The sequence below is a fragment of the Natator depressus genome, chromosome 8, assembly GCF_965152275.1.
Source record: "Natator depressus isolate rNatDep1 chromosome 8, rNatDep2.hap1, whole genome shotgun sequence".
In the NCBI taxonomy this organism is placed as follows: domain Eukaryota; kingdom Metazoa; phylum Chordata; order Testudines; family Cheloniidae; genus Natator; species Natator depressus.
In genome coordinates, this window is record NC_134241.1 from 61190971 (window position 1) to 61335149 (window position 144179).

Sequence of the window (144179 nt, forward strand, 5' to 3'; positions counted from 1 at the left end):
ACTGCATGGCCTGGCACCCCCTCTGGTGCTGGAGTGGAGGAGGGTTGGCAGGGCTGGCAGGGGGTTCCTACCTGGCTCCACATCCCTGCAGCTCCTAGGCAGTGGTGGGGCCAGGATACTCTGCACACTGCTCCTGCCAGTCGCTGCCACAGCTCCCATTGGCCAATGGGAGCTGCAGGAATGGGGCCTGCAGGCACAGAGCCCTCCCACCTAGGAACTGCAGGGCTAGGCCAGTGCGAGCAAGGAAGCCCCCAACCCCTGAGGTAAGTACTCCCCCAGCCCTCTGCCCCTAGCACTGAGCCCCCTCCCACACACCCAAACTGCTGCTGCTGACCCAGGGGCTGGCCGGCTTGGGCAGCCTCTGAGCCAGCACCAGCCATTGCGGAAGTCACGGAGGTCTTGGAAAGTCACTGAATCCGTGACTTCCATGAAAGACTCACACACTTAACTGTAATATTTTTATCAATGACCTGGAAGAAAACAAAATTACTACTGATAAAGTTTGCAGATGACCCAAATTGGTGGAGTTTCAAATAATGAAGAGGCCAGGTCACTGATACAGAGCCATCTTCATTGCTTGGTAAGCTGTGTGCAAGCAACCAATGTAGGTCATGTTTATAGCATGGGGGACTATCCTGGGAAGCAGTGATTTCTGAAAAAGATTTGGGGTTATAGTGAATGATCAGCTGAGCATGAACTCAGAGGTATGCTGTGGCCAAAAGGGGAATGTGATCCTTGGATACATAAATGTGGGAATATCAAGTAGGAGTGGAGTTATTTTACCATGGTATTTGGCACTGGTACACTACTGCTAGTATGCTGTGTCCAGGTGTGGTGTCCACAAGTCAAGAAGAATGTTGATAATCTGGAGAGGGTTCAGAGAAGGACCATGAGAATGGTTTAAAGATTAGAAAACATGCCTTATAGTGATAGACTCATGAAGCTTAATCTATTTAGCTTAACAAAGAGTTAAGGGGTGGCTTGATCATGCTATATAAGTACCTTCATGGGGAACAAATATCTAATAGTGGGATCTTCAGTCTAGTAGAGAAAAGTATAACACAATCCAGTAGCTGGAAGTTGAAGCTTAAAAAAAATTCAGACTGGAAGGAAATAAGGTGTAACATTTTTGACAGTGAGAGTAATTAACCATTGGAACAGTTTACCAAAGGTCATATTGGATTCTCTCTCAACTTTTAAATCAAGATTGGCTGCTTTTCTGAAAGCTATGCTCTAGGAATTATTTGGGGGAAGTTCTAAGTTCTATGGCCTGTGTTTTACAGGATATCAGGCTAGTTAGTTGATCACAATGGTCCCTTCTGGCCTTGGAATCTATGAATATTGCGATGGAGAGTAGCCAGTATGTGCTGCACTAGTTACAGTTCTCAGGACTGATGCTTTAAACCCAGTAAATTGCACTGCTGTAATCTAGAGGAGAGGTGATGACAACCAGTTAATAACAAGGAGAGAATTATATAGCCAAGAAAAATGAATAAATACACCGCTAATTAACGTGAGCAAAATACAGATCTGTTTATATATGAATGAAATAGATTTATGGCCAAAATATTTTTTTTTAACTAGACACTGGGTTTTTTTATTTGCCTTCTGCCTTTAGGTGCACTCAGATCATGTTTTTGAGATTTTTCTCAGCAACCATGAGGATAGAAACTTCCTTTAAAACAAAGAAACAAACAAAATTAAAATGTTGATTATCACATAATCACTGGATTCTAGGAGGAAAAAAAAACATCAAATATTGTGAGACTGATGATGAAGTCATGAGAATTGGCAACACTACATAGCAAGAGTAGTATTTGTGTGTGCATGTACAACTTGTCTCATAATAAGGCATTAAAGGATACATAAAGACAATAAAAGGTAATATAACCTGGTATCATATATTGATCATAGTTGGCAATTTGTCTCATATTTGTGTGTAGAAGTTTTTTTAAAAAAAACCCCCTGATTTAATATTCTCAATCCATGACATAAACTCAGTTGATTAATTTTAGGTTATACTGAACCTGAACAGTCTTCCAAGTGCACTGATGTCTTTTGGGAACTATTGTCACATCTCATAATTACATTGGGTAAGACAGAATGTGAGTTCCACAGTGGACGGGCACCCTGAAGGTGCCTCAGCTTGTCACGCTAAATAAGAAAACTGCACTACCATCACATTAATGCTCATCTATATTTGCACAGATGGGCTAAAATTAGAGTATTCTGAAAACTATGTGGTAGCGAAAGTTTAAACTCCTCCCTTCCTCCCCAACATACTCTTAACAAAAAATTAGGACACAAGGTTAACAAATACTTTATCAAACTAATTTAATCAAAGCCTAAATGAAAGGAGAAAAATTGTACTAAAATAATATTTTAGTTTTTTTTACAGTTAAATTACTCATTCTATTTGAGGTTGATATAAAATTCATAAATTTAAACATTACTAGCAATAAAGAAACTAGGACAGATTCTCATTTCTGCTCCAGTGCTTTTGAGTTTATTATGCTCAAAGGGGTCAGATTCCAGTCATGGATATCCGAAGGTGAATTCCCCTAGAGGATGGCAATTCCCCATTGATAAAAAGCCAGCAGAAGACAGGGCTTGCACCAGTTACCTTTACCCTCCCATTCCACTTCAGCAAGTGGACATTTCAGGATTAGGGAGGGTAGAGAGAGGGCATGTTTTAAGCATATAGTTGTATTATCTCCCTATCCCATGATGAGATTGGTACTCTTGTCTATTTAGCCCAGTTTTGCTGGCCTCTTTTGCTTCCATATAATACTGAAATCTTCTGTGTTGTCGAATATCAAGCCTAGGTCTATATCTGCATTTATGCTTTCCAAGTTTCTCTCTCCCATTTCATATTAATGTTCCAGCTATTGGCACTTACTGCTTATAGTAATAAATTTTCATAGGTCTATTTGCATTATTTTTCTCTCTTCACTGGTATTTGCAATTTCTCCCAATTTCAGGGTAATTTTTAGGCCTCAGTCTCCATGGGTGGGTTTCCATTCACGTGTGTAAAATCTGTGTTTGTGCATGAAGTAGGGTGACCAGACAGCAAGTGCGAGTGTGAAAAATTAGGACAGGGGTCGGGGGGTAATAGAAGCCTATATAAGAAAAAGACACAAAAATCGGGACTGTCCCTAAAAAATCGGGACATCTAGTCACCCTAGCATGAAGATACATTTGAATGTGCAAATTGGGTAATTAGGTGCACAGCTGAAGGAGTTAGAAGTGCATGCAGCAGTGGAAGTCCTGAATGCACCAAACTGCATGTAGTAGCCACTTTTTAACAATTTAGGCCAAAATGTAGAATTGGTAAATAATAAATGTAACTCTGATAGTTAGCACAACGTGATTTAGTAAAGACATAAAAAGTTACCTGCTGATTACAAATTACTACATTATTAGCCCTGTAGTGTTCAACTTTTAATTAAGAAAACTTAAAAAATCCATGCCTTGAATATGTGATCATTAATACTACATTTATAGTCTTTGTAGAGCAGTCTATTCTGAATTATAATGCACATGCAGTGTAGGAGTTCGTTTTTAAACAAAAACATAATTTCAATAAATAATACACTGCTTGTGCTGTGTCTGGAACTTAGGGTATGTCTACACTACGAAATTAGGTCGAATTTATAGAAGTCATTTTTTTAGAAATCGGTTTTATATATTCGAGTGTGTGTGTCCCCACAGAAAATGCTCTAAGTGCATTAAGTGCATGAACTCGGCGGAGTGCTTCCACAGTACCGAGGCTAGCGTCGACTTCTGGAGTGTTGCACTGTGGGTAGCTATCCCACAGTTCCCACAGTCTCCGCTGCCCATTGGAATTCTGGGTTGAGATCCCAATGCCTGATGGGGCTAAAACATTGTCGCGGGTGGTTCTGGGGACATATCATCAGGCCCCTGTTCCCTCCCTCCCTCCCTCCATGAAAGAAAGGGCAGACAATCGTTTTGCGCCTTTTTTCTTGAGTTACCTGTGCAGACGCCATACCAAGGCAAGCATGGAGCCTGCTCAGGTAACCATCACCGTATGTCTCCTGGGTGCTGGCAGACATGGTACTGCATTGCTACACAGCAGCAGCAACCCCTTTCCTTATGGCAGCAGACGGTACAGTAGGACTGGTAGCCGTCATCGTCATGTCCGAGGTGCTCCTGGTCGTCTCTGTGAGGTCGATCAGGAGCGCCTGGGCAGACATGGGCGCAGGGACTAAATTTGGAATGACTTGATGAGGTCATTCTCTTTAGTCCTGCAGTCAGTCCTATTGAACCATCTTATGGTGAGCAGGCAGGTGATGCGGATTGCTAGCAGTCCTCTTGTACCATCTTCTGCCAGGCAGGCAAGAGATGAGGATGGCTAGCAGTCCTATTGTACCATCTTCTGCCGAGCAGCCATGAGATGTGGATGGCATGCAGTCCTTCTGCACAGTCTGCTGCCAGTCAAAGATAGATAGATGGAGTGTATCAAAACAAGAAATAGACCAGATTTGTTTTGTACTCATTTGCAACCCTCCCCTGCCCCCCGTCTAGGGAACTCATTCCTCTAGGTCACACTGCAGTCACTCACAGAGAAGGTGTAGCGAGGTAAATCTAGCCATGTATCAATCAGAGGCCAGACCAACCTGCTTGTTCCAATAAGATCAATAACTTAGGTGCACCATTTCTTATTGGAACCCTCCGTGAAGTCCTGCCTGAAATACTCCTTGATGTAAAGCCACCCCCTTTGTTGATTTTAACTCCCTGTAAGCCAACCCTGTAAGCCGTGTCGTCAGTCTCCCCTCCCTCCGTCAGAGCAACGGCAGACAATCGTGCATCTGAGTTGAGAGTGCTGTCCAGAGCAGTCACAATGGAGTACTCTGGGATAGCTCCCGGAGGCCAATACCGTCGAATTGTGTCCACAGTACCCCAAATTCGACCCGGCAAGGCCGATTTAAGCGCTAATCCACTTGTCAGGTGTGAAGTAAGGAAATCGATTTTAAGAGCCCTTTAATTTGAAATAAAGGGCTTCATCGTGTGGATGGGTGCAGGTTTACATCGACTTAACGCTGCTAAATTCGACCTAAAGTCCTAGTGTAGACCAGGGCTATGTGTCTCGCCCCCCCACTCCACCCCCCCTTTTGGACAGCTGTATTTGCTCATTGCCCTAAAAAGTGGCAAGGCAAGACCTGATGTTTAGTTAGGCCTGTATGGTTCAATTTTATATTTCAAAATCAATGACTCTCTTTTTTTAAGCTGTCATCTGGAAAGAGATAGATGAGAGCTGAGGTCAAGCGAGTACATTGTTTGGTGTTTTTATCTAAACACCCCAGTTATTAATTCTGTACTTTGCAATCAATGCTTTCAATCACAAAGCTTCCCTGCTCTGCTTTGCTGCGTCATCAACACAGTCATTTTCCCTCTGTCATTCTCAGCTTCAGTAAAACTGATTTTTAGTTACTGTTTCTTATACCACATTCCAGTCAAAGGAGACAATGTCATCCCTTCAGAACTGGAGGTTAACCATAACAAATGTTGTCGTCTTTTATCAATGGTAACAACAGGTGAAATTAAAAAAAAAAATAGCACTCGTTTGTTTGGGGATTCTGTCATGCATGTTGTAATTGTCTTTGACAGGCTAAACCTCAGGCTGGTACTGACCTTCTTCTTTTACTCCTAGAAAATAAATAGCTGTAGCTTCTGCTGTTGCTATTGTACTTGTAGGACAACTTATGGGGACTTTTTTCCCCCCGTAAAACTACAAAAAAAAAATCAATGGGCTAATTCAAGTTTGGAGTTGTTCCACAAATTTGGCCCTGTGTGCTAGAGAATCAAAAGAAGATGCTGCTATTGGCCATGAATCTGCTAGCATCTCTGGCATCTACACCTACCTGGAGCTCATTATAGTCAAACAGGCTTCTAAAGGAAAAGGTCTTATTTGGGACAGTGCTCTTTGAAACCCTTTTGTATATTTTAAAAAACTGATCTTATGCACAAATCAAGTTTTACTGGGCAAATTTAATTATTGTCTTAGCAATTTAGCTTCAAACACACATCTCCATTTTTAAAAACACAAATTCTAGCTGCTCTAGGCGCAAAAAAAAAAGTTCTATTTAAAGCAGATGAACTGTGACAGCTGTAAAGTTAATATGAGGCTGGAGAAATGCCCTTCACAGATTTGTGTGAACAGATGAGAAGTTACGGCTAGTTTAGAAATCCTGTTTTCAACCCAATCCTCATGACCTTTAGGGACATCACTTGCAATGAAATCATTACTCAGAAGACTTGAATCTTCTTTACAGATAGTAATTTTAAGGGGACTGCAGCATAGATTATCTCACCTCATTGTTCCACGCATGTTTAGAATCTTGGCTATATTCTGAACTGGCTTATACAAATATTAATATTCATACTATTATATTACAGGAGCCCCTGGGGACACTAGCTCAGTTAGGGTCTCTGTTGTGGCATGGAATAAATACGTGGGAGACAGTCTCTGCCTGAAAGTGTTCACAATCTAAATATGCAAGACTGGCAAAGGACATGTTTCATTATCCCCATTTTTCAGATGGGGGACAGGGGAACAGAAAGAAGTCCAGCACCACACAGGGAGTCTGCCGAAGTTGGGCATTGAACCCAACTCTCAAGTCCCACTCCAGTCTTTAATTACCAGTCTATTTATCTTTTTAGGGTTCTTGTCTAATTCTATTGAAATCAATGAGACCAGATTGGAAGTTCACTGCAGGGTTTGGCCCTTGCAATGGAGTGCTTTGAATTATTGCTGATGGAGAAGCTGTGTGAGATGAGTGGGTTTATTAAGCTTTTCCTTAGGCTAATTCAGCTTCGTCTAACCATGGATGTCTGGAATTTGTTAGGCTCAGTTAAAACCACAGCTCACATATTGTCTTATCCAACTGTAATATTATGCTAAATACAGTATAGTCAAATCTCCTTCCTAATATATTAAAAAAAATCCAATTAACTTGTCACCCCTAAAGTGTTTGTAGCATATTGTGCCTTTGTTAAAATTCATGCAGTGCCACCATTGGCGGAAAAAGATTCTGCTGGTTTTAGTTTGTTGTCCAGATTTTACTGTTTGTATTTTATTTCTTCACTGGAGCTGCATCAAATGTACATACATAATCTCAGTGGTTATAGGATGCTTGTTCAGGCTAAGAGATTTAGGCATTTAAACGAGAGGGTAAAAGAGGCAGGGAGCAATATAACCTTGACAATTGTGTTTGGAATTTTCTAAATCTGGTTTTGGCAAATTTTGAATAGTGCTCTGATTTGTAGATTTCTCATTAAAATACAGAACAAAGAAAGTTATTGGTAGAACTTCTTGGAAAGAAAAATCCCTTCAGATAAGTTTAGAGGGATTGGAGCTTTTGTGCTTCTTTATGGACAGCTTCTGATGCCTTTACTCAGTCTTACTACTTGAACTGTGCTGTTGATTTCTGAGCCTAATTGACTCGTTGACTCAAGGAGTAAGATATTATTCAATGTAAATACCCGGTCCTTAAAGAGAGAGAGATTGTAAATTCTTTCAGTAAGGGACTGTAATTCACGATATGTATAGTGTCTAGCTCAGAGGGGCCCTAATCTCATTGGTCTGTAGGTGCTTTTACAATATAAATGTTACATAGTAAGAATATTGAGAGATTGGAGAGAGAAATGACAGGTCATGCTTAAGAAGCATATTTGTCTAAATATTACATGTCCTAATAAAATAACTAATCCTTCTTTTCCGGTGTAAAAATGTTAAGGAAGCACCATCTAGACACACATAAAATATCTTTTCCTACTTGAGACTACTGTAGTACATACTTCTACTTATGCAACAGCTATCCTCACGTTCCCCACTCTCAGCTAGGATGATGATATAAAAATTAAGTAACCATCAGGAACCAAAACTGGGGAGCCATCTTTTCCATTGAAGCAGCATCTAAAATGAAAAAAAGAAGTGTGGCTGAGCACTATCAGTTTATTAGAGCTATTACTACAGCAGATCACTGCTCCAAAGAGAAGAAAAGTTACCCGGGTACACAATCACAGCTGGAGACTTGGATGGACTGGTGGAATTTTGAATTCATTTTTTGAAATGAGAAAAAATGTCACATGCTGAAAAGGATTGTAGGAAGCATTTGAAGGTATTCCTTACGCACCTAAGGTCTTCCTAAGCATGGGGCACCTAAGGTCTTCCTAAGCATGGGGCTTCTTCTGTGATGTTGAAATGGATCCAAAAGCGATGCTGTGACAGTGTTTTTTTGTAACTTTGGGTTTTCAGCCCAAAAGAAGAAAATAAATCTGAGAACTGGGAATAATAAAACTTTAAATAATAAAATTCAAAGACCTCAGATGCACCACATTTAGTAAGATGTATAACTGATAAAATTGTCTAACATCTTATAACATTTATATGCCCTTTGCCGCTACTGTGAAAGGATGCAAAATCCTAGAATTTGTTCATTAGTGTTTTTAACAGAATTTAAAAAGTAGCTGAGATATTGATCTCTGTTTCTGTCATAAAAAAGAAGCAAAGAGTTTTGGGTGATGAAATATAGAGGACCTTACAGAAATAACTATTGATAGAGCAAGTAAGGGGATATCTGGGAAATCAGTATATACATACCAGCCAGTCTAACAGTATGTACTTGAGGTTATTCAAGGCATTAGCAAATTTGCTAGCTAAACAACTGCCATTTTTGTAAAGAATCACCTAAAACCGAGGAAAACTTGGTACTGATTTTGAAAAGGGAAAAGAATTGTGCCCCTGGAGACTACCCAAGGGCATAAATCTTGCCCCTGCAGTGCTCAGGGGCGACCCTCTAACAGACTACTCTCTAGTACTCTTGCAAATAGGAATAGCAGTTACTAAGAGGTAATATTGATATAGGAAGAGGTTTTCAAAAGCGCTTAGCATTGGCAAATTCTGAACTCATTGAAGTCAATGGGAGTTTTACTGTTGATTTGAAAAGGAGCAGAGTTAAGCCAGTGGGTTCCATCCATATGTTTTAACAGCATTAGCATTGGCATTAGTTATGGAGCCATACCTATGGCCTCATATTTTGGCTATACCACCCACAAATTAACATTGCGTTTTTACCTCTTCTAATTTTGTGCGGAAACAATCTTTTCTCCTTGTTCGGCTGTATTAGGCCTTTTAGTGTATAGGCTGCTTTCAAACAACACTCTTCCGAAAATTAAAAAAAGTTACCATTATATAACCTTCAGTGCAAGCTGACTTGTTATGCACCAGTAGTGGCAGTGACAAACTGAATTTGTGTCAGCTAATCTGTAAAGAAGTATGTGTGAGAAATTGCACCAAGGCAGTAAATATGCACCAGTAAGCTTGCAGAGAAATGGTGATGCATCAGTAAGTCTGTGGCAAACTGGTTATGGGTCCAGGAAGTCTGCACAGAACTGGCCATACATCAGCAAGTCTTCAGAGAACAGTGAGTCTGCTGAGGATAAAGTGGATATGTACCTCTGAGACACTTAGAAGAATGTAATGTGTGTGAGTCATTTTTTAATCGTTTGGGCATCTTAAATTATATTCATGTATTCTTACTACTTATTGTTTCTTTAGATTTAAATAATTCAAAAGGCCCATAGAGAAAGATCAAGGCACCCTTGAAAATTATTAGGTTTATTGTCCCAAACAGTGACCACCTAGCAGAGGAAAAAAATAATCATATATAAATAATGAATTAACTCAGCCAGCCAATAAACAGCCCCTTTGCCCTACCCAGAAATATTCCCTCACCTTTCTCCTAAAACCTTGTCAAACGATTATGCAATGTGCTCAGATCGCTATCAAGTTTGAGCTATTTTGGACCAAGGTGGGGAGCAATACCAAAGCAGGAGGGTCCTCCCAGAGAATAGGCTTACTGTCATAGTTGAATTTGTTGTTCCTGTAATTTAAAGAGAGCCACAGCAATTTTCCAAACTTGGCCACTCCTCCCTCCTTCTCCCGGAAAAAAAACAACACAAAAAACATTGACCAGTTTTGCTCCCTCACTGAAACAGAGCATGGGGATTTTCAAAAGCATCTACACATCTGATTCCCACTGGACTCCTAACTGCACCTTTAGGTGCCTAATGCCTTGAAAACCTAGCCCTTGGGTAAGAGAATTACTTGTTTGAGTAAGGTTCCTCACAAGGAAAGATTCAAAGGATTCGACCATCTAAGAGTGAACAGGATATAGAAAATAATGTGAACATTCTTTGCAAAGCACTGCATCTGCCCCAACCTGAGTTTCGACAGCATTATTGGTAGGGTCAGCAAACTGATTAGTTTAATAGAAGAATCAATCAGGCCATTTGCCTGAGCATAAAAACATTATTTTTCAAACAAAAATTAAGTCTGACTATTTTAAACTTTCTCACACCCAAACTCCTCACTGCTCCATCTAAGAGCAGAAGTGGAGGGGCCAAAATGCAAAGGAAAGCTACCCTGTGGCATTTCTGTTCCATGCAGCAACAAGAAACTGTGAAGGTCTCACAAGAGAGCTTGGTATTCAGCATTTCCAGCCCAGTGACAGTCTGAAGGGGTGAAGCTTGAGTTCTGAGAAGGATTTTCACATGATGTTCCCCAGCTGACCACCTGAAACTTTTCAGGTTCATCTAGCGCTAAAAATCAAGCAGAACACAAATAAACAAATGCATTTAAAACTTATTAGAAACACTATACTGAACAAAACAGGAAAAACCTTATTTTAAACTTACACAGAGTTTAACAGCCTTTTCAAAAGGTATTTATCAAGTGCAAAAGCCTTCAACAGTTTTAGCTGGTGTTAACCTTTGTATAGTTAAAGCAATAAATTAAAAATTCAAAAGAGCTGCTGGAGGTAGTGTGACAAAGGGAATTTTCTGAAATATTTTTTTATTCCTACAGGTGACTCAGTTTTGCCTTTGTGCTTTGCATTGTTTTACAGAGTGTAAAGTGTTAAACTGCTTTTGGGGGCAGAGCAGGAGACTTGTTTGTGTCATGTAACTGTTTGGGTGGTGTGAATAAGTCCTTAAGATCTAGCTGAAACTGACTCATCTCAATGGAGGATCTGGAAAGACAATGGAAATCCCAAAGACTTAACAGTTGACACCTATCCATGGGAAACTCCAGCAGGAAGAACATGTGAACTCAGCATAGTTCTTCAGTAGGAAGACAAGGGACCAAGAGGTGAAAAGAGACTAGAACAAGAGCTGGCCTTAAGAGACATACAGGAACTCGCCTGGGACAGACAAAGAGATGGAAAGGAAACCAAGATGGTTCCTTCAGCAGCATGGCTCAAGGGAGCCCTGGCTTGGCCAGGGTGGACCACATCTTAACTTTTGATTCCTTGTGTTAACCTGAGGACTTCCTGATGCTGTGTTCCAGTTGACTAATACACTCTTCTCTATTTTGAAAAGGCTGCCTGGTGTCACTGCAAATATTTGCTGAGGTGCATTGATCCTCAAACTGGGGAAACAGTGGGATCCCTTTGGGGTCTGGCACGCTGAATGGGTTCTTTCAAAGGACTGTGTAAACGCTGGGGTATAGCACAGATCCGCCACTATTGAAAACCATAGCTAGAGGTTTAAATCAGATGTGCTTTGTATTTGGCTTTGTATGTGCCTGCTAGTTAGAGATCCAATAATGATCACTACTGACAGATTTAGATTGGGCTTTTGTTTTTGTTTTGGGGTTTTTTATTTTTAAATGTTATCCTTGAAACACAATCATGACTAAGTTGTTTTCTTTTACTTTAAATTTAGAAATGAGAAATTGCTGGCTACAGGTGAGTCTGACTGAAAACTGTGGGCATCTGACCATTTTGTACAATGTAGTTTGTGGTTTTTAGCACACACAAATTCCATGAATTTTAAGAGACAGCTCATATCTGGGTTAGATTTAGTCCAAACACTGCGTTTGGATGCACTTTCTCTCCATCACATTTGTGGCTATTATTATCAGACAGAACTCAAGAGTCAGCAACTGTCGACAATGATGGAAGTCTGAACAGGTTTACTGTAATACATTAATAGCTTTATTATAAAATGTGTGTGTGGGTATACAGTGTGGCTATGGCTTGGGCCTCTCAAAGGGAGAGGGTGGCTTCTCCTCATATGGAGATTAGACAAGATAATAGAAGTCAATGAGAATCCCTCACAAAAGTTATGTTGCCTATATTTTGTGTGTGTGTGTGTGTGTTCAAGCATTTACTTGAAGCATATGTGTGTACACACATGTGCGCGCGCGCACACACACACACACACACACAGCGAACGAGCTATTGTTAAAGACAAGCTTAATCCTTAATCACCCAGTTTGAATAAAGAGAGGCTGTTTCAAATATCTTTAATATTCTGAATGAAAAAATGATGCCTATCTGCCAGGCAGTTACTGTAGTTATGTAAATTATTAGGAGGCAAACTTAGTTTATCCCAGGCTCCTAAGCAGTATGATTCTTCTGAGGCAGTAGACTAATGTCAATCAACACTTTTTTCTCATCATAAATTATGTTTATAAAAAGGGTTGCATTAAAAAAGAAAGTTCAGGCAAATAAGGGAAGAAAAGCTAATCATACTGCTAGTGGAAGCAATGACATTCTAGTAGTGACAAATTATAATATCCTTTATGCTAATTCATTTGTACAATTCTTGTAATTGTGAATTCCCCCCCCCCATACACACACTCTTCTGGAAACAATGTCAAATCATTTACAATTATTTGATCTGTTCAGAGCATCCTAGCTCCCATCAACATCAGTGGAGCTACAGATACACGATACTTCTGAAAATCACGCCATTAACCTTTCTGTGTCTGTCTCAGTTTACTAGTCTATGAAATAGATAACACAAACATCCCTTGTGTAGATGGACTCAGACTTCCCCGGAAGGCACTGGAAGATTTAACAGTGTAGGGGAGACCTACATTACTATTTGAGTCACTTCTAGGTTACAGTATTCAAGCATTTACTTCTGTCAGTGCCTGGATCTCTCTTTGCTCCTTACTTCTGCCTGCACCACAACAGGAAATGATGTTAGAGTTAGCTGGATCCTATTGTAAAAGACAGCAGAAGGAAAGGGAAAAGGAGGGAATAACATTGGAATAGCCCCCAGAGCAGAGCTGAACTGAGAGAAGAGGAAAATGAAGAAGTAAGGCCATAGCCCCCAGAGCAGAGCTGAACTGAGAGAAGAGGAAAATGAAGAAGTAAGGCCATACTGTTATTGAATTGTCTGCCTCTCTTGCAGAAATACATATGTACACACCTGGTATGCCTCAGTGGGACAGCTGTGATAATTTCCAAGGCCGTGTGCATTTACATTTATCACACAAGTTTGATTGCCTTGCCTGTCCAGCTTCCCTTGTGATAGTCATATAAATCTGACTCACACCTATTGGATAGAGACTGAGATGAAAACCTTGGCCCCGAAGAGGGTCCAAAGATGGCATCCAAGTAGGAATCTGTCTCACTACTTACACAGCCTCCAGCGCCATGGTATCACAGCACCTTTCCTTCTCCCAGCAGCTAGGGGTGGGGATGGCATTTCACTTGCATATTGACAGTGGAGGCAATATCTTTAGCACCAGTCTTCGGTTTGTGTTTAGTCCCCTGTCTCTTAGGTTTCTAGTAAAATTTACCAAGCTCCATATATGAGTGGATGTTTGCATTGTGTTGGGAACATGGGTATATGCAGAGGTTGACAGGATGGGGTGCAGAGCAAGATGAAAGAGATATTTGGAGAGACAAATACGATACCAAGAGAGAATCTGGGGAAGAGAAAGGAGAGAGAGAGTATGTGGAGGAGGTAGGGAAAATAATTTAGGGTGAGAAAGAGAAATAAAAGAATGGATAGAAGAAAGAAGGAAAAGAGAAAACACACACATTGAAAACAACTGAGGCAAAGGCACACCAGAATCTATTATTGTAAAGGTAAGAAAAAAAATAGTGCAGTCAGAAAGGGGAAGATGGTTTAACAAAACCAGTTGAGATGATAGACAGTAGACTGTAATTAATGACCAAATATAGCACACCAATATTTTAATCCTTAAATTATAAGGGATGTGATTGCCCAGGTCTTGTTTAGGTTGGATTTTTTTGCTCTGGCTAGTAGGTGTTGGGTAGATATTCCAAACTCTGGTAATGAGACAGTGCCAAGATTTGCAAAAGTGACTAATGATTTAGGATGCCTCCCTTTTTTGAGGGCAAAGTTTGAGACATACTATTGGTTTTCTGAAAATCTGTCAGCTCATTCTCTGAAAATCAAGTCCCTTGAGGCACCTTAAGTTGAGCATCCAGAATGGAGGCACTCAAAATCATGAGGCACTTCTGAAATTGTTGAGCAAAGCACACTGCACTTTCTGAATGGCTCATGGTTTTCTTTTAGGCTATCAAAAAACAGCTGATGTTCAGTGGGGCAACTTGATTTCCGATTCATTTAACATCAGTAAAATCTGCTCCAAGAAGAATATGCAGGAAGTGTGTTACTTCAAACCTTTTCTTCTGCATTGTTAATATATTTGATAATACAGGTTCCTCCCCCTTTTCCTCCGGAAAGTCCTTTGCCTGGTTACCATTATCAATACAACAAAGCTCAAAGTGTGAAGGGAAGAGGTGTTAACATATATTAGGCTGTATAGAAAACAACCTTTGGAGCTAGTTAAACAAAATGAAAAACTGAGGGCAGAGGGAAATAGTTCTTTAGTCTACTTCTATACACTGACACGAAATGAGCTGCTGTTGCAACAAATGTTTAGTTCAGCAATTCCTTTAAAGTGCAATTTATGGAGACTTTGACACCTGCTGGCTACTATTTATATTTGGGGATAATTTAATAAACTAAGCTACGGAGAACAAAGGCTGTAGAGGGTTCCTGAGTTTGTCAAATAAGTAAGGAAGAGCAAGGTCATGTAGGATGTTACGCATTAGAATAATTATTTCTAAATCAGTTTGAAACTGTACGAGAAGCCGGTGCTGAGACTGAAAAAAAGGGGAATGTGGTCATGGCTTCTCTGTGTGCTGGTGATTAATCTGGCTGTAGGCTTTTTGTGCTCACTGACGTTTTCTCAAAGCATGTACTGGAAGAAACACCAACAAGAAATTATACTAGGCAGTCCATACAATGACAAATACAGAAGAGCATAGCAATCTGCATGTGGAGGGAGAAAAGGTTTTTGAATCTTATTTTCTCAGGTGGCAAATTTTATTACAGCCTGATTCAAATGTGATTCAAAAGATAGTTTGGGAGTCCCCAGTAAATCCTCAGGTGCTCACTGACTATTAATGATGACTAAAGAAAGCAAAAGAAATGGCCAATGGATGTTTGTCTTCTGACAAAAGAACCTCTTAGTAATGGAGCCATTTGCTACTGAGGACGAAGGAGCTGCAGGCAAGTGGCGAAAATAGCTATTCAAGGGTTAATATAAAAGTTGTTATACTTTGATTAAATACCCTTTCAATTAAACTACTAATAAAGTAACTGCAGGATTCATGTTATAGATCTGGTTTCCCCCATCTGTCCTTATGTTACAAAAATAAAACCATAGCATCATTCAGGTTCTCCTCTGGATCCAGGAGAAGGGAGTGAGTAGTACTTGCTAGAAGACACTAAAGTGAGGTGGATGTGACTGTTTAAAAACACCCACAGCTGATTTCACCTAAACTTATTAGCAGTGAAATAATTACCAGTGCTGTCATTTAAAATGTCAACACTCGACTTCATATTTACTATCACATGAATGGTGAAATTCACACTTCTGAAGGTAGTGTTTGACTCAGGAATATGACACTGTGTGTGTAGACTTAGGAATATAACACTGTTTTATTCATGTCAAAGCAGAGCACATGTGTTTGTTGCAAGGAAAGTCTGTGATTACTCAGATAGTAGCAGGCACACTGTCACTGAGGGGTAACACAGACAACCTGCAGTCGCTGCTGCAGCCTAACTATAGTAACTGTCTCTGTTAGTTGGGGTGGTGGTGGGGAAGATGACTAGTGGATGTACCTAATCATGATCACTTGTTTCTCCCCATGCCTGCCCCAAATTCCTCCTTTGCAACAGCTTCTTCAGACAACAGATATTCATTGTGCAGATGTATGCATGCTTTTGAGGAAATCCTTGCATCCTGGCCCGTTGCACACCGGGATTGCAGCAGTTCCTGCTCTGTGTGGAGCTCTTCATAGCTGCAGAAGATGGGATAGAATTTGCTCACTTTTTTTTTTCATATTTGTTCCACACTACAGAAGTCTCCCTGTTTTTGCTCAGAATGCTGACACTCACTCCGATAGCTTTAAACTAACTCTTGTCTTCTCTGTATTCTGTTTTGTTTTACCTATTCAAGAAAAGACCTTGTGTAGGTGCAGCATCTCATTCACAGGAGAGTGTCTTTTGGAAGCAGCTAATATTGAGTTACCAGTACATTTTCCCCAGCTACATAGCTGTGAATTGAAAGCTTGCGAGGTCATTGTGCCAACATGACACAAAACCTAATCGGGAAAATAGCTTACTTTTGCAGCATACTCGGTCATAGGGGAAACTTGCCATTTTAATACGAGTCTGTTTAAAATTGAGAGAGTGACTACAATTTTAGTATCATGAGAGGAAGAGGCCATCCATCATTGTGATCCATGCATGTAGTGTGCTCTCTCAAGTAATATTGGCACTGAGCTTTGGTAGAGTACATCTGCTTCCTCCAACAGACAGCTCAGTGATACCAGTACTCGGCATTCATGTCCTTAAGGCTACTCCAGCCCTTGCATATTGATTCAACTAGAGGGGCAGAACAGTGCAAAGGCAGCACTGCAGATCTTTATATAGATTGGAGCAGCACTTGATTCTCCACTTTGGGCAAACTTTTTAGGGGTTTAGGGTTTTATTCAGTTATTAACAGATGTCAGAAACAAAATGCAATAACTGAAACCTATCTATTTAAAATACAAACGAAAGCAAGCTCCCCCTTAAACTTCAGAGCAGTTTACCTCATAATATTAAAATGAGACAGAGTTTAACCAAATATTTGACTAAACTGTACGGCTCATTGGCCAAATTCTTCAATCCTTGCCTATTCTGAGTAACACAGAGGACTCCATCCAATGTCCACTAAGTTTTTTCTATTGAGCATTAGATCATCCCCTTACTGATGTGAGTAGTCCAATTGACTGAAAATGCTACTCAGTGTATGGGTTGTGCAATTGGGCCCAATATAAAGAGAAGTTATGCATTAGCACCACAGTGTTTAGGGGGAGGAAGAGTCCTGTGAGACAATCACTCTGTACTAGCAGCAGAGGGTATAGGGGATACAGAGATGCTTTTGGTGCTATGATTATATCTGAAGTGTTAGCCAGTGGCCCCATAACAGTGGACACTGCTTTAAATTAATCCCAGATTGGATTTTACTTGAGAGAGTCTGGATGTGACACATTACAATTTTGGGGAAAGTTATTTAAATCCTGTATTTCATCACTAGGGCCCATTTGTAGTTTCTACTTAATTTTTATTGCTCCTGTTTCTTAAATAAGTTAGTTCATATGTTTAAACGTGGCAAAATATGCATGTTTTCATTCATTTGTTTCTTAATGAAGTAGAAAATTGATTTCACATTATTGCTAGGTACATCTGAGAGCACTGCTATGGCTTCTTTATATTTGTTCAGTGGTGGTCATAAAAAATGGATATTGCTTTTAAGTGAGGCATTCTTCCATAACTTTCCACCACAAGCGCATAGTGCTCATTTTACAGAAAACTTAAATGTCCCTTTCTGTTCCAGCTGAGACAGTAACATCAAAATTAAAAAAGAGGGAGAGGAGGATTATTTTGCCTTAGCAGCCTTTAATAAGGAACAGACAATTGTTTTCCATAATGATCCCTTGAGGCAAATAAAGACTAAGGGATAAAGCACATTTTTTTGCCATGCATGGCTCTCTGTGCTAACTGCATGATACTGGGGAAAATGTTACATGGTTTTATGAAATAAGAAAAAAGGCAATTAACCAGGGCTTTGAAGCAGAGCCCACGGAGCAGCTCCGGAGCAGTGGAGCTGCATGTTTTTGCCTGGAGCTGGAGCTGAGCCAGAGCACAGCTCCAAAGCCCTGCAATTAACTAATGGAACAGAAAATAGTGGCAGAAGAAGCTGTGTTAGATGCAGTGCCCATTTATAAGAAGCAGGAAAATATGCAGGAAGGCTTAGAGCAAAGGGGGACGCACACGTGTAAATAGTTTCAATTGAAAAAAGTGGTGGTGTTTTTTAATTTGCAATCTCTCTCTGATATATAGTTGTCATAAATATAAAAGGAAGGGTAACCACCTTTCTGTATACAGAACTATAAAGTCTCTCCTGGCCAGAGGCAAAACCCTTTCACCTGTAAAGGGTTAAGAAGCTAAAATAACCTCGCTGGCATCTGACCAAAATGACCAATGAGGAGACAAGATACTTTCAAAGCTGGAGGGAGGGGGAGGAACAAAGGCTGCCTGTCTGTCTGTGGGATGCTTTTGCCGGGAACAGATCAGGAATGCTCTTCATAACTCCTCAAACTTCTGTTAAGTTAGTAAGTAATCTAGCTGGAAATGCGTTAGATTTCCTTTTGTTTCATGGCTGGTAAAATAGGTTGTGCTGAATGGAATGTATAGTTCTGTTTTACTTGTCTTTGTAACTTAAGGTTTTGCCTAGAGGGATTCTCTGTTTTGAATCTGATTACCCTGTAAGGTATTTACCATCCTGATTTTACAGAGGTGATTCTTTTACTTTTTCTTTAATTAAAATTCTTCTTGTAAGTACCTGATTGCTTTTTCATTGTTCTTAAGGTCCAAGGGTTTGGGTCTGTGTTCACCTATGCAAATTGGTGAGGATTTTTATCAAGCCTTCCCCAGGAAAGGGGGTGTAGGGCTTGGGGGGATTTTGGGGAGAAAGACGTTTCCAAGTGGGCTCTTTCCCTGTTATATTTGTTAAATGCTTGGTGGTGGCAGCAATAAAGTCCAGGGACAAAAGGTAAAATAGTTTGTATCTTGGGGAAGTTTTAACCTAAGCTGGTAAGAATAAGCTTAGGGGGTCTTTCATGCAGGTCCCCACATCTGTACCCTAGAGTTCAGAGTGGGGAAGGAACCTTGAAAATAGTATACAGCACAGAAAATGTGACTGAGGCTCTGTGCATATCAGCTTCCTGATGGTCCCAGCTTCCTAATGTTTGCTGCATCCATTCTCATATTTCACCTCCATCCTCTGCTACAGCTTGTCAAACAACAATTAAAATTATTCATCAATATTTGACTCATCCAGTGACTGGGAAAACAGAGGTGAATAAGTTGCTTGACTAGTAGTACTTGACCATTTATGGTGTTGGTCAAACAATGAAAGAACATGCACGTGTCATATCTAGGCTCCTATGGCTTGTTATGCTTTGATCTCATTTTGTTTGTTGGGTTTAGTGCTTGATGGTGTTGGTGGCCTGTGACATACAGAAGATCAGACAAGGATCTGGTGGTTCCTTCTAGCCTTAAACTCTGTTCACTATTTATTTTTTCCTCATTCAGTGATGATAGAGAGGGAAATACTGCCAAACTATTTGAATGCTATTCTAGACTAGACGGAAATATAATAATCAATCCTCTCTAAGGGCTCTACAGGCTTTTCTTTTCTCTTTCTTTTCTCTTTCTTTTCTCTTTCTTTTCTCTTTCTTTTCTCTTTCTTTTCTCTTTCTTTTCTCTTTCTTTTCTCTTTCTTTTCTCTTTCTTTTCTCTTTCTTTTCTCTTTCTTTTCTCTTTCTTTTCTCTTTCTTTTCTCTTTCTTTTCTCTTTCTTTTCTCTTTCTTTTCTCTTTCTTTTCTCTTGTTAAAAGTGGGAAACAATTTTTTCTAACCTAATTGGAAACTACTAATTTTGTTACCAAGCTGACTGGTCAAGTTTAGACCTTGAAATCGTAGCCACCAAGTCATGAGAAATGTTTGATATACCAACAGGATGTGCATGAATTTGTCAGCAAAATCAGATTGTTTGGCATAATTTCTTTTCCGTCTATTAAGAACAGAAATGAGAAAATACACATCCTAGTTTAACACCCATTGAACCCTAATATGCAACTTTGTATAGTGTTCAGTCATCCATATATTGTAATATTGGAAACAAATCATATCACAAGTTATTTTTCCTATAATATGTGAAATCATTTTCTTGCATGCTTAGTATTTGTTTGATAGTACATAATGTTTTATAGTTAGAGTAGAATTAACAAAGAAGTAATGGTGATTATATTTATTTTAAAAATAGAGATTGCAATGGTAGTTAGATAAGGTGGTTTATGACACCCATACCGGTTGCAGTTGTAGGTAAACCATGGAACCAGCAGTAAATTTTAAGAGATCCACACCAATTTTCTACAATCTCTGTATTTGCTGAGAAACAAGTAAAGAAGATGCGTGTGAAACAGATGAACAAGGATGGAATAGAATAAGGGAGGCAGCAGACGTAGAAAGAAACTGCGAGATGTCTAATACAGAGAGGCCATTAACAAAATGACAGGTTTCAGAGTAACAGCCGTGTTAGTCTGTATTCGTAAAAAGAAAAAAGAAAAGGAGTACTTGTGGCACCTTAGAGACTAACCAGTTTATTTGAGCATGAGCTTTCGTGAGCTACAGCTCACTTCATCGGATGCATAGCATATCGTGGAAACTGCAGAAGACATTATATACACACAGAGACCATGAAACAAAACTTCCTCCCACCCCACTCTCCTGCTGGTAACAGCTTATCTAAAGTGATCTTCAAGTAGGGCCATTTCCAGCACAAATCCAGGTTTTCTCACCCTTCCCCCCCCCCCCACATACACACATACAAACTCACTCTCCTGCTGGTAATAGCCCATCCCTCTTTGAAACCTCTCTTTATAATGCGCATGATAATCAAGGTGGGTCATTTCCAGCACTAATCCAGGTTTTCTCACCCCCCCCACACACGCCCCCCTCCAAAAACCACACACACAAACTCACTCTCCTGCTGGCAATAGCTCATCTTACAATGTGCACAGCAATAATCCAAGTTTAACCAGAACGTCTTGGGGGGGAGGGGGGGGGTTTGTAGGAAAAAAACAAGGGGAGATAGGCTACCTTGCATAATGACTTAGCCACTCCCAGTCTCTATTCAAGCCCAAATTAATAGTATCCAATTTGCAAATGAATTCCAATTCAGCAGTTTCTCGCTGGAGTCTGGATTTGAAGTTTTTTTGCTTTAAGATAGCGACCCTCATGTCTGTGATTGCGTGACCAGAGAGATTGAAGTGTTCTCCGACTGGTTTATGAATGTTATAATTCTTAACATCCAATTTGTGTCCATTTATTCTTTTACGTAGAGACTGTCCAGTTTGACCAATGTACATGGCAGAGGGGCATTGCTGGCACATGATGGCATATATCACATTGGTGGATGTGCAGGTGAACGAGCCTCTGATAGTGTGGCTGATGTTGTTAGGCCCTGTGATGGTGTCCCCTGAATAGATATGTGGGCACAGTTGGCAACGGGCTTTGTTGCAAGGATAGGTTCCTGGGTTAGTGCCAGCAATGCCCCTCTGCCATGTACATTGGTCAAAATGGACACAAATCGGATGTTAAGAATTATAACATTCATAAACCAGTCGGAGAACACTTCAATCTCTCTGGTCACGCAATCACAGACATGAGGGTCGCTATCTTAAAGCAAAAAAACTTCAAATCCAGACTCCAGCGAGAAACTGCTGAATTGGAATTCATTTGCAAATTGGATACTATTAATTTGGGCTTGAATAGAGACTGGGAGAGGCTACCTTGCATAATGACTTAGCCAATCTCCCCTTGTTTTTTTCCTACAACCCCCCCCCCCCCAAGACGTTCTGGTTAAACTTGGATTATTGCTGTGCACATTGTAAGATGAGCTATTGCCAGCAGGAGAGTGAGTTTGTGTGTGTGGTTTTTGGAGGGGGTGTGTGTGTGGGGGGGGGGGTGAGAGAACCTGGATTAGTGCTGGAAATGACCCACCTTGATTATCATGCGCATTATAAAGAGAGGTTTCAAAGAGGGATGGGCTATTACCAGCAGGAGAGTGAGTTTGTATGTGTGTATGTGGGGGGGGGGGGGGAGAAAGGGTGAGAGAACCTGGATTTGTGCTGGAAATGGCCCTACTTGAAGATCACTTTAGATAAGCTGTTACCAGCAGGAGAGTGGGGTGGGAGGAAGTTTTGTTTCATGGTCTCCGTGTGTATATGATGTCTTCTGCAGTTTCCACGATATGCTATGCATCCGATGAAGTGAGCTGTAGCTCACGAAAGCTCATGCTCAAATAAACTGGTTAGTCTCTAAGGTGCCACAAGTACTCCTTTTCTTTTTTCCATTAACAAAATGTAATCCATCTTTCATTTAGAACAGGCAGTGTCAATTGTTGTGTGGCACAGATATTGTGCCTAAATGTCATATTTTGGTGTACAGTCTAGACCAGTAAGGGGTTGTGTCACTGCCTGCCCTTTAACCCTGGTGTCTTAAATGCTGTGGTTCGTAGCCCAGACACCAAGAGCAGCAGACAAGCATGCAGTATCCTGAGTGTCTGTGTGCTGTGCAGCTCTGGTTCAGCACTTCTGACCTTACAGCCTGCCACATTGCAACAGTTCCACTCTGGTTTCCACAATCTTTGATTACACCTGGCAAGATGACCAACACACTTCCAGTCCCAAATTTCTCCAAAGCCATCTTCCCTGAAAAACCCAGGCCTTTCCTGGACTACTCAGATATAATAAGGCTCATTTGCTCCTATAAAGAGACAATACTCATCAGCTTGCCACATTAACTGAAGTTAGCAATTACTTCAATTCAAACACAACACTGAGTTGGTTTACATTAAAATAAAACATGTTTACTAAAAACAGGACATGGGTTAAGTGATGCCAGGTAAAGGGGAAAAAGGTCGAGATGGTTACAAGCAAAATAAATGAAAACACGCATCTAAAGGTCTAAAACTTCATCTAGCAAGGCACAGTCTTTGTTTAAGATGGATTTGCTCACCTGTTTCTCTTGGTCCAGCATGCCTGACAGTCTCTCAGTCAGGACCTTCCACCAAAGGTGTTGGTTTCCCTTGTCATCTTAGGAAAGATAAAGATGCACTCTCTGTCCCTTATGTTCCCAAAATAATTGTCTTTTGTTCTCAAAATTAGGAAGGCCTCCTGGGGATTCAGTCTCCTGTGTCTCTCTGGGGTATGCTCACTCTCCATGTCTCAAATTCAGGCTCGAGACAGCCCCCACTGGCTTGCTTGGTAGCTTGGTTTACAGATAATATGCAAACTTATGTAAACCCACATTGCTTTGTCACCTTTCCTAGGCTGTCTTCTGAATCCCGATCTAATAACATTATGCAGAAGGAATTCACGACTTCACATGTAACATTAACACATGCATTTTACCATTATATTAATGCCCAGTGTGGTATTCATTTTCACATGATACCATATAAGTCATATTTTATACAAACATTATCACAGTAGTGTGTGGGCTGGGAATTCAGGGTTGCTTAGGGTCATACCAATACACAAACACAGGCAAAATCCAGAGGTTACATAAAGCAAGAGCCTCTGCAACTGCTGTAATACATGTGGCAAGCTGCAGTGATCCTAATAAAAACACTTACACCCATAATGCAAGACAGTCCAGTTCTGTGAAACCTATGGAGTGGAAATGCTGCATGTTTTGTCAAGAAGTGCACCCTAAAGAGAGACTCATCTCTAACTGCGTTCAAGATGAGTGAATAGATAATGAAGGCTGCTGTAGTTAACCACCAAAATTAAGGTTTATTTAGCTGGAGTAAATGACCTCATAACTACTAAAGGCAAATATTACCTGTCTTGTTACATCCTGTTTAGCAAGTCTGTGATGAAAAAGAGTGAAGGCACCAAAATTACTAGCACAACAATACTTTGGCTTCAAAGTGAGTTTCAGCATGCAACCAGTCAAGGCCATCTTTTAAGAGGTTTGGCTTCATTACTGTAATCTTGCAAAGGTAACTGGCAGCACGCTCCTACATCATCAGCTGTAGATATTAATTCAAGAAAAAGCTCCAGACTCTCATTGGATTTACTTTATTTCATTTCATTGCCTGATCAGTCTCCTACTGAGTGACAAATACTCTTAGTTCCATACAACTATAAATACGTACCCATCTCGCAACTGGCAGATTCTTGCCAAGATGAGGCAACCGTCCCCTTTTTACCATCCCAGGAAGACCTATTTATGTCAATGGTATGTGTTGCATTAAAAATTCAGGGAGATACTTTGTCAAACCCTGACCATGAAGGTTTCAATGTCATAGAGATTGATGTAGCTACTTGCATTCCAGATAGCTGGTGCATGTTTCTCCACCATTTTCGTGGAGGGAGATGCTGCTGAAAAGAATCTTGTGAAACTATCAGTGAAGTTTGGGAGGCTTAGTGTAGCTCAAGATGTCATATATGGTGTGAGTGGTGGAAGAAATGGACAACAAAACATGTTCATATTGGGTCCACCCTCCATTAGACAAGGTCAAAACAACTTGTTTGGCTTTTCCATAATTCTGCATTACTTATGACAAAATCCTAAAGGTGGACACAGCTTTAGCAGACAAAACCCTACAAACTATGGATGCTGAGAGTGGTGGTACTGTTCTTCCCTACCTGCTTCCCATGAAGTTTATTCACCATACAGCTGACAATGCTGACATAAATTATGCTTTTCGGGACACCAGTTTGTACTTCACAGATCTTGAAATCTCACTTCCACAATTTGTGACCAGCAAAGGTAAAAGGTAGTATGAACTTCAGGTTTTGGTGGCAGTGCATGGAAGTGGTGGCCCTCCTGAGATATGAACATACAAACTTTGCATGGTGGGGTGCCATCTATATTGCAGAAATGCACCACGTACTGGCTGAAGTGCTCAAGGAGTTATAGCAAGGGAACTTAGTTGTCAACAGATCATGTCAGAAGTACAACCACATGGACCTGGATCACAGCCGAGAATGGCTTAATGGCATAAGAAAGAAAGGAGGTGGAATTTTAGGCATCACTGAGACTCTCTCAGCCTTTATTGATGGGCTTTGTCTTACAACCTGATATCCCATATTGCAGCAGACACCAGAGTCATGTTCCTTGTTGGTTTCACAATAAGTCAGGAAAGGCAAGGAAGCAACATGGCAGTAAAGGTGAGGATGGATTGCTCTTCCAGAAAGTATTGCATGATCTTGCAATATTTTTACCTGAGCAACCAATACAAGCATTACATAATAAAGCCATTATTCTGGCTTGTGGCTTTCAGGATGAGACCGAAGTATGGTGCTCAACAGCAACAGTTGACACCAATCAGCTGTGTGTGCTCATCAGGAAGAAGCAGACATAGGAATGTTTATACATTTTGTCCACAGTGATGTTTACTGTGCAATTGATGCAGCCAGGTATGCTGATGTGTTTGTTCTTTTGCTGGCTCACTGCAGCAAAATGAAATGTTTGTTGCTTTGGATGAAAGCTCACACATCAAAGGAACCAAAGTACTTTCCCCTTCATGCCATATGAGGGAGAAACAACAATATGGATCCACTGTTCTGAAAACTCTACTCTCATTTCATGCCCTGGTTGGTTGTGATGCTACCTCCTTTAATGCTGGACATAGCAAGAGGATCACATGGGGAAAAACATCAATGACACCATCAGCTTCTAATACACCTTGGACAAGGGGACCTGCACTTGGAAAAGGTGAAAAGTGAAGAAGTTTTTGTAAGATATATATATATATATATATATATATGGCTTTCCAGATGGTCACAGCACTGAAATAAACATGTGCCATTTTGTTCACATTCTTGCAGTCATGTGAAGCTGTACCCCTAACAAGTGATGCTCTTTTCTTCCACATACAGAGAGCTGATTACCAGGCACAAGCCTGGAGACATGCCCACTGCCCAAATCCAATACTTCCTCCTCCAAATTCAATAAGCTGGAAACAGGAGAATGGAAGTCTGATGCCACAGCTTATGTCATTACCACCAATTCCCGCAGACTGCATGTAGGCAATATTTTTGTGGTTGCAGAACAGGGTGCAGAAGACAGTAATGCAGGTGCAGGATAGCATGACTCATTTGTACAGGAGCATGCAAATATAGAGAACTGGAACATGTGTCAATGTACCTGACACAGATGTCTTAATAAGTGACTTAAGATGTTGGTTCAATATGCCACTGTATACCAAAGTTTCTTTCAAGAGTACAACATTAACGTGTGCTTAAATTGTGTGTATTAAAACATTTAATATTTAGTCAAGAAAATACTTTCACTTGTTTTAAAAGCAGGTGTTTTCAGATGTATTGTCGTAATCATGGTTAAATCAGCTTGTATAGTTTTGATTCAAGGTGCTAGTGTTCATTATAAAAGTAATGTAAAGATGCTCATTTATGGTTAAAATATTTATAACTCCTCTTGCAAATAAGAAACAAATTCAATACTTTTACAAAAAGATTGTGCATATTATTTGATCCCTTTTTATTATATCCTACAGCTCATTAAGATCCAACTGAAGTATGTTAATCCTAAATGAAAATGAGAGAGAATTATACATCAGTGATTTCCATATATTACTTTGTTCTCTTTTGTAGTGGCCTCTATACACAACATACAGATTGGAAACAACCATATTTGGATTGAGCACACCCTAATTATCTTAAATATAAGTGTTATTACCAATTTGTAACAAAAGTCTCTTACAATTTACTTCTGAAAACCTGGCCAGCCTATTCAGCTAGATCTTTCTTTGAGACTCTCATAACCATGTCCTTGGCTGTGCAGGTGCTCTCACCTCCTTCTACGTTCCTTCTTGCTACCTATGCGCCTTCCAATTCTGTATTTTAACTGGCCCCTTTTATCCCCTCAATCTTGTCTTTGCACTTCTTTCCTATTACTCTCTACCCTATATTTGGTAGGTTTCCCTTCTTGTACGCCAGGGCCTCAGTTCTGCAAGTACTTGAGCATATACTATTATGTACATGCACATGTTCAAGTTTCATTTACTTCATTAGGACTTCAGGACTTAGCTCATTGCTTTGCTGACTAGGGATGAATGTGAGCACATACTAAAGTCAAGCATGTGCTTCAATGTTTTGATAAATAGGTCCCCAAGTGCCCTCTCTCGCTGACTTCAAATCCCATTTTAAGACCCACTCCTTTTCCATGATAAAAATATCACAAATAATAATACTAAAATGAGCTCTATTGGTTTCCACATACTTCAGCTCTTTTTCTTAAAATATGAATAGAATAACTCCTCTTAATCATCCAGGACACTAATAGCTACAACTTCATTTTGTTATGGTATATCAGGCAAAGAATGTACATCGATTAGTAGAGACATTTTTCATCTGTGGGAGTGATCCAATGCACAATGAAGCATAAATGGGAGTTGGATCAAGTCCTAGGTCTCTGAATTTCTCTCTTCTGACTCACACATGTATGTATTCTTCTGTTACAGTGATTTTTATATTGTCTCTTCCAGTTGCCTTTGGTTGTTTCTGAGGAAAATTAAGTCTTAAAAAACCTCCAAAATCACTACCATGACGTGCCCCCACTTCCACCCCACCAAGTGCTCACCAAAAACATACAAAAATCCAGCATTCAAATAACCATAGGAATGTTCAACTAGAGCTTAATTTTCCTCTTACTTAAATTAGTTGAATGCTTACTTTTGAGGGATCTTACACTGATGAGCAACTGTATGGCTCCTAGCTGCCGATGAGTTGAGAGATACGCAACAGTGTGACAAATTCAATTTTGTGTTTTTTTAAACCTTATTACACATCACATTACAAAAACCTCTGCCATTCTACCTCACTTTCCTAATTTCTACAACAAAGTAGAAGTATTTTGCTGAGTATTTTTATTCATTCAGAAATCACTTGTGTCACCACTATATGTGCCCCCACAATGCACTATTACTTATAGAAGACTTGCAGAGAACCTGGATATTTCAAAACTTTAAACTTTTATTAAGCAATCTGGATACTTTAGAACTCAGTATCCGGTTTGGCATTCTAACTTGTGAAAGATTTGGATCTGAAGGTTTTGGATAAGTTCCTTGGTTGGTGCAAATTAGCATAGCTCTGATGTAAATGGAGTTGCGTCAATTTACACCAGCCAGGATGTGGGCCTTTAAGTTTTGAGACATTATATTCTATAAGCTTTTAGTGCTTCATAATTTTTAAATTAAAATGAATTGTGACTTAAAGTCTATCTTTAAAGAAAAACAGGATAGGTTTTTCAGACATGGTTAATTGGCTAAAGTGATTCTGGGATATACCAGATAGGGACGATGTATTCAAGACATTGGGGAAATGAGATAAATGATTTAGGATGACTTGGTCAATTGCTGATTATGTACACATTATTCTCTGAATTACAGGGTGTTTGAGACTACATTTGAAAGTAAAACTGTGAAACAAAGGATCTCAGTCTATGATTAATTGGGCACTTTCTGGAAGTGTGATGTTGTGACCGAGGAGACGAACCAAATGATTAAATTGATTTCATTCTGACTAGATCCTCAAACATATTATTTTTATTTGGATACAAGAGTGAGTTGGGTTTATGCAGTTCAGATTTGCCTGGAGACCTTTTAGTAAGGAACTTTTGGTCTTTCTCATTTGACCTAGAGAGAAGAGTATCCTGTAAATTTTATCCTGATTGAGAAGTGTGCTGGTGAGCACTGTCCTTGAACATCTGTGATTTGTATTTTGTCCTTCCTATCTGTAATTGCATCTAATATTTAGTTGGGAAATATGCCAATGTTCACGAGGAAATCATTTTTATTTTAATGTATTTTGTTGTGTGGTTTAACTTTGTTGTCAATATCTGCAAAACCAAATGCTTATATTTTAAACATCTTTTGCACACTATCAGGCATGCTCACAAAATAGGCAATAGCTACTCTCACAACAGTAGAACGTGAAAGCTCAAAAGCAAGTCAGAAAAATACCTGAGTTTATCGAGAGAGTAGCTGAACTGCATGTACGTGAGGTAAATATTCTGGGTTATCCTACAGAACTTCATCAACACATCTGACCAGAGGGATACTGAGACACAGTACATTCAACCAGTGAACTACGTAGCTAAAAATATCACATCATCATTGCAAAATATGGATATTTTATCCATTTTATGGTATATCACTCTTCCTAATAGACCTTTTCAAATTAGCCTTATCATATGTGTTGCATATACCATGCTACTCAAGGTAATTATGTAATCAAAGAGCTTAGTGGTACAAAAGAACTGTGTGCGCATTGTAACTTATATTCAAGAAATGTGTCGTAGTCATAGAGAGCTTGTCTAGATGGCATGCAGTGTGAACTAGAGGGGGATGAATTGCAGAGAACTCTGTGTTGTGCTCTCACTGCTCTATATATGGCATTGTAGGGAGCCAGGGTGGCTTCCCTCCGAAACAGAGGGTAAAGAGCCACCCTCTCAGCCTGAGTGGGCGGGGCCAGACCAAGCTTACTCCAATCCCCGGAAAGGGAGGGGTGGGACAGGAAGTACAAAGGGCGGGGCCCTTTGCCCAGTGAGGGCAGCACCAGGGAGGGAGACAGACACAGGCTGCTGGCTGCTCCCTCCAGACCCTGCTGCCGACCCAGGGGAGGCCCTGGGCCAGGAGGAACCTGACCGGGAGGAAGGACTGAGGCGACCAGGACTGCCAGCCGCCGAGGACCTGGAGGGGCTAGGCTGTAGCCCGGGCCAGCGTGAGCCCGACACAGAGGGGGAGCTGGAGCTGCCAGCAGCTGAATACCCGGATGAGCTGGAGGGACTGGAGAGGCCCGCTTGAGAGACCGGGTAGGAAGTAGCCCAGGGGCGGAACTGCACAGTGTGGTGGGCGTATTTGGTTGGTGGGGAGCAGATGGTTCTCTGCTGCCCCAGCGGCGGGACCCTCTCCTCCCGCTGCTGTCAGGGCCCTGGGCTGGAACGCAGTGGAGTTGGGTGGGCCTGCGTTCCCCTACCCCAGCCAACCCGCCTTGGGTAGCAGAATCCCGAACGCTGCAGACCTGCGCCGGCGCTCCCCTGCCTGAGGGGCGCGCTGCAGACTCTGGCTGGCACACCTTCTCCGCTAATTCCCCAGTGCCCGAAAGGTGTGACTAAGGCCTGCCAGTGGGACAGTAGCTCTCCATCGCCCCTTAGAGGCTCGGTGGACTGACTGAAACCTGTCACAGGCATGAAGGAAAAGGTACCTAATGCACATTTATGCTCATTCCTACCTAGTTACCCCTTATTGAGCCTCTGAATGTACTGTGTCTTATACCAATATCTGGTCCTACAGAGAACTTATCGGGAAGAGCTGATTTCTTTTCCTGCTCTGAGTCAACTTAGCACAGAGAGAAGCAGCACAGATACTTGAAGGACAGTCTGCTCTGTTCTTTACAAAATATTACAGGCAAGACTCCTCTTGAGACCCACAAAGCAGGTAACTGGATTTTAAAAAGCCATTTCTCAGTGTTGGGGGAATTCTGGCTGAGCCACAATGGTGATATAAACAAATATGGAATATGTCCCTTAAAAACTGGGGAGACATGCTCCTTTCTTTAGGAGAGAGAAATATTTTTAAACTAAACATAGCTTCAAACAATTCTACCTATTAAAAAGCCATTAAACCTGGAAAAGCAAAGAAGCATATCAGGAACAGCTGTTCTCAGGAAGTATTCTGTGTTAGGAACTATTATTGGAAATTGAAGGTCAACAGGAACAATTGTGTTCACTTGATTTTTTTTTTCTTATAAAATGACTAGGGCTTTATTCTTTCTAAATTGATCAAATAAAAACACTTGGGAATACACACTTAATACAAAGTCAGTGTGACTACAGTTTTTATGATTGATGGCCACACAGTACATGACTTAAAATGCAATCCATATCACGTGCCTCCCTGTGGATATCCACTTCATCCAAGTAAAATGAAAAATGTGATTCTTGTCATCCAATTTGAAAAGGAGGGAAATGGATCTTTTTTAAAATATAATTTTGTACCTTAACCAAGAATATTTTCCCATAAGAGACTTGTATATTTTATGTTATTGATTGCATAACAGTAGTTGACCAAGATGCAGCCTTGCAAAGAGCCTAAGGGAGTTAGGCACCCAACTCCCATTGACTCTCATGCATTGAATTAAATTTTAATGGATTTGGCTGCCTAACTCCCTTCAGTTCTTATAAAAATCCCAGGCTTAGAGAACAATAATATTCTCTAGAGTGGGAAGTGAAGAATTCTTCATGTAAACAGAGACCAAAATGTAGTTTTTGTTTTGTTATTTAAAGTATGATCCTATGGGTCAATTTCAACCTGTAATATTTGAGTATGCTACATGGGTGCATTCTAAAACATGACAGATTTCAGAAGACCATCATATAGAGTACAATTTTCAGAAGCATCTACGTGACTCAGAATCTGCTTCCAAAAGCTAGAACTAAAAATTCATTTCATTTGGCTTCCTTATTTTACTAAAATAATTATTTCCATCTGCCGTGTTCTTATAGATAATATTTTCAAAAGCCTCCTTCCTAAATTTTACACACAAAATGGTGCATACTCATTTGTGTGTGCAAACTGGCATTTGTGTATGAAATTCTAGTAAAGCAATTGCAAAGTTAGTCTACTGATTTGTATACACTCATATTTAAAGTTTGCATTTATGAATGCCATATACACTCACGTTCACTAAGATGTGCAAGTTTTTATATTTAGGTTTGAAAATTCTTTTATAATTGTCTGAATCTTTGATATAATCAAAATAAAATGTTGATACACCAATTTATACCAGCTGAGGAGCTGGCCCATACAACATTTCAATAAAGCGCTAAGTGCAGGTAACTTTTTAAAAGGTATAGTAAATTATTTTTCTCCTTTTTTTTCCTTTCACATTGTAGTATTCAGAGGGACAGCTCCTGGCTGCTCATATTTACTTTAAAAAATATGGTATTCAGTTACTTTATTAAACAATTGACTTCTTCATTTGATTTTCCCCACGTACTTTATTTTAAATGAATATATTACTCCGAAAAGGTGCCAGATTGACAGCCCTAGAGACTGAAGACTTCAATCAGTATGACAGGTACAGACAAGAAACAACAGGACAAGCTTTCTCACATAATATCACTAATATACCTCAATTCAAGCTGCGTAGAATCACTTGTAGTGGTGTGAGTAGCTCATTCTCCATGCCCGTGGACAGGATTGACACCAAATATTCCAGTTGTGTTGGGGATTTCTGTGATGAGGACACACCTAGATTTCTGACTTAAAAACCTTTCTGTCATCTCCTTATGGATGCCCAACTGTCACCTTAAACTCATTACCCACCAAGGCTTCCCCTTTCCCTCTTTTCTCAGTCTCCACGGACAACACTGCTCTCCTCCTGGACACTCTGACTTGCACTTCGATCTCCTCTTTAATTCTGCCTTCTCCAGCTTCTCATGTCCAGGCTGTGTCTGAGTCTTGCTGACTTTTCCTAAGATATGGCCTTTCCTTTCCTTCCATACAGCTAAAACTCTCATTCAATATATCATCTTGCATGTTGAGTACTGTAACATCATCTCTTCTGCTCTTGAAAAACCTCATCGGCTCAACTAATATCCATTCAAAATGCCACTGCAAAGATCACCTTCCTAGCTCATGGCTTTGACCATGTGTGATGGGGTGTATCCTCACACGGGCACTACAAGGGTTTACTTGTAGCGAGAGAGCTCAATGAAGGCACGTGGTTGCACCTGGATTGTGGGCCAGGCCCCGATGAGGAACTGGGAAGTAAAGATAAGGGAGGAAGCCCAGGTGAGAAGGGGACTTCAGTGGGAGAAGGGAAGAACTCTGCAGTTGCTGTCTGGTTGCTAGAGTGTGAAGAGAGGGACTACAACAGCGATTGGCAACCTTTGGCACACAGCCCGTCAGGGAAATCCAACTGTTTGTTTACCTGCAGCGTCTGCAGGTTCAACTGATTTCAGCTCTCACTGGCCATGGTTCCCTGTTCCAGGCCAATGGGGGCTGCGGGAAGCGGCGGCCAGCACATCCCTCAGCCCGCGCCGCTTCCCGCAGCCCCCATTGGCCTGGAACGGCGAACCGTGGCCAGTGGAGATGCAATCAGCCAAACCTGCAGATGCTGCAAGTAAACAAACTGTCCCGGCCTGCCAGTGGATTTCCCTGACAGGCCGCATACCAAAGGTTGCCGATCCCTGGCCTAGAATGAGGCAGACCTATAGTAAGCCCAGGGAGGAGTTGTGGGAAAGGTCCTAAAGGGTGGTCAAGATAGGAAGAAATCCAGGGAGACCGTGAGGATTCTGAGCCTTAGCTGCTAACCACAGGCTTCCTGGACTGGAACCCAGAGAAGAGGTCAGGCCTGAGTTCTCCTACTGTCCACTAGGAAAGGTGGTGTGGAAACCCCATGACACAGGGCAGGAATGTTACCCGGGGTTCTTTCAACCCAAAGCTCTTAGTAACTTTTACTTTGTGTGAGGTGGTGTCAGGAAATAAATCAGGGGACACACAACAGTCCGACCGATAGATGGCTGGCACAAACAGGACAAAACAAGAGTGATTTCATGTAAAGCTAAACTTTACTTAGTCTCAAGCACTTACACATGTTTTACTACAGGTTAGTAAAACACCCCAACCCTCGATAATTACCAAAAGCTGAGTGTGACTCTCGAGTGACACACAACAGCAGGCTTCCGGTAGCCAAATCTTCCATCTGCTGGTGGGGACTGCAAGATGTTTCCAGAGGGAGAGTCCAACTACCTCAAACTTTTTCCCCTTATTTATACATTAGTAATAGAATGACATGTCCCTTAAAGAAAACTTGTTAAGTAAGCAGTTTCAATAGTCAAGCAAGAGGTTCCTTCTGATTATCGATTAACCAGGTGTGGGTTTTTCCAGAGTTTGCAGCCTTGAGGCCCCAGTAGACATTCCTGGGGAACATCCTGCTTTCTAAATGCAGCCACTTCAACACAATTCTTATCAGGAAGGACGTGGGGTCAAGCTGCCCTCTCTGTGGCACCCAAAGACCCTCCCCCCCCCGCCTTGGTTAAGCTAATCCTGCTGACTTGGCTGTTTTAGCAATAAGCCATAGTGGTTTCAGACACTTTACTGGTTTGCGAAAGTTTCCCCGTACAGGAGGACTGCTGAATCTGGAGCCAGGCCTCTAGGGAGAAAAGGCCATAGAGGTGTAATGAGCTTGCAGATGGCACCTAAGTGTGAGCAGCCAAATCCTGGAGGATCAATGGCATAGAAGGCCAAGCAACTGGATGATTCCAGGACACCTGGGAGGAACTGATGGGGAGCGGAGGGACCATCTTGGCAGGACCATGCATGAAGGGTCTTGGTGGAGAGAACAGACTGTGTTGCCCTGGGTGTGGGTGTGCACGAGCCTGGGGAAAGGACTGTAATGGACACAACTAGGTGGGTGAGCACTTTGGACCGACACATGTGTATCCTGAAGGCAGGGCAAGGATGAGGAGCAGCACACCACGGGGCCGGAGGTCCAAACTGAGTAGCCTCTGTGTAGCACACCTCATCAAGCTAGCACATTTCAGCTTTATGTGCACCACAGCTGGGATTGGAGGTCTCAAGGAGCGGGGATGGGGTGTAAAGATCTTGGCACTTCTGGAGATGGGGGAAGGGATTGTGCTATTGCTTTTCTTTTCTAAATTGTTTCACTGTTGCTGTTGAATTCCCTTCAGTCCCAAACCCACTTTTGACCCATTGTTTTGTACCCATTCCCTTGCCTAATAATCTGTTATGTAAATTATCTCAGAACTCCTCTGCATTCAGCTGGTTTTTTGTGTCAAGGACTTTCGGATCCACATAAGCAAAGATGGTTTATGCCTGACCTGAAGAGCAATAAATGTAGGCATGCTACATTAGCAGATCTACCAGCACCTGTTTCTAGTACAGGCAGGTTAGGGATGGGATAAAGAGGCATCTCTCCACATAAGAGCAGGAGGACAATCCTGCAGAGCCCAGGAAATGGTGAGGAGTCTGGTGCAATGAGCTTTGGGTACAGATGAAGAGTTATGTTTGTTTGAGTTTAGTTTATTGGACTTTTTCTTTACCTGGGAAGGGGTGCGACTAAAACATGACGTGGCTGGAAGGCCTACTCACAAGAAGAGGTGGACCACCATAGGACCAGAGCAATCGTTGGCAGGGAGTGCTAGAGGCAGAGAGTTACCTATGCCACTCCCGGACACAAGGGGACACTCCAGCAGTAAGTCAATTCTTCTATACCAGGTGAACCCTCGCTTTGTATCCCTCCCCCTTCTCCATCATATCAAACACAAGTAACTCGTTTTTACTTTCAAGGACCTGTGTGGCTTATCCTCCATCAATAGCTAGTTATCATTTCTCATAAATTTATTAAGATGTTGATTCCTGCCTCTGCTCTGACAATAATGCCAGACTTCTGTCACAGTTACAGGTCTAGCTGCTCTTCTGTCCCTTTTGTGGTCTCTGAGAGCATGCCCTCAGATGACAGGCCACGTGCCTTTATCTAACATGGAGTGGAATTCTGCAGTTTGCCCACTCTATGACTGGATTCTCTGCTATAGTACTCTGTGTCTCAATCACGATTACCTAGCAGGTCTTGACTAAGTTTGGACACGTGCAGTTCTTTCCCTTGGCAGTCTGTGACCGGTACATAGTTTTAAGAAGACTGCTTGGTCACTGTGGAATATATATTTTAACAGTAGGAACAAAGCTTTTTGCAGAAAAAGGATTTGAAAACAGTCTCTTACCTAGCAACTTATAATCCCCTGATAGGCTGGACAAACTTCTTCACACACTCCCAGCAGATAATTACTCCCCTCCCTTGAGAAGTTCCTGAGAGTTCTTTTGATGTCTGGTGTGTGTGGGCCTTTTCCTGTCCTGGCATTGTCTCTTAACATCGCTCAAGTGTTTGCAGAGAAATAGCTTATCCTGGGCCATTCTTTCTTTTCCTAACAGCCCCATATTAAACGAAACCAATACATTCTTAAGTCAACAAGAAGTATTCATAAGTTACTTCAGAGCCACTCTAATTCCATCCACGCTTCATCACTCAGTTCTTACATTTTTCAATCAAGTTCCTTTGTGACTGCTGCTGATGTGCTGAGACTATTGACTATCATACTGACCGATATTGTGTCATTGTTACCTGGTGATTCCCTGGTTATGTCTGTCTATTTCTTCTCTTATATTGAGATGTCTGTCTGTTCCTTGTCCTATACTTAGACTGGAGCAGGGACCATCTTTTTTGTTCTGTGTTTGTATAGTGCCTAGCACAATGGGGTTCTGCTCCATGACTGAGGCTCCCAGGTGCTACTGCAATACAAATAATAACAAAAAAAATAATGTTTTATGAGTAACTGGGCTGATATTCAACTCGCTGAATAGCCCTTACGTTGAACTGACTTTAAACTATCTTGGGGTGAATTTGAATGGGAAACCAGCTGTGTATCTGTTGCCTTTTCTAATCCCTTGAACAATCTTATTCTCCCCAGAGGAACAAAGAAATCAAACTTAAAACAATGCCATAATAAAAATGTGTTTTGTATCATTAAATCATATTTCTCAATTTTTTTACAGATTTTAAACCTTATGAAATCTTTTATTCTTTAGTGTTGGAAGAGTGAAAATCTAATAAGTTTTCATATCAGCTTATTTTATCCATTTTATATACTTTTTTGATCAGTTATATATTTATATGCTTGCTGCTGCCCCTCTCTCTGATTGTGGCAAGTGACTATGAGAACATAATATCTATAATCACGTTTTCTGTGCTGCCTGCCTTTTCTCTATCAGCTGCAACTCCAGGGGATGTCTATCTTTAAATCTTCTACTCACTCTCTCTATATCATTGCAATAGTAAAAATGAGCAGGGAAGTTCTAGCTGTTTATTCTTTGGTTTGACCTGTTCTATTAATATAGGTGGAATAAATGGACTCAGTGAGTCAACATGACCCTGAAATTTAAAGAGCGTTAAAGTTTGGGGCTTGGTATACAGAGACATCAGCCTACTAGGTACCATGACACACATGTCATTAAACATCCTTATATTAAAATATACAAGGGAAACAAAGCAGATGGGGTGGAAGGTTAAATAACTATGAATTTGAAGTAGGAAGTAAGACTTTGATTTTAACAGGCTTATGTGGCCTGTCTCTCCAGTTGAAGAGAGTCTTCAGTTGGAAAATGTCATTTTGGGAAAAAGAGAAAAAGTTAGTTGAGAACGGATGGAGCTTGAGCTGTTGCCATTACTGCTGTTGTGGAAAGTCTGATCCTGTTTCCTAAAACACAAAACAAGACAAACACACGCAAGAGGGAAGAGAGAAAAGGGTAGCAAAGATAGAAAATGCAGCTTCTTTCTCTGGTGTTAACTCCCTTCCTACATCACTACTGGAAAAACACAGGTGCAGCATGTGGTCTTATCAGCTGCTCTGAGACCTGGCAACCTTGTACCAACAACAGGCTATTTAAGGTATTGCTTTTAGCTGTGGCACTGGTCACAGGCTTACACCAAAGGTACAAAATATTCAGTATTGTCCAACTACGCCAGATTCTTGTTAGATAGAAGGAAAAAGGAGAGGGATAGGAAAGAGAACAAATAAGATGTAGAAGGACAATGACACAATGGGGAGAGGAGGAGTGACAAAGTCTTAGATCTCAGATCGTGGCTGGGATTTAGCCAGAGCTGGTGGAAGTGGCAATGTCACCTGAATCCCTCTTTCCAGCCTAGTTGGGTCAAGATATCTCTTAGGATCAGAGCAACTAAGGCCCAATGGTTTAAAGGTAGATCTTGGGTTCCCAGGAGATGGTGAGGGTGGCAGTCATGATGTAAAGCTCACTGGAACAGTTTTTTATTTTTTTTTTTTCTCCCTGCATCCACCCCCACCCCAAGTTGATGGAAAGAATAGCTGATCCTCTTCCTTTTGGTCACCAGTTTTAAGCCTAATTTTTGACACACCGATTTGGTCTATCTATTTCTGGTCCCACATTTCTCTTGTTTTCTAAGCATGATTTTACCACAGTTCTTTAGTTCTATGAGGAGGCCTTTTGTTTGTACTTATTCACTTTTGGGGCTGGTTTACACTAAACTGTAAGTCAACCTAAGTTATGCTACTTCAGTTACGTAAGTTGATGTAACTTAGGTCAACTTACAGCAATGTCAACACTGTGCTGTGTCAATGGAAGACACTTAGGGTGACCATACATCCTGTTTTGGCCAGGACAGTCCCTTTTTTAAACCCTGTCCCAGCCGTCCCAACTTTTTTCCAAAAGGAGGCATTTCTCCCATTTGCTTTTGCTGACTTAATCAGTTGGCAAGAGAAAACAGAACAAATGCCCACTTTTGTCAAAAAAGTGGGGTGTGGTACGGAGGGGGTGAATGGAGAGACCAGCAGGGGGGAGGCAGGGCTGGGGGGGGGAGGGGAAAGCAGCGTTCCAGCATGAGGGTCCCCACAGGGTTCCAGAGATCAGGCAAGAACCTTCCGTGGGGATGGAATGAACCCCTCAGGGTTCCAGCGATGGGCTACATCCTGGTGTGTGGGGGGGCCAGGCTTCCAACAATGGGGAATAGCATTGGGGGCTCACTGCAAGGTTCCAGTGATGGGCAACAGCATTGGGGGGAGACCTCTGGCAAGCAGCTGGGGGTGTCCGGTTTTCTTTTTGGGAAATATGGTCACCCTGGAGACATCTCCCGCTGACTTACCTTCTGCCTCTTGGGGAGGTGGAGTACAGACATTGACGGGAGAGCGCCCTGCCATGGACTTAGCTTGTCTTTACCAAAACTGCTAAATCAACACCGCTGCATCAATCATACCAGTGCTGATTTAGCCATCAGTATAGACAAGTCCTATGTCTCTTATTTGCACCTTTTCTCACCAGCAGACACTATAGGTTTTTGTGATACTTTATGAACTTTTACTAACTTCTTACAATGGAGCTTAGTTAGGATAAATTTTTAGGCCCAATTATTATAAAAGAACTTTCCAAAACTAGTAAAAAGGATTCCCTGGTTGATGGCACCCACCTTTCATGTAGCTTCAACTGACAGTTTGCCAGAGCTGAAGTCTTTTGAGATTTGGGACATAATTACAGGTATTTTTTTTAAATATCGTTTTGTTTGTTTTTGTTTATGCTTCTGTTTTTTGCTTTAATTCCTGACAAAATGCCCATATGTTTGCTATTTTTTTTATCGGCAGTATGTCATGATTGAGGACACCCTTGAGTCCCCACTAGACCATGATTTGGGCTTCTTACAGAGTCCTTCCCATGCTTATGCCATACAGTGGATTCTCCAAGCAAACAAACAGGTTCCTTTTCCCCTTCCTATTCTGGATAATGGCAAATCAGAATAAGAGGAGAACTCAAAGGTGGGTAGTCCCTTTCAGGTTCAGCATATACGCGGTCTCTAGAGTCCTTGATCAGGGTTAGTGTCTTCTTCCAGTCTGTCCTTTTGGTAAGTCCCACTTTATACCTGGGAGACACAGTCTCAGGGGCAGCGGGGTCTGCAACTGTCTTTCCGTTTGCTCCTCTATCCCTGAAGTCAGCTGTCAGCACCCACTTCCTGTGGCAGTCTTTCCTTTTTCAAGGTTCTGCCCTCCAGGCAGAGCAGGCATTACAGGTGTGTCTGGTTAGCGCTGGCTGAGCCCGTAAGAACTCATTAGCCTACTCTCTATTAGAGTGAGGGTGTGCCCTTTCACACCGTAACAGTCTACTTTCAAGAAATCCATTGGGGGGAGTTTCTTGAAAGTTTACAAATAAGTATGTAGCTTCTACAGTGATAATCTATTTCAGAACATTCACAAATGCCACTGTCTTTTATTATATGCTCCTTTTGAAGAACCTTAAAAGATAAATTATCTGTGAAGTTCTTTTCACCCTTCTACTACTACTACTACTGTGAATCAGATATATTGAATGAATCATGAAGGGAGAGGGTTTTTCTGGTGCTCATTTATATCCACAGTGGTCTTTTTGAAAATGATGCTTTTCATTCATTTTTAAAACTTCAAGTCCTACAAATGACACTAAAGAATTCCCTCTCCTTTAGGAAAATACAGCTATTGAGCAACCAAAATACAGAGGGCTACAGCTGGTTTACACCAGCTGAGGAGCTGTCCTAGGAAGTGTGAAATTAAAATGAGTTTACTGAACAGTTTAATTGAATGGCACTATTGAAGGTGACTGGTTATTCTCATTAAAGAGAATAAAAATACCATGTTTCTATTGGAAAGTTGAACCTTGTTAGGTAAAGCTCTGACTTGAATTATATATTTTATACATTTTTGCCACTACACTCCAGAATTCAGGATATGTACCATACAATGATTTTTTTGGCATTTTTTCAATCCAATGTCACAATGTAAGAATGTAAGGAGAACCTTCTTTATAATCCCTTTTGGTAAATTATGTTTTCAACTCAAGTAGAGGTATGTAAGCATGTTTGAACTGCAAACAAAAACTGGTGCTTTTTTGGCTCTTTTTATAGGCTTTTATAAAAAATAAAATAAAAATCAGTTCTCCCCATTATTATTTCACAGAAAAATAGACATTAAATGAAACCACCTTTTTCAATTAACCTTTTTCTATTTATAAAATATTGAACATTTTAGGAGGCTAGATGGCTCAGCAGATTAGTAGTGGCAGCCTGGTAAAATTAGGATGTTATTTTTAATCCAGTCCGGGTTGATAGTGATTGTATTACCATCTCATTACTATTCAGTGGCGCTTATGAAACGACTGGAGTTAATGATCCCAGTCCAGTTCCTAGTGGGCATGTGCCATCTTCATTCATAGGTTTCTGACTGCAGGTTGACTTCTGCAGAAAGGTGGGTCATACACTGAAAATAGACTAGAACTCATTCTATTCTCCTCTGTTAGGGTATTCCACAGACTAGGATTCAGCACTCAAAATGCTTTGTTTCTAGCTTCCAAAATGGTGTTCTTTGGGCATATAATTGTTTTTATGTCCCTAATGAACATAGTTGTTTTGTTGGGTCACAGATGGAAAGGTGATATCGGAGAGAGCCTGCTTCAAGAGAATTAAGGACCCTGAAGACTAGGATCAAGGTCTTTGAACAGAATAGAGCAATGGCCAGACAGCTTGTGGCCAGGCAGCTTGCTTTTGACAAGAGAATGTTACAATAGTTCTCCCTTCAGGGGATGAACACATGGATCACAATTGCTAGTCTTATTTGGAAGACATGGACATCATTTTCTGGAAGTCCATAGGTCGAGGAAGGTGTTTATTGCTAATGGACCTATTGATTTATAAAAGGAGCAAAGATCTGTAGTGTGGCAGATTCTCCATTATACCCATGCCTCTCCCCCACTTGCATATAGTACTTTCCCATAGAAAATTGGCTTGAAGCCCCAGCATAGCCATTTGGGAGCCTGCTGCCTCAGGAAAACTTGCACAGGAGAACTGCTCTGTTTCTGCTATACAGGGATTCGCCACCCTCTGATAAATGGTGAAGGGCTGGATATCAGCCTGAAAAGAACAAAGCCATCTTTGGAGGAAATATGCAATTGAGGGAAGGGTGGCTGATAGAATAATATTGAAACTGAAATGGTAGAAGTGGTAGCATCAGCTTGATACCTAAACCACTCATCTAGAAAAAGTCAAATACTTATGTTGAGTAAATATGTAAATGAAATCAGAGGGAGCCTAATAAGTTGCTACAATGATTGCCCAATTGTTTTTGTTGTGTGGAGGAATTGTTCATGTTGTTGTTAATATATTCAAGTTATATTAATCTGTGCATCTAAAGTTTGTTGCAAATGGATTTTAATCAGTGTTATTAGAATGAAGTGTGTTGTAATTTTTCCTTTTTCTTAGTAATTAGAGTATCTTTTAATAGGATAAAATCAATTCCAAGTAATCATCCTAAATGCAACATCAGTGACTATTTTTCTGAGAAGATGTTTATGATGATTGCAACCTCCACTGATCCATTTACGCTGATATCAACAGAAGAAAACCCAACATACATTAAATAATATAAATACTGAATCACAATGATAAAACATCACTTTGACTGTAGCTTAAACCTAAACAAGGGGCCACATCCTGGTCTGTTAGACAAATTTTGCAATACTCTGCAGGTGCAAAGATGCTCTCGAGCCATCTAAAAGGACAACAGGGGGTCTCCCGAGCCTAGCAGAAATCTCAGTGGAACAGAGTGACCATAGCAGCGCCTATGCTACTACATTCCCTGTTTCTGGCTGGGGAAGCATGACTCGGGAAAGGAGCTGTGGTCAGAATGTCCTCGTGCACTATTAGACACAGCTGCCACAGCGGCTGCTTGGGACTGCTGGCATGTGGTACAAATTAGAACAATCCACAGGCTCCTCAGATTTGTTCCTGTGGACTGGGTCAGCACAGAACAGCTCTAGGATCATGGGAGTATACAGCTGTTTTTCTTCAGTTACTCTGAGCATTTTTCAGTTATGACTAAAGATCTGAACTAAATCCACTCTGGCCCAGATTTAAGAAAGTATTAAAGAATATGTACATTTAAACATATTGTTACTATTGTCATCACCACTCATTTTTTGTATTACCCTGGCACCTAGGAGCTGTAGGTGGACCAGGATGAACAACCATTGACCAGACCCCCATTAGGTGAGGTGGTGTACAAACACAGAACGAAAAGATGGTCTCTGCCCTGAGACACTTACAACCTAAGTATAAGACAGGAGACAACTGATCAATACAGCCTGATGTGGGAGTCCAGGTAAACGATGAGACAATATTGGTCAGCATGATAGCCAGTGGTCTTTGCACACCAAAAGCCTAACCATCATTAGATATTTTGTAGGCATCACAGAAAAGCAGAATTTTTGAGGAGGGTTTTATAGGTAGATAACGAGGTGTCCTCTGCAGTTACTTATGGGCAGTTCTTCTCAAGTGTGAGCAGCAGCATGGGAGAAAGCACAAAGGTGTTTAAGAAGAAGAGAGTGAAAGCTGGCATCGTGGCTGATCAGAGGTGAACAGTAATAGCTTATTAGTGAATGAGAGATGATAGGTAGGTTGTGGATTAACTGTGAAGATCCTTGTAAACAACTACAAACAGCTTATATTTGACCATCACCCTTCTCGTTGAATTCCTCCACTGGCTCCCCCTTCTCTGTTGTACCAAAGTGATGGGCTAGGAAAATGATCTTTACAGCTGTATTTGGAATGGATATGAGTGAGACAAGATTGCATTTGTCAAGCCAGAGTCAAGGATGTTGCGGTAATCAAACTGAGAGTTTTAGCTGTGTGGATGAATAGGAAAGGCTGTATCTTACAGATGTTATGCAGAAACAATCTTCAAGATTTATACGTAGCCTGGATGTGAAGCTTTAGGTCTTGAAATTGTGTTGGATTTTCTGTTACTTCTGAAGGAGTGAGACTAAAATGTGATGTGACCAAAGAGCTGAGTCATGAAGAGGTGGACCACAGCAGGACCCAAAGCAATCAAGTGCAAGGGGCACTGGAAGAGGAGAGCCTGGTACACCATGCCCAGCTGTGAGAGGGGTGCGCCAGCCATGAGTCCTCTCTTCTACAGTTCTGTGAAATAACAAAAGGTATTTTTCAGGCTATTTCATGAAAGAACGTTTTTATTATTATTATTCAGTAATATATTTCAGCTCAGTTTGATTGTATAAATTTGTTTCAAAAGTAACATCGACCATATGCAGTTTCCTCAATATGATAGCATTTCAGTAAATACTCAACAAAAAACTTACAAAATCTCCACCCTTTCATTATTTCTCTTCTCGCTCTCTCTCATCCAGTGCAATATACATTAATAAGGATGATGATACTACTAATTTTGGCTGGAAATTCTGTTCCAAATGATCTATATCAGTTATCATTCAAAATTACTCCCCAGAGAAAATGAACTCTTGTTGTAGTTATGCTGATTCCAGAACATCCTCAGAAGAGCTCCGTGTAATCCAGTAAAAGCTATCACCTCATCCACCTTATCTCCTGACAGAAGATTGCAGAGTACCTCCTGGAAAGTTTCCTAGAGACCTCTATGGAGAATTCCTGGGATATCTCACTGTGCATCGACAAACTTTTCCTCGGGGCCCCCTCTACCTAGCTGCACAGGGGAATGAGAAGCAGATGCAAACAGTCCTGGTGTTGGTTATTTCTATCCCTCTTCCACCCTGGGGGAAAAAATAAAAAGCTCTACTTCATGTCTCCCTGCAGTATCAAATCACAATGAGCACTTATGGGAGCTTCCATCTCCTGCATCAGGTGCACCACAGCTAGAGTGCTGGGACTGGCTAGACCCTCCAGCGTTGAAAAGTGGTCCTGGCTCGCCACACCAAAGGTTACCTCTGTCACCTGTCCCCCATCCTCTTCCAACTCCACTTCCTTGTCCACCACTTTGTCCTTCGGGTTGACTCTTCTGGACGCTGTATCCACAGGGCTCTTGGCAGTGGAGGTAGGGTCGCTGCCTAGGAAGGCATGCAGCTCCCTGGAGAAGTGGCTTGTCTTTGGTGATGCACCAGACTGATGATTGGCCTCACTTGCCTTCTGGTATGCCTGTCTCAGCGCCTTGATCTTAGCACAGCATTGCTGCATGCCCCTTCTCCTCCATGCCATGAGCAGTCTGCCCAGAGGTATCGAAGTTCTTATGGTTGGAGTGAAGCGGCGACTGCACAGCCTTCTGTCCCCACAGACCCAGCAGATCCAACAACTCTTGTGTACTCCAGGTGGCAGCACATTTGCTGCAGGGAGCCGCCATGGTCAGCTGGGCAGATGCTATGTGAGCTCTCCATGCTGAGCAAACACAAAGAGGAATTTCAAAAATTCCCCAGTGCTTTAAAGGGGAAGGGGCACATGCCTGTGTACCTCAGTGCAGGGCAGCAGAGATCAAACTGTTGACCAAAGCAGTCATAATGGGCATTGCGGGACACCTCCTAGAATCCACTTAGCGTGTCATAAGCAACACAGTGTCTACACAGATACTGCGTCACTCTAACGTCATTGCGAAAAGTTCTGTGTGTTTCATCCAGGTGGTTTTATTATGTTGGTATAGCAGGTGAGTTAAATCAGCGGGAGGAGCATTGCAGTGTGTACACCTCCATTGTTTTGTCAATGAAAGCTGACTTTTGTTGGCAAAACTGTGTAATGTAGACATGGCCTTAGTTATCATGTGGAGTTACAGTAGCTCAATCTGAAGACAAAGTATGCATGGGTCACTGTACGTTCTTGTCCAGGAGGAAGGGAAAATTTCCCTAGGAAGCTAAAGGTGAAAGATGGCATTTTTTTCACGATCAATGCGATCTGACTTTCTATGCATAGTAATGAGCAGAGCATGACTCTGAGGCTTCACCAGCGGTCAGAGCCAATATGGCAAGTCTTGTGACCAAAGAATGTGAGAGCACTGTTTAAACTTGAGCAACTAAATTACAGTACTGAATTCCCTACTCGATCACTCAGATTAGCACTCATATGCCCAAATACCCATTTTATGCCCTTAAATGTGAAATTGAGTGCTTGCCTCAGTCCAGCTTCCACTGAAATCACTGGCAGAATTTTCAGTTAGTATTGTAATGATCAGTGTATTCAGTACCTCCACCAACAGATGGTTCAGTATCTTTATCTTAGTGTTAAATTGTTATATTGTATGTTGTTATGATGTTGATCTGATCTGGGGGTTTTAGCAGGAAGTTCAGTCCTGCCTGGTGTGCTGTAGTTAATATTTAGTGTTCCAATGACTCCCCTGATTTCTATAAGCAACTATTACTGTTTAATAGGAATTAACTCATGCTCTTAGTCCCATATCATGCAGATGCAGAGATCCACCTGTACAGAGATCCTTATAGGACTGGGACCTTAATGACTATGTTTGAAACTGGTTGTGATGGGGGGTACAAAGCATTCACTGCCCCCTGCCAGAGACTGCACTGCCTTGCTGCATCCTGCCTCAGAAAGTGGTCTTTGAAGAAGAGAAGAACAGAAAGTTTTGGACCTTTTGGTTTGCATAGAAATGTCTCACTTGTCTTGTGGTAGCTAGAAGGGCTGGGAGCAGGCAGCAGTCAGTCAAAGCCCAGCTGGCCAAATAAAAAGAACTGGTTGCTCCTATCAAATAGCACTTCCTGGATGAAGCCAGGGTAGGGAAAAGGGTCTTCCCTCTACTGTAATCCAAGAAGGTAGGCCTGTACAGGACCTATTGCTGACCACACTTTGTGTTTAGGTCACTGAGAGACATTTTTGATTGTCTTTGTTGCAGTATAAGGATATAGGGGCCAACCTGAATTGGACCATTGAAAACTATCTGTGATCTCACTTCGCAAGGCACAGATTGGCTCAGGCAAGATAGTGACACTGATGTACAGCTTTGGTTCTCATGGAAACTTTCTGGCACTGAGGCTTGCAAGAAGTAAACCAACACATTTTAATTTGCTTTTGCTGCTAATTTTTTTAAAAAATGCTTGCAATGCTTTTGCAATTTAAATGACTCTGATTTCAAATATTTCATTGAAACATTTTAGAATTATTTCACTGCCTGAAAAATGTAAAGCAAAAAAAAAGTCTGACTCATTTTTATTTTTCAATCTTCAGCCAGTGTGATGTCTCTTATTAACAGAGTTTTTGCATGTGTGGGTTTTTATAGATTTGGCAGTGGGATGTGTGTTTTGCTTAATGTATTATATTTTTAGACAGTTTCTTTGGAAGAAATTTCACTGTTTTTTTTTATTTTTTCAGTCTCTTTGGTGAACTGATGTGAGGTGTTTTTGGTTGTGTTTTGTGAGGGGGGAGTCACGTTTGAAGGTTACTTGAGACAGACGGATGTACTGTGAAGAGTTTCATGCTAAAATACTGTGTTTTGGTCACCAGAGGAAGTCACCTTTTTTGAGCTATTGACCTCCTGAAGACTCAGGGCACCATGTAGTCTGATGGGCTAATGGGGCTATTTTTATGTTTAGAATTTACAATAAACAGTGCCCCAGTTCTCAAGGTTTTTGAAAAAACTATTCTTGTCTCTCAGTGATAAACAAAAGCTATTCCCGTGGCTTTGAGGAGAAAAACAAAGGCAGTCCTTCGGAGTACTGGAAACACACTATTTCCTTGCTCTTGGGGGAGTTCAACCAATGCTGGCCCTGTGTTTCAGGGAGAAGAAACAAAAAAGTCTCTCTTCTTTAAGGGAAATTAAATAAAGTAGTATATCGCATTCCCTTCTTTCAAAGAAGGTAAATGAAGTGAATCTCCGGCCTCACCAGGATCAGAGCATATGTTCTCCCTTTTTGACAGGGTCCAGGATATACTCTAGCCCTTACCTTCTAATCCCAGGAAAGATGGTCACCTTTAGAGGAAAAGTTATGCTTGTCCCATACCGAACAAAAACCAGCACCAAGCCAGCCGCAACTTCAAACCTGCTCTTAATACAAGTGCCAGCTTGTACATAGTGTCATCGTGCATCTGTGGGTCACAACTGAGAATATGAAATTCAGGACAAACAGCTGAGAAATAGGGCAGACACACTTCTGTTTCACCACACTGGCAAACAAGAAGTTAGAAAAACAGTCTCCTTAGGCACTCCAGGCTTTGTATCACCACCAAAAACACTAGACTTAATGATGAGTGGTTATTAAACCAATTTCATCAAAGAAAAGAGTTCTTCTGATCCCAAAGGACCAGCCACATACCCAGGTCAGTATATAACTCAGATCTTACCCAATAAACACTGTTGCCAATCTTTTAGTATCTAAAATCTGAAGGTTTATTTATAAAAAGAAACAAAAAAAAAAAAAGGTGAGTTAAAATTGTTAAAGGAATCAAATACATAAAATAATTGCAAAGTTATTGGTTCAGGCTTGTAGCAGTGAAGGAATAAACTGCTGGCTTGTTAAGTCTCTGCTTGCTGCCAAATCATTGGAAGGTCCTCAGTCCCTTGGTTAGAATGCTCACATTAGTACAAGTTCAAGGTCGAGAGGTTTGAGTAGGAAAGAGGAAAAATGGAACTGTTTCCAGGGCCTTATATAGCTTCTGCCAAGTGAAGGGAAATATATTATTCTCACTGTGGAAATCTGCAGGTAACAAGAGGGTTTTTGGATACACATGTCCATGCATGATTTTGCTTAGTCATAGCAGAGGCCATCAAAGAAAAGTCCATTAAGTGTAGATAGGCATCTTCCATGGCCCACTGTGAGCCATTTAACTTGAATAGTCTCTTCAGGATGTGCAGGCTAAGTACCTTGTGGGCATTACCACAAGAACAAACATATTTGAAATACAGGTATAGAGCCAATACTCATAACTTCACATACAAAAATGATACATGCATACAAATAGCATAATCATATTCAGCAAATCATAACCTTTCCATAGACACCTTACTTGACATACTTTGTACAAGATTTGTTGCAATTATATAACAGTGGTAGCAACAATGATCTACGTGGTCGTATTTTATCAGATAACATCACACATAGCATCTTGCTTTCCTCCAGCTCCTCCTTTAGCTTCATGGAGAGATGTCTGCTTTCCTGAAGAACCCTTTCACAGTGATCAAGGTTCCACTCTCTTGCCATCCGAAGAAATGCCCAGAAATGAAAAATGGTCTTACTCAGTCAACACCAGCATTAAAGGCAGTCTGTAGGTCATTATCCCTATTACCTACTCTTCTCTATCCCCACTCAACTAGGCCCTGATTCAAAAGAATATTTAAACACATGCCTATCTTGCATTGAAGTCAAGGGAACTTAAGCACAAGCTTAAAGTTAAGAACATGCTTAATTGCTTTAGTGCATTGGGTTCCTGCTGCTTGCTGTATCCCCTTTCTCGTCAGTGCTGTCATCACGGGCTGTACCTGGCCTACATCCTCTGGGGGGTGATCCCATCTGGTTAAAAAATAGCATACATTTCTGGACTCTGCTTCCTTGGTGGAAACAAAGATTCTTCCAAGGTAAGCGTTCCCACTCCTCACTGTCTGGCACACAGCTGGCTATCCATCCACCCTTGGCCTGGAAGTGTTGTCAGGCTAGAATCATAGAATATCAGGGTTGGAAGGGACCTCAGGAGGTCATCTAGACCAACCCCCTGCTCAAAGCAGTACCAATCCCCAACTAAATCATCCCAGCCAGGGCTTTGTCAAGCCTGACCTTAAAAACTTCTAAGGAAGGAGACTCCACCACCTCCCTAGGTAACGCATTCCAGTGCTTCACCATCCTTCTAGTGAAAAAGTTTTTCCTAATATCCAACCTAAACCTCCCCCACTGCAACTTGAGACCATTACTCCTTGTTCTGTCATCTGCTACCACTGAGAACAGTCTAGATCCATCCTCTTTGGAACCCCCTTTCAGGTAGTTGAAAGCAGCTATCAAATCCCCCCTCATTCTTCTCTTCCACAGACTAAACAATCCCAGTTTCCTCAGCCTCTCCTTATAAGTTATGTGTTCTAGTCCCCTAATCATTTTTGTTGCCCTCCGCTGGACCTTTTCCAATTTTTCCACATCCTTCTTATAGTGTGGGGCCCAAAACTGGACACAGTACTCCAGATGAGGCCTCACCAGTGTCGAATAGAGGGGAACGATCACGTCCCTCGATCTGCTGGCAATGCCCCTACTTATACATCCCCGAATGCCATTGGTCTTCTTGGCAACAAGGGCAAACTGTTGACTCGTATCCAGCTTCTCGTCCACTGTAACCCCTAGGTCCTTTTCTGCAGAACTGCTGCCTAGCCATTCGGTTCCTAGTGTGTAGCGGTGCATGGGATTCTTCCATCCTAAGTGCAGGACTTTGCACTTGTCCTTGTTGAACCTCATCAGATTTCTTTTGGCCCAATCCTCCAATTTGTCTAGGTCCCTCTGTATCCTATCCCTACCCTCCAGCGTATTTACCTCTCCTCCCAGTTTAGTGTCATCTGCAAACTTGCTGAGGGTGCAATCCACACCATCCTCCAGATCATTAATGAAGATATTGAACAAAACCGGCCCAAGGACCGACCCTTGGGGCACTCCACTTGATACCAGCTGACATCTAGACATGGAGCCATTGATGTTGGGCTCAACATACCCGTTGAGCCCGACAATCTAGCCAGCTTTCTATCCACCTTATCGTCCATTCATCCAGCCCATACTTCTTTAACTTACTGGCAAGGACTGCTGCCTCTCCTGGTTGTGATGCTGATTGTAATGTGCAATTTTTTCATCACCTTATTGCTACTGCTGCTGCTGCAACTATTTTCAATTTTCCTTTTGTACCTCTCCAACAACCTCACTCCTGCCTTTCTCTTACCCTTCGCACTCACATCATGGCAGCAGAAGCCATTCTAGTGTGAATATTCCTGCAACTATTTACGTGCAAAGATTTTTCCGGGTCCGTGTGTGTGCGTGCGTGTGCACATGCACACATTTTTTGTACAAAATTTTGCAAAATATCTGAATACTTATGAGTGGTGAGGAAAAAAGGATCTGTGAAAACCAGCAAAGTGTATTTGTCTTGCCTACAAACGTGTATTTGAATTAGCAATGGCTTTTATAGAAAATAAGGAATAGATACACTTAAAGCTGCTGAAGACAAGAAAAAATGCACACCCTCCTAACATGCACACAGTTCACTGCAGGCAGTTCTAATTCTGATATCCTGAAAGAAACTACAAAATGCAGTGAGAGACACTTTCAGGTCATAACTTCAGATCTCTGTTGCTTCTCGCTGCCTGTCTATGGGCCTTGAGATAATCTGAAATATCCTTGAAATCATTCCAGAAGTACATGGAAGACAATAGAAAAGAAACATACACGTAGCATATTGGAAACCAGCTCACAAAGAGACTTGCTTTCCTCTTTAATATTTGTCCCTTACGGTCTAACCTGGTATAGCTTCTATAACAAAAACAATTTGAATACATTTTCTTATCTATAAGGTATAAAGCAACCTAGAGGGACAAAACAGAAAATATCAAGTTAAAATATGCAGACCTCTGGGTTTACTGTGTAACTGGCAAGCAAAAATAAGAAGGAAAAGTAAATGATGTTTCAGATTGGGACTCAAAAACACATAGTTGACTTAGTGATATATGAATATTTCAAAAGACAGAAAACAGACTGAGAATTTTTCCTGTTCACTCACAAAGAGATTGTAGCACAGTGGCATATCCTTTCCCATTACTTCAGCAGTGCAATATCAGCACTATTGACTTTTTATTTTCCCTGAAAAATGGGTAATGATGTCAAGCACATCCACCAAAGGGAATGCGAAATCTGCATTGAACATTTGATGCATAGAAATTTAAAGCAGAACAAGGGTTAAAAGCAGACCTGTTCATGTTCACTGAACTAATTACAAATGGGAGTTCAGACTCCAAGAACTGAGCTGTTATAATGTCGTCATAATATAGCTACAGAAGAGTCCATTGCCCAGGACTTCAGGTCCTCACCTTAGATGCCAAAAGGGCATAAACTTTCTAGGTGCTAACAGGGAATGTCTTGCAGGCTGGCTGTTCTCTCTAATTTTCTCTGGCCACGCTGCAGGCACACAGCTGGATGACCATGGCAGTGAGCAAAGTAAATGTTCTCACCTTAAGAAGTCATCCTCTTCAACCACCTTGGAAGCTCGTTCTCATTTCCTGCCTGTGCTGAAGTTCCAGCTTCCTAGGGTTTGGGCTCATTGCAATATGTCATTCCTTTGAATTTGAGAAGGTAATGACCGTCTGCAAGGAATCTTGGAACATGTAGGGAATCCATGTGGTGGACTTTATCTTATCACCCATGCTCGAAGCTACGAAGTTGGGATCTGAATATGGAGTTTAGCTTTCCAAGTAGTCAGGGAATACTTGGATCTTGGGGGTGTGTGTGGAGGGGGTGTTAGCTGGGGCTCATCTCTGTTGGTAACAATTAGTTTATGATAACACCTATGGTTCAGGGTTCTCTGAACTTTAATTTAAATCCCAAAACTACTTTTGGTTCTCTTTCCCTTAAAGAAAGAGCATTAATTTTTTAAAAAATGCATGGCCATTGGTATCACATTAAAATAAGATATTTTTAAAAGCTCATTCCTTTATAACTTTGTTATGAAAATGATTACTAAAACCACAATATGAAAAGATTTCGGGGTGGGTAGGGGAGGAGAAAAAGGGTATAAAAGAAGTTTTGCTCAGCCGCATGCTATCCTGGTTATAGTGAGCATGAGAGTTGTCATTTGGCAGAGAGCTCCCTTCCATAGCAGAGCCTTCTGTCACAGATATGTCAGTCCACGTTGCATCTTGCAGCTCCAGTGAAGCAACAATCCAATAAACAATTTTAGGGAATTGAAATGAGAAATTTCGGATTCTGTGCTCAAGATAGGTCTGGCTAGAGAATTTATTAAATTGAACCTTATTTTTCCACTGCTTTTCATTGTCTATTTTTAATGCAGTCCTGTTTACCATCAGTACTGTAATATGTGTGGTGTGTGATGTGCATGCTTCTCTGACTTTAAATTGACTTCAACTATTCTGTTTTTCCTTCACATGTACTTCTGAAATGCACAGTTATGTGGGCTCAGAGAAAATAAGGCCCTGATCCTACATAGACTTATGTGTGGACTTACTTTTACTCACGTGAGTACATCTAACTATTTTGTGCAAGTGTTTGTACAATTAGGGCTTAAATGTATTTTGTTGGGCAAAGCATGAGTCAAAACATATCTCCTCATTATCTAGAATGTAGGTCAATGACGTGGTTTATTTCTGGACTTTGTGTATCTTGTGATCTAAATGTGGATCTAATGTGTTTTAGATATGTTCTCCAAAATAATTAAAATTGGGACCCTCATGCATAAAACAGATGTAAAACACATCGTGTCATATGATCTGCACAGACTTTACATGTGAATTAAATTTTAAACACACTTGAATAAGTCTCTCAGACATGAATATTTGATTTGATCTCTGTATTATTACACCAAAAAATCATGTGAAATTATCCCTTATTTTTTCTGCTTACAGTTGTGAGGATACCATGATTTCTGCAAATGTATTAAATACTGTTAACTATCTGCAGGATATTTTGAATAAGAAATTTTCAGCCTTTCAGTTGTTCATGAACTGCTCATTTTGACTATTTGCTATTGATTATTTTATGCAGTATAATTGATCACTGAAGAGATATGGTATTGCTTCTACTTACTGACTAGAAAGCTGAAACTTTTCAAACAGTTAATAATGCATAGAGAATAATGCACAGTGAATAATGAATAGCTAATATATTTATTAGCACATTAATACCCTTGTTTGCTTGCATATACAAGTATTCATATGAATAGGGCCCTACCAAATTCACAGCCATGAAAAACATGTCACGGACTGTGAAATCTGGTCTCCCCCCATGAAATTCGTATAGTATATGGTAAGAGCACGCAAAAGACCAGATTTCATGGGGGAAGACCAGCGTTTCTCAAATTGGGCATCCTGACCCAAAAGGGAGTTGCAGAGGGGGGTCACAAGATTATTTTAGGGGGATAGAGGGTGGCGGCTGTTGGCCAGGCACTCAGCTCTGAAGGCAACACCCCACCAGCAGCAGCACAGAAGTAATGGTAGCAGTATCGCAACCCTCCCTACAATAACCTTGCGAACCTCCACAACTCAGGATCCCTAAAATTACAACACTGTGAAATTGCAGTTTTAAATAGCTGAAATCATGAAATTATGATTTTTTAAAATCCTATAACTGTGAAATTAACCAAAATGGACCACGAATTTGGTAGGGCCTGACCTATGACCAACCATTCCCCTAGCATTCATGAATACAAAGATGATGATGATTATTTAGTTGCATTACAGTACAGCTAGGGGCCCTATTTATGCCAGGCTGCACAAACTGTGGTCAGGGCACTATACAAACATAATGGCGGGGGGAGGTTCTTGTCCCAAAAAACTTCCAATCTAAGTGTGAGATGAGAGACAGTAGTTGGATAAAACAAACAGATGAGGGGGAAAATGAGAATTTTTATTCGTATATTATAACAGTGCTCACTGCACAACTACATGGATATTTATAGTGATCAAGTCATAAGGGGGGGCCTGAACATTGAAGAATTGTACTTCAGGTCAGAATATGTTTGCAAACTTGTCTTTGTAGTATTTGAGCCACTCTAATATATTTACATGTGGCTCCTGCCTTGGCAGGTGTAGCAAGGGGGGATACAGATGCTGCCTTCTGCTACAGGATCCAGCTAGGTTAGATGTTATCATGGTGGGCTCTGATAAGGGAGTAATGTATCTCAGTAGGGGGTCTGGGGTCTGCATCAGGGTCAGAGTGTACCCTAGATGTGATAGGTGACCCACAAGAATCACTGATCAGACCTGTAGCTATCTACACAGCTACACAAAAGATTTTCTCCCGCTATGCTAACAGTGTCCTTATGATCAAATCTCGGGGCTTCTAGTCCATCCTCCTCCTCCTCCTCCTCCTCTCTGCTGCTTTTGAATGCATTCCTTCTACTATCATTTATAATATACTGTACTTCCTTGGCTTCATGATGCTGTCTTCTCTTGGTTCTATTCTCCCCTCAATGACTGTTACTTAGCATCTCAAAGAGCAGGGCTGGCTTGATGGTCATACTACCATTGGATCCTATATTATACTCATTCTCTGGGACCTCCCTAGTAAGGCTGGAGGGTGCAAGAGCAGAGTTAATGTTATACCAAATTTCATTAACTATACACTTCTGGGATTGCCTAAGAGGAACAACATAAAAGCTTGTTGACATTTTTTCATCTAAACACTTTTTCCAATGAAAAATGGCTTTTAAACCAAAATAAGTTTTCTGTGGAAAAAAAAACGTTGCAGGAAATTAAAAACAAACAAACAACCCCTAGATTTCTGAGAAATTTTCTAGGAAAATAATGGCATTTTAACCATCTCTAAAGAAAAGATTGAGCTGAGCAACTGTTCTCCTGCCGCACTTCCCCTCTGCCCTGGGTACACAAAATGATTTTGCGGAGGAACTCTTCTCTGTTACACAAAGTATAGGAACTTTCCATTTAGCTGATTTTTCCCCCCCTTCTGTGTGTCCTGATACCTTTCTGTCTGATTGCCCCATTGTCTTCATCTATCACTGTATGGCAAAGGTGATCATAAGACATATTTTTTTCTGTCTGTTTCTTATGAAACAGGGAATTCTGGGCCAGGTATGATGTCTGCGACCATGTTGAGAAGTCATGCTATAGTCTTAAAACTTCTTTGTCATAGCTTCACTGGACTGCATTCTGATCTAAGATTACACTGGCTAAAATCACAAGTTAGTCCACAGAAACCAATATATTTCTATGAGTGTAAAATTGGTTTATGAGTGAGACTGGAATTAGGCTCACTTTGGGCCTTTGGCCAAGTCAGTCCTGTGAACTGTCTAGTTAATAATGCTAAAGTTGAGACAGAAGCCAGAGCATTTAGTAAATCTGAAGCTGTATCCTTATCATGACATTTATAAGGGGGGGAACCACCCTGCCTGCAAAATCACTGTTTTTTTAAAGAAAAACAAACATCCACCTGGAAAAAATGCATGTAGCCATGGAGTACATGGAAAAATAAACCTATAAAATTACAGTGTGTGCTCCTTCATAGCCCCTTGGTTTTGAAATTCATTCCCTAACTTGGTCCAAAGAAGACTGAATATATACCTTCAGGCCATGCTGCAAAGCCCATCTTTTTGAGCAAGCCTTCAGCAATGCCTACAATAACTGGAAGCAAGTTGCCTTTGAGTATTTGAAAAGAGGGAGATTTAGACTGATTTTTTTAATGTGTTTTTCAACCTGGAAATTATGTTTGTGGGAATGTGCTGCTTCTTCTGAGTCTGTGATGAGCCTGTAGTATACTTAAACCTGATGGTGAGATCATCTAAAGCCCAGGATAAGCCTTCTTTTATATGTGTCTATTGAAATCTGTATAAATAAAGTAAATACAAATAAATTCAATTGTTGGTGTAGAAATGCTAAAGCAGATCTACTTAAAGGAATATTCTGAAGATCTACTGCTGCTAAATACTAATTAGTGTTGGTCAGAATAAGTTCAACGAGACAATGCTTCATTGGAATGTACCAAATCAGTGAAATCAAAATGTTTTACAGAGCTGATTTGATTTTGCTGCTGCTCCAATGGAACCCAGAGAGGGAGTCTGATGGAACCCAGGTACTGCACCATGAGAAACCTGCCAGGTTACATGCCCGGCTCCTCAGAAACCCACCTCATGCAGGGTGCTGGGGAGGCCAGGCTTCCAGTTTTCCTCAGTTCTGGGACTACCCCCACATGGACTGCCTTGGGGCTAGGACCTCAGGGCGTTCACATTCTTCTTTGCAGGGAATTTTGAAAATGTTGGCTTTTATTCCTAAACAGTAGGAAAGCAAATTTTGAAATATCAAAATCCTCCACAAAATGAGATTCTCTCCAGTCAGCTGTAATATTAATGCAGATGTGTGTGCAGTACAGTACAGGCACTGTTTACAACTATAGTTAAAGAATTGATATTGTTTAAGGTTTCACATTTGTATCAGGAGTGCACTTCCCTAGTTTTGGCCAGTGGTCAATGTGATACTGGAGGAAGGTGATTTCTGTGAGCAGAGTTCACAGTAGCATTGACAGTTTAAAATGGCTCTATACTCGTGTTGATTTTGCTGAATTAAGGTCTGGCTTGTTGGGACATTTCTGTTTCATTTATTGAAGGAGACAGACAGAAACTTCACAATTTCAGTATTGTCTTGTGGATTGTTCCTTGTAAACAAAACTTCAGAAGGTAAATTGCAGGTAAGCCTTAGCTTACCTGCATAAGCATTAGTCCCAGTATTGCATAAGTATATGCATAAGCATTAGTCCCAGTATTGGACTAATGAGATAGCATAGTCAGGTGACTCGAGCATGAGTGTGAATGATGAAATGGGTTCAATTCTCAGCACTGTCTCTGTCTCAGTGGATCTGTTTCTGATCTCATTTACAACAGTTTAGATGGGGAGCAACTCCATTAAAGCCAGTAGATTTACACTGGGGTGATCATAAAATTAGGATTGTTATGTAGTCTTGGGGAGAATCATATCAAACTCAGTTTCTTTAGAAGCTGAGGGTTCACAGCACCTTGATGAATCAATGCATTGATTCTCCTTTGCCTCCATTTTTTCCATATTTTTAAAGCAATATGATGCTGACTTTTTAAAGCACTTTGAGATCTACAGATTGAAAATGCCCTATAAATGCTAAGAGTTATTACATTATTATTGCTTTATCCATAAGCTGTGCTCTAGTTGGAAAATGGAATTTCTGTCCTCTGGGAAATTCTGGTACTTTGACATTTGTTTTCATCCGAAATAATGACAGTCAAAGTACTTAAATCCTGGGGAGAGAAAAATATTCCAAATAATTTCAATTCCAAAATGATAAAATATCTCATTTCAATGGTGTGGTTGAAGAGAAACTTTTGACATTTCAAAATACTGAAATATCTACTTGGACCAAGACATTTTGTTTGGAAATGTTGATTTGAAACTAAATATTTTGTTTTGAATTGACATTTCAATTTAAAGCAACAATTTAAAACAAAAGCTTTGAATCAACATTTTGAAACAAAACAAAGCATTCTGGTTTGAAATGACCCTTCAGGGAAAAAAAAATAAAAAAAAAATGCTGAAATTGACATTTATGCAACAAAAGTAACAACAATTTAAATGAAAACACAATTTCTGACACACTTTTTAGCTTTAATTATTTGGTCAGGTCTGTGTGAGTGAAATTTTGAGCTGACTTATCTTATACAAAGTTATTGCCTTTAATAGGTTACATGGGGTGCAGATCAGCACAGAATTTTACACTGCTTTATGAGCACAAAAATAAAGAGAAATTAGCTTTCCCCTCAGTTTTAGACCTTTAACTTAGCTGTTTTAATGTTAGAATTCTTTATTTTTTACCCTTGTTTTACAACATCTTAAAATAAAAAAATTAGGGACTCCATAATAGTCCTGGCTTTTATGATATGCACTGCATAGCTGTTGTTTGCAGAATAGTTTTATTTTAAATAAAGTGTATTGTGGCAGCAGCACCAGTGGGTGGCGAGTTATAGGGTGTTCTAGAGATACTTTCTCCCTGGATACCACCACTTAAAAGTCTGTTACTGGGACACACTCTTACTTGAGATATGCTAGTTCACACTACTACTATCCCAGCAAAACATTTTCAACCTTAGAGGCAAATCAAATAGGGCTGTGGGGGATGTGGGCCAAGAGGATCATTTCACTCTGAGAAATTTCATAAAGTAGTAAATTGTCTTCAGGCTTTCACCTACATTTCACTTTATGTAAAGTTTTACAGACTCTTATGCACAAGACCTGTTTCTTTTCTCACGTACCTGAGAAAATAGGGAGTAACTCAATGTAGTTACAGCAGTGTAAAGCTGGTGTAAGTGACCCAGTTTGTGTGGCCTCATTTTAGAAGGAGATCAAAGGAAGCTACTATAAGTGACAATAACATTTCCAGTAATAAAGACCAGAAGAATTAGCATGGGAATGGAAACTGCAGCTCACTGCCACACAATGCCTTTGAAGAGTGCCAAACTCATTTCCCTCAATGTCGCAAGTTAAGTGTAAGTACTGGGAAACTGCCTGTTACAGAGTGTTTAGTAAAAATGACTATCCTGCTTTAGATGCTAGTTTTTAAGAGGGAGGGAGGAGTCATGGTTTGTTTGATATAGAGTATCTCTGTACTGAGATTACCATATATTTCCTCTAATGAGTTGGTACAGGGTGAAGCAGGGCTTCTGATGTTCCATCACTGACATATCATACCCATTCAATCAGTATGTCAAACCCCTATTGGGCCTACCATGGTATCCTGTAATGTTGGCTTCATGATCAAATAAACACAGCTACCCATCACAATGACAGACAGTCATTTGAACAACGGTAGCAGCTATGTTTTGTTGCAGCTTCAGGGGTAAGATGCACTAATAATGAAAGTCAAAAATAAGCAAACTGTAGCCTTGGGTTATATGGTTTGCAAAAACAATTCCTTAAAGAAAACAAAGGTTCTTGCCAAATGAATAATATTAAACATTAATAAAACACATGAGAATTTCAGAGCACTGGGTGTACAATAACTATTTTTCATGACATAGTTAGAGTATTATTAACCCAATTTTACAGACAATAAATCCATAGCAGTGAGTTTAAGCGACTTGCCCAGTCCACACAATGAGCGGGTGTTCGAGGTGTGAATAGAACTCAGAAGTCCCTGAGTGAAATCCTGGCACCATAAAAGTCAATGAGAGTTTGGCCTTTGATTTCAATGGAGCCAGGATTTTACCCCCCCCTTTCCTTCCCTACACCGTGTTCATCCTAGTAGATCCCACAGCCTCTCAAGATTAGAACATTTACTGAAAATCTAAAAAGCAATGAATGGGGATGTAGGGATATATAAAGGGTTAAATTAGCTTGGATAAAGAATATATACGCTTTGACTTTGTGTAAAAAGCTGATGCTTAGCCGTTGTGGGAAGGTCTTGAAAGATAGGGTGCCTAATTAGAAATACTGGACATGGAGTGTGGCTGATAAGACAGGAAAATCTTTGAAGAAAAAGCACCAGTTATCAAGGGTGGTTCTAAACTGGTTTTAGTAAAGAACCAAATTCAAGAAGCAGTGACTATAATCATGTAGGTTCCGATAGATAAGGTATACAAGAGTAAACTCTTAAAGTGTTCGTAGCTAGTACCTGTCTGTCCAGTTGGAGCCAACCAACATGGGTTTGAGCAACCTGGGGCTAGTCCTGTTGTAAGCACCTGATCAATGCTCATAACTGCAGGTTATTGTATGGATGTGATGATTGCTTAGGCATTTAAGGCACATTTGGAGAAGATGTAGAAAACACCATTCAACCTACTGGATTTAATAAAGGATTGTATGGTTAAACTGGTGTTGTGGTAGTATCCTATATTAATAGTAATTCCAATAGGGAGTGACAGCAATCAAAAGAGAGATTTAGTTTGGCACAAGAGGAGGGGAAGGTCTGTCTGCAATGCTGATGGTTGCAGGCTTGCTCTCTTCCTCTTTGAGTCCAAGCAGAGAGTTAATCCAAAGGAAATGGGGATAATAATGGATGCTAATATTTGTATTCATTTCAGAATTCTTGAGCCTAAATGCAAACATATGTTTTAAATATCAGTCACCTCACTCATAAAAACCCATGGAAGATATCTGAAGGCCTAAGTATACCTGCCTACTCCATAAAAACTGAGAGAGAGAAAACCAACTTTTGTTGAGTTTGTGTCCGTGCATCCAACCTGGTATCTGTATCCCCACACAGTTTTGAACCCCCAGACTTTCCTGAGGTAGGGGCCTTATTGCTTTATATTACAGCAGTGCTTAGGAGTCCTAAGAGATTATGGCTCTATTGTCCTGGGCATTGTACAAATGCATAATAAGAAACAGTCGCTGCCATAGACAAGACAGGCAAAGGATGGGAGGGACAACAGGTACAGATAAGTGAAGTAACCTGCTCAAGACAAAACAGCAAGTCAGTAGCAATAAAATCCAAGTCTTCTGATTCTTAGTCCAATGCTGTATCCCAGATCCAAGAGAAATGAAATACACAGTGAAGATGGTGAGAAGTACATTATATTTTTAAATTCTTCTGGTTCCAGTAACCCAAAGTGTGGTTAGTCACACACTATCTCATTAAAAACTACAAAATATTTACCACCCTGCTGTAATTTTGGTTGAGCTTCCTAGTAAAAATTGCAGGAGAAAAATATATGCTACTTTGGCAGAGCTGCAAGTTTATATTTTCTGAATTCTATGCATTTTACCTGTGACTGGGTCTCCAAACTCCTTTTCTGTTTGATGGAGGAATCTGTTAGCAAACAGGTGTGGTGCCATCAGTCTTTAAATGCATCCCAGAACAGTTTTGTTCAGAGCACTCTGTTAATTTTTTAAAATTTTATTTTAAACCTCTCACTGCTATATTTTGACTGTGAACTGCTGCTATGTTTGTTGTTCACAGGGACTACCTCAGGCTGAGCTAACAGTGAGGCCTTTGCTACTGGAGCCTGTGTAAATGAATCACTTTCTGAGATCTGCCTGTAAGAGGATGGGCTGGAAAGATAAAATTTACCTAAAAATACTGGCCCTGAAAATACATGGACTGCTCTTAACTGAAATCAGAGGTGAAGATGAGCTGCTTTAAAAACAGAAATCAACAATATTGTGGGAATAGCTAGATGCCATCTTGAACAGTTTGGGACCGATCTTTTGCTGGTATGAATTGATTTTGATGGCACTATAGCAGTTTTCTCTAGCTGAGGATCTAGCTACTTACTCCGCTTTTTGGAAGTAAAGATTTGGTTGTGTGTTCAAAGAGCAGGCAGGAGTTTATTACATTTGATTACTCTAGCATGGCCATGGTTAGTATTCAAGGTATAGTCATGACAGTATTAAATCACGACTGTTCATCTTGACTTTTGTTGATTTACATGCTTTGCATTTAGAGTCTTTTTGCATTAGCACTATGTCAAGAATTTAACAGGATGGCTTGCAATGGAAATGACATGTTGATTGGAATCAAGAGGCATATTGATTCAAAACATTAGCATTGGTGGAGGAACTTTTTATTTATGCCAGCGAAGAAGTGTCTGTGTATGGATGTACCCTACAGCTGATCTACTGAACTTAATAGACCAGGGTGAAGATGTCTAAAATAAAAAAAATATCAACAGGAAAATTTCAGTGCTGAGCCTACAATCAGGAGTTCTACGGTAGAAAGCTTCAACACTATGGATTTATTAGAAGCAAATTCTTCAAACCCAGCCAGATAATATAATCTTAAGCACAGCATATACGGTTCCCTCTGTTGTATGGAAGAGGGGGAAAGCAAAATTGTGCTGAACATATGAAAATGGAGTGGAGGGGAGCAATCATCAGCAATACCACCACCAGCAGCTGGCAATTTATCTGCACCCACATCATTAAAGTTAATCTCCAAGGAAATATGGAGTTGGGGTGCCAGAGTGGGGTGTTAGTGATGTGTGTTGGACGATTAGCTCCCCATCATGGCTTGCAGCTTAACCAACCTTTTCACTGAGGAGGGCATGATGCATTGTGTACCTTCAGTAGGAAAGGGAATGGCAGTGAGGAAGCTATGTAAACTAGCTTGTGGGACAGTGAGGGGAATGGATCCAGGACTGTTGAAAATGGCTAGATGGAGCTCCATCAGCTTTTCACCATCTGCTCCTATGAGTCCTTGTGTTCCATATGTCCTTCAGGCCAGGTTAGGCCAGTCCCTCCTGTCAGATTAGCTTTCCCAAAGCCCCTGCCTCACAGAGTGGTGGGATTGGATAGCACAGTGAGTTAACACACAAAGCTTTATCCTGTGGAGACCTGAAAAGCTAATCTGGCGTATACAACCCTCTCTTGACCCACATTATCTGATGCAATTTAGCATGATTAGCATTGTATTTGTGCATCTGTTAGACCAAGGATGGAGCAAAACAGGTACTGCAGGTTAATGTGGGAATTCATCAGTGTTAATTCACAGCTCTAAACCAAGAATAGACATGGTTTAAAATGGCCTTTCTTAAAAGGCTCTATATTCCAAGTTAAGATCTCATTTGAAGGATCCCTGTTACTGATGCTAACCATTAAATGTATACAATGTGTAGTGCAGCTCAGGGATTGCTTGATCCTGTGCAGTAACCTGGCCCCTATCATCCCCCCAGTCCTGGTGCATTTCCAGTAACTACATCCAATAACATCTGGAATTTTGTGACTTCTGAGTGCTCATACTTAAAGATGCATTAATTCAAGGGGAAAGGGGATAGAGAGAGGGGGTCAGAAAAAATATAAATGGTCCAAATATATAACCATCTATTCAAGGGAAAGCATTGTTGAATATCAGTCTTCAGTCCCTCACTATGTCTTCACTTGGAGCTAGGGGTGTGATTCCCAGCTCGTGTACAGATTGAGCTAGCATGCTGCACACATGGTCGTGTGAGCAGCAGCAAGTGGCCGTACTTGTAAATCATCCCAAGGACTGAGAATCTCACCCCTAGCTCTGAGTATAGGCATAGCCTATGAATGTCTTGTAGGTAAGATATAAGCCTCATATGATGAGGAATAAATTTGCTTACATCTGTGTTGGGGCATCCACCCCACACTGGCAGAGAAGGGGTTAAAAGCAGCCTAGGGAGGCTATGCAGGGAGCAGCCAATAGGAGCGGGGCTGTGAGGAGACCCAAATAATAAGAGCTGCAAGGTAGAGCAAGTCCAGTCACTGGCTGGAGTTCAAGGAGTGAAGACCATGTCTCTAGCAGGCTCAGAGACCTGCGGCACCTTGGAACAAGCTCCTACTGGGAGGGATCTAGGAGCAAGAGGAGCTGCTGGCTGCTGAGACTGGGTAGTTATGAAGAAGGTGCTAGGGCCATGGGGAAGTGGCCAAGGGAGATATGGTAGCAGTGAGAGGAATTTGAGGTGCAGCAGGAGGCTGCAATCCATAGAGTCCCTGGGCTGGGACCCAGAGTAGTAGGTAGGCCTGGGTTCCCCGCACTGCCACTGGGGAAGTGTCAGGACAACTTACTGCAGTCACCACTGGGGAAGTGACTGGACTACTGAGGAGCCAAACTTCCCCCAGAAGCAGGGGAACATGGACAGTGACATGAAGAGGACGCTGTGGTTGTGGAGCTGAGAGAGAAACCATAGGTGGGAACAGCAACAGAGTGCTGGTGTGCAGACTGAAGAAATGGGCGTCAGCCTCAAGCAAATCCCCAGAGTGAGCAGGAGGAGACTCTGGACCAGTGGTGAGTGATGCACACCGTGACAACCACATCTTATCTTCAGTTTGCTCTGACTTTATTTGGTACAACAAGGGAAATGGAAGGGTTGGGAAACAGTTTATACGACGATGATCAAAATTTAAGTACATCAAACAGGCTCATTTAAAATGGATCAAAAATGTATCTCTGTCCTTGCTGGATCTCTGTATAGATAAGTGGTGGTAAATGTTGAGCAAAAAAGTAGCAGGTGTCCATGAATTGTAGAGTTTATGACACAGTTGTATCCATTGTGTAACAATGATGTTGAGTATTTCTAATGTACTAGCCTGAAGCTTTGTAACACCTAAGGTGCCTTCCACTCAAATCTCTAGCTTTAAGAAAGCTTTCACCCACCCCTGAGAAGCCACTTCCTCTGGGTGGAATCCAGCCTTCTGTACAGGACCAGAACAAGGCCTATGCATCACTTAAATCCCACTCTCACCTTCAGAACTGTGCATTCTAGCCCTCTGCATAGGGATGACTTTCATCATCTGTGATTGTCCACTCACCATGGAACTCCTTAGAATGGGTTCACCTTATGGGGAACTTTCCTAGCATGCTTTTCTGGTAGCTGGTCTTTAAAATTTTGCAGAGAGTCACCTCTGAAACCATAAGGTGGTCATTTTGCAACAGGCTACTGCAGATTGTTACAGTCTTCTTCAGATGGCATAGATAGTAAGAATATTAGGGTTTTTCATTGGTTTTCCCATCTTATGTAATGTCCTCATAATCTACATATCGTTTGCTTCTCAGTGGACAATTTGTTACCTTTTTATATAGTTCTTAGTAATGCTCTGGGAAGGGCTGTACTTTCAGGAAGGTACCTTCTGTGAATGACAACATCAAAATACCAGGAATCACCATTTCAGACATACAGAGCAAGTAGAGAAAACAATCGTCCCATGAATTCAAGCCTTTTCCATTCATATCAACCTTCTGAAAATATATTATGAGAATATCTTGGTAACTATATGCTCTTATATCTTGCTAGTTATGTGAATATCTGAGCTATGTGGCATTTTCTAACAATTTAAAATGCATGTGACAGTCAAATACACAATCAATCAATTCAATTGTCTTTTTCATATTAAATGTTAACTAAGGGGGATATTTTGCCTGTCACTTAGCACTTCGGAAGCAATCTATCCCATAAGATTTAAAGATGATTACTTGCAGACCTTGCCACAGAATCAGAGAACCAGGGTGGTGCCATAAAAAACATAGATATGAGGATCAGAGAGAAGGTATGTCCAAACATTTTTTTAAAACCTAGATGTGGTTTGGGTTCATTTCAAGAATTGCGTTAAGGTCTGTGATATCTTTTCAAAATAAGAACTACTACAACTTGGAGGCAATATCACTCTTTAATTGTACTCTCAAATGTAATATTTTAATGATCAAGCCCCAGAGGGCTTGAATTCACTAAAGCAGATTACTAATAGTTTGTACCTGTTCACTAAATTAACTGACCCTGTACCTAGAAGCAAGAAACCAAACAAGATTTTTTTTTTAATTGGAGCAAAATCTTTCAGACATTTGAGTTTTGTCAGGGAGGAAAAACTGTGTGTTAAGTTCTGAATGGAATGACAAAGCACAGAAGAAAAGTTCATTAAGAGCAAAATTTTGAGACATGGTTACCTAATGTTAGGCGTCTAATCCATATTGAGACACCTACATAATTAATGTGCTGATTTTTTTTTTTTAAGGTGATGGCCATTCACAGTTCCCACTGATTCTAATGGAAATGAATGCTCTGCACCTCTGGAAAAATGAGGTCAATTTAATTTCGATGCCTTTAGGCACCCAATAGCAAAAATTGTAGTCAAAGTCGATTGGCATTCACTAAAACACGCGTGTGGTGGGCATGCATAACTTTAAAATGATGGAAGTGATTTTCTTCAAATAAAGCTTATATTGTACAGCTCAATGTGATGTAGAGAAACTAAAAAGAAACCTCAGCCAAGTTTGAAGGAAATTGGTTTAGCAGCTTTAAATGTATGAGTATTTAAAATCAACAAGACCTGAGACCACCCTAATTTATATGCACTTTAAAAGGGTTATGGATCTGATCTACCTTGCACTGAAGTCAATGGGAAGATGCCCATTGACTTTGTTGGGAAATGAATCTGGCCCTACATAAGTATGTATTTATGTACTTAGCTAGCAATTCTAACAGACACTAATCAGACTTTGGTTGACTGGTGCCTTCAAGTCTAAAAGAGAGAAATCTTATCCTGCCCCTTCTAAGGTCATGCTTGTGGTATCACCAAGACTGGATGGGGGCCAGGCAGAGGTGAAAATAAGCTGGTACGCCCCAGTATGGCGTACCAGTAAGAGCCGGTGCACCATACTGGGGCAGCCCGGCTTCCCCAGGGGGCAATTTAAAGGGCCTGGGGCTCCCAGTAGTGGCTGGAGCCCTGGGCCCTTTAAATTGCCTCCAGAGCCCCGCTGCTGGAGCCCTGGGGTAGCGGCTGCAGGGCTCCGGCAGCTATTTAAATGGCCTAGGGCTCCCCTGCTTCTACTGCCGGGCCCTTTAAATAGCCGCTAGAGCCCCGCCCCCGCTACTCCAGGGCTCCGGCGGCTATTTAAAGGACCGGGGTGGTAGAAGCGGGGAGCCGCGGGCCCTTTAAATAGCCCCCGGAGCCCTGGGGTAGCGAGCGCTCCAGGGGCTATTTAAGGGTCGGAGCTCCAGCTACCTCTGCTGCCCCGGTCCTTTAAATAGCCGCTGGAGCCCTACCGCTTCCCCAGGGCTCTGGTGGCTATTTAGAGGACTGGGGCAGTAGAAGAGGGGAGCCCCGGGCCCTTTAAATAGCCCCGGGGGCTGCTGCTGCTACCCCGGTGCGGGAGGGAGGCACTTACCTTACAGGGCGGGCTGGGGCTAGCTCTAACCCCCTTCAACCCTGCCCCTTCCGGGGGCAGAGCTGGCCCCAGAGTACTGGTAAGTCACTGGACTTACTTTCACCCCTGGGGCCAGGCTACTTGCTGCCAGCATTAGGTGTGCACTCCCTACAAGCTATGAATGTCAGCTCTAGGAAGCTTCTCTGTAGTGGTGCAAGAGGAGGATTTGGAGACCCAGGTGGAGGGAGGATGGAGGAATTCTAGTTCATTCTCCTATGGATCAGGGATGCAAGAGAAGTGGGCGCTCTAGCAGCCTTAATGCTTCAGGAATATGATATGATGATCTCTTGGTAAACTGACCTCTCTACGCCATATGAAGTGAAAGTTACTAAATCTGGGCTATGGCTGATGAGCATGACAAAGGGAGAAATGTTTTTGACTCTCAGAGTCCTATTCTGGACCCAAACCACTTACTTTAGAGTTGTCCTTTCTCCTCATACCATTTTTTGCTGGAGTGTCTGCAAAATAGATGACAGGAAGCTGAGAGCACTGCATTCTTCGTCAGGGCCCTTCAGCTCTGGAAAGCATTGTCTTGCCCTTTTGGTCTGCCACAGAAGAGATTTAGTAACCTTCCAAACACACAGTGAAGCTCCCCTTTTTTCTCTGCCAGTTATGGTGACAGGGAGAGACAGGATGAGGGTTGGACAGAGTTATTTGTTGAAGTGGCATTATGGAGTTGGTGTGAATTATGATTGGATGGGCAGATGGCAGTGAATTGAAGTGCATTGTAATTATAGCTTATTGTGGGTGGTCTTTAATATTTGAAGCTATTCTCAGATACACAACAACCAGCTAGCATGATTTGAAAGGCGGTGATCATCCATTTTGCACTAGCTGAGAATCAGTCTCACAATACTTACTGCTTTCCAAGACCATGTTAACCACTTACAAACACCTCTTTTTCTATATACATTCCAGGCTAGAAATGCTGAATTAATTTAATATGGTGTCTCAGTTCTTAGAATTCTTTCTCCTTTGACTTGATAATGAAGCAAAAAGTGTTAACTGTGTTTCCATACAGTGGTATTAAAAAAAAAAAAAAAAAAAAAACAAAAAACCCTTCATAAATTTGGTTAATTTGATCATGGCAGTAACTACAATATTGCAGTGACAAGCTTGAATTGTACAACCTCTGGAGTTTATCAATCCACTGACATCTGCATTTTTTCTTTTCTTTTTCTAATTTTACTTTAAACCCATGGAACAAACAGCTGAACAGTCTTAGTGGATTTGAAAGCTAAACAGATTTCTGCCTGCATCTCCTCAGAAGCTAAAATCTCACTTAATTTAATCTGGACTGTATAATATATAAGCAGAACAGTTGCCATTTTTATACACTGTTTTGTATAAGATTCAGAGATACAGATTTTCCAATAAGCAAATTCTGAGGCTATCAGAAAGGAAACGTTTAATTTTTTTAAATGGTAACATATATATATTTGTGTCAGTATCTTGAATGCAACTTATCGTAACTGTAGACAGTCTTACCAAATTGAAATCCAGTATATTCCAGTTTACACAAAACCCTATTAGCCAAACCTTAGCCAAATCCTTTCCTTTCCCGACATGACAAACATGCAATACATGCCCTCTGCAGCATGTATCTCATACTGTGGGACAAGGAAGAGATGTGGATAAGGTGGAAGTTTGGATAATATAGCAGAGGCCAGCTGCCAGGACTGTGAGGAGAAGGAGGAGGATGAACTCCCAGCCTCAGGGAATGCCATCTTGCTGCCAAATGGCTCCTGGAGCAGCACAGAGAGCCCTCTGTAGCTCCACTGTCACAGGAATGAGTGAGTGAGGCCAAGACAGCAGAGATACCGAGGGCTCCCTTTACTGCCTCAGGGCAACTGATCCCCGCAGACCCAAAATACAGGGAAGGCTATGATTCTGGTGGACAGAGCAGAGTCCTGCCTGGGGTCTCTATTCTTCCCCACCAGAACTACACACTCCCACTCACACACTTTGCAACTGTAGGGTTCAGGTGCTACCGGCCTAAGGGCAGTGCAGGGAATCCCCCACTGATACCCTCCCGTGCAAGATGGCTGTTGCTGAGAATAGTGAGGGGCTGACTGCTCAAAAAACTAGCTGCAGCCACACACACAATTAAAGCTAATCACCACTCTCCAACAGCGTCTGCTCCTGAATCCTCCTTGTGGCTGCTATCAGGCACTATGTCAGAAGCAGAGGTTAATATTTCCTCAGTAGAGGATCAAAGGCAGGATGTAGCTGCCCAAACTGAGAAATGCTTCAAGGATCTAAAATTTAATTAAAAGTAAATTGGCTGATCTAGAAGGCAGATCACACAGAATAAAATGTTAGAATTGTAAGAGTCCTTGAGAAAAGCAGAACAAGAAAACCTCTAATTTATCCCCAGACTTTTAATGGAAATACTTTTTCTACCTGAGGACTTTCTATTTGATATAGAAAAAGTCCACTGGTCCCAGGGCTTGAGGCCTGCCCTGGGGCTAAATCCAAAGCCCTGGTAGTGAAATTCCTGAGATTCACAACCAAAGTAACCATGGTACTGAAGGCAAGGTTAAAAACAAGCTTCTCTGGGCAGTCCCCACTCTGAAATAAAGCTTCTTCCAGACTTGATAAGGGAGATTGTGGAACAGAGGATGGCTGTTGATAGGCAGGACACTGACAAAACAAAAGGAGCTAAAGTATTACATGAGCTTTCACCTAATAGCTGGAGAAGAGACTCATTCATTCCATGAAGCTGAGAGCTTCATAAATAACCAATAACTATCTATCTTTTGGGTGCTTTCTTCCTGATGACTCCAACCCCTGGCACTGTTTGTCTTAACAAATGTGTGGCTCCACCTAGCCTCCACTTCCCAATGCCTCAGCCTCCACCACCCTCATTCCTCTCTCCAGATCTTCCTAACCTGATGAGTGTGTTGGTCCCAACACCACTAACTCATTCCAACAGGTGAGGTAGGGGTGCATTCATGCCAGTGCCTTATCTCACCTTTTATTTATATATATATATATACATACACACACACACACACACACACACACACACTCTCTCTCTCTCTCTCTGCTCTTTGGAGGTCTGGCTGCTTGTGTGATAAAACTAGCTACACTAATATCTGGGACACAGTCCCTGTTCTCTCCCCCACCCCACCTCCACCCAGCCTGGGAGTTTCTGCAAAGGATGTAGTGCATCGGGCAACAGATGTATACCTTAACATCTCTTTAAAACCCCTTCTAAGATACCAATGTCTAAACTACTCCTGAGGCTCTAAACCATAATCTAATTTCTTGCAACCTTAGGTGATTTAACACCCCCCACATTAAATGTCAGAAAGTTTATGCCTTGTTGAAAAAGGCCAAGGTTGACATAGCATTTTTACATGAGACTCATTTAACTGTAGAAGAGTCTCAGAGCTGTTTCACAGAAAATGGACAGCAAAAGTTTTTGACATTACTTTTGATGCTCAGAATAGGTTTCTCATACCCAGCCGCTTTAAAGGGGTCCAAAGTAGTCCTGACTAATCTCTATGAACTCAATATGAATGAGCCTGAGACTTCATAGATTCTTTGCCGAGATGTACAGAGATACACATGTTCCCATCATGACAGCAGGCAGCTCTCTAATAAGATTCTACAACCACTAATAGATTGTCCCCCCCCCCACCCCGCCCGTCCCATCCGCTAACTGTAAGGTAACCAAGCTCGAAATCCAGGATAAATGATTTGGGGCTAAGTGATGCGTGGAGGCTCATGCATCCAACAGAAGGAGATTATGCATTTTTCTCTTCTGTCCAGAATACATTTTCATGGATTGACTTTTTTATCATCTCATGGGAACTAGTCCAATCTGTATTCAACTCCCCAGTTTTCACAATGGTGGTCTCTGACCATACACCCTTTTCCTTATAATTTATTCCTGATACATTGGGCAGGAAACAAAATAGATCTATGGTTAATACCTCATTGCTTTTAGACCTCCAATTTGAGATGCTTATAAAGAAGGAAATTGACCTGTTCCTGGATAGTTAGAAACCTTCAACTTCCTCTAGCAATCTCTTTTGAGGAAACTTTTGAGGCAGAATTTAGCTTTGTTGTGGCTTAAAAAAAAAAGAGGAAGTAAAGGGGAAACATAATGCTCTTTGAAGGGAAAGTCAAGGAGAAGGACCAGGAATGGACTATAAATCTTTCCCCCCCAAAGTCCTTTGCAGCCAAAGAAGCAACAGGTCTGAGCTCAATAGGTTACACAGACCAGGATTAGGTTATGTCTGTACTAGAGCCCTTTGAGCAGCTGCACTGCTGTAAGGTCTCCTGTGTAGCCACTCTGTGCCAACAGGAGAGATCTCGCTTGTCAGCTTGATTAAACTATCCCCAATGAGCGGCACTAGCTATGTCAGCAGGAGACATGGTGCTGTCCACACTGGCGCTTTGGTCGGTGAAACTTATATTGGTCAGGGGAATGTTTTTTCACACCCCAGACTGACAAAGCTTTTACTGACAAAAGTGCTAGTGAAGACATAGCCTCAGTCTGCATTTTTTCAGTTAAGACAAGACTTCTGAGAGTCAGGAGAAAAGGCAGGCAGACTTAAGCAAAGAATGGTCAGGGGATCTACTATTGAGATAAACGTAATACATTATGCACCGTGTCCTGAGATACAAACAAATAATTATTTTGTAAAAATTAAAGTCCATACAATTCCAATTCTGCCCTTCACACAAGGGTGTGGGAACCTTTCTTTGCTAAAACATAAATGCCCCAACTCTCTCTGGTCCAGCAGGAGAGCTTAGATGCCCCATTCTCATCAGAGGTTATTGATGCCTGAAATCCATGAAATTGGGTAAGGCTTCTGACCCAGATGTCTTCCCTATTGATTTTTATAAATATGTGCTGAACCCCTCACAGGCAAAATGCTTGCACTGTTCAATAAGGCCCTGGAGGAGGATACTCTTTCACCCACTCCCCACCTTGAAGGAGGCCTGGATTTCATTTATTCCTAAATCAGACTGGGCACTCTTTTCATGCTTGAAATATAGACCAATGTTCCTTATTGTTAGTGATGTGAAAATATTGGCCAGAATTTTGGCAGCTATGCTGGAGTAAGTTGTGCCCAATATCACACATCCAAAACAGGTGAGGTGTATTAAAGGCTACTATGGCTTCAATAATTTAAGCCAGTTAATAGATAAAATAGTGTTGTGTCATGTGACTTCCAAGACTTTCTTAGATATGGAAAAGGCCTTTGATCAAGTGAAATAGGAATACATGCTATTTACCCTCCCCAGTGGAAATTTCATAGGTAGAGGCAATTCAATACTTGGGTTTAAAAATACCAAGGAATCTTGAAACACTTGCAGAAATGAGTTTAGAACATGCCCTTTACTGCCCATAAAAGATACCAATTGGAGGCGAGTGTTTTCTCTGAGCCTTTGTGGGAAAATTAACACAGTTAAGATGAACGCCTTACCTAGATTATTGTTCATTTTAAGTGGGCTACCTTTCTTCATCCCACCACCCTATTTTAATAGTCTTCATAAGATCATCAATATCTTTAAATGGGGTCTCGGACAATATCCCTGTCTATCTTAGAGGAAACTTCAGCTCCCCATTGATGGGGTGGGTTTCAGACTCCCAGGTCTTCCAAGCTATTATATTGCCTCTGTCATGTCCATGGCTTCTCACTGGTTCCAGCAATAATAACCTTGTGATGGGTGGAGATGTAAAGAGAATTAATGACACTTAGTCCCCTTTTCAGGCTCTTGGGATCCTCATCCTACCCTATAGATAAAAACAGAGTACCCTCGGTAGTGGCCACAAGGAAAATATGGAGAATTTTTGCCAGTAAATTCCATTTCTTCCTGATACCGTACAAGCCACCATCTGGGGTAATTCCGACTTACAGTTTTGCAATTGCAACCAATCATATGAAGAGTTTAGAGAGAGAGTAATTATATGCCTATTTGAATTGGTTGATTATGAGATGGTCATAGTTCCACTCCAGGTCCCATAGCATCATTATAACCTCCCAGCCACAGCAATATGGCAACATATAGAACTGAAACACTTACTAACCTATCACTTTGGCCCAGATGCCTGGGATTGCCTGAGACCCATCTCCAGTACAGCGGATAGAAGATGTTCCACAAACTCCCCTGTCCAAGTCATCATACATGTAGGCCTTTTAATGAAAAAGGACTTTTTGAATCTTGGTGATGTTACTAGAACCTCAGATCAAGAGCTGGGGTATCCTTTAAAAGCTCTGTGGTGGTCAATTGTATTACGCAATGCAAAATATGTGTTTATATTTATTCAACAACAAAAAAGGAGACTGTATTGGACACCATAAAAACAACATAAGATTGAAGTTCTTCCTTCAAATACGTTAGCATGTGGTAAAGATAGGGACATGCTTATGAACAGATTGTGGCAATGTCCTCTGGTTAAACATCTGAGGAGAGAAGTTGCCACTCTAATTAAAATGATTTGGGGATTTAGCACTCAGACATTGGCAAGAACTAGATATTAGGATATTTACCTCTCACCAGTAAAAAGTTCATGGTTCCAGATAGCAGCCATGATCACAAAGCAAATAATTGTACAGAGGTGGAAAAGTAAATCAATGCACAGAATAATAGTATTCTGACCAAGTAGTCCAAGAATGGATCATCTCCCACTGCAGGGATCAACTACAGGATTTGGAAGCAATCTGGGCTCCACTTTTAGAAACATTTCACTAAGGAAACCCAATGGCTGATCCAGATGGACTTCCCCCTTTTTCTTCTCCTTTGAATCTCTCCCTAATTCCCCTTTTACCAGGAAAGATAATGGAGCAAATAATTAAGCAATCAATTTGCAAAGACCTAGAAGATAATGAGGTGATAAGTAACAGTCAGCATGGATTTGTCAAGAACAAATTGTGTAAACCAACCTGATAGCTTTCTTTGATGGGGTAACAAGGCTTGTGGATGGGGGGAAGTGGTAGATGTGGTATATCTTGACTTTAGTAAGGCTTTTGATACAGTCTCACATGACCTTCTAATAAACAAACTAGGGAAATGCAACCTAGATGGCGCCACTATAAGGTTGGTGCATAAGTGGTTGGAAAATCATTCCCAGAGAGTAGTTATCAGTGGTTCACAGTCATGCTGGAAGGGCATAATGAGCGGGGTCCCTTGGGGATCGGTTCTGGGTCTGGTTCTATTCAATATTTTCATCAATGATTTAGATAATGGCATAGAGAGTACACTTATAAAGTGCAAACAATACCAAGCTGGGAGGGGTTGCAAGTACTTTGGAGGATAGGATTAAAATTCAAAATGATCGGGACAAACTAGAGAAATGGTCTGAAGTAAACAGGATGAAATTCAATAAGGACAAATGCAAAGTACTCCACTTAGGAAGGAACAATCAGTTGCACACATACAAAATGTGAAGTGACTACCTAGGAAGGAAAGGGATCTGGGGGTCATAGTGGATCACAAGCTAAATAGGAGTCAACAGTGTAACACTGTTGCAAGAAAAGCAAACATCATTCTGGGATGCATTAGCAGGAGTATTGTAAGCAAGATAGAAAAAGTAATTCTTCTGCTCTACTCCACGCTGATTAGGCCTCAACTTGAGTATTGTATCCAGTTCTGGGTGCCACATTTCAGGAAAGATGTGGACAAATTGGAGACAGTCCAGAGAAGAGTAACAAAAGTGATTAAAGGTCTAGAAAACATGACCGATGAGGGAAGATTGAAAAATTTGGATTTGTTTAGTCTGGAAAAGAGAAGACTGAGAGGGGCCATGTTAACAGTTTTCAAGTACATAAAAGGTTGTTACAAGGAGGAGGGAGAAAAATAGTTCTTCTTAACCTGTGAGGATAAGACAAGAAGCAATGGGCTTAAATTGCAAGAAGGGTAGTTTAGGTTGGACATTAGGAAAAACTTCCTAACTATCAGAGTGTTTAAGCACTGGAATAATTTGCCTAGGGAGGTTGTGGAATCTCCATCATTGGGGATTTTTAAGAGCAGGTTGGACAAACACCTGTCAGGGATTGTCTAGATAATACTTAGTTCTGAACTGAGTGCAGGGGACTGGACTAGAGGACTTTTCGAAGTCCCTCCCAGTTCTGTGATTCTATGATTCTCCCTGCTTTCATGCTTCTCCTCCCTGTATTGTCTGTGTTGTCCCCCTATTAATTGTAAAGTGTTTTTTAAAACATTGATTTGGTTTTATATTTAATATTAAAGGTGGTTAAAATTATTTTTGTGTATGTATGTTAATGTTATGTTGTATATTGCCGTGGTAAATTTAAGTTTAGAATTTTCATTTTTTTAGATATTTGCATTCAAAGGCAAAAATTAATAAAAATGATAATAAAGAATTAGAAGTGATGATTGATACTTTAGATGCTTTAAAATTCCACTCTTAACAGTTGCTATTTTTGGAGTCTTATTTGTTGTTGTTATTTAATGTTTATATTGTGGAAGCACCTAGACACCAGCCAGGTTGGCCTCATTGTGCCAGGCTTTGTACAGACATATAGTAAACGTGTATGTGACATCCTTTTGTGGATTCAATGTGGTTTGAGTTTTTTATATATATACATTTATTTGTGACATGTAATAACAAAAAAGGGTAGCAGCAAATATAAAATCTGAAAGGTTACAAGGGTTCCTGGAGTGCCTTAAGGAAGTTTGATTTTATTTTTTCATTTAATAAAAAGTCATGTTTACTCTCTACACAGCTATTTCATGATCCTTAGCTACTAATATGAAAGGCTTGAAAGCAGCTTAGTGCTCTCTTCCTTCCCAAGTTTGCTCTTCACACTAGCCTCTTTGACATTTTAAAGTCTTGAGAGATGTAGGCCTGATGTAAAGAGCCTAAGATTTTGGTAGGATCACCCAGAATTGTCCATGGAACCGAAATTGCATGTAGTAAAGTAAACATTAGGTAAATGAAAAGGATAATGATAGCATGCACTGAGATGAGGATCTTTTGAGAGTTATAATGAAAAGTTCTAAAGTGATTGAGTAAATTTGTTTGTATTTCTGTTTCCCTCACGATAAACCAAGTATCTGTGCCCTGTAAAATAATGGTGTTGGATGTCTAAAAATGGTTCCCTCTTTCTCTAAGAGCACAAGTGAAAAAAAAGTTAAAATCCTCTATTTTCACAGGAAGGTGATGGCTTTTAACATCATGCAACAATAGTTCTTAACTGTTTAATCCTTTTTTCAGACAATAAGCTATGGAAAGCAATTCCTCATAACTGCTATTATCTGTTCTAGCTTCATATATATGAAAAAAATCCAAGGCCAAAGATCCAAATAACAAAATCAATTTAGTTAAATAAAAGTAATCAAGAATGTGTACGTTAAAAAGATACTATAAATTGTTGCAATCCTTTTCCTTACCTTATCTACTGTTTTTCTCCACCTGTGGTTATATGGTGTTGACTTCTATAGGAGGTCTATTCTCTCAGGGATCAAAATTGCAGTCTTTCATGTGATTAATCCTTACTCATCTGAATACTCTCACTGAAGTCAATGGTGGGTACTTACATAAGAAATACTCCAGAAACTAAGAGTTGAAGGATTGGGTCGTTGCATTGAAATCTGCTAGCACACCCCCTCTGTTTCTGTGGAGTAAAATTTTATGTATAAATACAAGGGTTCAAGGAGCAGAATCAGGGCCTTTGCTTGTCATTACCTCTTCACAGCAGGGAAAAACACACTCAACGTATCCCTTCTCCTCCCACTGCATAAATCATAATAATAGCAAATAAAAATTCAGAGTGGAAATAAAGCAGGAGAACTGTGCAAGGCTCACATCTCATTTAAACAGGTATAAACTCAGAGAGTAATTCTTTTCTCTTCAATGAAGTTACTCTAGAATTACAGCAGTGGAAGTGAGAGCAGAATTTAGCCCTCAGGTATAAGTCTGTATCATTTAATTCATAGTTCTTAATTAGGAATATTTTTTCAGCACAATAAAAAAAATAGAGAGTGAAAAATCCAGGACCAGATTTTTTTTAAAAAAGAATTTAGGCACCTTGTGGGATTTTCAAAAGCATCTAGGAGCCTAACACCCATAGATTTCAATGGAAGTTGAGTGCCAAGATGCTTTTGAAAATCCCACTAGGTGCCTAAATACCTGTTAGAAACATGGCCCTTAGTATTTCCATTACTGGCAACAGGTTAAAAATCAGATCCTCTTCTCATCACTCTGTAAACTTACTCCAGAATTTATCATAGAATCATAGAAGATTAGAGTTGGAAGAAATCTCAGGAGGTCATCTAGTCCAACCCCCTGCTCAAAACAGGACCAACCCCAACTAAATCATCCCAGCCAGGCAATTGTCAAGCTGGGCCGTAAAAACCTCTAAGGATGGAGATTCCACCACCTCCCTAGGTATCCCATTCCAGTGCTTCACCACCCTCCTAGTGAAATAGTTTTTCCTAATATCCAACTTAAAACTCCCCCACTGCAACTTGAGACCATTGCTCCTTGTTCTGTCATTTGTCACCGCTGAGAACAGCCTAGCTCCAATCTCTGTGGAACCCCACCTTCAGGTAGTTGAAGGCTGCGATCAAATCTCCCCTCACTCTTCTTTTCTGCAGACTAAATAAGCCAAGTTCCCTCAGCCTCTCCTCATAAGTCATGTGCCCTAGCCCCTTAATCATTTTCATTGCCCTCCGCTGGACTCTCTCCAATTTCTCCACATCCTTTCTATAGTAGGGGGCCCAAAACTGGACACAGTACTCCAGATGTGGCCTCACCAGTGCCTAATAGATGGAAATAATCACTTCCCTCGATCTGCTGGCAGGGCTCCTACTAATGCAGCCTAATATGCTGTTAGCCTTCTTGGCAACAAGGGAACATTGTTGACTCATATCCAGCTTCTCATCCACTGTAATCCCCAGGTCCTTTTCTGCAGAGCTGCTGCTTAGCCAGTCGGTCCCCAGCCTGTAGCAGTGTATGGGATTCTTCCGTCATAAGTGCAGGACTGTGCACTTGTTCTTGTTGAACCTCAACAGATTTCTTTTGGACCAAATCCTCCAATTTGTCTAGGCCACTCTGGACCCTATCCCTACCCTCCAGCCTATCTACCTCTCCCCCCAGCTTAGTGTCATCCACAAACTTGCTGAGGGTGAAATCCATCCCATCATCCACATCATTAATGAAGATGTTGAACAAAACCAGCCCCAGGACTGATGCCTGGGGCACTTCGCTTGAAACTGGCAGCCAACTAGACATCAAGCCATTGATCGCTACCCGTTGAGCCCGACAATCTAGCCAGCTCTCTATCCACCTTATAGTCCATTCATCCAATCCATACTTCTTTAACTTGCTGGCAAGAATACTGTGGGAGACCATATCAAAAGCTTTGCTAAAGTAAAGATATATCATGTCCACCACTTTCCCCATATCCACAGAGCCAGTTATCTCATCATAAAAGGCAATCAGGTTGGTCAGGCATGACTTGCCCTTGGTGAATCCATGTTGGCTGTTCCTGATCACCTTTCTCTCCTCCAAGTGCTTCAAAATGGATTCCTTGATGACCTGCTCCATGATTTTGCTGGGGGACTGAAGTGAGGCTGACCGGTCTGTAGTTCCCCGGGTTTTCTTTCTTCCCTTTTCAAAATATGGGCACTATACTTGCCTTTTTCTAATCATCTGGGACCTCCCCTGATCGCCACAAATTTTCAGAGATAATGGCCAATGGCTCTGCAATCACATCAGCCAACTCCCTCAGCACCCTCAGATGCATTAGATGTGGCCCCATGGACTTGTGCATGTCCAGCTTTTCTAAATAGTTCTTAATCTGTTCTTTCATCACTGAGGGCTGCTCACCTCCTCCCCATACTGTGCTGCCCAGTGCAGCAGTCTGGGAGCTGACCTTGCCTGTGAAGACCTCAAGTACTTCAGCTTTTTCCACATCATCTACCACTAGGTTGCTTCCCCCATTCAGTAAGTGTCCCACACTTTCCCTGACCACCTTCTTGTTGCTAACGTACCTGTAGAAACCCTTCTTGTTACACTTCACATCCCTTGCTAGGTGCAACTCCAATTGTGCTTTGGCCTTCCTGATTACACCCCTGCATGCTCGAGCAATATTTTTATACTCCTCCCTAGTCATCTGTTCAAGTTTCCACTTCTTGTAAACTTCCTTTTTTTGTTTAAGCTCACCAAAGATTTCTCTGGTCGCCTGTCATATTTGCTATTCTTTCGACTCATCGAGACGGTTTGTTCCTGCGCCGACAATAAGGCTTCTTTAAAATACAGCTTGATGCTAGCATGTCCTTAAACAGTTATGCAATGGGTGGGGGGAGGGTATAAGGAGTCTTTTTTTCCAGCTTGCATGGGCCAAATAACGGTCAGTCCCTGTAAGTTAAGGAGCACAAGGGCTGATCTGTTCATATCTTCCTGGGCATGCCAGGTGCTGCTAAATCAGCAGAGATGGTCAGGGAAGAGAGAGGGCCATGTCTCTGCCCCTCCTACTTGTGAGCCAGTGGAGTCTGCTGGCTGTGGCAGTGGAGGAGGAGAGATGAGACCAGAGATGAGACCTTCTATTAGCAGGTGCCCAGTGCCCAGAAGCTCCAGGAAGTATCCCCTGTGACTCCACATTGCCCCCAAGGCAGGGCTTTGCCTAAATGGCACAAATGAGTCCCTAGAGAGTAAACTTTAGTATGGTTAAATAGTACACAACAGATTTTTCAGCTTCACATTTTCCTTTTTTACTGCCCTTGGAAGTAGTACATAGGCCCTCCTATGCTACATATTAATCTTCTGGATCTCCTGAGCCTAAGAAATTGATTATCCTAAAACTGTGAGGTAAGATCACTTTGGTGAGAACTAAGTTGAAACTATTGCATGCTCATTACAAGCAGGTTATGTTTTCTGCTTCCTAATGTACAAATATTTGTCTCTATCCTGAAATACCTTTATTGTACCTTAACACAGCCAAATGCGACAAGCTTTACAGTAGTCCAACATTAAGAGACTACTACTCTGTATTCAGAAGATGCTGATACTTAGCAACCTGGTTATACTAAATGCAGAATTTGACAATTTATTATTTAAGGCCAACCTTATTGTTCACTATTATGAACTTCAAAAGTAAATAAGTACATTACACACATTAAGTGATCTCAAAGGGGAGTAGAATGAGAATGTTGGAGGGTGAAGTGCTTTATTCTATTGACTGGAAGCTGTCAGGCTAAAAGGTACTGCCCTCTTCTTTTATGCTACTACTCCACTAATACATTTCACCTGACTCTTGCAGCAAGTACAAATTGGTATTACCCAGCCCACACAGCTAACCTACAGCCTTGAGAGACCACCTTCTATGGGGAAGTAATAGTGTTTTAATCTCTACAGATATTCTGCCTTGGATTTTTGGAAGAAAGACTAACAACAATCTGTAATGTGTTAATGCTTTGATTTAAACTGAAATCTACTAGAAATCAAGGTAAGACACTCTCATTATCTAATCAGGTTAATTTGGTGGTTGTACAGTAGAACTTCAGGGTTATAAACACTGAAGTTATGAACTGACCAGTCAACCACATACCTCGTTTTGACCCAGAAGTACACAATCAGGCAGCAGCAGAAAGCAAGGGGGAAAAAAATACAGTACGGTACTATGTTGAACATAAACATAAACAAAGGGAAAGCAGCATTTTTCTTTCACATAGTAAAGTTTTAAAGCTGTATTAAGTCAGTGTTCAGTTGTAAACTTTTAAAGAACAACCATAACATTTTGTTGAGAGTAATGAACATTTCAGAGTTACGAACAAACTCCATTCCCGAGGTGTTCGTCATTCTGAGGTTCTAGTGTATTTTTAAAAAGGTAACCCATAATGTTAGGCTAAGATTCATGCAATAATAATTTATTTCAACAGCCATCTTAGCATCCAGTCCTGAAATGAGCTCTGTATAAGAACATCCGTAGCACCTCAATATGGCTCTGTGTGGCAGTAGGGGTCTGTCTGCCCAGAGTTCATTTTGGGATCAGGACTTTAGTTTCTGTTTGTAGTGCTATTATCACTTCTTGCTAGAGTTGGTCAAAACTCAAGATTTTTGGTTTGTGAGAAGGTTTGGTATATAGGAAGTTGGTTTCCTTCTGATTTTAAATAAAAACAAATTTACCAAAATTTCTCATCGACCAGAAAGTCACAATTTTTTTTTTTCAGGATCTCTGCGGTATCTGAAATGAAATATGTGAAACAGACATGCTGGTCAGTTTCATTGCTCTCTAATTGCAGTGGTAAAAATCATAAGAATGTCATTCAAGTCCTGGTATTATATGTAGAATTTAAAATGTGGTTCTAGTCTCAAAGTGGTCCTGGGGGAAAAAAGCACCTTTTTTGCTGCCTTGATTTATTGAGAATAATCAGTAATACTGATGCAATATGCTTTTGCTGATTTTTCCATTCTCTGTAGCGCTAACACAGGTAACACCAATCTGGATTCTATTCTCTCTTGGCTGTAAATGAAATTTAGCAAGTTTTTAGCATCCATCCTGAGTGTTACAACATAAAGCTCCTTCACCAACTGTAGGAAGAAATCAGAAAGGCTAGGGTACAAAATGAGTTACACCTAGTAAGCGACATAAAAGGCAATAAGAAGATGTCCTATGAACACACTAGGAGCAAAGATGAAGGAAAGTATAGTTTCACTACTTAGCAGGGAAGAAGAGCTAATAAGAGATGACATCAAGAAGGCTGAGGTGTTTAACACCTATTTTGCTTCAGTCTTCACTGAAAAGGTTCATTGTGAGCAGATGCTTAACATGATTAAAATTAACAACCAGAGGGAAGGAACACAAGCCAAACTATGGAAAGAACAGGTTAAACAACATTTAGATAATTAAAACTATTCAAGCCATCAGATCCTGATTAAATTCACCCTACAGTATTTAAGGGACTAGCTGAAGCAATCTTGGAACCATTAGTGCTTATCTTAGAGAACTTATGGAGGACAAGTGAGATTCCAAAGAACTGGAGAAGGGCACACATGCTACCTATCTTTAAGAAGGGAAACAAAGAGAAGCTGGGGAATTATAGACTAGTCAGCCTAACTTCAACACCTTGAAAGATACTGGAACAAATGACTAAACAATCAGTTTGTAAGCACCTAGAGAATAATAGGGTGATAAATAATAGCTAATGTGGATTTGTCAAGAACAAATCAACCTAATTTTCTTCTTTGACAGAAAGAAAAGGAGTACTTGTGGCACCTTAGAGACTAACCAATTTATTTGAGCATAAGCTTTCGTGAGCTACAGCTCACTTCATCAGATGCATCCGATGAAGTGAGCTGTAGCTCACGAAAGCTTATGCTCAAATAAATTGGTTAGTCTCTAAGGTGCCACAAATACTCCTTTTCTTTTTGCAAATACAGACTAACATGGCTGTTACTCTGAAACCTTTCTTTGACAGAGTTACTGGCCTAGGGGATGGGGAGAAACAGTAGACTTGGTTTTAGTAAAGCTTTTGACTCTGTCCCACATGACAGTCTCATAAGCAAACTAGGGAAATATGGTCTAGTCCCCTGCTGATTTGGTGGAGGGTATTACAGATTATGTATTCAGATGCTTTCAATAAAATATTCAGTTATTGCTTTTCAAGCTTCCTTTATATAAAACAATATAATTTTTGAAGTTAATATAATTTTATATATATTTTCTTAAATGATCTTTACTCAGTAAAAGATTTAAGAGTGGCAATTTTGCAACAGAAAAGCTTCAAAAACAGACTCCGAGAAACTGCTGAGCTTAAATTAATATGCAAACTAGATACCATTAACTTGGGTTTGAATAGAGACTGGGAGTGGTTGGGTCATTACACATATTGAATCTATTTCCCTAAGTTAAGTATCCTCACACCTTCTTGTCAACTGTCTAAATGGGCCATCTTGATTATCACTACAAAAGTTTTTTTTTTCTCCTGCTGATAATAGCTCATCTTAACTAATTAGCCTCTCACAGTTTGTATGGTAACTTCCAACTTATCTGTGTGTATGTATATATTATATATATATATATATATATATGTATATATGTATATATTATATATGTATATATTATATATATATATATATATATATCTTCTTACTATATGTTCCATTCTATGCATCCGATGAAATGGTCTGTAGCCCACGAACGCTTATGCTCTAATAAATGTGTTAGTCTCTAAGGTGCCACAAGTACTCCTTTCTTTTTGTGAATACAGACTAACACGGCTGCTACTCTGAAACATATCAGGGACAGAAATCCTTTTTGTAACAAAAATTCAGAAAATACCTTCAATATGTTATCTACATGGTGCCACAGAACCTCTCCATAGCAATGAGTACTGATTTGGTCTGAGATTATTTTCTAGATCATATTTCTTAGTTTGCTTATGAGAATGTCATGTGGGCAGATTATTATGTATAGAGAATGTCAGCTTTTGTGTTTGCATGCTGTCCCTCCCTGGTTATTGCATACCACCTTGTGAGTGGGCAGATTGTCATCATAACAGATGGACAGCCTAAAGATGCCAGAGAACTGGCATGTGCACCAAATTAGAGATTAGATTCCCATCCAAGTACAGGATATACTATAACCATACAGGCAGAACTCCCACACCTATGGTTAAAGTGATATGCAAACTACTCTTTGGTTCAAACTTTATTTAACTTAGAAACGAGGTCTGTTGATTAATCACAATTAACACATGCGATTAACTCAAAACATTAATCACAATTTAAAAATTAATTGTGATTAAATGCAGTTTTAATCACACTGTTAAACAATAATAGAATACCAATTGAAATTTATTATAAATATTTTGGATGTTTTTCTACATTTTCAAATATATTGATTTCAATTACAACATAGAATACAAAGTGTACAGGATTCACTTTATATTATTTTATATTAAAAATATTTGCACTGTAAAAATTATAAACAAAAGAAATAGTATTTTTCAGTTAATCTCATACAAGTACTGTAGTGCAACATATTTATCATGAATGTTGAACTAACAAAAGTAGAATTATGTACCAAAAAATAACTGCATTCAAAAATAAAACTATGTAAAACTTTAGAGCCTACAATTCCACTCAGTCCTACTTCTTGTTCAGCCAATTGCTAAGACAAACCAGTTTGTTTGCATATACAGGAGATAATGCTGCCCATTTCTTATTTGCAAAGTTACCTGAAAGTGAGAACTGGGATTCACATGGCACTTTTGTAACTGGCGTTGCAAGGTGTTTACGTGCCAGTTATGCTAAACATTTGTATGCCCCTTCATGCTTTGGCCACCATTCCAGAGGACATGCTTCCATGCTGATGATGCTCATTTAAAAAAATAATGCATTGATTAAATTTGTGACTGAACTCGTTGGGGGAGAATTGTATGTCTCCTATTCTGTGTTTTACCCATATTCTACCATATATTTCATGTTATAGCTGTCTCAGATAGTGACCAAGTACATGTTGTTCATTTTGAGAAAACTTTCACTGCAGATTTGACAAAATGCAAAGAAGTTACCAATGTGAGATTTCTAAAGATAGCTACAGCACTCGACCCAAGAATTAAGAATCTGAAGTGTGTTCTAAAATCTGAGAGGAATGAGGTGTGGAGCATGCTTTCAGAAGTCTTAAAAGAGCAACACTCCAATGTGGAAACTACAGAATCCGAATCACCAAAAAAGAAAATCAGCCTTCTGCTGGTGGCATCTGACTCAGATGATGAACATGAACATGCATGGGTCTGCACTGCTTTGGATTGTTATCGAGCAGAACTTATCATTAGCATGGATACATGTCCTCTGGAATGGTGGTTGAAGCATGAAGGGACATATGAATCTTTAGCATATTTAGCACGTAAATATCTTGTGATGCCAGTTACAACAGTGCCATGCGAATGCCTGTTTTTGCTTTCAGTTCACACTGTAAAGAAGAAATAAGCAGCATTATCTCCTGCACATGTAAACAAACTTGCTTTTCTGAGCGATTGGCTGAACAAGAAGTTGGACTGAATGGACTTGTAGGCTCTAAACTTTTATATTGTTTTATTTTTGAATTCAGCAGTTATTTTTTGGTACCTAATTCTACATTTGTTAGTTCAACATTCATGATAAAGGGATTTCACTACAGTACTTGTGAATTGAAAAATACTATTTGTTTTTACAGTGCAAATATTTGTAATAAAAAATAAATATAAAGTGAGCACTATACACTTTGTATTCTGTGTTGAAATTGAAATCAATATATTTGAAAAAGTAGAAAACATCCAAAATATTTAAATAAATGGTATTCTATTATTGTTTAACAGTGCAATCAATACTTTTTAATTGCTTGGCAGCCCTTATAGAAACTGAAAACAAAACAAAACCAGATAAGCCAGTCAAGTGGTTTGGGGTTGTTTTTGTTTGTTTGTTTGTTTTGTTTTGTTTGTTTTTCTCCTCCCTTCCTCTTCAGTGAGTAAGTTCTACTGCAGTGTGGGGAGAAGTATTACACTGTTAGTCATTTCCATCTAGCCACAGAAAGTGTGTTGCACACACAAATTGAGCAAAATGCTTTTGTGGACCAACTGAATATTTAAGTTGGATATAAAATCCAAGCAGCCTTACAAGATACCCACAACACTGAAGCCTGTGTATAAATCCTGTCGAATAGAACCCAAACACCTAGCATCAAGTCCAGGAGATTTTCACTTACGATCTTCATGCACAATCTGCACTTTGATCTATTTGGTAAATTTTGCTACTGCTGTCTATCAGGGTACCCTAGCATCAGCACAAATAATTGTGTGACGATATGGGTGGAAGGCATGGTGATTGGGCCTTTGTAAGGAGCCACAGGGTTGTGCCTGAGGGAAGCATGAGAGAAATAGATCTTGTACCATGGAGGCTGCTCAGATAGTCCCGGGGTTCATCAGAGAGAATCTCTGCTGGGACAAACCAGAAAGGATCTGAGTCTCACTGCCCCAGAAGGAAACTTGTGTCTTAAAGGCTTATGAGCTCAGAAGATGCAGCTAGTTACACAAGTAAGGAATATATTTTAAATATTAAAAGAGAGAAATCTTCACTGGGTCCCTTTACCAAGCCTGCATTTAGCTACCATAGAGGCAGTGGTGGCAAAATGCAGAAACAAATGGGCTCATTCTCAGCCCATTCCACACGTAGAAAGTATACATATACAAATGAATCTTGGTGACGTTATATAGTGCTGCCTTGGTTTTAATTTTTTCCAGCACTTATGGCAAAAGCTAATTAAAATGCCAATAGTAGACAAACTCCAGTAAACTAAAAATCTCACAATCTGTCAACAATTAAGTTAAGTGCCATAGTTTCAGACAAACAGCAAACAATTCATGAGCTGCAGACATGCTGTGCTTATGCTTTTACATTGCAATTTATGGTGGAAATATGATAAAATGTTCAAATGAAGATCTTTGTTATATTACTTACCTGATAGGGGCTGATAACAAATATCTTTACTTGACTGACAAAGACTATTATTATAAATACTAGTTTACTACTTATTTTAGTTCTTTTTTGTTTTTGTTTTCTATTATATTTTAGAATGCCAAGTGCTTTGACAGCTTTCATGCATTTCAGGGCATTGTGTTATAAGACTGCCATAGACTCAAGGTTGATCTAGTCTAGGACCCTGTCTGCAGCAGGGGGCAGTACCAGATGCCTCAGAGGAAGATGCAAGAAGCCCACAGTAGGGCAGATTAACCCATATCTGCCTCCACCTAGGTCTCATTCTGATCTCTAATAGTTAGAGATTGGCTTAAACCCTGAAGTTTAACGTCCCTGCACAATTTTTGTTATAATTAATTATAACAATTCTGGATATTCTTGATATCTAATCCTTTCTGCGTTTTGTTAAATACTTGTCCTCAATGACTTCTTGTGGCAATGAGTTCTACAGTTTAACCACATGTTCTGTGTCCCCTTATGACTGTTTCATGGGGTCTTGGGAACAGAAAATGCTGCTGAGCTTAGCTGAGGGAGCCATGAAGAGAAACCAAAATGTAAAGATTTATTTATTTTCTGTTTACAATGGAAGTTTTCCTTTATCTACTTGTTAAGGACTATTGTCAGCCAATCAGCTGTTGTATTTCAAGTGACAAAATTCCAAGATATTTCTCATTAAGTGATAAAGCCTTCCATATTGGCCCTCTTTCAGCAAGGTAAGAACCACCAGGGTTAGGTTAATAGCCAGGGCGAAGCTGATAAAGGATGGATAGAGAGAGAATCAAATTGGGGGGGCATTATTGGGCTCAAGATTTTCTCCAGTACTGTTAACTATTGAAAATATACCTTTTAACTTTTACTCTTTACTTTCTTTTTAAAATGTCATGCCCATACCTTTAAGTGATTTAGAATCCAGACCAGCAAAGCATTTTAGCACATTACTTCAGTGGGAGTACTCACAAGCCTAAAGTTAAGGACAGGTCTAAGTGCTTTGCTGGATTGGGCATTAAGTGACAGCAGAGATGTCCCTCCACAGATCTATTATTGGATAGCCTATCCCTCTTTGTGAAAGTCAGCAATGGCCTCCTGCCCTTTTCAACTGCCCTGTAGGGAGACAAATAACAGCCTGCTGCATTTTCCTGTAATTGTGGTTCTTGAGAAAAAGGGGCCCCAGTGGCTTGCTCCATTCTCCTGTAGTGATGGAAACCAGGCAGTGATCTCCTTGGACTGTATCTGAATCAATATCATATATCACTGTTTTTAAACTGGTTCTGACTTAGTTATTTCAGCTTTCTCTGAGTCTCTCCAAGTTCTGACTTAAGGTGTTATTCTCTTTTGTGTCCCCTTCTCTTTTTAATACAATGAACATCACGGTGTTTTAAAACATCACAGTGTTTTGATGACTTGGATTGGGGCTTGGAGGCTTCACAGAAGAAGTGAACATTTAATAACATTTCAGCTGTTTAAACTTAGTGATATGATACTATGTATCAACTGAACTTGCAAATCTGCTAATGAGATCCCAGCATGTAAAATTTACAGCTTAAAGTGCCTGATTAATTTTCAATCACCTTTGGAGAAAAAAAATATATGCTTTTGGTATATGTATTTGGATGTATGGGCCAGTTAATTATGTTGGAGCCATTTTGTCCCATGTAAGAGAAAGATTCCAGCTGTGTATTTCACTTGTGAATGGGCTAATTTTCTTAAATGTTACGCTACTTTAAATGCCTCTTAGTAAATATTTAATTTGTTTAGGAAATCTGGTATATTACAATAAAGCTGTCTTTTTGTTTAGTGTAGTTGTGACTATATCATATACATATGAAGACTGACAGACTGGCAACAGTGTTCTTTATTTGTCTAGACATGCCAAGTACAGTTCAGACAGCGACAATCAGAGCTTTCTATGCTGCCAAAAATATTTCCTGTTTATATCTACTCGGACACTTCTTTGGCCTGACTTCACTATTAGGTGTATGCTTCTCTACATAGTCTTTGATATGAGCATGTATTTTAACCTGGAAAAATAAAAACCATGCCTACTATACAAACCCAAAATAAAAAGCCCACAGAGCCAGCTTTCACAGTGAGGATTAAGGCACAGTCTCTGACATTCACCATGGTTCCTTTTTTTAGCAAGATTGAAACATGCCAGCTTGTCTATTGACTCTGTTAGGAAGATCCTCCTTTTATTGTTGATTATTTGAACAAAAACTAAGAACCAACCTGCCAGCAAGGACCAAAGAGTTTTTCTCTCCTTCTAGGTTGGCTTGATTTATTCTCTTAAGGTGAAAGTCTTCCTTCTGTACAGGGCCAGCACAAGGTATATGTGTCACTTATGCTATATTTTGAAGGTGAAATCCTGGCCCAATAGAATTCAATGGGAGTTTTGCCATTAACCAATGGGACTAGGATTTCACCCAAAGAAATTAAGTGGGATTCAAGTGGTATGTAGGCCTTGTGAAATGGCCTTAAGTGGTAAGTAGGCCTGTCTGCATAAGACTGAATTTGACCCATAGGGCAGAGCACTGAACTAGCACGCAAGCTGAGTAGCGGTGTAGTACATTGAGGCCCATATCCACAAAAGAACTTAGGGAATTAACTCCCCACTTTAGGCAGTTAAGTCCAAAATTTTGGTGTCACTGAGATCTTCCAAACCCCTGCTTGGCTGCTGCCTAACCCAATAGGGACCAAATATCCTTCGGCACCTAACTTTTTTTCCCATAAGCACCTACATTTCTGCTTCTGGACATGCACATAATGCGTCACTCTCATGTCTAAGCTCCAGTGGGATCCTCATCCAGATGAAAATAGATATTGCCTCTGAGCATTGGGCTCCCTGGGCAAAATAGCAGAACATGCCCAAGTGGATTAGGACCCATCCAAAATCTGGGGGGAGACATGGTGGTGCCTCCATTATACTTTCTTGCTTTCTGGGTGAGAGCTCTAACCATGGGGCTAAAAAGTTATAAGGGAGGCCTGTTGTGATAATTGAGCCTACAAATTCATGCTAACAGTAAGCGCAACTGAAAAAACGGAGTGAAAGTTCATACAGCATCACAATGACGTGTTACTTAAAATTCTTTTAGAAAAGATGCAAGGAGGAGACAGACTGAATTAATTTAAACAGCAAGGGTTTTACTGTTACCACTGAGAGACTGTGTTAAGATTATGACTAGTAAACAAGAGGTGTAGAGGACCAGAAATCAATGAACCAAAATTGATGTGTTGGAAATTAGGGCAATTGGTGGACAAAATGACTATTCTGCTCAACACTCCCTTTGGGAGTTCTTAAAAAGAAAAGGCTTTAGGGAAAAATTAGCAAAAGAAGTATCTGTCTGCCAGCAGTTGCTGCAGCAAGCTTTATCATCAAGGCTGCCATCCCCACCTTCTTTGTCCTAATCCTGAGAGATGTCCTGACTAGACCAGGCCAGAGAGAGGAACCCAGATTGGCTCTGGCTAAATCCTGACCATCTGGGAAGCAAAACTTAGTGTGTCTACATTATGAAATTAGGTAGATTTTATAGAAGTCAATTTTTAGAAATCAATGTTATACAGTCAATTGTGTCTGTCCCCACAAAGAGCATTAAGTCGGCAGAGTGCATCCTCACTACCGTGGCTAGCATCAACTCACAGAGCGGTGCACTGTGGGAAACTATCCCACAGTTCCTGCAGTCTCCACTGCCCATTGGAATTCCGGGCTAAGCTCCCAATGCCTGATGAGGCAAAAACATTGTTGCGGGTGGTTTTGGGTACATGTCATCAGTCTCCCCTCCCTCCCTCCGTGAAAGCAACTGCAGACAATCCTTTCACACCTTTTCTCCTGGGTTACCCATACAGACGCCATAGCGTGGCAAGCATGGAGCCCGCTCAGCTCACCGCTGCTGTTGAGAGCATTGTAAACACCTTGCACATTATCCTGGAGTATGTGCAGAAGAGTCAGCAGCACGAGGACGATTGTGAGAAGGACATGGACACAGACATTCCTGAAAGCATGGGATGTGGCAATTGGGACATCCTGGTGGCATTGGGGCTGGCTGATATAGTGGAACGCTGATTCTGGGCCCGGCAAACAAGCACAGACTGGTGGGACCAAATAGTCTTGCAGGTATGGGATGATTCACAGTGGCTGCGAAACTTTTGCATGCATAAGGCCACTTTCCTGGAACTCTGTGAGTTGCTTTCCTGCGCCCTGAAGCGCAGGAATACCAAGATGAGAGCTGCCCTGACAGTTGAGAAGTGAGTGGCGATAGCCCTGTGGAAGCTTGCAACGCCCGACTGCTACCGTCAGTCGGGAATCAATTTGGAGTGGGCAAGTCTACTGTGGGGACTGCTGTGATTCAAGTAGCCAGTGCAATCACTGATGTTCTGCTATCAAGGGTAGTGACTCCGGGAAATGTGCAAGTCATAGTGGATGACTTGGCTGCAATGGGTTTCCCTAACTGTGGTGGGGCAATAGACGGAACGCATATCCCTATCTTGGCACCGGACCACCTTGCCAACCAGCACATAAACCGCAAGGGGTACTTCTCAATGGTGCGGCAAGATCTGGTGGATCACATGAGACGTTTCACCAACATCAAAGTGGGATGGCCGGGAAAGGTGCATGATGCTGGCATCTTTAGGAACTCTGGGCTGTTTGAGCAGCTGCAAGAAGGGACTTACTTCCCAGACCAAAAAATTTCTGTTGGGGATGTTGAAATGCCAATAGTTATCCTTGGAGACCCAGCCTAACCCTTTCTCCCATGGCTCATGAAGCCGTAGACAGGCAGCCAGGACAGTAGTAAGGAGCAGTTCAACTATAGGCTGAGCAAGTGTAGAATGGTGGTAGAATGTGCCTTTGGATGTTTAAAAGCTCACTGGCGCTGTTTGTTGACTACGATAGACCTCAGCACAACCAATATTCCCATTGTTATTGCTGCTTGCTGTGTGCTCCATAATATCTGTGAGAGTAAGGGGGAGATGTTTATGGCGGGTGGAAGGTTGAGGCAAATCGTCTGGCTGCCAATTTTGAACAGCCAGACACCAGGGTGATTAGAAGATCACAGGTAGGCGTGCTACACATCAGAGAGGCTTTGAAAACCAGTTTCATGACTGGCCAGGCTACGGTGTGACAGTTGTGTTTGTTTCTCCTTGATGCAAACCCACCCTCTTTGTTGATTTTAATTCCCTGTAAGCCAACCACCCTCCCCCCTTCGATTACAGCTGGCAAAGGAAATAAAGTCACTATTGTTTTGAAACCATGCATTCTTTCTTTATTAATTAAAAAAAAGGGGGAGACAACTGATAAGTTAGCCCGGGTGGGATAGGGTGGGGTGAGGGAGGAGGGAAGGACAAGAGCACATTGCTTATTGTAGCCATACTACGAATCAAAACTGTTTGGATGACAGCCTTCTCTTGCTTGGGCCATCCTCTGGAGTGGAGTGGCTGGGTTCCCAGAGTCTCCCCACCGCGTTCTTGGGTGTCTGGGTGAGGAGGATATGGAATTTGGGGAGGAGGGCAGGCGGTTGTACAGTGGATACAGTAGTGATCTGTGCTCTTGTTGGCTTTCCTGCAGCTCCACCAGATGCCTCAGCATGTCCGTTTGCTCCCCCATTAGCCTCAGCATTGCATCCTGCCTCTTCTCATCGCGCTCACTTAATGCTTACCTGGACTCTGCCACTGAATGCCTCCATGCATTCAGCTGTGCCCTATCAGTGCGGGACTACTGCATGAGCTTGGAAAACATGTCATTGCGAGTGTGGTTTTTTTCGCCTTCTAATCTGCAATAACCTTAGGGACGGAGATGATAGGGGGAGAATAGAAACATTTGCACCTGCAGGGGGATAAAAAGGGAGAGTAAAATTTAAGATGATGCATTTCTGAGAACAAAAGGGAGAGTCTTTCACAGTGAATCAAGTAACTGACAGTAGACAGCACATGTGCTTTAAGTACAAGGTCTCATTTTGCCTCTTATATTGAGTGCCTGCCGGTATGGTGACACATCACACACAGCTGGACAACAGAATTAGGTTTCCAGGCAGCCATGGTAAGCCAAAGGGTACATGGGTTTGGCTTCTAATACCTTCATAACACGTGGGAATGTTTTCAAACTGCAGCGTCCTCCTTTCCCATAGCAAGCAATGCCGGTTGGGTTTGCCATTGAAAAGGAGGGGCTGCAGTTTTCAAGTGGATGTGCAGTACACATCTCCCCCCACCCCTCCACGTGGCTATTTGGGATGATCCCTTTCACCCCTCCCCCTGCTGTGTGGCTATGGGATGATCCCTTTTAGCCAACTGCAAATAGCCCAGCATGAATGGGGTCCTTTTACTGTTCCGTTACGAAAATTCCCCTATTTCAACCAGGTGACCATGAATGATATCACTCTCCTGAGGCTAACACAGAAAGATAAAGATCAAATGTTGCTTGAATGTGACCAAAACCCAAGACCATGCTTTGTGCTGCAATGATTCCAGACTACTTGCCACTGGCTTGGCGTGGTAAAGTGTCCTACCATGGAGGACGAAATAAGGCAGCCCTCCCCAGAAACCTTCTGCAAAGGCTTTCAGAGTACCTCCAGGAGAGCTTCATGGAGATGTCCCTGGAGGATTCCCACTCCATCCCCAGACACGTTAACAGACTTTTCCAGTAGCTGTACTGACCGCGAATGCATCCCAAGTCTTCAGGGCGAATGAAATATTAAACACTATTGCTTTAAAAACCTGTACTGTAGTTACAAATGTGCACTCACCAGAGGTGCCTTCTCCGCCTTTGGGGTTGGGGATCCCATCTTGGGAGAGTATTGGCTCCAGGGTGATGAAAAGGTCCTGGCTGCCAGGGAGAATGGATTCACCACTTGCCTGCTGTACATTCTCCTCCTCCTCCTCCTCTTCCTCACCACAAAATCCTCCTCCATGTTGCATGAGACTCCCTCCTTGTCGGTGTCCATGGACAGTGGTGGGGTAGTGGTAGTGTCCCCCCCCCTCCAGAATGCCATGCAGCTGATCAGAGAAGCGGCATGTATGGGGCTCTGACCCAGAGTGACCATTCGCCTCCTTTGTCTTTTGGTAGGCTTGACTAGGCTCTTTGATTTTCATGTGGCATTGCTGTGTGTCCTTGTTGTAGCCTCTGTCCATCATGCCCTGTGTGATTTTGGCATATATATTAGCATTTCTTCTTTTTGATCAGAGTTCTGCCTGCCCAGATTCTTCTCCCCATACAGCAATCAGATCCAGTGTCTCCCGTTTGCTCCATGCTGGAGCTCGTTTGCAATTCTGTGAGGACTGCAGGAAATGAAATTCAAAATTTCCCGGGGCTTTTCCTGTGTACCTGGCTAGTGCATTGGAGCTGAAAGTGCTGTCCAGAGCGGTCACATTGGAGCACTCTGGGATAGCTCCTGGAGGCCAATAACGTCAATTTTTGTCCACACTACCCCAAATTCGACCCAGCAAGGTTGATTTTAGGGCTACTCCCCTTGCGGGGGAGAAGTACAGAAGTCGATTTTAAGAGCCCTTTAGGTCGATGGAATGGGATTGCTTGTGCAGATGCATTCATTATAAAATCGACCTAATGAGGCTAAATGCGACCTAACCCTGTAGTGTAGACTAGGGTTCAGACTTCCTCAACCCTATTGTGTCCTTTTTCCTTCCCCGCCTAATTTCTTTTCTTTCATATCTCTCTCCTTTTGCCTTCTGTTAATAAGAGTCTGGCTTAGCCAGTCACAATTGCTTATTTTGCAGCACTGATCTGAGCCTGTCATCAGAGAGGCAACTAAAAGTAATGCCCTAAACACCACACTGTTGGTACAAGTTTACTAGGTCTCAGAGTGTGTTGTTTCTGTTTTCCCAGAAGTGAGGTTACAAGTGAAGGTCAACACCAAAGACACTCTCTCCAGCTAAAGGGAAACAGAACAAGGTATGTTAAAATTAAAGCCTTAATATTTTACATTTCAAGTGTAAAAGAAGCAGTGAGAGGCAAAAAGGCATCCTTTAAAAAGTGGAAGTTAAATCCTCAGGAGGAAAATAGAAAGGAGCATAAATTCCTGCAAATGAAGTGTAAAAATATAATTAGGAAGGCCAAAAAAGAATTTGAAGAACAGCTAGCCAAAGACTCAAAAAGTAATATCAAAAAAAATGTTAAGCATATCAGAAGCAGGAAGCCTGCTGAACAACCAGTGAGGCCACTGGATGATTGAGATGCTAAAGGAGCACTCAAGGACGATAAGGCCCATTTGGAGAAACTAAATGAATTATTTGCATTGGTCTTCATGGCTGAGGCTTTCGGGGAGATTCCCACACCTGAGCCTTTTTGTTTAGGTGACAAATCTGAGGAACTGTCCCAGATTGAGGTGTCATTAGAGGAGGTTTTGGAACAAATTGATAAACTCAACAGTAATAAGTCACCGGGACCAGATGGTATTCACCCAGAGTTCAGAAGGAACCTAAATGTGAAATTGCAGAACTACTAACTGTAGTCTGTAACCTATCATTTAAATCATCTTCTGTACCAAATGACTGGAGGATAGCTAATGTGATGCCAATTTTGAAAAAGGACTCCAGAGGCGATACTGGCAATTACAGGCCAGTAAGCCTGACTTCAGTACTGGGCAAACTTGTTGAAACTATAATAAAGAATAAAATTGTCAAACACATAGATGAACATCTAACTTAGCTGTTACCACTCAAGAAAGAGATCTTGGAGTCATTGTGGAGAGTTCTCTGAAAACATCCACTCAATGTGCAGTGGCTGTCAAAAAAGCAAACCGAATGTTGGGAAACATTAAGAATAGGATAGATAATAAGACAGAAAATATCATATTGCATCTATATAAATCCATGGTACGCCCACATCTCAAATGCTGCGTGCAGATGTGGATGCCCCATCTTAAAAAAAAGATATACTGGAATTGGAAAAGGTTCAGAAAAGGGCAACAAGAGTGATTAGGGGTATGGAACAGCTTCCATATGAGGAGCAATTAATAAGACTGGGACTTTTCAGCTTGGAAAAGAGACATTTAAGGTCTATAAAATCATGACTGGTGTAGAGAAAGTAAATAAGGAAGTGTTATTTATTCCTTCTCACAACACAAGAACTAGGGGTCACGAAATGAAATTAATAGGCAAGGAATTAATAGGAAGCAGGTTTAAAACAAACATAAGGAAGTATTTTTTCACACAATGCACAGTCAACCTGTGGAACTCTTTGCCAAGACTATAACAGGGTTCAAAAAAGAACTAGATAAATTTATGGACAATATGTCCATCAATGGCTATTGACCAGGATGGGCAGACATGGTGTTCCTAGCCTCTGCTTGCCAGAAGCTGGGAATGGGTGACAGAGGATGGATCACTTGATGATTACCTGTTCTGTTCATTCCCTCTGGGGCACCTGGGCATTGGCTACTGTCGGAAGACAGGATACTAGGCTAGATGACCTTTGGTCTGATCCAGTATAGCCATTCTTATGTTCTTATTTCAAATGCTTGAACAGGTTTTCCTCTTTTTTTTTTTTTTTGTATATTTAATAAAATTCTAAAAGGATTTTCTTAATGGTGTGTTTGCCGTGATGGCAAGCAACCTGAGGTCTCTTTATGCCAAACCCTGAACCTTGTTTAATGTTGGACAGTTTCAGGGTCATGTTAACATCTTTGACTTTTTGGGCCCATATGTTCTGTCTAAAATATTACAACATGCCACAAACCACCACAACATTGGCACTCCAGGTGAAAGTTCACAGCTGTGGAACCCAACCAGAGATAGGCATCTTCCTCCAGCCTGTGCTTAGGAACCAGAGAAGGGTGAGACTTAGGATACGCCCCTCTCCTCAGCATCTGCTATTGGCTACCTGAGGCGGGCAGCCCCTTAGCTTACTGGCACCTAAGCTATCTGTTATATAGGGAGCCTGGGTGCCTAACTCGGGCTTTGTGGATCCCAGTGATTTTCTAGGCACTAAAGTCTCTCTGTTGATCTAGGCCTGAAGTCCATAGGGGCCTGGGTGAGAGAAGAATTCTCCCAAGTAGGAGAAAGAGCTGGCAGATCTATATAGTGGATTAATAGATTGTTTAAATGCTATGAACATGTGAAGCATATTCTTGTGCCAATTATTTATTTAATTACAATCACAAAACCCACAACCCTGGCCTGCTTCTTCCTCCAAGCCCCATATGTGCTGGGGCTCTGGGGGTACTTGCAAAAGAAAACTCTGCAATGTGCATTGGACATCAAGACTGTACAAGGTCATAGCAGCCAGCTCATGCTGTGTGCTATAGCAGGTTTCTCTGCACCCACATTGTGAGGAAAGTGTTTCCCCGTTCAGTAACACCTGACATCAAGTTTCTGATATTGATACTTTTTTAAAAATAGCCTAAAATTTCTTACAGCTGCTCTAGCAGCCAGAAAGTGACTCCCATATGTCATTACTGGGGTTAGGTGATCCTAAGAGCTTGTTCCTGCTAGATGCTGAGTCCACAAGGACTCATCCACACAATGAATTGTGCCACAGTTTGTGAAAAGGAAGCAAACTGAGATTGCTGATTATTATTTTCATTGCAGAAGCACCTAGAGGCTTCACTCAAGGTCAGGACCTCATATCACTGGGTACTATACAAACACACAATAGACAGTCCCTGCCCCAAAGAGTTTACAATCTAAATAGACAAGGCAGACAGAGAGGGGGAGGGAAAAATAGGGGAACAAAAAGATGAATTGACTTGCCCAAGATCATATAGCAGGTTAGTAGCAGAGCTTGGAATAAAAGCCAGCTCTCTGGAGTCCCACTCCAGTGCCTTACCCACTAGATGAAAGTCTTCTCTCGTATGATGAATCTCCTCCATTATACTGTGAGAATGATACTGAAGTATGTTATAAGACGGTCTGCTCTCTACCTGAAGTTTTTATGAAACTGAGAAGTGTATTTCATGAGGACAAAATGTTAAGTGTTATAACAGTATTGCTGTCTTTAAAATAACTGTTCTTAATAATGTATATCAGTAGAATTATGCACAATTGCACATTTTTGTCACCATCAACTATTGTTAAGGAAAAGTTAGCACATGTGACTCCATTTTGGTTTGGGGCCCACCATTGTCTAAAAGCAAGCACATCATGCACCAGGAGGAGTGTTCCTTAGATACTGCATTCCTGTGAAAATCCTCCCCCTTGTCTCCAGCCTGCCTTGACTCCCGGTATCTGTTCTTTTTCTGTCCCTAACTCCCTATCTCCTGGCCTTTGATGTGAGGCCTGTCATACTGATAATAAAAGTAACTGATGCATTGCTTTAGGACCATGCTGTGTAATTAACATACTAGTTTAGCACGAGGAATGCACCTAGCAGGGATAGGTGGAGGATAAGAAAAGGGTTTGTTTATTGGCTAAGGTTTCCGATGCACGAGGGCAACATGCTTTGCTAAAAGGTATATAACCTTTGTATAATCTGTATTCGGGGTCCCCTCCTGACTAGCAGGGGGGCACCACGCTTGAGCGTAATAAACTTAGTGTTTTTGGGGAACTCTGCAGTTGTGGACTTTGTTCAGGTGCGTCAGCCTAGATTCGAACTGTGCGTGTCCTATCAGGTATAATTCACAGCAGTTGTGTGCGTGTCCTATCAGGTATAATTCGTAACACTATTCAGAGTAGTGGGGTCTGGAAATTCAGGAAATACTTCTAACTACTTTGTACAGCACATTAGTTATAATGAAGTCTGAAAGTAATGGGAAAGAAAATAAATTAAGAATTTTGTATATTGCACTTCCAATTAACAATTTTAAAACAAAGCTACTGAAGCTAATTTCCAGGTGAATAATTTACATTAAGATGTGAGATCTGAGTTAAATAGCATTTCCCAGAAAGTAGTTTTTTTCTTATGTACTAAAGGTTGATTTTTTTAAACTAGATATTTGCAAACTAGCAAAGCTTTAAGATGAAAAACCCTTTGGAGCTGAACACCAGTATTAGAGGTAATTCAGTTGTGGATCTCAATATTGTGGTTCAGGACCATCTCTCCTCTCAGGTGAACCTGGGCCAATTTTTAGCTTCAGATGCAGTTAATTCTATTGAATCTGAAACTCGGCACAACTCCGAGGTGTATGAATCTAAGTTAAGAAAACCTCAAGTTCACATGCACTGTAATGAAGAGAAACAGCCAAGCTTCACAAGCTCTGGCTGTGACATGTAGTAAGTTTTTAAACCTTGATGATTATTTATAAGGTCTTTTAGGGAATGTTTAAAACATGTTTAGTTGATTAAATCTCCATGCTGTCAGTCTTACTATCAATCTACCAAACACAGCTCTTGATAATTTATTTTCTGTTTGGTGGCAGAACTTTCCATAATTATCGTGAAAGGGTTCTGGTATTTCCTGTTGTTGAGTTCCCACGCTTGATTTAAAGGAATGATGAAGATAATGCCAGAAAAGCATTTTATTAATTGTCATGTATTCATACTATGCAATATATACGTCAAGTATCTCTCATCTGCAGTTGGTCTTAGTTGTAAATTGAGTTTCTTTGGCATTTTAAAGTAAATGTACCTACTTTATAAAGCAACGCTATTTGCTGTCTATTTTAATAGGCAAAAAAATCACAGAGCAGGACAGTTGCCCTGCACTAGTTAAGCTTTTCCATTCTAATGCCCAGATCCTATAACTAGCTTCAGAAGAGCAACTTTGTTGGGTCTCCTTATGGTTACAGGGGTTGACCTGCCCAGGCTCTGGGCTAAATCCTCTTTTGGGATTAAAGTATGTCAATCACATTGTAATCAATAGGAGCTATGTATGCATAGACAAAGGCAGAATTTGGCCCAAAGGAATTAAACTTGGCATAGAATGGTTTGGCTTAAGGGAAATTTATTTTATTGAGTTCTTCCTGAAGTCAGTATTAGGACAAATGAAAGAGATGCTATACTTCTCCCCAAAGACTGGAATCAGGCTGTGGGATTTGCTGAGGTGAGAGTGAAATAATGTAACTGCACCAAAGTCATGGATCATTTTGTAACCAACCCCCACACCTGCAGTTGTGCATACAAAGATAAGGGCAGACAAATCATGCTGCTGGTTGAAAAATGACCACCACAGGGATCATGAAGAACAGTTCCTTCCATAGACAGATGTGCACAACTACTTGGTCCTTTATATGCAGGATTATCTAGCTACTAATAGTTACAATCACCACAATATCTGAGTTCTAAATATTGACCACTGCTGGAGACTGGATACAGGGCTGGATGGACCAATAATTTGACCTGAATGGTTAAATCTTGTATTACATTATCTTTATTTCCTGAAAATCTATTGCCCAGATCCATGTACTGGTGCAGATCCTCAGTGGGACTGCAGTAGGTTTAAGAGTCTGTCTATGCAAATCAGCTTGTAAGATTTAGGCCCCCATATTTGTGTATTAAGCAGAAAATACATAATATTAATGTTACGTTTATTGTTTTCAATATTCTGTTTTGTTTTATAAAGTACCCAAATTGTGCTAGATATTATGGCCTGATTTTTCCATTGCATTCACCTTATGGACTTCAGAACAAGTGATAGTGGAGAACCCTCTAGATGGAAAATTCCAGTTGTAAATTTTCAGCCTGTTCTTACTGGCTACTAGGTTTTGGAATAAAACATCAGAAATCTTAATCTGATTGGGACTACTGACGCTCTAATTGCAACTGATAAAAATGAGTGGAAACCAACAGAAAGCAGAAGGACCCAGAGGATTCCAATAGAGGCTGACAGATTTCCACTTGGGTAAGCAAATATGTTGTATAAAACGATATTATGTCTTTTCAGGTCCTGAATCTGAGAATTATAGTATCTGTAGGTCTGTAACTTGAGTTCTAGTGGATAAAGAGTTTGGTCTGATATATACAAATTATCTGAAGAACTATTTACAGTACATGTATAAAAATGTAGAACAATCCATATTTCTTAATTAGAGGTTTGTCATAAATATAAGGGGAAGGGTAAACAACTTTAAAATCCCTCCTGGCCAGAGGAAAAACCCTTCACCTGTAAAGGGTTAAGAAGCTAGGATAATCTCGCTGGCACCTGACCAAAATGACCAATGAGGAGACAAGATACTTTCAAACCTCTCTCTCTCTCTCTGTCTGTATGATGTTTTTGCCAGGAACAGAAAAGGAATGGAGTCTTAGAATTTAGTAAGTAATCTAGCTAGATATGTGTTAGATTCTGTTTTGTTTAAATAGTTGATAAAATAAGCTGTGCTGAATGGAATGTATATTCCTGTTTTTGTGTCTTAAGGTTTTGCCTAGAGGGATTCTCTATGTTTTGAATCTGATTACTCTGTCAGGTATTTACCATCCTGATTTTACAGAGGTGATTCTTTTACTTTTTCTTCAATTAAAATTCTTCTTTTAAGAACCTGATTGCTTTTTCATTGTTCTTAAGATCCAAGGGTTTGGGTCTGTGTTCACTATGCAAATTGGTGAGGATTTTTATCAAGCCTTCCCCAGGAAAGGGGGTGTAGGGTTTGGGGAGGATTTTGGGGGGAAAGACGTTTCCAAGCGGGCTCTTTCCCGGTTATATATTTGTTAGACACTTGGTGGTGGCAGCAATAAAGTCCAAGGGCAAAAGGTGAAATAGTTTGTACCTTGGGGGAGTTTTAACCTAAGCTGGTAAAAATAAGCTTAGGGGGTTTTCATGCAGGTCCCCACATCTGTACCCTAGAGTTCAGAGTGGGGAAGGAACCTTGACAAGGTTTATCTTGTCTTCAGACCTTGAGACCATTAATGTACATATCTGCAGTATGTGGGAGACAGTTGATAATCCCTGCTCTGGTTCAATAAATTAAAAATTCATATCTAATTTAAAATGTTATGAAAATGCCTTTCCTTTTATTCATATTTAAATTTTGTTGATTTTTTCCTTCCTTCCCCGCCCCCCCCCCCGCCCCCAGAGTTATTTCAGCTCTAGTCCAGGATGTTGTGAAAATGGACACTCACTGATGGATGGGGGGGAAGCTTTTGAATTAGAGTCCCACAGATAGAACTCAAAAAGCACTGTTCCAGAGTGTGAGCTGAGACCTATTGAATCCCCACCCACAATATTCCATCCAGCTATTGTGAGGTTTATTGGCTCAGTCCTGATCAGAAATCTGTGCACCAGAATCTTGCCCGTCTCCTGGGCAAAGATCCTCTTTGGAGGCAACACTCACAAAATAAAATTACCTTGCCCCATTTTTTTTTTTTTTGGCTTATGCCCATTCATCAGGGGAGCTCCTTTCTAAGATACCCATTAAACTGAGGCTCAAGGAGAGTGGACTCAACTCCATGCTTCAAGCTTAGCTGAGTAACAACCTGTTTCTTCATTCTTTCCCCAGTGCTTCTCAGAATCTATCCTGGAGGAGGTTTCTCGCAGTACTCCATATGTGATGATATCCTCAGGTCATCACATAGCATACAACCCAGTAATACTACGTGATGGTGTGTGATGACTAGGTGAAATGAGTTGGCAAGGGCACAAGTATTCACACCACAGAAACAACCTCTAGACTTGGGTATCCAGAACAAAAATGAGGTACTTAAATCATTACTTTACAGTCTGTGCCTCATTTGATAAATTGGACTTCAGTCTCTGGGGCTGTCAGCTGGGACCCTTACGGATTTTCCTACCATTTGTTAATGTTTGTCTCAGTTACAAGAAAATTTTGATGGAGTGGGCTTTTAGTTTCAGCATTTACATTGGCTCCATGCTTGAAACAGTTTGGCTAGATCCACGAAAAGGACCTAGGCTCAATGTTGCAATGCCTTTCTCTATGAGCTCTGCTACATAAGGAATCCATAGGCCTAATGGAATCCCTGTACAATGCATGGGGAGAGTTAGGCACCTAAGAAGGGGATTCAACAAAGCCAGCAAGCTGATCAGGGAGCTGCCTACACTAGCCAATAGGAAATGCTGAGGACAGTAGTGTGGCTGAAGCTCTGCCCCCTCAAGGACTTAGGCCCCTAAGTGCCTCCCTCCACTCAGAATTCAAAGCCCTGGTCTACACTGCAGGGCGGGGATCAATCTAAGTTATGCAACTTCAGCTACGTGAATAATATAGCTGAAGTCGATGTACTTAGATCAACTTATCGTGGTGCCTTCACCGCGGTGAGTCGACTGCTGCCACTCGCCGTCAACTCTGCCTGCACCTCTCACAGCGGTGGAGTACAGGAGTCAATGGGAGAGCGCTCAGGAGTTGATTTATCATGTTTAGCCTATATGCAATAAATCGATCCCTGCTGGATTGATCGCTGCCCGCCGATTTGGCGGGTAGTGTAGACATACCCAAAGTTGCAAACCCTTTTCTGGAGTTAGGAGCCTTTCTTACAAAAAAAAAAATGAGGAGGTGGTATCTGTGTCCCCCTTATATTCTATAGTCCAGTGGTCAGAGCACTCACATAGGATGAGGGAGACCTGGGTTCAAATCTGCCCTCTGCATGATGTAAAGAAGGGTTTTGAGTGCCCTAATGACTGGGATATAGGATATTCTGGGGTAGGACTCTGTGTCTCCTGTTGAAGCGGTTACATTTTGTATAAATAATTAGTCATCACAACAGTGATTTAAACCCATGTCTCTCACAGAAGTGCCCTAACCACTGGACCGTGGAATCTTTATCACTTGCTCTTTGGCTCAGTAAATGTTTGTTTATATGGAGTGGAACAGCTTCAATAGGCTAGAGCAGAGGTCCCCAACGCAGTGCCTGCGAGCGCAATGCCGCCGCTGAGAGCGGCCACCTGAGAACCGCCCGCCGAAATGCCGCAGAGAACTGTTGCTGCTTCTCGGCGGCATTTCGGCGGCAGGGTGTTTGGCGCCCGCCACAGTCTGTTGGGAATACGAATGTGCTATTCCCACAGAAAGGTTGGGGACCACTGGGTTAGAGTGAGAGAAATCTGATAGCCCAGTGGGTAGGGCACTCCTGTGGGAGGTGGGTTCAAATCCCACATTAGGCAGATAGGAATTGGAACCTGAGTCTCCTGCATCCTGAATGAATGCTCTACCCACTGTGCTAAAGGTTATAAGGGAGGCAGCCTTTCATCCTCTGGTGTTTTTGTTTGAATCCAATCGGTAGGCATTCTCAGAGGCTGCCTACTGGCTTAGGCCCCACAGGTGAGCTAGGTGGTGAAACAGTTAGTTGAAGATCCCACCATAGACAGGGTGTAGGTATAAGTGTCAGGAACTGGGTGCTGTTAGTATGCCTACTGACACAATTTTTGGCACTTAGTTTCTGTCGCTAAAGCCCCCTAAGGTCTCTCGGGAATTTAGGTGCCTACAGGGTCAGGTTGTAGCTGAGCAGGAGCTTTGGGTATCTAATTTTTGGACTTTGGCACCCAAATCCTGTAGCTCACTCTTTTTCTTTTTATGAGATATATTCATTTCATATGTGCCAATGAGATAGAGAAGGAGTCAGCAGGGAGTACAAATGTACAGGGTGGGTGTTTTAAAAATAGTCATTATAATTCTTAAAGAGCACCTTTCATAGCTACACATGAACTTTCTTGTGAGAGAAGCATCTTGTAATCTTTAATCTAGATTTATTTTCTAGATTTAAAACACAAGGTATAAAATGTGGGGATTCATTTTAATTGTTGTTGGTTTGCAGCCATGTCAACTGCTGCTGTGTGTAAACAATGTAATCAGCAACAGGTAAATGTGTAGCTCTTTGCTCCTCTCTAGGGATAATACTGTGCTGGCTGAATAGGAAAAGTCAGCATATAACTTGTTTAATGTAAATAAAGTAGGTGTGGAAGTGCAATCTACTCCTATAAAACATTTATACCATATTTATTTTTATTCACTTATTCAGAGTTTTTCACTGCACCTATCCCAGGTTCTAGGAAGATTACACAATTTAAATAAAACAATGCCAATAGAATGTTACATTAAGGCCCTCCCCTCAGCCTACAGATCACCCCAAAGGCAATATGAGCCTCCTGTGGCATTTTCCCAATCGCAGACAACAATTCTTAAACCCACTTTCACTATCCCTTCAATCGATATTGAGAGCATAAAATATATATCCTACTTTACTGCAGTGGAAGTGGCTCATGAAGTCAGAGTACAGAGATGTTGTACTGTTACTGTTGAATAACGACAGGGTTTTTTTCTCCTGCAGCAATGCAGTTCCCAGCGTTCTGACTAGTGGTGGGCGTCTCATATACATAATCACAATGCAGTTATTTCTCAGTCACTGTACTGTGTGAATCCCAGTATTCTACTTGGCTGATAGCCAGTCAGAGTGCTGCTATTTTTCTCTGTAACTTTACTGCTCTGAGTGGCTCCTGTATTCAGAATGTCACCCCAGCTTCCCATTCCCTTCAGCTGGATTTGAATGTTTTTAATATTCAGTATAGCACTAACAAAGTGAGGGCTCCAGATATGAACTCTATACTAACCATGGTACCCATTCAGCAACATGCTTGAGAATGTGCTGGGTTTTAAGTGTGAGAGTAGTCCTCCGGGCCACAGGTGGCACCCTAGAGGGGCGGGGCAACCCGTCACACTTCCCATCACTATTTTGTGCTCACTCGCTCTCACACGTGTGTATATATTTCTCTATCTATGTCAAGGATGTAAACTGGATAGATATAGCTGAGGCTGATTGAGGATATTAAAGTTCCCTTTTCTGGAGTGAGACAGGTAGGCTTTTTTAAATGAGGTGAGGTTCATGTTCCTTGGAGTTATCAGTTCTACATTTATATTATCTGCCCACTTTGAAGTTTATAGGAAGTTAAAGTGTTATAATAGATAATTAACTGCAAAGAGCTGGGCCTCTTTGCCCTGCTTAGGAAGAGAGATATTTGAAGAAGCTACACATTCAGTAAATCATCAGCAGTCTCAATTTGCTCTTGATTCATTTTCAGTGTTTACCCTACGCTTAATAAATTGTTGGTGGAACAATATACAGTGAAAATTCCTTCTCATAAAAAAGTAATAATGAAAACAAATAATTTAGTTTAGGAATGAATTTAGAGATAAATAAATGATCCAATTTCACTGAAACCTCAAAGAAACAAAGGGAAAATTTGAAGCAGCTTGAGAAAAAAAAAATAGGATATTTCATTATTGTTCATAAATTGCTTTGGGAAGATTCACTCTTGGCTGATGAGTCTAAAAACTGAAGACCATCAGTGAGCAGTGTGTTTCACGTAGGGGCTGGTCCAAAGCCCATTGAAGTCAAAGGGACATCCCCCTTCCCCCCCCCCCCCCCGCCCCATTGACTTCTATAGGGCTTGGATCAGGTCCTTCGTAGGCACCTGAAACAAACTATTTTAAAATTGGCTTTTTTAAAGCATTTCTTAACAGAAAAGTTGAACTTCTCCACCCATCTCTCTGACAATGCCATAGCCCTTTTCAGCACACATCCAGTTTATCCTTTTTCAAAGGCTCCACAAAATACAGTTTTTTCATGAGGCCTATTGTTGTTAATCCATCACTCAGAGATAAGCTATTGTTTATTAAAAAAGATGAGAAGAGCAAATCCACTGATCCACTATGTGATAATCCATCATTTAAAATTGCAGGAGCAAAATTAGAGGTTTGACTGGGGCCCTTTTGAACATTTGGCATAGTTAGTGGCCATTGCAACTGCACACATTTGTCCAAATCCTTTGGTGTTGTGTGCCAGTGGGTGGAAAATAGTGTAATGCGCTGGCAGAAAACTTGTTATGGATTGAGTTAAAACCTCATGGAGATTGAAAGGTGTGAACTCACCCTTCAGTTAACATAACTTTAAGGATAAGCCCCCACCTAAGATAAAAGGAGTATGTGAACTGGCTGAGGAGCTTTTTCTGAGGATTGGTTTTGGGTAGGGTGTTTGTAGCGGGGAAGACAGGACAACAAAAACGTAAAGCCTGAGAGAGAGACAGCCTGAAGGAGCAACTGAAAGCATAGTGGCTGATTCCAGAAGAAGAAATGGGGAGAGATTTTTGGGTCAGGGTGCAGGCTGAAAAGAGTGTTCTTGGTGCTGGGTTCACAAGAAGCTGTTTTCTGCTATTTCATTCCTTCTGTGTTCAGAGACATAGGACTTTGTACTTCTTTTGTAAATAAACAAAAGCACATTAAATAAATATCTGATTATCACCAGTTTCTCCTCCTAACTGGAACAACCTACTAGAACCCATTTTTTGGCTAGCTGGTTGGGTCAAAAGGAGGTAACAATAGATATAAAGCTAGTTTATCTCACTGCAAGTGATTCATTTCATTGCATGGGGGATCCTCTTTGTGTAAAGCTGGTGTAGAAACTCTTGTGCCACCTCCCCTACCTGTTACTTACACGTGGGGCATGATTGAGACATCCTAACACAAGGATGACCTTCAGCTGTGGTATATACCTTTTAGGGCCATTAGCATGCAGCATAAATATTAGCATGCAGCCATCAGGTTGCTCAAATTTACGCAGGATTACTGTGCACACACAAGCAAGGGAGTGCAAATATGAGTTTTACTTCACCTTTGTGCACATCCCCTGTGCTATGTACAGTTTGGCGAGCCTCCAGGATCTGACCCGTTGTCACAAATATATCTTTAGTTCAGGTGAACTTCTGTATTCCATGGGACTCAACTAGAACAAATCATCTCAGAGTAGCGTTCCAGAAAGGAAAACAATCTGTCATATATATTGCATAAGCACAAATTACCTTCAGCTCTCTTCTACTGTTCTGATAATGAAGATTTGACTAATGTTTCAGCACAGCTTTCACCAAAATCAATTAAAAACTCCTAAGTTCCCAAATGACTTTTTATTTTTTTAAAGGAGAAAGATCTAATAAAAGGAAGTCCAGATTTATAAATATGAATTGGATTGCAAACTACAAAAATGATATCATTAACATAATTTGTTTAGAAGGTCTTTCCCACACAAAACTAAAATATGAATAAAAACAGATGAGTAGAGCTGATATTAAAAGTTGATATTCACATCAATCCAAAGCAAGTTGATTTAGTCAAAGCATCCAACTATGAAATGCACAGAATAAGTAACCATGTACAGTAAAATCAAAAGCACCAACGCTGTATTATATACAGTATTGGTACTATATAATCATTCCTCTGATTTCTCTTTCAGATAATCAATCAAAATAGTCCCCCTTCCTTCTGTGCCTGATAATTGAGGATTTGATCTCAGGAGAACAGGAACAAGATTCTTGTAAGTGGTTTCAGAATACTGTATTAGCTGCAAAAAGAAAAATAGACTCTGACTTGTTCCACTGGCTATCAAAAAGAATTTTGTTACAGCAAACATATGTGTTTCATAATACTAAATAGTATGTGCTATCTAAACAAAATGGTTGGTCAAAGGGTTCCTAAAAGATCCAAGTCCCAAATGAATTTTGTAGCTTCACATAAGGAAAACTGAAATCAAATATTTAGGTTCATCTTTTTGAAGTGCTTTTTTTTTCTCAGCTCTTCCATATGAAAAAGTAATTACTGCTCCCATAAAAAAAAGCTTCTTTTGAACTTAATTCTCAGTATCTCTGCCATTTGTATTAGAATCGTATAATATCAGGGTTGGAAGGGACCTCAGGAGGTCATCTAGTCCAACACCCTGCTCAAAAAAGGACCAGACCCCAATTTTTTCCCCAGATCCCTAAATGGCACCTTCAAGAATTGAACTCACAACCCTGGGTTTAATAGGCCAATGCTCAAACCACTGAGCTATCTGTTCCCCCTATTAATTGTATGCAAAGCATTCTGTATACATAGAAAGTCACTGTTCTATTTTACCTTCTTTGCAGAGGTATTGAGGACCATTAGCCCCTTTTCTGAAATTAGAACATCACAGGAAGTTCCTTGCACCCAGGTGGAGTCCCACTGAAGTTGGTGGAGCTGTATATGTGCACAAGGGTCTGGCTGATTGCAACATCTGATGCTAAGGCCCTAATCCCACAAAGACTTAAGACTTGCCTTTAAGAGGAAATTGACTGGACTAGCACCCAATGTGGAAATTCTCATTTTGGAATAAAAGTGCCTTTTCCTAATTTAGCTTAATCTGTTTTGCAGAATAAATACATGCCTGTAAATCTGTAAAGCAGATTAAGAAAAATCAGGAAGAATCACTCTTATTCTGGAATAAAAGTATCTACATGGGGAGCTATTGAGGAATAATGGATTCCACATTAGCTGTTCCGGTCAATTTCCCTGTGTAGACAAGCTCTTAGACACATGCTTGCTTTGTCCTGTGAGCAGTCCACTTAGAGTCAGTGGGGCTATTCACAAATTGTAAAGTTACACACATGATTAGTCTTTGCAGGATCAAGGTCTATGTTGGTAAAACAATTTGGGACCCTCAGATGAAAGGGACTATGTAGGTGACATGTATTTATTGTTATCAATATATTGCTATTTAGATCATTTCATTATTTTAATCACACTTTTGCTTGAGTTATAGAGAGATAAATAAACATTTTAAATCATAACCAGCTAGAAATAAATTTAGTACTCTTGGCCTAAGACCTTGTCATCCAGATCCTCAGCTTGTTCAAGTCAAGTATGTTGATTTATACCAGCTGAGGATCTGTCTCTGTGTTTAAGTTCTTGCAGGAATACATTTAAACAGCTGATCACAGACCCCTTAACGTATGGATTTATAATGAAATACTGATAGACTTTTTCTAGGGTGATCTGCTATAACACAGACATGTGAGTGCGCGCACCCCCCCACACATATTATGCATAGGCCTACATCTTTACAGATAGGACACATATCAATATATTTTTCATGCAACTTGGTCTTTATTACAATGGTGTAAAGCTCCAAACAGAATAGTCACTGTAAAGTAATTACATTCATTAGCATGAAGGACACTTGGCTATACTTCATTCTCAACCCTTTTGTTGAGAGTGATTATTTCATAACCACCTGATTCATATTGTTATATCTTATTACTTGACCGATTTAACAACACAGGGCAAATATACCACAGAGCTAAAGCTCTAAGTGTTGAAAAAAAATCAAAATTAGATAAGGAAGAGCAAATTTTAAAAAGCTGAAAAAACTTGTATTTCAGAAAGGAAGCACAATTTTGGAGAAACTGGGTTCTTATTGTTTATCATAGAATATCAGGGTTGGAAGGGACCTCAGGAGGTCATGTAGTTCAACCCCCCTGCTCAAAGCAGGACCAATCCCTAATTCTTTTCCCCAGATTCCTAAATGGCCCCCTCAAGGATTGAACTCACAACCCTGGGGTTAGGAGGCCAATGCACAAACCACTGAGCTATCCCTCCCCCCATTTATGAAACATATGTAAATTCTTAATACCTATAACTCAAAAAAAATTGATTTTTTTTGCTGACTTTGTTGAGGCATTTGTACTAGCTCCAATTCCTTAAAGTCCCTAATAACTACTTCTGTGGAAACATATATTTTTGTACTTTGCTATGACAACTTCTGGTATCAATTATGGGCTTCACAGTAGGGATGTGCATAGCCAAAAGAAGTGTTGTGTGAATTGTATACCCATTTTCACTGTCCCCAGAGAGCCAGAGGAATCAAGCACTTAGTGCCTGGAACTGTTCAAATAATATTAGTTGAATCTTATTTTTGATTTTGCGACACGTGAATATGTATTCTCAAAACCTACTCTCACATTCATTAATGTATTACACCAGGACCAGTCCTATTGATTTCCAGTGAACTGTTTGCAGAGCAATATACTACTTAGTATGAGTGGCAGAAATGAGCTCTCAATTAATGTTTTCTTCACTCTATGGAAAGACTGACTCCCATTGACTTCAATGGGATTTATATCAGGTCTCTAATCATGTCTCTTTCACACGTAAACCTTAGCCAAACCCACAAATTGTATTTTCCCAAACACACACATCAGCCTTGGCTTGTGCATTAAGAGATTGGTTTTCAGAGGTGTTGAGCACCCACAATTGCTATTAATTTCAACCAGAGTTGTGTGCACTCAGAACTTCTGAAAAAAACAGGCCCTTAAGATATCAGCTGAGGCCCTGATTCAGTTGGTTATATTACCATGGGCGTAAACTTAAGCAAGTGTTTAAGTGCCTTGCTAAGTTGGGACCTGAATGAGTAATTCTGTCAGATATATTTGATTTTACCAGAAATCATAGCCTGCTAGGAATTCTGATGCAGTACATAGGCACATCTAGTGACTTAATAATATACTGCAAGTAAACATATTATTACGTTGTGAATATATGCTGTGTATGAGACCTTAAAAACTAAATAAAACAAATACAAATCAGCTTTACAAAAGAACATGCAAAGACATCAAAGGCTAAATTTTAAGACAGTTATTATTTTGCAATTTTTGATGAGTACTAGATTTAAAATGAATGTCGGTGTTACTAAAAGGAAAAGACTTTCATTCGTCGGTACAATATTAGCATATTTCTTTTTTAAATTCAGCAGATTGTCTAATGTCACATTAAGGGTGAGATTTTAATGGCAAAGGGTTGAAATATCACAATGAAACCATAAACTAAACTCATACAGGAATATTCAACATTATGTAAAGTAATTCCAAATACTATATCAGCCCATGACCACCCTGAATCCCTCAGCTGTTCTGACCTTTTGAGTAGATGAGGTAGAACAAAGGCTCCACCCATTCCACATCCAGCCCACTTGCTCTGAGGAGGGAATAACTGGGCACATAGCACTTGCTTACTGCTGTGCACTCAGACCCACCTAAAGTCCAAGTAGCCCATGTAGAGATATAAGGGGATATCTTAACTCACATTATTCCCTTGTACAGACATATCAGTCAAGTCATAGTATAGCTCTACATAAAGAAGTATTGCTCCCTCCAGGCAACTCCTTCTCATCCTAAAGGAACATCAGGGATTTTGGTGAGGAGACCTCAGATAGCTCCCTCCTCTCGTTCATCATCAGGACCTTTCCCTCACACTTTCAGGGCACATTTTTATGAAATGCTGAGCATCCTTGATTCTCATGGAATCTGTTGGGAGTGCCGCACCTTTCACGATCAGTCCCTGAGACACTGTAGTGTGACACCATAGAAAGACAGAGTGAGTTTGCTGGGTCCCTTTTCCTGGCTAACACCTCAGACATTCTCTCCTTTTAATATTATTATCTAGGTAGCTCTGAGACTCATTGTTTTTCAAATGAGTTGAACTTTTAATATCCTCTGTATTGAATTATTTGTGTCATCATTGCCTTTTATTTTTCATACATTATTTTAGTTTTGGACAGACTTTTTTTAAGCTAACCAATGAGAGTGGAGCATCTTTAGACAAGTGAAAATCTATAGCAAATAGTGCTGGAGAGAGCCTAGCTGAGACTATGTTGTGCAATAATATACATTCTCTTCATTTCAATTTGCTAATATATTTGGACCCGATTTTCTTTTAGGGAAAAAAAATCTAAGTGTTACACAAAATAACTTGACTTACAGTACAGAGCAAATGCCATCTGACAGCACATCAAGTCATGAAATGGAGCAAAAGCAAATATATACAATGAAGAATGACTTTGTTTTCATAAGAAATTGCCATGAGTACGAGCTGTGCCAAATCAAGCCTTCCCAGTCACTAGTAGTAACCTGATGAGAGAAGCTGTGTGACTGCTTGTTGTGAAATGGAAAACTTGGGCTCAGGAAATCTTATTTAGCATGTAAATACATTACTATTTCTGTTCTTATTACCATATCTTGTTGACTGCCTTGGGAAATAGTGCAGATGAGATTATCCCTTACTACCCTAGGAGGTGGCTGTTTGAAAGGCATTAATTTAGACTGGAGTGTAATGTGATAATCTAGGGAAATATGCAAGAGTATGATCAGAATAATCATAGTTTTATCTGCTTTTAGGTTTATTGCTTTAATAGTTTTATTACTCCCTTGCTGCCTAGTTATTTTTATATTATTGTAAGTTACTTCAGTAAACAATTAGTTTAGCCAGATTGAACATCGTATTTATGGACAGTATTCTGGCTATAAGGTAACAGGGACTTATTTAATATTTTACATTAATTATTCCCTTGAACTACCTTTGTTTGTTATTGCAAAACTCACTTCTTCCATTTAGATTTCCCTCTATTTTTTTTTTTTAACTGGCAAACATAAATGAGCAAACACATAAACAAATCAAGGAAGAAAGAGAAAGATGGTTGAGAGGCATTGAGATACTATATATTGAGGGCCTATATAGACAGCAAGAAGTGAGGTTTCCTACTGGCATGGTAAGAGCCAATCACTGTGACCAAGAATAACCACATCTCCTTTTTTATCAGTATTCATACTCTGTGAAGACTTATAATACACGTGAATGTAATGAATCAAAATATTTGTGACCTGCTGAACTGGGAGTAAGTCAGACTACACCACTCATGTCAAATGCTTGTGAAAACAATTAGCCTGTGAAAATCAGTGGATGAGAGAGACAGAGAACAGCAGCCATCTGTTACCACTTGGAAAGTAGCTTAACAAAGTGGGATTGGGAGACAAACTTCAGACCTTTTCCAAAAATCCCAGTAGACTTTTAAAATCTAGGAATAAAGGAAAAGTATAATTCTTTAAAGGAGGCAGGGGACAATCCTTTGACATACTGGCTGTTTGTTAATCCTTTACAGGCTAAGAAATTTGAGAGAGAATGAATGTAATCTTGAAGATGGAAGCACAAATAGACTAAATTTAATAGTTAGTTGAATGGCTTTAATATACCACAATAAAAATGTTTTCTACTTTCCAGACTCATGGCAGACTGCCTGACTCTCTTGATAGAGATACACAGACATACTCAGAAGACAGGTAGTTACTGTCAAACATGAAGATATGGGGGCTAGGTTCTGCTTTTGGTTAAACTACTGCAAATCTGGAGGAACTCCATCAGTTTTAGTGAAGTCACTCCAGTGTAACCAAGAGCATAATTTCAGCCATTGGATGAAACATAACAGTAGCTGTTCTGATGACAGCTGCTACTACAGTATATTTTTCCATATCAACCTAGAATAGGAGGCTTCCCTTTTAAAGAAGTTAGCGAAAACTATTCAAGCTTGATATACAAGACAACATATTGATCTGCATGCAAGTGGCCCATGCATAATGACCCCCTCTGACCCTCTTCAGCTTCACAATACCCCATTCTCCCCAGACACCCATGCTGTCTAAATCTATGTGGTATATCTTGTGGCATAAATGCCAACTCTTACAGTTGGCCAATAGAAAGGACTGATATTGTCAGAATGACCGATTCTGAGTGCTCCAATTTTGAATACTCAATTTGAGACACCTTTAAAGGGGCCTAATTTTAAGAGGCAGATGCTCAACACTTAAAAAAAAATCAAGGACCTTGAAAATGCCACAAATAAGACACCCAAAAATGCAATGTTGGAGTCAAAATTCAATGTGTAATGTAGAAATAAGGAGTAATGGATTTAAACTAATGCTCCCAGATCCTAACATCGCCTCACTTCAGACAAATTTGGATCCATACACCGTAGTGTTGGTTCATCTTTAGAAATGACCTTTGAAAAAATAATTCAGGCAATTAGCAATTGATTATATGACTCAGGAATTTAGTTGCCTCTTCATTGATGCTGAAGTCTTGGATAACACACGATTTTCATCTCGACTTTCATTAGGTTATGTCAGGTGACATCCCATCACTTAACTAGAGATAGGCAAACCCAATCTGATGAAACAAAAACACAAACACACTCAAATCTTCAACCAAATTTGTCTTTTCTTAATTTTTTTCTTTGCTTAAAATGTATACACGTCACTGCTATTCAGTTTCATCAGCTAAAATTGGAAGTGGAAGTACCAAAATACTGTAAGAAAATACTGCAACTCCTTTGTGTTTGCCAAACCTAAGTAGTATTGCACATACAACCCTAACTCAGTATGAAGAATGTGATGTGCTGAACATGAGCTCCCAGGGCAATGCTATGGCAAAAAAGGGCTAATCCCATCCCTGAATGTATAAACAAGGGAGTAATGAGTAGGGAGGTGCTTTACCTCTGAATATGGCTTCAATGAGATCAGTAATGGAAAACTATGTCCAGCTCAGGTGTCTACATTTCAAAAAGGATATTGGAAAAATTAGAGAGGGAACAGAGAAGAGCCACAAAAATTATTTCAGGGCTGGAGAAAATGCCTTACAATGAAAGACTTAAATAGCTAAATCAAAAAAGAAAAATGAGAGGTGAGTTGATTACAATCTAGAATTACCTTCCCAGGGAGAAAATACTGGGTACTAAAGGGCTCATTAATCTGAAGCTGAACAAATTCAAATTAGAAATTAGGCACAATTTTTTAACAGTGAGGGTGATTAACCATTAGAACAAACTAGCCCGTGAAGTGGTGGATTCTCCATCTCTTGATGTCTTCAGATCAAGACTTTCTGGAAGTTATGCTTTAGACAAACAGAAGTTATTCAGTTCAAAACAGGGGTAACTGGGTTAAATTTCATGACCAGTGATATACAAGTGGTCAGACTGGATGATCTCATGACTAAATGGCCTTAAACTCTCCAAATCTCTGAATATTATAAACTCACTTTAATTATCTTTCCCACTACAGTCAAATTATTCAAGGATACTGAATATCAGCAAGAATAAAGTATCCTGAAAAAGGCTTTAGATAGTGTTGATATAGTATTTCTGATAGGCCTATCTGAATATTTAACCAAGAGGTATGCGTTTGGTACATGTTCAGTGCAAAAATACATCTAGAAATACAGAAAGAGAAATTTGTAGGGGATGTCAATAGTGTCTATAAGAATGTTGGAGCAGATTAAAAAACTGCATCCATTGGTTAAAGACAGTCAAGGTAAACAGTAATGGCAGATAATGACTAAAACCAAAATAAAACAGAGCCTGGATTTTGAATAAAATGTTTAAAACCCATGGAGAAAAGCAGTAATTGAAACAAAATCCATTTCTAACTTACACATTTGAATAGTGGAATAAAATTATGCTAATCTAACATATCTGCCTTATTGTGCTTTTCCATTCATTATGCTGCATGCATAAATATGAGATGGTTATTATCCCTTTGATAATAGTCCTTACTTATCTGCTTCAAATTGGTATGCTCTTTTTAAGCACTGCAAATGCAGTCTTTTGAAGGATCTTGTTTACCAAATGAGCTTTCTCTGCTTGTTATATTGTATTTTAATTTAGTTTTGTTTACATCATGTAAACTGTATTACAAATTCTATTTACTAAATTGTAAAAGGTTGTGTGGTGTCTACAAATTACTGGGTGACTCCCACTTCATCTCTGGAGGAATCCGTCTCCAACTCATAGGAACCACACGGCATGAGAACAGATCAAAAGTTATTCTAGTCTGACATCCTATCACGACCAATAACCAACCATCAATGCTCTAGAGGAAGATGCAAGCTCCTCACACAATGCACCTAATTGTGGAGAAATGTCTTCTGCAATCCCAGCTGGTGATCACTTTATGCATGAAGACTGAGTGCTGGTATAATTTGTATACTAGTGAGTGTAATGTCAGGTGCTACTTTTATTCTTATGATTGCTAATATAACTATATCATGAGCACTGTCTGTGGGTTCAGCACTGTGCAAAAATATAAGGCCTGGTTGCACAGTTAGATAGCACCCTACAGTTCAGGCACTGGGGCAAGATTTTCAAATATTCAGCACCCACAATAAGGGACAACTTTCAAAAGCACTGAGCAGCTCCAGTTGTGACATTTATGGCCAGAGTATCAAAAGAGCTTGCCTTACTGGGGTCACATTGGGTGCTAAGCTGTTTTGAAAATCTGGCCCATAAGGCACTCGGTTATGGTCTAGTCTCAGAGTGGTGCCTGTTTTTTTAAAAAAACGTAATGTCATTCTTTAAATCTTATTAAATTATATGCCTTACTATCCTTCCTCTCCATTCTCTGATACTGGCAAATGTTAGTGATAGGATTCAATATACATATGTCAATAGTACAAGATTGTTTGGTATTTTTAAACGTGTGTGTGTGTGTTCTTGCTTTTTTGTGTGTAATTGTGGGTTATAAACTAGTAACCTCTGAATATAGTTTGATCAATGAAGACCATATGTGCTCAGTAGATGCTTTGGCTATTACAGAAAGTGCTTTTAACCCCAGCTCTTTCATTGATTTCTGCTGAGTTTTACTTTTAAAGGGTTAAAGAAGGTCAAAATGAGATATGGTTACAGCAAACTACATGGAAAATCAAATTAATAATAATTAAAAAACAAACAAACCTTGCTTATCAAACAGTGACATCAGGAGAGAAGCTTATAAAAGAAACAGCACTGGATAATTTGTCCTGAGCAGCTCACCACAGCGAGCCTGATGGATTTGCCACTAATCACCAGCTACAGGCCCCAATTCAGGGAAGAATTTAACATGTTTAAATCCTATTGAAGTTAAACTCATGCTTGAAATTAAATACATGCTTAAGTGTTTGCTGAAGAGAAATAAACTGAAGTCTATGCTTACGCTTATGCAAGTGTTTAACTGCTTTGCTGAGTTGGAACCATAATCAGCGTTTTCGTCACAAGACTAACACTTTTCTCTATTTCCGCATATCCATTTTTACTGTTCAACCTTTACTTATTAAACTAAGTTCTACTTGTATACTGTATTTGGGAAATTTGGCAAAGATTCACGGAGCCCCAATTTGTTAATTGAGTTCTACTGCTGTAAAAGTTGTAACAATTTTTATTTTGGAATCATACCAAAAACATTCCATCATGTAAATGTGCATAAAAGTTTAATTTAAATTTAATCAGTGATGCCTAACCCAGATCTCTCTTTTTTCTATTAAATTTAATTATTGCTGACTTTTTCTATGGCCTAACCCTCCCCTCAGTAGGGGACAAACACCATATCAAAAACCATAAAATGTAGATTAACACTGAAGAGGTAATGAGCTTCCTTGCCTTTTTTTGACTCAAATGAGAGTTGGATACTGAATGCTTATCAGCACTGTATATCAGGAGCCCAAATCAGAACACTGGATCTGAGCTCCCTCAAACTTTGGGGAAGTTGGAATTTGGATAAGATCTGAACTTCATGTGTTGGATCCATCTCCAATGTCACTGCTGTGTTAAACCTTTTAAGAACTAGAAATGTATCATACTAAAATGCCAACCATCAAGTTTTGCCATGTGTTTTGCTATTAGCTACTTTCCTCGCCATGGTATCTGAACCACTTTCCTCGCCATGGTATCTGAACACCTTTGCTCACTTTTACTTTGCCTGGTATAGCAGGTTTTACTTTATAGGAGAAAAAGTCCTTTAATCTTTGAAACTGCTTTGGCAATTATTAACAATGGAACTTGTGCATCGCAGAGTAGAAAAGATCAAAAAGTGCTTTCTAAAAGAGGACTAAATTTCACCCAAAGCGTTGCTCAGACTTAAGCTGGGCAGAGTAGTAAGGGGGAGGCATGGATAGGCCTCCCAAAATAAGTATAAAGCACCACACTCAATTCCCAGTTGTAAATTAGCTGGGAAAGGAACTGAATTAAAAAGTGTTCCTTAAATGAGAGGAGGAATTGAAATGATTCGTCTTCACCTATCTGGAAAATCTTTTCTGGGATTAATGGCTGAAGAAGCTTCATCTTTGTCCTAGAACAAGATAGGTAGCCAAGTGCCTTTATATTAATTTAAAGGTGCATCATGGCTTTAGGATCAGCTTCCATGGCCAGGTGGTGCTCTTTCAGGAATTTTCTGACATATTCAGAAGAACAAGAAAATAATGCAGCTGTTTCCTTTATGATACCCACAGCCACCAGTCAATGATGCATTTCCCAGATTAGAGGTTTTTGACTTGAACAATAGGAGCAATTAGTGGCATCCACGTATTTAGGCCACCTGCTAAAATCAACTGTTTGGTACTAAAACATCGTGCCATGAATATAGAATAGTGTGACTGTTGCCAAGCATAAAAACAGGAGTTAGGTTGTTAATTTCCCAGGGTATATGCATGACTCATGTGTTTTGCAGTGTTCCAGCTTGAGCGACAGAAGTGGAATAGGGTATGTAAAATGAATTAAGGATGTCTTGTTATAATATATGCCAGGTTTTAAAACTGACTTGATCTGTCTTTTGAAGCTTTCTTTGCTTGGAGATGTGCATCTTCAAGATGTTCTTATGTATATAAAATAGTCCAAGTATTCAAAGAAGGTTATTAATTTTCTGCTTTGGGAGCAGCACTTAGAGCAAAATAAGGTTGTTCACATCTCTTTTGTGCTCTCTCACTCTCTGTCTGCTAATTGCAAATAATTTTCTCCAGTTTTTCCAGAGGCAGGGAAAATACAATATTTTTCTTCAGTAACCAATAATAGGAACATTACAAAATATTGTAGTAACATAATTTTTGTGAGCTCTATTTTAGTCACCTTGCTCATCAACTTCCATTTTAAATAATCATTTTCACTTTCAAGGTTAAATGTAATTGTCTGCTGAAGATAATGCAACTGCATTTAGCAACATCCCACTTTCTAAGAAAATACAGTAGCATCACTCATCTAGTGAGCAGTTTTACTTCCCTCACAGCAGTGGCTCTGAAAGCAACTTGGTACAGAATTAACATGGCTGTTGCTAGATGTTAAGATTCTACAGTACAATGTTCAAAGGTTAAATTAGAAAAGGTAACTCAGCTCAATACTGTATTTATTTCATATGTGTCATTCAGTGACAGACATTGAAGGGATCTATTGCACACATAATCTGAGTTATTAAGGATTTTTTAGAAATGACTAAACAAAAAAAATCTTTTCAGGTTTGTTAAATATTAATTATTATTAATTATTATTATTATGTAATATTTTTGTTAATTTCAAAATGAAATATTTCATTTAATTTTTGAGGGTTTTAAAAAGTCTTTTTAATTAAAAAAATAAAATTGAAGTAAAACTCAAAATAAACATTTGTTTTGAGATGTTGAAATGAAATATTTTGACTTTTTTGCAACTTTGCTTGTTTTATTTTGTGTTGGGACATTGCCCCACACTGGCCTCTAAGGGGTAAATAGAGCCCTAGGAAGGCTGTGCAGGAGGGAACCAATTAGAGAGAGGCTGAGAGCAGCAGCCAATCAGGGCATGGGAGGCCCATGTAAGAAGAGCTGCAGGGCATAACAGGGTCAGTTATTCCCTGGCAGGCAGACGGGAGTTAGTTCTCTGGACAGAGTAGTTCTATTAGCAGGGACTAGAGGAGCTAGAGTGAGTGCCTGGCTGCTGGGATTTGCAGGCTGAGGCCTAGAGGCAAGTGTGAAGAAGGTATTTGGGTTGTGTGGAAAGGTACTGAGGAGTGGGAGGGGATGCAACACGTGGCTGCCATCTACAGGGTCCCTGATCTGGAACCTGGAGTAGTGGGTGGGCCCAGGTCCCCTCTTCACACATTCCCCTCCCCCCCCACAATTGCCACTGAGGAAGTGACTGGGACAGTTAGACTGCTGCACATGTCCCCGGAATGGGGGAGCACAGATTGTGATACACCCCTCTGTGTCATGAAGAGGATGCTGCGGTGTTTGGGGTGATGTGGGTCCGGGAGCAGAAGTGATGTCAGGTGAGGCACCACTGGGAGAGGGCGTACCGACATTGCGGAGCGAATCCCCAAGGCGCAAGTGTGGTGAGTGAGCACAGTCACATGCTGAAAAAGCAATTTCAATGAGAAATCAGAAAATGTTTTGGTAGACCCGAGGCTCCAGTCACAGGTGCAGTGGAAATGGTATGGTTCCATTGCACAGATGAGAGATGATTTGGGTAATTGGGGGAGGGAATCTGCTTCCAATGCATGCTGCATGGGCTCATTAAACAACAGGTTATGGTCGGTGAGGCAAGGGCAGGCTTTGGAGAGGAGCTTGGTTATGGATCTGTCACTATACAGATCTGGTGGGCATAGAATAAGCAATACTGGACATTGGCTCATGATCAGGAAAGGTGCATGAGCTGCAGTGGCTGCTCTAGATTGAGAGTGCCTGGAGTGAAGATTGTCTTTCCCACAACCCCTGAGACAGCCCCTCTGCCATGAACCACCACTTGGAGCAGGGGAAGGAGTGAGGCCACAGTAATCCAAACTTACATAAAACACACCCTCTCCCATGTCTGTATAGATATTCCATAGATTTAGATTTAAAAAGGCATTTGTCCCATTTTAGGTATCTACAACTATTTTTTTATATCTATGTAAAAAAAAATCCAGCCATATTCATCTATGTTTCTATGGCTGACAGCTGTCCTAGGACTGATCTCATTTTACGTCTCTAACCCCTCCGCTCAGCCTTTCCCCCCCCTTCTCTTATCGTTTCAGTGTCCTTTCCCCATTTCTTTTTGCTCTCTGCTCCCTACCTGCCACCTCCCACCCCACAGCATTTGTGCACACGGACACTCAGGAAACTGAAATAAATTAAGGTAAAGTGAATTTAGGCCATGTCTACATTGCAAGTTATCAAACATAAAGTAGACCCTTGAATGGCAAAATTCTCTGCTAATGTAAATGGGTGACTTTAACTCTGAGAGACTTTCCACTTAATGACTGGTGAAGGGGGAAGTACTTGGGCTCAGTGCTGGAATTACTAGGTGAAATTGTATGGCCTGTGTTATGCAGGAGGTCAGAGCAGATTATCACAATGATCTCTCCTGGCTTCAAAAGCATGATATCTGTGAAGCTTTTGATGACAAAATCCCATCTCCCTGAGGGCATAGCTACACAGTGACACTCAGAAAAAGTTCAGCCAGATTAGCTGAAGGTGCACATTTAAGATTTAAGTGCATTAAACCATTCTGTGGGGCTTCATTCAAGTGTGATATGTCTTTATGGCTTATCTACATGGAAAGTTAGTGCATGACAGCCAGGATGTAAATTTACAATGCACCAACTTGCCATGCAGGACACTGCTACAGCATCCATACAGGGGTCAATAAGCCTAATTCACTTTTATGCCTTTATGGATGTCCTATGTTTAATTTTCCTGGATGGAAAATCTCTTCCACTGGAAACAATGACCTTGTAAAAAATAAAAACATAAAATAAAATTCAGAATTATGTCAAAATGGTGAATTTTGCAATGTTATCATACATTTCCCAAGTTGTAAACTAAGTGAGTTTGAAAATTTTATGAGTACACTGAAGGAAAAATTTACGACGACACTGGGCGTCACCTTCAATAGAATTATTTCTATCCTATTGAAGGTGTCTCGGGAAAATGTAGAGGGTTTCTTCCATAACTGTATTATAAAGTAACAGCAGACTCAACAGCCCTAAGGAGCTCCAACCAGTATCAAGCTATCTGAATGGCAAACCTATTTTGTGTTGGTGGGGCAATGGGTATAAATCAGGAGGAGTTGGAAATCTTTGTTCAGAACAAAGTCGGGCCCCCTCCCAAACACCAAGTGCTCCTGCACCCAATACCCCTTTCCTGGGAGACAAAAAAAGGCAGAGAGGAAACAGTGGGAACTTTTCCCATGTTGACCTGAACAGTTTCCTCAAATGAACAAAGAGGAAAACGGGGATTTAGTATTCTTAGAACAGAATCAGGCCAACTTCTGCGGCTGGTATAGCCATTCAGAGACATTGAAAGAAAGTGATTTTAACTGAGCCCTGGCCATCTACTTTCCCTTTCTCATTGGTGTTAAACAGTGCCTTAAAAAATGTGTATGGAATTTGGAACACAACCAGCTATTTATCCTAGGTATGACACACACAAATATATTTGTGTGTGTGGATTTCTAGCCTCCCTCACAGGCCACGTCAGGAACATAAAGCCATGACTATTGGCATATTTTCAATGGCAGCACAGATGCTGCATTTGCCATCATTCCAGTTTCTGTTGCCTGTATTCATATGAACTACCTAGACAGATGTCTGTGACATAGATGACCCGTTGAGGGTCCTCTGATACCAACAGAACCTGTTTAATGCGGGTGCAGCTGACACGTTCTGTTCCCTTATGCAGTTCCTTTTGGGATGTGCATGTATCAGTTCTGTTGCTTGTGCTCCTGTGAAGAGAAGAAAGGAAATCTAAGTGATCACCCACTGCAAGCAACAGGGAGGCAGTATGGTCCAGTGGGCTGAGCACCAGAGCAGGGTCAGGAAACCTCAGTTCTATCCCCAGTTTTGGCAGTGACCTGCTCTGTGACCCCCAGGCAAGGTACTTTCCTTCGCTGCGCTATGCACAAAGTCAGACTAGATGACCACAGTGGTCCCTTCTATAATATATACACCATGATGGGCATTGGCAACCTTCCTATATATTTACCATTTTTGAATCCCAGGAAGTGAACAAGAGTCACAGAACTTATATTGTGCACCTTGATGATTCATGTCCCATTCCTCATATTAGACTCCAATTTTGAGCCCTGGAGCCTGGATTTATGAATCACTGCCAGCCACCACATGATTGGCTGCCCCAGCCTAGTCCAATAAATATAGAATTTCTTACATGGTTTATTTTGATAGTAAATCCAATTTATTCCATGCTGCCATTGAACTTTAAAAGGTTCATGTTCTGCAGACATTTGTATTGACTAGGAGGAATAGCTCATGGGAGAGGGATAGTTCAGTGGTTTGAGCATTAGCCTGCTAAACCCAGGGTTGTGAGTTCAATCTTTGAGGGGGCCATTTAGGGATCTGGGGCAAAAAATTGGGGATTGCCCCTGCTTTGAGCAGGGGGTTAGACTAGATGACCTCCTGAGGTCCTTTCCAACCCTGATATTCTAAGTGTCTTGTAGAAGGTGTCAGGGGCAGATGGGTGTTGCAGCTGGGCAAGGAACAGTTAAGGATTTTTGTACCCACCAATGTATGTGTGGGCAGTGAGGGGCTGGGGACAGTTGGTTTATTATCCAGGTGGACACTGGGACTTTTGCTCTTGAGAAGGGGGTTCTGATGGGCTGTATAGACCCCCAACTGGCAGCAGACACTAAAGAGTTAATGAAGAAAGTAATCACTAAATGGGTGGCTAGCAACAGCCTGGGATGAAAAAGTGCAACAGATAGAGCAGGATGGATGCTTGGAGAGACTGAGCGCCACAGTAGAGCAGCTCCACAGCATCTGGCAGGGAGGAGCTACCTAAAGAAATCAATTTCCTGGCAGAAGGATCTAAGGGAGGTTACCATACAGAAGATGCCTGAGAAGGCCAGGGAGGAAGCAGGAGACCTGTCTTGAACTTCCCCACAAAAGGTCTCTGGGCTGGGAACCAGAGGCTAGGGTGATCCTGGGACCCCTATCACCTTTCCCTGCCAAAGGGAAGAGGGGCAGAGGCTGCTGAAGCTCCAGACTAGGGGTAGAGGTCCTAACATAACACCACTGAACTTTATTTTTGTCCCATTATTAACATCCTTTGTTCCTCCCCTGATGAAGAAGGGAGAGGGAGATATTGGGCCCACTCTGGGACTAGTGGTTGGAGGCTAATCACAGGCTCTTTAGGGCCTGGGGATGTGACCCCCTTACTAGCCTGGAAGGGGCTGGACTCAAACAACCCACTTATCTGCCATCCAATAATGAGCAAATAGAACATTCACTTGCTGTTTCTGGTAAAATGATCATCAGTGCAATAGTTAACAATGCTGACATTCATGCTATCATTAGCCTGCAGAGTTAACACTCCCCTGAGAGGAAATACAGTTTACACCTTGCAGTACTACTGTTCCAAGCTGTCTACAGCCTCAGGTAGCAAACACATTCCCTTCACATTTAGGTATCTATGTAGCCTGAATAAACCATAATAAGGTTTTAGCATTAAAAGTCCAGATACACTGTTCCTGGCATATGACAGTTCAGTGACACAAATCAATCATAAACCTGTCCTTAAGAAGCCAGTTAAACCCAGGTTATGGCTGTTTTGCATCTCTGGACTGGTGCACAGTAGCAGGAACAGACTGGTAAATCTAAATCTGGCCGTAAGTGATTGGGTGTTTGTTTGGGGGGAGTGGGGTGTTTTTAAACGAAAGCTTAGATTCAGGAGCACAATTATGCAGCAATTTTAAAATAATCTGAACTGATGCAGCAATTAACATATCTGTATAATCACATTAAACACCAGGCTCTGCTTGTGTCCTAGTTGCGCTTTCCTTTCAAAATGTTCAGCGGGTGCACGTTCCACTTCTGCCCCTTAATGCAGAGGCAAATGCCCAATTTAGTGGCACAAACCCTTTCACAAGGTAGCCCGTACTATAATCCCCCATGGCCTAAGCAATCCAACAAAAATATCATGGGGCTTAAGGAATTCTGTTGAAGGAAAAGTGATAATTGGCATAATTAAAATATTATTTGTAAATGAGTGATTATATAAAGCAGTACAAAACTAAGAGCATCTATACACCGATGCACGCAGCCTCCAATGAGGCTCATTCTAAAAATGATAATGTGTTAATTTACTGCAGTCACACACAAGTGTGATAAACAGCTTCTCGCTATGGACTGGAAAAAAAAATGTTGCTCTTCCTAATGAGAGGATTCTCAGTACAATGCAACTTTTGAAAGACCTATTTTAATGAGGCTATTTTTAGCCCTTATTCTTCCTATTTCCAAGTGAGATGAGATACAGGGTAGGAACAGCTCAGTAAGCTGAATACAAACAAATGGTTGAAATAATTGAGCAGTGACACAGTCTTACTTTACATATTTGTGATGAATAAGGTTTAATCTCCTACCGCTTTTTATATCACACATTGGACATTTTATATTCTTCCTCCCAAGCAAAACAGCAGGGAACTTAATCATTAAACAACAGCTTATTCTTGAAAATCCCAGGGAGATTGGATCTTCATCATTGCAGGTATAGTGTCAAAATAAATATGACATCTTGACTTTGAAGGAAAAGAGTGCATGTGTGTATAATGCAGTCTGTGCAACACTCTCTGTTAACACTCAGCAGGGGATTTTTCTTTTTTACATGAAATTTCTCTCAAACAATCTTAATGCTCTCCAGAAATCTAGATAAGTCCTGTTAATTGGACTTCTGTCAAAAATGGGTCGGACTGCTTTTGATCTGAGCTGGAATGACATTATTCAGGCCCGGTCCCACGAACACTGAAATAAAAGGGCATTGAGTTAGGCTTTTAAGATGGAATTTTCAAAGGAGCCTAAGGAGATAGGAACCAGAGCCCACTGAATTTCAATAGGATTTGGGTGCCTAACTCTCTCAGGGTCTCCAACAAATCCTAACCTTAGTAACTGTATTCTAGCACTTTCCATTTTTCTTCCTCTGAAAGATGAATAGAAAATGCTTGTTCATCATGGAAAGAACTGTTTCAGTCATATCTATCATGGCAACGAGCTGTGTGGGCTTAAATAAAAATCATATATAATTTGATGGTGAAATGATAGATTCTGCTATAAAACTAAGATTTGTGTTCAAGAGTCTCTTTTCTACAAAGGCTGACACACCTTTAACACCTAAAGCAGTTCAGGATCCATTGTTGAACGGCAGTAATTCATATACAGAAGTGGACGCTTCTACCTAGCAAACTATTTCTATATTTCAGTATCCAGACTGGTTTCAGAGTAGCAGCCGTGTTAGTCTGTATTCGCAAAAAGATAATGAGTACTAGTGGCACCTTAGAGACTAACCAATTTATTGGAGCATAAGCTTTCGTGAGCTACAGCTCACTTCATCGGATGCATTCAATGGAAAATACAGTGAGGAGATTTATATACACACAGAACATGAAAAAATGGGTGCTATCGTACACACTGTAAGGAGAGCGATCACTTAAGATGAGCTATTATCCAGACTGTTGCAGAATGCTTGCATGGTTTTTGTTGTTATTGTAGTTAGACTTTTCCAGATCCTTGATGCCTTTAAAAAAACAAACAAACCTTGAGCTCACAGCAATTTTGAGAAAATCAAATTCCATCTGTTTCTACTACAAGAAGGAAACTGAATAGTGAGGGAAACAAGAGGAATCTCCATTTGCTGAGCACCATTCCAAGTAGCCTAGAACAAGATGGCTTGTCAGTCGTACCATTTTTAAAACAAAAACAAAAAAGTGCTTATTAACATCTACACATCAGACACTTACAGATGTTTTATGGCATATCCATTCTTCACTGACACACAATCAATCTTTCATAATTTTAGACCTTGTACATGTGCAATTTTACATAGCTATTTAATATCAGTGTATGGTAAGAACCTGAGGGCCCAAACAAGATTGGAAGCCCATTGTGATGGGTATTATAAAAATAAACAGAGCTTTTGTCTCAAGGAGACTACAGACTAGACAAGACAGACATGGGAGTATGGTTCCCATTTTATACAAGGGGAACTGAGGTACAGAGGTTAATTCCTATTTTGCCCAGGGTTATAGTGACAGAACTATGAATGGAGCCCATGTGTAACCATCCAATGCCTGGACCAGCAGATTGTCTCAATATACAAATACACTTCTTCTCATGAAACAATTCAAATGGGCCAAAGCTCTCCTCCTGCTTACTATGGCACAAAACCCGCCTGCCTATGGCTGTAAATATGAAACACTGGAGAAGTTTTATTATGATGTTTTCAATTAGTCTTACATTGTTGGAAAAATTGGCATGAATGGAAAAAATATTGTGTATGATGCAGTACAAGAAGAGCCTTGGTCTCATGCTAACAGCACACAACACAATTAATTTTACTTGGAAGTGATTTGAATGTTATATTCACTTCCAGGGGAATTTCATTGTTATTTGGCATCAATTAACTTAACATAAAAAGAATGTGTTACATGGCTTATGTGGAGGCAGAAATATTTATCGTAAGTGTCAGATTATGCTTATTCATGATTAACTCTGATATTTATGTTGATATAATTTTCCATTGTAACTAATTTAGCATTAATGAATGTTCAGATTAGCATCTCCTTAATGCTAATACATCAACAATGGGAATTACTAGGAATTTTACTCTTACAAATTTTAGTTGATGCATGTACTTGGGAATCACGGAGAGCTGGTCTTTTCAGAAAGTTGATGAAACAGCTTTTTCATATTCATATCCTGCCTTCCTAAAGGATATTTTGGCCTGATTCTCCATTGCACTCACTTTGCGTTGATGTAAATGACTGCATAAAGTGAAGAACAAAGTAGGTGCGGCACACATTCTGTTATTTAGGTTCTTGTATAATCCTCCTCATTGTAGTATCTGAGCATTTTCCAAAAGTGCAATGAGCAATGTGAGTAGCATCTGTCAGGTGTGGTTCTTTCTCTCATCCTCTCTCCAAAGAGAAATTCTATGGGCTTATTGTTGTTTTATTTATCATTTGATGTACAGTGAGCTGTGTGCTTATATTAGCAAAAACAAGGTTGAAGAAGTGCACCTTGCACTTGCCATAAGTGTTAGTGAAGTATGTGGTGGTTCTTCTATCAGGTGGGAATTCATTCCAGTCCTGGACTGGTCCACACAGAAGTTCCGTCTCCTGCTCACTCACTTTGCACTGAATATTCATCTATTAAAATTATTTCTGAAAAGCTGATCCTGGGCAAAACTTTGAAATTTAGTCCAGTAAACAACTATTGGCTCTGAGGGTATGATCTTAGACCTACTCGAGTTTATAGCATTCACATTTGCTTCAATAAGTTCAGGAAGAAACTGTAAAGTGTAAAATTTTGTTCAAATGGGGCAAATTTGAGAATTTGGCTCAGATGGAAAAAAAATCAACATTTTCAGGGTGATATGCCATTTAGTGCCTGTAACAACTCATTTTAATTATTATATTACTCTTTTTGCTATGCTCCCAGCTCAGGTCAGACTCAAAAGTAAAGAATCAGGATGCTTATGTCCATACCTTTAATGTTGATGCAGAGTACAGGTACAGAGTATCATATAAGGAATATAAATGTCATCTGTATCTGTTGCCTTGCGCCATGGTGGTAGAACTGAAACTGAGACTTCATAAAGTTTTAGTTCTACATCTGGTTGAACAGGTAATGATGACTAGTTTATCCTACAAATAAAGTGCTTCATCTTGACAGTGAATTGCCCATGAACAAACTGCTGTTTGGGGGTGGTTGCTTGCTATTCGGAATTGCACAAAACATTAATTGAACAAACAAATTTCAGCCTCTGGGCAATCAGTGAACCATCCAAGAAATGGGCTGATTGCAGTGAACCCCCCCCCCCCCCGCAAAAAAAAAAAAAGAGGGAAAGCACCTATCAGAAAATGTGGTGCTTATGCAAATAGTGCAGGCTCCCTATCTCCCCTGTACTACTTTTCTGGATTCTTAGGTCAAGCTACTCCCCAAAATACTAACTCCCCCCCCATACAGATGCTCCATCAGCATGTTCAAGGGTGTCCACCTAACTTGAATCCCTAGAGGCTAAATGGCCAAGCTATGTAGAAACAAAAATATAAAATGGAAGGGTAATTTTCAGTAGTCTTTCATAATCTTCAAATAGTAGAAGATAATGTGCCAGATCCTGCCCTGTTACTACAATGTAAAGCATGCAAAACTTCAACAGAGGTGAAGATACAATAGTGTAAAATTGGTGAAAGGGGGAGTGGAATCAGGTCCAATATGTCAAAGGAAAGGGAAGAAAAGGGTAATGAATTAGAACATCCTATCAAGACAAGATTGTGACAGCTTGAATTATAGAGCAAACTATGCCTCTGGACAGAAAGGACCAGTACACAAAGAATAGAGTAAAGCACAGAAGAGCTCAAAAGAGGCAGCCTACCTTTGTGAAACAATATTTTAAGTTGTGTTCTTGTAAAATTAAGGACAACAGAATAGGGAACCCATCCCATTGTCTCAAAATTAAGCATCTCATAGGGCTGCTCCCACATGATCACTTCTAGTCTTAGTTCCACTATATGGGATCAGCCCTTCAAGTCAGTCTTCTCCATTCCAGTTGGTCTCAAAGCAGTTCCTCAAACTCCACAGCTAAAATCCTTTTGTATAACATCTATCCATTTAGTTTTGGGTCTTCCAGTCCTTCTCTTACCTGCTACCTCTAAATTTAACACCGTGTTTCCTATATATTCTTCCAGTCTCTTTTTCACATTCCCAGACCATCTTATCCTAGATTTCCTCAGCTTTTCTATCAACAGTAATCCCGTTACACTTCCTCTAATTTGTTCATTCCAAACATGGTTCATCTCCAAGCATCCATCTAACACTTTCATTTCCACTGCATTCAAGATCTGCTCCTCTCTCTCTTCCTTGGTACCTACCATTTGAGCTATACAAAAGCATTAGTCTTAGCTCTTACTTTTCAATTTGATAAGTGTTCTCCTATCACGTCACTTCACCCGCTTCTCCCCATTTAGTTCATGCCTTTCTTGTTCTGCTTATAAGTTCATTGGTAAGTTCACTGTATCTGGTACCTGAACTTCTATACTGTTTGCAGTGGCTCCCCTCCCCCCAACCTGACTTAATCTTGTTGTCTTCCCGCAAGGTATCACTGACTCTACAGACTATATACTGTCTTATTTCTGCTGATTTTCATGAAATTTCTTTCAATTATGCACATTTATCTCATCTTTCCATCTTCTTCCACTTCATCTTTGCTCTCCCCTGGGAGCACTACATCATCTGCAAAAAGGCACCAGGGTACGACTTTCTGCATTTCTGTAAGTGCATGGAGCCCCAGCGTGAACAAAAAAGGGGCTTAGTGCCAATCCTAGATGTACTTAGCCTCTTACTAGAAATATAGTTTGACAGTGATGTGGGAATATGGTGTGGATAGGGTAAGTGACAGGATAATTTTGGTTGTTTGCTATTCAGTATGCCCCCCTAAATGTTGTTCATGCACATGGACTCCAAGTGGAATGTGATGAACAAGAAAAAGGATGTCTGGAGAGAAATAGACACTGTTTTACAGAAAGTGATGCAGAGCCCTCACTAGAGCTGACCTTAGTGGTCAGGTGGGAGGGACAGTAAATGCTTCAACAGGTACCATGGCAGCCATGGATATGGACATACCTTCCCCTTCCTCATTCCTATCTTACAGTATGTCCAGACATATGGTTTAGTAGTCAATACATTTTTATTTCACTAAGAAGGACTGGCTCTGCCTAAACCTCAAGTATCATCCCATGGATTGATTCAAATCTTAAATGTGTCTATTTCAAATAGCTTTCTTTAAAAACTAAACAAGCCAAAAACCTCCTCATTACTTTCTTAGTAATTAAATCCATCCTTTCAAGGCATTGCATGGGGTTTGCATTCCCCTGGGCTCAAGCAGCTAAAACCTACTGCCATTCTTCTGAACAAGTACCCACAATCTCTTCCTTATTTACAAGATAAATAAGTAAGCTAACTTCCTAGTACTAGAAAAAACTCAAATGTGGAGAGGATACAAAGGCCCAGATTCCACTTTCAAATGAACATGTGGGGTTCCACAAGACATAAATTTGGCAGAACTTAACGCAATGTCAACTGAGAGTATGCTAATGCATTAACTTACCCACGTTACTTGACAAGAATTTCATTGATGCTAGAGGTGCTGATCTGGTTTGAGCTGAGAATCAGCCTGTTCCCCTGCAACAAGGTGGTTCAATATAGGCTCAGCTAGTGAGATATATTCTTGCTCCTCTCCTTGCTCCAGTTATTAACCCTCATACTCCTATTATCTCTGCCAGCTTTTAGGAGGATCAGCAGGTCTGGCAGCAGGTCCCTTCTGGCCCCTACTGTGCCGCTGTGGGTGTCTGTTTCTGAAGTTGCTGCACGCAGACAACTTTTCTTCATGCCAACGTCTGTACCAATATGCAGTGGCTGAAAAAGGCATCTGGACATTTTAGGTTAGTTGCATCTCTTAAAGTATTTTGTACCAAGTACTAGATGGTAAACCCTGGAGTACGGAAGACTGCATTATTATTTAATAGTATATTCTAATAGTGGTCGGTGGACTCAATCAAGATAGGTCACCATTCTAGGTGCTGTACAAACATAGAGGTAGACTCAGAGCCGGTCTTTATTTGGCTTATCTAATCTTGCAAAGCAAATGAACAACAGAACCAAAGAATTCAGGCGCTTCCCCTCTTAATACTCTGCTCTAGCCACTAGGCCACATTTCCTGCCCTTCTGTGCAATATCTTACCGTTGTCTACTGCAGTTTAAAGTTGATGCAGAAAGATATCTTTTTTTGACACACACATTCTTCTCATTAGTCTCTTCAGGAGCAGGGCTGCACAAAAAGTCACTAGTGACCATTCTGCCCTGAAATCAGTACTGTGCCGTGAACTAAGGATATCCTTTACTGTAGCTAGTCATTGTGAGGATGAAGCAGTTTTGCCTTTGTTCAGTGTAAGATCTGTAACCTGCAGAGAAGTGAATTGTAAACTCACCAAATGCTAGATTTACTAAATGGGCCTTTTATTTCCCTTGAAATGGGATCCATCTGCAATACAGGATATTTCAGGTAACAGATATTTAACCTTCTGTATACTTAGCTTTGATCTCATTGCACAATAAATGCACACTTCTCTGATAGAGCAGAACAAAATGAAACAGGCAGGCTCTGTCTTTACAAACTTAGAATCTAAAGCAAGAGCTAAGATTTTTAAAATAAATAACACAAGCCTCACATTTTAAGTTACCTGAATGGTGTAACACAGTCCAGTAAAAGCCAGGGAAATGAACATTAAGGCTAATGCTCCATCCTTGACAATTGATAAACCAGTTGACACATGAGGTTCTTGATTTAATCAGTAAAAACATCCCCCCTGTGCAACCTCTCTTCTCACCATAAAAATATCCCCATGGACTACCACTTTTCTCCCATAAAGATTCTTATGTTTCTCTGTCACTGCAAAGAATGAGTTCATGCACTAATCTCACACGTCAAATTCCCACCTGTAGATGCTGCCTCCCAGGCCTTCCCTGTTTTTTCCCCTCATACATGTTGTGCTCCATTAGAAACTTCCACAGGATTCTCCTACACCCTTTCTGCAGATCCACCGTCTTCCATGGGTTATAGGTTTGACCTTAAGAGATGTCAATCGGACTCTTTCCATTGACTTCAGTGTGTTTTGGATCAGGTTATTAGAGCCCCCAAAGATCCATAAAAACTCAATCTTTTCCCCTTGTTTTCCTCAGAAATTAAGGGCTGTTTTCCTTGGAGGCTGAAGTTCCTTTTGAACAGAACAAATGTGCTTTCCGTTAAAACAACATTTCAGGTGAATTACAAGAGTTGGATTCCTTTCCAGTTTCTAATATTCCTGGTGTGAAAAATATAAGGAAATACCATGGCTTTTATTTGATGATTTTATATAATCATATGATAGTGTTGTGCGTTATGATTTATTGTCATGATTTGGGGATGATTGCATGACTAATGAGTGGTGAAGTCATTAGTCCTCCCAAATGAGGGCCAATAAAACCTTTTACAGTACACACAGCTGTGTGTTCTGTATATGCAACTTAGCTTAAAGACAAACTATTTTAGGCATGTTTTAGAGTTGTAAAATGTTTTTATTAGGATTAATTTTCATAGTCTTTAGCTTGTAAAGCTAGGTGCTTTAGTTACCAGAGTTGAACTTTATAGACCTATGAGGGAAAGGAATAAATATAGCTGACCTAAATGAGCTTTGTATATAAAAATGTCATAACCTTAAAGTCCAGTGTCTCCAGAATGTACAGAACTATATACAAATGCAAGCTTCTCCACTGGAAAGCTGGGTGCTGTGGGGAGCCTGGCCGATGGCACGATTTGGCAGGCATATGCAACAGATGTAGTCAGCACTGCTTCCAGTGCAGTTCAGCTCTGCCTTTTGTCCTCCCTATGCCTGTAGCTACCTATATAGGTGAACGAGGGTGGTATAGATCTTCACACACTCCCTGCAGTGCATCTCTGCTGGAATGGCCACAAATTAGCCTCTTATGTTACCGGTGAGTTTACCCCTTTGTGGGGAAAATCTATAGGAAGCAAATAAAGAGCAGGAATACTTCTCCACAGCTGCTTAGAGTTTTCTCCAAAAACATTTAGTCAAAGAATGGCAAGTGCCTCTCCTCAGCCCTCCAGAATAGGTCATTGATATGGTTCCCAAATCTCATGGATTCTTCAGGCTGCATATACATCCAAGAGATCAGTGAGAAGCAGGGCTCATCCACGTGGAAATTATGTGCCACAATGCTCCTGCTGGTTCACCAACTGTGCCCCACTCCCTAACAGTACATATCCAGTGTGGATGTGCTGCCTGGGGTTTCCCCAGATGGTGACTCTCTTTCCAGTTAGAGGAAAGCTGTGGCCTGCACACTCACCCTCCACCCCATGCACTGCTCGTGCCCTCCTTACTTGTGCACCCCAGGGCCATGAAGCACCCTCCCCAGGTTCCAGAGAACAGGAGGATGCCATCTAAGAAGCTGCTGAGTCCAATTTCTACTCAGGAGGGGAAGATTTATGTGCACAGAATCACAGGCATGATTAGGGTGACCAGACAGCAAGTGTGAAAAATCGGGACAGAGGGTGGGGGTAACAGGCTTCTATATAAGAAAAAGCCTGAAATATCAGGACTGTCCCTATAAAATCGGGACATCTGGTCACCCTAGGCATGATCCAGCCTTACATTACCTAACAAAGTGGAATGACTCTAAGGTGTGTGTGTAGTAAAAATAGTTCATGCTGTATTAATCACTGCACATGCACACAAGGCTGCTTTTCAGTGTTTAATACACTTCTATAAACTTTCCCATTCCCTGAAAGAGATGATCAATTACTTTGTCTTATCTGTGATCAATCACTTGCCAAATTCTATTTCTAAAGCCAAAGGTATTTTTGATTTAAACAGGCTGACAAAGACACATTTTTGGCAAAGAAAACAGATTGTGTGAAATTTCTAGCACAACTCTATTTCAATTGAAATTGTCACCAGGGGACAATATAATCAGAATCTCTTTCTAGGGTTCAGTAGTTTAAGCAGCTATACTAGCAGAGTTTATACCCTCTGAACCAACGTTTTTTGCTTTACAGAGTTTACAAGTTCCTATTTAGACTATTTCCTCAATTATAAACTTCCCAGAACTATCAGGAAGGTTGTAAACTCCAAAGAGGGCTGATAGGTTCAACTGTTCCTTGAAACTATCTTCAGAATTAACAAGTCAACAAGTCTAATAGGCCTACACCTTCATTCAGGACAAAAGAATAAAATAAATGTAGTCACTTTAAAGATGTGATGTTTCATGTACATTAAGTATTTTAAAATGTGAAACATGTCATTTTTCAAACCTTCATACTGATCACCTCATTCATACCATACTTTTCTAAAATTTTCCTCTCTGCCAAGAAATCAGACATACAATGTTTCATGGTGAGGGGTGGGGGGGGGAGAAGCTGTTTTGGGTTTCTTTAATTTTAGACCTCAAGATAGATAAAGCTGGAAGTGCTCTCATTGTCTTGTTACTGCCAAACTCAAGCATTCAAAAATCATGAGTGGCTTCAAAATAAGTTGTTGGGGTTTTTTTTTAAATGTATTTATTTATTTTAAAAGAGCAAATTTGGGGTTCTTATTTGCCTTCTGGTTTTTGGTTTTAGCGGTCATGTTTTCAAGCTTTTCTCTGCAGCGAGGCTGGCTAGACACTTAGGCTATGTCTACACTTGAACCTGGGGGTATGATTCCCAGATCACACAGACATACTTGCACTGCCTCTCATCAAGCCAACGTACTAAAAAATAGTGGAGCTGCAGTAGCACAGGCCAGCTTCCCTGAGTACATACACATCTGGACCCTGTGGGTATGTGCTCTGAGCGGCTAACCTGTGCTCGCTGCTGTCCCTACTACCATGGCTATCCTGCTGTTTTTAGCATGTTAATGAAAGCTAGAATGAGTAGGTCTACACAAGCGGGGAATCTTTGTCCTAGCTCCCAGTGTACATGAAGCCTATCTTCAGTTAAAATGAATGCAGATGTTCTCATGAATTCACCTGATGCCGAGGATGGGGCTTTAAGAAAAAACACCCTCATACCCTAGTTATCTCTCATAGAAGAACACAACATGCTTCCTTATCAAATCTTCAGATGCCTAAGGCCATGTACAAAACTGCAGATGCAATTGAAAGCCTAATTTCTGTGCATAATAAATATAGCTGAGTACACAAACAACAAATCTCCTTGATCATTGGACCACATTTGCACACAGCTGGGCTTCTGCTGTTATGAATTTCAGATGTACACGTTCCACAGATGCTCTCTCATTGCCTGTAGCATTTTCAAGACTTCTCACAGACCTTATCACATTCAGGGAGACTCACAGAGCTCCCAAAGTTTTAAAACATTTCAGTCTGACAAATTCAACCTTTTCCACCTAGCTTTATTGTTGGCACTAGAACTCCAGGAGAAACATCATAAATATATATTTTAAACCAAATAGCACAGCCTGAAGAAGGGGATGGTTCATAATGAGAACCATCCCCAAAGTGGCCCTCTGAGGCATTGTGCCTCAGTGGCATCCCTCTGAGATAATTCCTTGCCAGCTCTCATCTTGCTGCTGGTATGTACAACACTTCCTGTGCTGGCTTCTCTATGCTAGTCAGTATGGTGAGGGTAGGCAGACTCTCTGCCCACTCACCCTCCACCTATCCTTGGGGGGTGGGGTGTGTTACTCCCTGCCCCTTCCTCCCCTGTGTGGGCATGTAATCAAAGTCCCAATCTAGCCTTTAATGTCCTCTAGTTTAAATATGTCCTCTCAGAACAACCTCACACTCTTCCTCCCCCCGCCCCCCGGAGAGAGGGATGCTAATAGTCAGCATGAAGGATTTTCTTCCCCTTCCCCAATCCTGATAGATGAGGGTTAAATTAATCTCATCATCCTAACTGCAAAATACAGTACATGTAAAATTAGAGGCAGACTTATCTTATAAAAAACACCTGGGAAATGCAATCATGTTTTATAAAGTAGCATTGTTTCCTCTTGCGACATAATTTTTCAATGTCACTTTTTCTGTTCCTCCCAATCATACAGCCCTTACATGATTTGTTATCCGACTTTTTCACACATTTAAGGGTTCAGCATGATAAAGTTTACTGAATAATTCTGTACTGTTACTTTACTGCTTCTGTGTTTGCCCTTTTCAATTATACCTTATACTTTGGAAGATGCTATTTTTTTTCTAATGAGGATAGTTGTCTACTTTAAAAAAATAGAGTTTTGCTAATGTCAATAAAACTGGTTTTATAGTCTGCCTAGTTCTCAGGGAACTGTTTTAGTGGTACCATTTTTTTTTTCATTACCTTCTTGTAATTATATTTGATTAAACAAGCTTCTTAGAGATCAACATTCAGACTTTGAAATGTCTATAAAAAGCTTATTTTACCTGTATCCCCAATTTTACTCTGTAGTTGGCCTCACAGTCACTTGCAACCTGCAAAACTCTACTCGTAACGATTTCTTTGAAAGACAACTGACACAAAAAAATTAGAACTTATCTGCACCTTGATGCCCAGGGTATTATACTTTGACGATTATGTTTCAGACACATTTCTATCTCCTATATTTGAAATATTATATATTGATTATAGGATTAAATTTAAAATCAATTTATATTTCACTCTGTAAAATAGAAGTACCCCTCCCTTCTTATCTCAGGAGGAATCAATTCCCAGCTAAGAATACCCAAAAATCTGCCATGTGAAAGAAAAACTTACCAAGGTTAAAGATGAATTCTGCTCTTGAAGACAACTCTTGCTTCAAGCACTTTTGTCACAGGAGAGGCAATTGCTAGGGATAAATATTTGAAGTAAATGAAACATGGATTGTATCTGTTTATATGTTACTAAGTGCTTAATTTATGAAATTCTGATGTCTGAAAAAAAAAATCACACAGATGCAAAGGAAAGGCAGGCAAAGCCCACGGAAACTTCAGGCAACTCCAATCTTGGAGAAATTCTTGGAAGATAGAATTGGGCGCATTAACACAGCACGTAGTATCAGTTGGAATTACAGCAGTGGGGAGCTGTCCGGAGAAGGGAGCAGAAAGCTGCTAGGAGCCAGAGACCATAGGCAGGCAGAGGCCTGTGGAAGATTCCAGGTAGAAGCCTGAGAGTGGTTGCTCAGGAAAAAGCAGGGAGCAACCCAAAGGAATGCAAAAGGCACTCGGGGAGAGAGAAGAGAGTCTCAGAAGAGGCAAAGCTGAACCCAGAGGGTTGTCTGGAGAGTATTTAAATGAGGGCAATAGAATCCATCTTTTCTCCTCTCATCTGCAAGAGGTAGCTTTTTCAAAGGGCTGTAGTTAGATTTAGAGGTGCAGAGGTAGTATTCCTTTGTCATCCAGGTCAATCATATACAACCCTTATCTTAAAATAACTGACATGCCAGATGACTTTAGGAATGTCTCTTACTCCCCTGCATGACCCACAGGAAAACTTATGTTTACAGCCACAGTGGAGGCATAGCTTTAGGAAGGAAGCCTCACTTGTTTTCTTACAACTGAGAGAAATTTTGGACCTGGCAATTAGAATTGGCATCATATCTAACATAAGGCATACAGAGCCTCACAACCGTAGAAGTTCAATTCCCAGATCTGCCACAGAGTTCTAGGGAGACTTTAGCCAAACTGTATAGGCGCAAGAGCTGCAGATAGGTGTCTAGAGAGCTTCAAAAATGCCTAAACAAAGTTAGGCACCTAACTCCACCCAGATCCTAAAAAATATTTAGAGGCCTAACTCCCATGGAAATGAATGGGAGTAAGGTGTCTAATCTTGTTTAGGCATGTTTGAAAATCCTACTAGGCACCTATCATTGGGCCTCAGTTTCCATTTTTTTAAAACAAGCTTCAGGGATGTTGAAATTATCCTCAGATCAACTAATATAAACCTAAGAAATTTTGAATTAAAGTTAAACTAAAATGAAATTCAAATACCTTAAGGTGGAGGTAAGGCACCCAAGCAACCTTAACCTGTAGTGACACCATAATGGGATAAACTTACCACCTTCAAAAACCAATTTAATTTAATTTAGGCATATAAACTACTATGCACCAATTGTAATTTTATTTATTGCATGCCATCAAGTTCATTAGGGTTTGGTTCAGAGCCACAACACACTCACACATTCAGGAGACAGTTTTTTAAAAAAATATGGACAGGGTAATACCTTATATGGCTGCCGCTTTCAGCAGGTTGAGATATTTATATATACACAGACACTGTTTGGGACTGTCAGTCCTTCATGTTCCAAAGCTATTGACTTTGGTGAGATACATCTGAGGTTCCATCATTAAAACATCACTATTTAGAAGTGGTTTTCCTCTTTGTGTCTTTTGATTGGCCTCTCAGGATTTCAGAGAGCCTAGAGTGCACTACATGGCAGGTATTAAGGTTGCCATTCCACAGTGCTTGCAGATAATTATGTAAAACGTGCATTTTTTTTGTTTAAATGAAGTATTCTGTAGTAATGGTCCAAAACACTGAAAACTTACAATAGTATTACAGTATTTTGTGCAATTACCATAGAACCTTTATGTGCCCGCAAGGGCTGGGGGGGAAGACACCAGCAAAAGGAGGACACTCAGGTCTAAGAATAGTAAACTATGCTTTATTGAAGGAAGGAAGAACTTACGCTCCAATCTGCCCCTAGGATGCACCGAGGGGCTGCAGGGGACTCTGGCCGTTCGGGACAGCTGACCAGGCAAGACTCCACTGTGGGGGAGTCCTCTGCGGCACTATATTCTCCGCGCTTATCTCGGGGTTACATGAGGTCAACAGCTGGTTACATTCTTATAGATATAATTTATGCTTATTACATAAACTGAATCATTTACAGGCAAAAATATGCTGAGCTATGCTACAATATCTTTTGGCAGGGTCTATCGGACAAAGATCATTGAAACTGCCTGAATCCTCCGCTTACATCCAGTCACATACTCAGTCCACCACTTAGCTCCTCGCCAGTCTTCCGCAACCTTGCCCCTACACTTTATTTATGAGGGACATGACTTAGATGGTTCTTTGTGAAATGTTGCCCTAAAGGCTATGAAAAGGTTAAGTAAAAGTTATTTACTCACAGCAGAATTTTCTAAAACCTTCAGACTCCATTGCTAACTTTGAGCACTCAGAAGATGACCTTTAAGTGGTCTCTCACACATGAGCCACCTATTTACTTTCTGGTTAGCCACTACTATGATGACCCTCCACTATTCCTTCCACAATAACTTTCTCAAAATTTTTCTATCTTGATCCCTGACATCCAGGGTCTGCATCTCTCTAATACTATTTCTAAGGTAGGCATTTTTCCCACTCCAGGAGATACAAGAGTTTTCAGAAGGACCAAATGTCAAAAGCTTAAATTTTCTTCTTGTGAGCAGCATTTATTTCCCATGATTTGCATCTGTAAATCATTATGGAAATAGGCTTTTCACCAGTCACACTTCGTATGTTTCAACATGCCTTGTTTTTTCTATACTTTAAGGGAGGCCATAGCTGAGCAAGTCATTCCTAGTCATCTTCTGGATTCTTTGAAACAGCCTCCTTGACGGGATATATATAATGCCAGATGAATTTAATTTCCTGCTTTTTGCTAATACTGCCTATGATTTGCAACAACTTCTGGAGTCGCATAAACAGGTAGTGAGGAATAAAGATTGCTAGTCAATGTGACAAAAACAAAATGACTGTACATTGACACGACTAACAAGAACAGGATGCGAGTGGGCAACTAAGGATAGGAGACACAACTCAAGATATACCTTAGATGGGGAAACAGACATTATAATAACTTATCCTCAGCAGCAACATTGACTGAGTGACTTTAAAGTTCATGACTTATAGTAAATTAGAGTATTCTATAATTGCCCCAGGCATTACAACTTACAATAGTGCTACTACAGTGTTTTGGGCAATTACTGTAGCTTACTGTAAATGTTTTTATATGGAGTGCTTTACAGGGTCTGGAAGAGTGAAGGATAGCAGTGCAGTGATGGCTGACCCACTGCCATTCCATTCCGGCATATCCCTGTGCAGGAAGGTAAATACTGGCAAGTGAAAGAGAAATCCATTCCAAGCTAAGAGTTATTTTAAGTAAGAATGAGTAGTGGAATGATCTGACTTTTATTCCAGTATACTTATTGTCATTTGCATAAATACCACAAAACAGTAACACAAACCAGGGAAAGGGCATACAGAACACAAAACAAAGCCACAATGATTCTGATTTATACTCTAGTGCTGTAAAATATGGCTAATTCACTGAAGCGATTTTGATACTATTATCTGAATATAATAGGACCAGGTCTGATCTGACTTGCATTTTAAATCACTAGACAAAGGGTGAAATGTGACACACTTGCGAATACTGAAGACCTACTGCTTAATCCAGCTTCCATTTGAGTCAGCAGAATGACTCAATTTGACTTCAATGGGAGATGGATTGGTCCTATAATGCTAAAGTTCCACTTGGTTTCATTGGTAGAATATAACTTGATCGTGAGATCAGCCTCCCCTAGTTTTGTCATTGCTAAACTATTTAACTGATGATTAACAGCTCTGCTACCTCTCTGTGGTCTAGGGCAAATGAAAAGAATTTCAGCCCCGCTGTCTTCCACTGGAAAAGCTAGTGTGCATGAACTCTGCCCAGGATCTGGAATAGGAGTCTAGGTTTCTATGCATTTTTTCCCAGATTTTAGCAATCAGGCTATTGGCAAAAATCTAAAATATTTTTTCAATGGGTGAGCTGATTGCTGCTGTCCATGCCTTTTTTTTAAATTCTCATTCTTGATGACAGGTTTCAGAGTAGCAGCCGTGTTAGTCTGTATTCACAAAAAGAAAAGGAGTACTAGTGGCACCTTAGAGACTAACCAATTTATTTGAGCATAAGCTTTCGTGAGCTACAGCTCACTTCATCAGATGCAGATTTCCAGCTGAATTATCATATGCTTTTATGTTGGCACAAGGAAATGAATACAGCAGGTTTCAAACTGCAGGTTATTGTTCGCTGTGAAAGATACATGCACCATATTTTCTTCAAATTCAATAACTTTATTGGAATTATAAGCTATACAAGTATTGCCAAAGTCAATACACCAAACATCTATATCTAGGACTAGTTTTACATGGGTAATGGTGTTTTATATATAGTGTCCACTTTGTATAACTGCCTAATTCTGACCCAGTGGCAGGATGCCATATATTGAATCTGTTTCTGCAGTGCAGTTTCCTTTCCTTCTCTTAAAGTTGAATAAAGAGTGTCATAAATATAAAGGGAAGGGTAAACAACTTTAAATCCCTCCTGGCCAGAGGAAAAACCCTTTCACCTGTAAAGGGTTAAGACGCTAAGATAACCTTGCTGGCATCTGAACAAGATGACCAATGAGGAGACAAGATACTTTCAAAGCTTGGGGGGGGAGAGAAAAAAAGGGCCTCTCTGTCTGTGTGATGCTTTTGCTGGGACCAGAGAGGAATGCAGGTCAGAACTCCTGTAAAAAGTCAGTAAGCAATCTAGTTAGATATGCCTTAGATTCTGTTTTGTTTAAATGGCTGATAAAATAAGTTGTGCTGAATGGAATGTATATTCCTGTTTTTGTATCTTTTTGTAACTTAAGGTTTTGCCTAGAGGGATTCTCTATGTTTTGAATCTGATTACCCTGTAAGGTATTTACCATCCTGATTTTACAGAGGTGATTCTTTTATTTAAAATTCTTCTTTTAAGAACCTGATTGCTTTTCATTGTTCTTAAGATCCAAGGCTTTGAGTCTGTGTTCACCTATGCAAATTGGTGCGGATTTTTATCAAGCCTTCCCCAGGAAAGGGGGTGTAGTGCTTGGGGGTATATTTTGGGGGGGAGACATTTCCAAGTGGGCACTTCCCCTGTTCTTTTTGTAACACTTTGGTGGTGGCAGCGTTTAACCTAAGCTGGTAAGAATAAGCTTAGGGGGTCTTTCATGCAGGACCCCACATCTGTACCCTAGAGTTCAGAGTGGGGAAGGAACCTTGACAAAGAGTGTTAGCTTCTTTTTGATCAGGGAGGCTCTCTCTTGTGAGAGCTTAAGAAAATGCCTCTCAGATTTCTTTATATTATGTACTATGAAATTATTCAGGGACAGATCCTCAGTACATGCAATCAATGCATTTCAAATACTAACTTCAGCAGAGCTATGAATCAACTGAGGATCTGGCCCTAACTTTCAATGGTATTAATGTAATATGCCATTCCAAGATTTGGCAAGCATGTGCAATGTTGTTAGAAATCAGCAATTTTCATTTTGCATGATAGAAAAGGTAGAATAATTCAGGCAAATTTATGTCTATTGATTAAATATGGCATGGAGCCATAAGAGGCCAACTAGCAGGAATGCAAGAGTACTATGGCTGGTAATAAATGTTTTTCTCTCCCTTTTTTACTCCCCTCGCATCCCTTCACATGAATTCCATTATAGGAGGATACAGTCTGGCCAGCCATTTATCTAATATTACATATTAGCTTAGCACCTCAGATAATAATCAGCAATTCAGCTGATCTTGTATAGCAAGTTAGTGGTGTGATTGTGTATTACAGAACTTAAAATGGAATGAAGGTTGTTAGTAGAGCTAGTGGAAAAATTTTCCAACAGAGAAGTCTTCTATTAGGAAATGCTGATTTAATTAAAGCAAACAATTTACAGGACTATATGGATTTCATTGAAATTGTCAACTGGAAATTATTGAAATAGAAAATTTCATTTAGTGAGATTCAGATTTCAGCTCTTGTCCTGATTCCAAACTTTGAAATCAGGGAATTTCCTGTGGGATGGAAATTCTACTTTTTGTTCAGCTTTAGCTATGATACAGTTCTTTAGAAATGTTGCTGATGATTACAAAATATTAACTTATTTGGACCCACTTTCTTCACTGTACTACACTAGCACGAACAGGCCCTAAAGTCAGCATACATGGGTATGGGAAGATCACCTCACTGTAGAAGGATCCTCCAATGGCCTGAAGCCACCATAACAGCTCCTGTGCCACCTCTCAGCATGGATAGATTAGGGTGCATTCCTGGAGAGAAAGGAGGACATGCTATTTTGGCAGCTTTGGGGCAATAGGCAGCCAGCAAAAGTTACACCAGCCCCACCAGAGGACAGTTTTGATGCAAAGCTAGCCCAGGATTAGGGAAGCACAAAGGTATTTTAAAAGTTTGCACACACACCTGAACTTCGTTCTGTGATTTTTTTTTTTTTTTTAGTCACAACCAAGTATCCGGGCTTTTACATTGAAAAGATGACCTAGAAACAGAAGATGCTGGGAACTCTGGACATCAAGATTTTGATGGAGAATGCTGCAGGGACAATTTAGGTCGATAACTTGAGCATCACTCAAGCTTTTTCACTGTCTTTTTTTTTTTTTGGGTCACAGAGACTCAAATATTTAAAGCATATGTCACACACACAACTGTGAAAAAATCAATGAAATGTCCAACATGTTATTTCACACCCGTCAAGTTTAGTTTTTCCATCAGTTGTTTTCATAAAGGAAAATAAACACACCCTATTTCAAGTTATGCTCTTTTAATTTTGACTTGAGGATTTCCAAGTCTAGTCTCCTTGTAGTGTGTGTAGAGGGGGGTTGCCAGCTTTCCTAAAGCAGTGAGCTTTATTTTAGAAGACCAACAGGTGAAAACATGATCTGAGCCTGATTCTCAGTTACCCTAAGGCCATAGTGTGTTAGTGGGTTTACTTTTACACCCACTTTAACAATCCTCTGCACTGCCAGAGCAATATGGAGGTCTTCTCATACCTGAGCATTCAGGTAACAGAGTACAAGTAACAGAATAACTGATTGTGAACAGGTGTGTTGCACTCCTGTCAAGGTTCCTTCCCCACTCTGAACTCTAGGGTACAGATGTAGGGACCTGTATGAAAGACCCCCTAAGCTTATTCTTACCAGCTTAGGTTAAAAACTTCCTCAAGGTACAAACTTTGCCTTGTCCTTGAAACCTATGCTGCCACCACCAAGCGTGTTAAACAAAGAACAGGGAAAGAGCCCACTTGGAGACGTCTTCCCCCCAAAAATAGTAGAATTGAAGATACTCATCAACTGTAGATATTCAGCACTTCCTCAAGATCAAACCCTCCATCACTGATGCCCTCGGTCTACTGAAGGCTTACACAGGAAGAAAGTATACCATTGAAATCAATATGCCCCAGGAAGCAGTGACCAATACCTTGCACCTGCAAAGATCTGATCAATGGAGTGAAGTCTGAGCTGCTTACAAAACAATATTTCCTCAGCTCCCCATTTTTAATACTAGCATTTTTCTGTTCTGAAACTCTCTTCTCATGTCCCAGGAAAAGAAACAGTAAAACCTAAGT

The 144179-nt window shown here is 40.6% G+C and overlaps 1 long non-coding RNA gene across 2 annotated transcripts; it reads left to right on the forward strand.

Moving 5' to 3' along the window:
- Positions 1-52160: 52160 nt before the first annotated feature.
- LOC141992867 (uncharacterized) lies at positions 52161-86329 on the forward strand. 2 transcript variants are annotated; one of them, XR_012640676.1, is made up of 4 exons: positions 52161-52281; positions 52467-52535; positions 79991-80081; positions 86225-86329. It is a non-coding gene; the product is annotated as an uncharacterized LOC141992867 (long non-coding RNA). The 2 variants fall into 2 exon arrangements; XR_012640675.1 differs by lacking the exons at positions 79991-80081; positions 86225-86329 and adding an exon at positions 58387-58459.
- The last annotated feature ends 57850 nt before the right edge of the window (positions 86330-144179 follow it).